This window comes from Rattus rattus, chromosome 1, assembly GCF_011064425.1.
Source record: "Rattus rattus isolate New Zealand chromosome 1, Rrattus_CSIRO_v1, whole genome shotgun sequence".
Taxonomy (NCBI): Eukaryota; Metazoa; Chordata; class Mammalia; order Rodentia; family Muridae; genus Rattus; species Rattus rattus.
In genome coordinates this window covers 153,179,677-153,316,880 of record NC_046154.1, presented here as the reverse complement: position 1 = coordinate 153,316,880, position 137,204 = coordinate 153,179,677, and the positions used below count along the sequence as shown (strand labels likewise).

The following is a 137,204-nucleotide window of genomic DNA, read 5'->3' as shown; positions in this document are numbered from 1 at the left end:
ACTGGGTGCGTGGTCAGAGGTAGAGCCCTTCCCTAGACTCCCCCAGTGAGTGGGGGGCGTGGTCAGTGGTGGAACCCCTAAGGAAGATTTTCTAGTGTTTAGGTTCAAAATACACAGAGCTGAGGTTCTATGCACTAAATTTGGGGAGTCTGACCCTTTAGGAGCCCAGTCAGGTAGAGAAGGCCACCCAGTTGACTGGTGATGGCAGTGGCAGGCGAGTCTGTCCTGGACTCTGAGCCTGGCCAAGCAGCCCTGGGTTCTGTCCTGGATCTCTCCAGAGTCGGGCAGCATTGGCTGACAAGCATAGCCTGGGTCTGCCCTTCCTGGGACAGGTGCGTATCTTTCTTTCGCGCTTGGGGGCTGGGGGGTGTTTATCCTTCGTAGGGCACAGTGTCGCTGGCCCAGAGAAGCCACTTGCAGACCCCAGGGCTCCGGAAGCGCGCACAAGATGGTTTTTTGCCTAATTTCTTCTCTCCTTTTTTTTTGAGTGGGGGTTGGGCGAGAACACTAGGATCGAACCCAAGCCTCAGTTTCCCCAGCGGGTCTTAGAGCCGAAGAAGCAGAGCAGGCGGGGGCGGCGGTGCCACCTTAAGGCGGGTCCCGCCCGCGGCTCCCAGCCGAGCCCCGCGGAGGGAGGCGGCTCCGCAGCCACCGAGGCCACCAGCGCCGACCCCGGGCGGCGGCCACGGACCTGCGGCGCTGACTGCAGCTGCCCCTGGGCTGGACAACCCGGGACGCGCTGGCTGGAGGTGGGGGCGCAGCACAGGGTCCTGTTCCCCTGCCCCTACAGGCTCTCCCTGGCTGCTCTTTCTTTGCGTAAAAATCCCTCCCCCAGCTCCGGCTTCTCTCCTAGCTTTTCCAGCCTCAGTCTCCTTGCACCTCAGCTCTAGCTTAGCACCCTAAATTCTACCGCCTGCTCTTCCCGGCTCCCCGATTCTCTCCTCAGCTCCACCTCTGCACCCCAGCTCCCCTTTGCCACATCCTCAAGCCTCCACGAAGCTGGGGGGCCCTTTTCTCACCTATCCATCAGCAGGATGTACCCCCAGGGAAGGCACCCGGTGAGTACGGAGACCCCCTTCTCTAGCTGCAGGAGGTGAGGGCAAGTGAGGGGACTCCTGCCTGCTGTTGCCCTGGAACTCACCCTGGTGTCCTTCCCCACTTTCCCCTCAGACCCCGCTGCAGTCTGGCCAGCCTTTCAAGTTCTCAGTCCTGGAAATCTGTGACCGGATCAAAGAGGAATTTCAGTTTCTCCAAGCTCAATACCACAGGTGAGGGGGGCCCTACTTCTGGGCACTGGAAGGCCCCATGGGGTTGAGCGGGGGCCTCTTGGAGGGGCGTGGTTTCCTGGACAAGGGGCGGAGTTCATCGGGCCTACTGGAGGGCTTCCTGGTGGAGGTGGTGCCCAGAAGGGTATGAAGTGAGTAGGTTCTGGGAGAACCTTCCCTGAGGAATGTTTTGATCCCAGGAGTAGACCTGGGCTCAACAGGACTGGGGACAGTTTACAAAGGAGTGGGAAGCCAGCGGCTTCTACCTGTCACTGTGGAAATTGACCCATGTGGGGTGTGGCAAGGCAACCCCCTTTTTTGTCTAACCTTCCTGCTCAGCCTTAAGCTAGAGTGTGAGAAGCTGGCCAGCGAGAAGACAGAAATGCAAAGGCATTATGTGATGGTAAGGGGTACCTGCCCAAACTGCCCACCCCATGTTCTCCCTAAAAAGGGGCAGGCTGTGATATCAGGCACTATTTCTCAGGGTGTTCCCCCCCCCAATTTTGGGGACTGCCTGCTTGTCCCATCTTTCTGAGCCCAACCGTGATCCATCTTGTGGGTTTCCTGTCTGGGTCCCCATAGAGCTCAGGGTGTTTGTGTCCTGCCCTGATACTCATCACTCCCCCCACCCGAGGCTGCACCCCATCAGTGTCCCCAGGGTGGCACCAGCTGTCCACACTGGCCAAGACTGTCTCCTTTGCAGTACTATGAGATGTCCTACGGACTCAACATTGAGATGCACAAACAGGTAACCGACCAGGTGGGGTGCTGGTGTCTGTGGCAAGGAGCTAAACACAATCATTGGGGTTTTCAGGTGGTAGTCCCAAAGGTTCTGAGTGCTAAAGTCTGAGATTTGAGGTAGTCCTGAAGGTTCTGAGGGCTCAAGGTTCTGAGATAGCCCTGAAAGTTCTGAGATAGCTGACAGTTCTGAGGGCTCAAGGTTCTGAGATAGCCCTTGGAGTTGGAAGGTTGATCCCGTGGTCTTCCGAGTGGTGTTAGGTTTCTGAGATGTACTCTCTATGGAGATTGACGCCAAAGGTCTATAATTAACCCTGACTTCCCAAAGTGGCCAGTGGCTCCAGGAAGGTCTGAGGATTCAGAGATCTGTAGATGAGATCTATAGGTTTCCGTGGGTTTGAGTGCTGACGTGGGCAGCAGGAGAGCTGGTCTACTGGCCCACGCAGTAACCATCCTCACCCGATGGAGGATACAGGTCTGGTAGGGGACCGGAGGCACAGAGCACCCCCAGAGACCTGTGGCCAGTGGGGCCCTGCCAGGTGAACTCACACCCTTTCACACAGGTCTTCTCGGGCCTCAGGGGATGACTGCAGTGCTGCCTTGGGTATCTGTTCATCTGTTTGCATCTCTGAGGGATTCCTAGGGTGGTGGGGAGGTGTCACAGACTTGCAGGACCTCAGCCTCAAGGACTCCCGAGCTAGTCAGCTCCACAGATGCTCAGTCCAGCTGGGGTCTGGAGGATGGAGGTGGCTGTCCCCCTCCCAGCCCATCCAGCTTGCTGCAGCTTGTTACTTCTCTGTCAGGCTGAGATCGTGAAGCGCCTCAGTGCAATCTGTGCCCAGATGGTCCCATTCCTCACTCAGGAGGTGAGCGCACAGAGCCTTGGGGGCAGGGAGGGCGTCCCAGGCCTGGGGAGACACCAGCTGGGGTGAGGACCAGGGGACTTTCTGCCCTTCCTATGTTCATGTGTGCACTCATAACTAGGCCAGAGGTCAGCCTCAGTGTGCCTCCCGAGGTGCCATCCACCTTCATTTGCTTTTATTACACTTTTATGCACTTATTTAATTTTATATGTATGGGTGTTTTGTCTGCATAGCTGTACACCATGTGTGCAGTACCCTCAGAGGCCGGAAGAGTGCACTGTGTCCTCTGGAATTGGAAGGCTTGTGAGCCAGGAATCGAACCCTGTTCCTTTGAGAGAGCAGCCAGAGCTCTTAGCCACTGAGCCAACCTATAATTTATTTTTTGGGAGGAGGTACAAGGGCCATAGCACACATGTGGAGGTCAGAGGTCAACTTGCAGGAACTGGCCCTCTCCTCTCACTCTGTGGCTTGTTGTTGGCTAGGCCACAATGCTTTCACATGCTCACACACCTCGCTATCCCGTCCTTTAACTAGGCAGGGACTCTGACTGGCCTGGAACTTTGCCAAGTTGGCAATGCTGTCCAGTCAGTGAGTCCCAGGATCTCCCTGTCTCCTCACAGGTGCTAGAATTACAGACACACACTACCATGCCTGGCTTTCTTCAGGGTTTCTGGAGAATCGAACTCAGGTCCCTATGCTTGCATGACAAGTACTTTACTGATTCAGCCATTTCTCTAAGCCTGGCTCTCTGCTCTTGATGGTGCTAGCTAGGGGTGCCCCTGTACCCATGGCTTACATCTTGTAGCCTCCTGCAGCCAGGGCTGCTGGTACAAGGCCTGGCCTTGTGCTCTTGGGCAAGATACATGCCTCTCTGTGCTTATGTCCTGGTTAGGGTATCCTGAGAGTTAGGTGAGCAATTATGGGACTAATCTTACAGGGTGAGGCTTGGTGAGTTGGGCCACACATGGGACACTATGCAGGTTTCCTTTCCCAAGGACTCTGAAATTATCAGATCCAGGGCCAGGAAGTGGGGGGTTGGGAAGTTCCAGAGGTGGGTGGCGGGGAAGGCCACACAGCCCTGGGAATGAGCTTCATGTCGCTGAGCCGGTCGTGTGCTTGAAATGGCTCTGATTAGCAAGTTTTGTTAGGCATTTTTAGGACAGTGATTTTGAAAACACAGAATCAGCACAGGCAGAGGCTAAACATCAGAAAACTTCGTGGCCTGTGAGCAATTCCTCACTCCTGCTGACCACAGGACCTTGGTGTTAGCCATTCCCACTTCTATGTGATGTTCCTCCAGAGACACGGCAGGTCCCACCTCAGGGTGGGCATGCTGGGTGCCCCACATGGCCAGAATCCTCAGCTTTCTTCTGTGGGACCTGCTGCCTTTCCCCTGAGAGTGGGTGACAGATCATATCACAGTGAGGCCAGCTACCAACCTGAGTAGAGCCACCAGACATGTGTGCTCAAATTTATTGACTCCATCCATATTTAATGTTGTGCTGGGGATATACACGCTGGGTGGGTCCTCCCCTGACCTGTATGCCCAGCCCCAGGTTGCACATTCTGAGGTGGGTGCTTAGTATGTGGGCACTTGGCATGTAGGTACTTAGTATGTGGGTACTTGGCATGTAGGTGCTTGGTATGTGGGTACTTGGCATGTAGGTGCTTGCTATGTGAGTACTTGGCCTGTAGATGCTTAGTATGTGGGTACTTGGCATGTAGGTACTTAGTATGTGGGTACTTGGCATGTAGGTACTTAGTATGTGGGTACTTGGCATGTAGGTGCTTAGTATGTGGGTATTTGGCATGTAGGTGCTTGGTATGTGGGTACTTGGCATGTAGGTGCTTGGTATGTGGGTACTTGGCATGTAGGTGCTTGGTATGTGGGTACTTGGCATGTAGGTGCTTGGTATGTGAGTACTTGGCATGTAGGTGCTTGGAATGCAGGTATTTTATTTTGTATGTGAGTGGTTATTCATGACACTGTCTATGCGGACAGACTGTGGTGTCAAATGGACCTCCTAGCAAGTGGTTAGAGGCTGGGACACTGCCCAGCAGCCCTCAGGGTCCAATAAGTCCCACAAAGCACTGGAACTGTGGCCCCAGGGTCTGGGGAAGAGGCCAGGTCTCTGAACTGTCAGTTAAACAGTCAGAGAGGGGTTGGGGAAGGTGGCCCACAAGCATGAGGACCTGAGTTCAAATCTCCAGCAACCAGAAGAACCAACCAGGTGGTGTTTCTCCTCTGTAACTGCAGCAGGGGAGACAGGGACAGGAGATCCTGGGGTTACTGGACAAATTACAGCTGGGCCGGGAGACCACCGCAAAATAAGGTGGGAGATGGCAGTAGCACCCGCCGTGTCTCCACACGCAGAGGCACACATAGACAGACAGACAGACAGACTGCACGGCCTGCTGCTCAGTGCCCGCCTCCCGCTTCCCCACTAGCATCAGCAGCAAGTGCTCCAGGCTGTGGACCGAGCCAAGCAGGTGACCGTGGGGGAACTGAACAACCTCCTGGGGGTGAGTCACCCCAGCCCATAATTGGAGACACCCTGCTCCCAGCCCAGGCACCCAATGGGTACAGCATTCACCCTCCGTGTACCCTGTCCCCGCCACCCGCCTTCCCCTGGCAATCCTCTCCCCCTTCAGCAGCAGAATCAGCTCCAGCCGCTGTCCCATGCACCCCCTGTGCCTCTCACCCCGCGCCCAGCTGGCCTGGTGGGTGCCGGGGCCACTGGGCTGCTGGCCCTCTCTGGGGCGCTGGCTGCGCAAGCCCAGCTGGTGGCTGCTGTTAAGGAAGACCGCGTGGGTGTGGACACCGAGGGGTCCAGAGGTGAGTTAGCAACTCAGCGCTGGCGGGAGGGTGACAGCTAGTAGGGGCTGCAGCTGTGGGGTTCAATTTTCATGCTGTTTGTCCTTGGGAACACACTAGCTGTCTCTGCAGAGGCATCTCCCTGGGATGTGGGAGGTCAGGTTCTGACCAGGAAGGAGCTGTTTCACTCACCGAAGCCTTGCATGGTTACAAACCCCTAATCATGTTTCCTTCTGGCTTCCTGCCGTCTGCAGTGGACAGAGCTGCCAGCAGGGTGAGTGCCAGCCATGAGAACTTGCTTGTCTTTAAGTAGGCTAGGGGACTGGGGGTGCTGCCTGTCCCCAGCCTTCACCACCTGGGCGCTGTGAGGACACCAGTGCCACCACATCCAGTGTACAGGGCCTGGTGAACGAGATGTGAGCTGTTACTTTATGAACAGGGTCTCACTCACAGAGATCCTCCTGCTTCTTGGATTGTGACATTAGAACTGCCAAGCCAGCTGTGGTGTATTTAATTTGAGGCATGGCCTTGTTTTATAGCCCATACTGCATTGAATTTAGGACAATCCTTCTGCCTCAGCATCTTAAATTCTGCTATAATGGGTGTATGCCAGCAAGACCTGCTTGGGTCCTCATGCAGGCAGACGTTTTGCTTAGCTGAGAGCTCCCATCCCCCACTCTCAAGGGGTTGGCTATGGGTGTTCCGTGGATTACAGGTCTCTCTGTGATGCATTTTCGTAGGACTCAGTTTTCCCATCTGTACAATAGGACTATTCATTACTCTCTCTGCCTCTGTAAGCTAAATAGCAGTGAAGCTGAGGTAGAGCCCTACCTAGAATCCCCAGTGAGGGGCTGTGGGTGTGGTCAGGGGTGTAATCCCCCGACTCCCACACCTAGAATCCCCCAGTGAGGCCACTCAATGTTGGCTGGACAAGAATGTGGTCCGAGAACCCACCTCACACCCTTTCTTGTAGAGTTCGTCCCCATCACCCCCTGAGAGTCTGGCGGAAGAGGAGCATCCCAGCAGCCGAGGCAGCAACGGGAAGCAGCAGAGAGCCGAAGACAAGAACATGTCAGGGCCTTATGTGAGTTTGGGAGGGAGAAGCAGAGGCCTGGGTGGACAGGGATGGACTCAGGTCCTGGTCACATCCACTGGAACTGTATCCATGGTGCTTATGTCTGTAGTCTCTAGAGTTTGTGGAGCACCTGCTAATCAAAAGACACTGTCCCACCAGGGTTTGTAGCCTATGGGCCCTGCGGCTGCTGTGATATTATATTTCCACCGCGAGCTGAACTGCCAGTATAGCTCAGAGGTAGAGCGCCTGCATAGAGTCCCCCAGTGAGGCGCTAGGGAACCTAGAGCTTCCAAGAGGCCCTAGGCATCATGGTCAGCAGCACAAGGGAACTTGTGCTTTGGAGGGAAATGGGATGGTGGCAATTCTGCAGAATTCAACTCAGGTCGCACCCTCGGCCCCTCCCAGTGGCATATCTACCTGTGGTCTATCCTGCTGTTTGGGTCAGGAATCAGGTCCAGCATCTGGGAATGAAGCGGGAACCTGGTGTTTCTCCTCCAGAGGGCAGTGGGAGCCACAGAAGGATGTAGAGAAGGGACAGTGAGGTGGTCAGACTCTGAGAGCAGTGAGGCTGGAGTTGGGGGTGGGTCAGAGATCCCCCAGACAGACCTGCCTGAGACATTAGTTGTGTTGCATTGAGGCAGAGAGAGAGAGCTGGGCATGGATGTGGAGACAGGGGCATGACTGAGGCTGTGTGTTCTCTGCCCTTCCATAGGACAGTGAGGAAGACAAGAGTGACTATAACCTGGTAGTGGATGAGGGGAGATTCGGAGTGGAGGGTGGGCAAGGGAGGGGGATGGAGGGAAGGAATTCCTAGCTGTCTGTGGCACACTCAGACTGGAGGCATGTGGGCGGAAGGTCTGGAGGACTCTGGAATGCCTGTTAGAACACAGGTGGGGAAACTGAGGCCCACAGGATGCTGGAAGAGGCCAAGTTGCTCCAGGCTCCCAGTCTCCATGAGGTGGGGAGCGGCATGGCAGCTGTGGGAGTCTTTCCTGCATCACTGGTCCCCACCCAATGTCACCTCTTGAATCCAGGACCAACCGTCAGAGCCCCCCAGCCCTGCGACCACCCCCTGTGGGAAGGCGCCCCTCTGCATCCCTGCCCGCAGGGACCTCACGGACAGTCCAGCCTCCCTGGCTTCCAGCTTGGGCTCACCACTCCCCAGAAGCAAAGACCTAGCTCTGGTAAGGAAGCCGGGGAGTTGGAATCAGATAATACCCCAGTGAGCAGATCAGCCAGGCCGGGCCAGTCTGCATCTTCTCATTTGTTTTGCTTGCTTGCTTGTGTTTGGTTTGGTTTTGATTGTTGGTTTTTGTTTTTGTTTTGCTTTGGAGACAATATTTCTTGGCCTCCGACTCTTTAACTCTTTATATAGTCTAGGATGGCACTGAAGCCTAAGCCTTGTGCCTCTACCTTTGTGGTACGCTCCCTTACACACAAAAGTTGTGGGGTTTTTTTTGTTTTTGTTTTTTTGTTTTTTTTGTTTTTTTTTTTTTTATTCTTTGGGCCTCTCCTTTTTGCTGAGCCTCAGGAAACATTTTAAAAGCAGCTTGTTGGGGCTGGGGATTTAGCTCAGTGGTAGAGCTTACCTAGGAAGTGCAAGGCAAAGAAACAAGATTGAGCCGGGTTACTCACTCTGCAGTGGTGACACTTCCCTGCCCCAGCACTGGCTTCTAGCTGGTCTGAGACTTGGTCCTAGTGTTAAGTGCTACTGGAATCCAGCAGAGGCCTCCACTAGATGGCCCTAGAAGTCTAACTCCCTCCCTGCATCTGACCCAGACCCTCTGTCCTCCAAGTTACCCAGGGACAGAGAAGATTTGCTTCTAAGCCTACCCACCCCTGCAGGTTGCTATAGCAACAGCCAGCCATAGCGTGGTCCCATTTTTATCTAATCTTCTCCCCACTCAGAGACTCTAGCCAGCTGGGGAAGCCACCAAGGACTTCCCTCAACCCACCAGGCTTACCTGTCACCCTGTGTGGGAGACAGACACAGGCCAGAAGGCATGGCAGCTCTCTGTGGTGGCCCAAGTCAGCGAACACCGAGGAGTTGGAGGCAGAAGGATACAAATCCAAAGTCAGCTCAGGGCTAGCCTTGGCTACCTGAGCCCTGTCTCATAAAGCCTGCCCCCAAAAAGTAGGTTTGGCTGGCAGCCCTCTTTATCAAGTTTCCCCTCAGGGAGGTGCAGAGGTGGCTGACGTTTCACCTGGGGCTGAGGACCCTCTTGGGCCAATAGTCCCATTGTTCTGGGAGCTGTGATTTTTGTTAATTGCTTTTTGAGACAGGGTCTCACTATATAGACTAGGTTGGCCCAGAACTCACAGAGATCCACCCACCTCTGCTATGGAGTGGTAGGATTAAAGGTTGCCCCATCGCATATTGAAATTAAAACATTTTTTAAGGGGTTGGGGATTTAGCTCAGTGGTAGAGCGCTTGCCTAGCAAGCACAAGGCCCTGGGTTCGGTCCCCAGCTCTGAAAAAAAGAAAAAAGAAAAACAAAACAAAACAAAACATTTTTTTAAAGCCAGCTGGTGGTGGCATATGTCTTTAATCACAGCATGCAGGAGGATCTCTGAGTTCGAGACCAGCCTGGTCTATAGAGTGAGTTCTAGGACAGCCAGAGCTACACAGAAAGACACTGTCTCTAAAAACCAAATAAAAAAATTTTTTAAAACTTTGTGTGTGTGTGTGTGTGTGTGTGTGTGTGTGTGTGTGTGTGTGTGTGTGTGGAGATCAGAGTCAACTCTGGGGAGTCTGTTCTTTCCTTCTACCATGTGGGTTTTGGGGATTGAATACAGAGTGTAGGTCTTGGCCAAAATCACCTTTTTATACTGAACCATCTTGCCAGCCCAATGGCCTCTAACATTGCTCCGATCTTTGGGTAACACAATCGCTGTCCCCAGGGACCCCCACCTCTTTGTATAAACCTTCTACTGTGGACCCAATTAACACCCACAATCCCGAGGATGTATTTACACCTCTAACCCAGGCTCATCCAGCATTCCTCTGTGTGCCCACCCAGTGTCTTAGAGATTGGCTGGCCAGTGTGCATGTGCCCTCAAGTCCCTCTGAAGGCTTCTGCCGGCTCTCGTGACTCGGTCTTTCTTTCTCCCCAGAACGATCTCTCCACAGGTACTTCCGCCTCTGGGTCATGTGGTCCCTCTCCACCCCAGGACTCGTCCACCCCAGGGCCCAGCTCAGCCAGTCACCTCTGCCAGCTGGCTACTCAGCCGGCACTGCCCACAGACAGCATTGGTGAGTCCCCACCTGCCTGGCATTCCTCTGTTCCAGGGTACTCCCCCAAACAGAAAGGATGAGAGAGTTGGCCCTGGTGGCACACACCTTTAATCCCAGGTGAGTTCGAGGCCAACCTGGGCTACATAGTGAGACCATGTCTGAAAAGAAGAAAAGAGTGCTAAGGGCCACCTTGGCTTAGAGAGGGGTTCTGAGAGTAGGGGTATTTGGGAGCGTTGAAAACAAAGGACTTGGACTGAAACGTAGGTCCAAGCTGGTGGCCTGTGTTCTTCTGCTGCAGACAGAGTTCCAGGCTACCTTCTCTCGGATGTGCTTTCTTTCAAAATCTCCAGACAGTTCTCTCTACGTTCTACTTGAGACAGTTCTCTGAGCAGTTCTCTCTTGCTATTGTAAAAACTTTCTCTGGACAGCTCATCTCCTGCAGATCCTAAGCCCAGTCTTTTATTTTACACAACAATCCAGTTATCTACTTCCTTTTGATGATCCTATGAATCCTGTGATCCCAGCACTTAGTCCTTAGGAGATGCAAGCACACATTTTCTTTTTAAACATTGCAAAAAGGATTCAGAGATCTGCCTGCCTCAGTTAAGCATAGATGCTAAGCCAGCTGGGAGACCCTCCCCCTGAAATTACCATTCCTACTACCTCTGGGACTGGAGTTTATGTTCCAGGCTGACCTTGAACTCAGGAACCTGCTTGTGTTTGTATCTTTCTGACAAGCTGGCTCATAGTGTAGCTGCCTCTCTCCTTTAAGATTCCTGAAGTTCCTTATACAATTTTTATTGCATCTTTATATTTTTTCACAGTTAAGAGATTACGTATTTTCTTTTTTTTTAAAGATTTATTTATTTATTTATTATATATAAGTACACTGTAGTTGTCTTCAGATGCACCAGAAGAGGACATCAGATCTCTTTACAGATGGTTGTGAGCCACCATGTGGTTGCTGGGATTTGAACTCAGGACCTCTGGAAGAGCAGTCAGTGCTCTTAACCGCTGAGCCATCTCTCCAGCCCCGAGATTATGTATTTTCAAACTCAGGTTTTTAGAGTTCTTTTCTACAGCCTTGAGGGCTGTCCTGAAGGGCCTAGAGTTTACCACTTTGCTAAGACATTAGCCACCTTCCCCTCCTGGACTCAGCTGTCTGCTTATCATGGAGTCACTACTGCTAACAAGGAGGACATTCCTTAGAGGAGTGTAATATCTGTCCATTATTATACAAGCCTTTTGGCCTTGGCAGCCTTTGACACTCTTGGGGTCCAAATCTACTGGCCTTGTTCCAGGGGCAGGAACCTTGTCAGTCTGTCCCCACCTAGGCTATGCCAAAGGGAAAAAAGATACAGGGTGAGAGAAGCTGACTGACTGACTGACTGACGGCAGACCCCGAATTTACCACCGGGAACAACTTCTACCCCCACCCAGGTGCTGCCTGGCTCTGGGGCCTTGGTTTCTTTGTTGCTGCTGCTTAGGTGAGGACACTGAGGTCCAGAATGCCAATGTGACTTTCCCAGGTTAAGGATTGTGAGACAAACATGTGCCTTCACTTAGCTGTGTGACCTCAGACTAGTCGCCCAACCTCTCTGAGCCTTGGTTTTTCCTCTCACTGGGTCTCGGTTTTTGAAGGATTTTGTAAGATGTATAGTTCATCAGCTAAAGGACAGGGAAGGCGGGGTTGGGAATTTAGCTCAGTGGTAGAGCGCTTGCCTAGGGCGCAAGGCCCTGGGTTCGGTCCCCGCTCCAAAAAAAAAAAAAAAAAAAAAAAAAAAAAAAAAAAAAGGAAGGTGTGATTGTGTCTCTGAGTGTGTGTCCCGGCCCTTTTCACTTAGCCCTGAGGAGTCCCCTGACCCTGTCCAGCCCTTTCACCTCGTCCTTCAGCCTGGGCTCCCACAGCACCCTCAATGGGGACCTCTCCATGCCTGGCTCCTATGTCAGCCTCCACCTGTCCCCCCAGGTCAGCAGCTCTGTGGTGTACGGACGCTCACCTCTGGTGAGTCCTTGGGGTGTGGAGCAGCAGGACAGTCAGCCGAGTCCAGAGGTCTGGGGAGGGCAGAGGGAGAAACCAGGAGAAGTAAAGAGAAGGGCTGAGGCTGAACTCAGAGGTAGGGAGCTCGCCTGGCACACACAAAGCCCTAGGTGCATTCCCAGAACCAAATAAACTAGGCATGTGGTGCCAGCCTGTCACCGCAGCACTCAGGAGGCAAACGCAAGACCATCAGTAGTTCTAGGCCAGCCTAAACCACGCATAAGTTAGCACTTGCCTTGTGGCCAAAAAAAAGGAATAAGGCTGGGTAGAAAAGCCTGGATCAGGAGGTTATTTAAAAGTCCAAGTAGCAAGCTTGCAAGCATTTCCGCTTGCTGGGGGAGGGGCTGAGGGACAGAGGGGTGTGGGCTGGGACCTGAGTGGGGGGGTGCTGGGCGCCCCTGCCCTGGGACTCTCTGGCATCTGGCAGATGGCATTTGAGTCGCACCCCCATCTCCGAGGCTCGTCCATCTCCTTGCCTGGCATCCCTGGGGCTAAGCCGTGAGTAGCACATGGGTTTTGCCTTCTCCAAGGTGGGTGGGAGGCCTGAGTTCTGGCCCTTCTTCCTAGGAACTCCCCCGTGTTACACCTTGAGTGCCTGTCATTGGCAGCCCGAGTACCTGTGCTGGAGTGGGGTGGGGTAAGCTACCCACCCACCAGTCTCTGCGGCTTCCACAGGGCTTACTCCTTCCACGTGTCTGCGGATGGACAGATGCAACCGGTGCCCTTCCCATCGGATGCACTGGTAGGCACTGGCATCCCTCGCCACGCGAGGCAGCTGCACACACTGGCCCATGGTGAGGTGGTGTGTGCCGTCACCATCAGCAGCTCCACGCAGCACGTGTACACGGGCGGCAAAGGCTGCGTGAAGGTTTGGGACGTGGGCCAGCCGGGCAGCAAGACACCTGTGGCACAGCTGGATTGCCTGGTGAGGGCGGTGCCTGTGCGGCTGGGTGGGGCTTTGGGATAGGGCAGGGTCTTTAGGGTTAGGGCGGAGTTTACCAGGCTGGGTGGGGTTTGTAGGGGCTCAGGGCGGGGCCTGCAGTAACACATGGGTCTGTGGAGACCTGGGGGAGTACCAACCCCTCCTGTCCCTGCTTCTTGCTGTGGAAGAACCGGGACAACTACATTCGCTCCTGCAAGCTGCTGCCTGATGGGCAGAGCCTGATCGTGGGTGGCGAGGCCAGTACCCTGTCCATTTGGGACCTGGCAGCACCCACACCACGCATCAAAGCAGAGCTGACCTCGTCCGCCCCGGCCTGCTACGCGCTGGCCATCAGCCCAGATGCCAAGGTCTGCTTCTCCTGCTGCAGCGACGGTAACATCGTGGTCTGGGACCTGCAGAACCAGGCCATGGTCAGGTGTGTGGTGCCGCCCCGGGGGTGGTGAGCACATAGGTGACTGCAGACGTGGAGCCTGCTGTCTCCCCACAGACAGTTCCAGGGCCACACGGACGGGGCCAGCTGCATTGACATATCAGACTACGGGACCCGGCTGTGGACTGGGGGCCTGGACAACACCGTGCGCTGCTGGGATCTGCGCGAGGGCCGCCAGCTGCAGCAACATGACTTCAGTTCCCAGGTGCACCCACAATCCTCGACCTCCCCGGGGTGTTCCTACCTGACCTGAAACCGGGTGGGACACAGCATCTGTGGAGACGGCTTGGTGGGTAAAGTGTTTGCCTCAATGGTGTGAGTTCAAATCCCTAGACTACATAAAAAGCCAGACGTAGTTAGACATAAAAACTGCCTATAACCCTGGGCATGCAGAGAGCTGGAGCTCCAGGTTCAGTGAGAGGCTCTGCCTCAAACAAGCTGAGAAGCTGGAAATGGAACACGTCTTTTAAAAAAAGATTTACTTACTTTATGAGTACACTGTCGCTGTCTTCAGACACACCAGAAGAGGGCATCAGTTCCTATTACAGATGGTTGTGAGCCACCATGTGGTTGCTGGGAATTGAACTCAGGACCTCAGGGTGGTCAGAGCTGCATGGTGACAGTCTCAAACACCCCCTCCCCCAAATAAATAAAAAGTAAAAAAAAAGAAAAAAAAAAAACAACTCAGACTAAGAGTGACTCTGCAGCTCGTACCCCTAGTCCCCCTGACTCTCCGTGAGTGAGAAGCAGGCCACCAAGCCTAGTCAGCCCTGGACCTTGAGCCATCTGTACAGCTAGCTCTCTCTGCCCAGAATCCCGAGGTCCTGGGATCCTCTCATGAGTGCTCAGGTGTGCACCTGTCCCTGGCCACCTTCTTGTCCCCATAAGGGGCACCCCTGGGTCTCCAGCATCATGAATGGTCCAGAGTCTCAGCACTGTCTCTCTTGCCCTAGATTTTCTCGTTGGGCCACTGTCCCAGTCAGGACTGGCTGGCCGTGGGGATGGAAAGCAGCCACGTGGAGGTCCTGCATGTGCGCAAGCCTGAGAAGTACCAGCTCCGCCTGCATGAGAGCTGCGTGCTGTCGCTCAAGTTCGCTTCCTGCGGTACAGGCCTGGGAGAGTCCTGGGGACAGTATCGGGAGGGAAGGTGGCACACCCAAAGGCTCGACTTAGACAAAGAATCAGCCAGGCCTGTTCATCCAGCTGCTCATTGAGGTCCAAGCCAGTTTAGATAAATGCCCAGACACACCACCAATGTCTCACACACACAAAAAAGGATGGACCAGGTGAGGTGACTTGCATGCCTTTAATTCCAGCCCTTAGGAGGTAGAGGCAGTTGGATCTCTGAGGTCAAGTTTAGCCTGGTCTATAGAGTTCCGGGACACCCAGGTCTACATCGAGAAACTGTGGAAGAGACTCCATGTTGACTGGCAGCTCCCAGCTTTTTGATAGAGCAGAGTGGTAGGCTTCGGGCTGGAGTGAATTTCTAAGCTTTCGGACACTGAGGGGCTGACCCCTACCTTGGGGGTCACTCCCTGCACCCTCCCCTCCCCAGGACGCTGGTTTGTGAGCACAGGCAAGGACAACCTGCTCAATGCCTGGAGGACACCCTATGGGGCCAGCATTTTCCAGGTATTCACCTCCCCGAAGTGGAGGCCATGTCTGCATTTTCCTGTCCTAGACATGTCCTGTAAGGAGTCCCGCACTGAGCTCCTTGCTGAGCATGATGTTGCCTTGCCAGGAGCCCTCCGTGTTATAGCAAGTGCCACAGCCATGCTCTGTTCATGGCTCTGTGTGCTGGGGTGAGGGCAACTTTCTGTCTCCCACTGCACTGTTTTCATTTTGGTGTAGATGAAGTGAAACATTTCTGTAAAAGGGCCTCACGTGCTGGGCTGTGCTCTTCTCTGCTTAAGTGGCAATTTCTTTTTTATTTTAAGATTTATTTTATGTGAGTACACACCAGAAGAGGGCATCGGATCTCATTACAGATGGTTGTGAGCCACCATGTGGTGCTGGGAATTGAACTCAGGACCTTGGTGAGAGCAGTCAGTGCTCTTAACCACTGAGCCATCTCTCCAGCCCTACGTGGCTATTTCTGATAAGTCTCTTGAACCTTCTGTGGACCTGCCAGTCCTTCCCAACAACCAAAGATCTCAGACTCTCCAGTCTGGAGCTGGATCGTTGAGTTGGGGCCTTTATATCAACCCTTCACACATCAGGGATACCACTGCCCCTCTGGGATATGGTGACACAGATCTGCGATCTCAGCGCTTGGAAGGGTGGGTGGGGCAGGAGCATGGTTGGTGAGGGCTGTGGGGAGAGGAGAGGAGGAAGAGGAGGTGCTTTGCTGTGAAGCCATCTGAAGTCAGCTCGAGGAGTTAGGTACCATCTCTCTTAGATCAGTCAGGCTAGCTCAGTCCCCAGCTAGAAGGCCCTGGCCATAGCCACACCTTGTTGTCCTCCAAGCCCCATGTTTATGGTCTGTGAACTTTGTGGTGGTGACCATGTGTCCGCCCCTCACCTCTCCTTTGTCCCAGTCCAAAGAGTCTTCTTCCGTGTTGAGCTGCGACATCTCCAGGAACAACAAGTACATTGTGACAGGCTCAGGGGACAAGAAGGCCACTGTGTATGAGGTGGTGTACTGAGCCATGTGCTGCCTTTTCAAGCCACCTGCCCTGGATGGCAGGCCACTCGGGACATGGGTCCCTTTGCCCACACTTGGCTTGCTCCCTCCCGGATGGGTGGGACTGGGGCACTGGGGAAATATAAGATTATTTATCAACTTGCTTTCCTTGTGTGTGTGTGTGTGTGTGTGTGTGAAGCACACAGAGGACAGACAGAGGCCCAGCTGGGTGTCAGCCTTCCTTTCTCTTTACCCTGATTTTCAGAGTTGGGACCTTACTGTTGATATGCCCTGGCAGACAGGTCAACAAGCCCCAGGGACCCTCCTGTCACTACCTACAGAGCTAGCTCAGGGATTCAAACTCACATCCTCGTTGCCTGCCTGGCAAGGGCTTTACCAACTGAGCCATCTTCCTAGCTCTCTAAACCAAAACCAAACAGGGTGAGGTCCGTAGCTGGTGTAGCCCTGGCCATCCTGGAACTCAGAAACCTGCCTGCCTCTGCCTCCCGAGTGCTGGGACTAAAGGCAAATACTAAGAGGTTGGAGGGCTCGGAGCTACAAAGTCCTTCCAAAGCCTGGGAAAAGGACAATCTCTGCCTTTTCAAATGCTTTATTACCTATGACTCGGGGTCTGCACACCTCATGGAACTCTCTGGAAGCATCGCAGACCCTTCACACCCTGGCCATCCACCACTGTGCAGTTAGGGGAGGGGAGTTGAAGCTGTCAGTACTTGATGTGGTATACGGAGGCACAGTCCCCAGATCCTGTGACGATCAGCCTGCTGTTCTCAGTGATGTCAAAGCCTCTCACAACGGCAGCCTCAGGGACCTGTGAGACAGCAGCTGAGTGAGCTCGGGCCCTCTCCACCCAGAGCTTCAGAGTCGGCCCCTGTGGGGATGCTGCTCACAGCCCCCCCCCCCCCGGCCAGGGCACCCGTCTGCCCCCTGCACATAAGTACCTGAAACAGTTTCGCTCCCATGGGCATGCTGTGGACGGTGATGAGGTTGTCCATACCTACACTCACCCACCACTGGCCTAGGGGGTGGCAGAGAGGACAGTGAGGTTACGGCAGACCCCACCCATTCACTCCCATTCAGAACCCAGGAGGCTGAGGCAGGAGGATTGAAGAGTTTGAGGTGAGGATGAGCCTGGGCTACATGAGACCCTGCCTCAAAGAACAAGGCAGAACAGCAAACAGGTTTACCATTTTGTCATTTATGTTTTCCGTTTTAAGTCTTACGTAGCTCAGGATAGCCTCAGATTCCCCAAGTAGCCAGAGATGACTCTGAACTGATTATGTCAATAAAAGGGGTTGGGGTGTGGACAGTTCCACAGCACTGAGTGGGCACTGATTAAACAGAGTGGAATCCTCCACAGGGTGACCACAGTGCATGCTCTCCCTCAATGGACTCTGTTTCTTCTCAGACGGGGTTTGTCTGTAGAGCCCTGGCTGTCTTAGAACTTACTCTGTACATTGACCAGGCTGGCCTCATACTCAGATCTGTCTGCCTCTGCCTCCCCAGTGCTGGCTGGGCGGCTCAGCGGACTCCTTACCGTTTGGGGAGAAGCTGAGCCTTAAGATGGTCTGGTCCTTGGTACCCACAGTGAGCACCTGGTTCCTCTCCCTGCTGTTGAAGAGGCAGTGCTGGCCATCGGCCAGACCCAGCAGCAGCCAGTCTTCAGTCACACTGTGAGACAGGCTCATGATCTGGACGCAGCAGGCAGAGGCAGCGATCAGACCCCAGCTGGGTAGGTAGGCTGCAAGACCTCCCCACCTCCCATGACTCACTGACGGGCTGTGACCCGACTATCTCCTTTACATAGTCCCCACACCTCCCTTTCTTGAGGTGCATGGATTTTAGAGGGTTAAACATGGCAGTAACAAGTCTGCTTCCCATTTTTGGTTCTGAGACAAGGTCTTGCTCCATAGCTTAGGCTAGGCTGTAATGACTTATCCCATAGCCCAGGCTGGCCTTGAACTTCACAATCTCTGTGATGATAGTCTTTGAGACCAGCTTTTATGTGGCCCCGGTTATCCTTCAGGCCCCTGTGTAGCTGAGGATGACCTTGAACTTGTAACCCTGCTTCCCCCAGCTCCTTAACGCTGAGTGACAGGAGTGGCGGTGGAACACAGAACTTGGTAAAGTCTTTCACCCCCCCAGAGATCCCTTTTCCACTATGTAGCCCTGGATGGATTCACTTTTTCATCCTCCTGCTTCAACTTGAGTATTGGAATGACAGCCTTTGCCACCATTGTCCAGTATGACAAAAGGTATTTTAAAGACCCCCATGATGTCTCAAAAATCACTTGAGCTGACCCGCTGGGCTGTTCCCCTGCCCTCCACTGACTGCACCGTGTCATCTAACCCAAAGGCCCACGCCTGTCCAGCTGCAGCCCTTTCGGTGCACCTGGGACTGAACCGGATACTCCAGCGACATCTTGGCCGCCCGCAGGTCCCAGCATCGCAGACAGGCGTCCAGACCCCCCATCCAGACACTGTCATCCTTGATCACAAGGCATTTGGCCGCACCGGCAGGGCTGTTTAGGTCCCTGTCCAGAAAGACAGCAAAGGTGTCAGCCTATGCTCTGCAGTCTGTATCCAAGATTCTCCCAAACCCCAGGACCAACCAGCAGGTCCTCTTCCACCTTTGGCAAGAAGGGGACAGAGTGACATCATCCCAAAGTCCCTACCTCTAAAGGGTAATGTTCCAAACCAATACCTATAAATCCAGCACTGAGGAAGCTGAGGCAGGAGGATTGCCATGAGTTCCAGGCCAGGCTAGGGTACATAGAGAGACCCCTGCCTCAAAAAAGGGGTTGGGGGAAGACCCAGTGCTGGCCGAGGCGACTCAAAATTGTCATCCCAGCTACAGGGGCTGAGATAGGATGACTGCAAGTTAGAGCCGTCCTAGGCTACAGCGCAAGTGCAGTATCGTCCCTGCGAGCATGACCTGGTCCGACCTTAAGATAAACACTGAGCAGGGGTTGGCAGCACTCTGCAGGCAGAGGCAGGTGGATCTCTGAATTCCAGGCTAGCCTGGTCTACATACCAAGACCCTATACCAGAGAAAATGAATAAAGGTAAGTGTTGACCAGATGGCTCCCAGGACGCTCTGTGGGTAAAGGTGACCCGAGTCCCATTTTCCAGGAACTGCTTAGGAAGGAACAGGCTCCCGCTGGTTGTCCTGAGCCTCTGCTCTCCCTCGTCCCACAAGAATTACAACGAATAAGCCAGGCGCACACAGCACTTGGGAGGCAAAGGCAAAATTTTCTGTGCTTGCGGACAACCTGGGCTACACCAGACACACCCTAAAGGTAAAAAAGCAGGCTGGGGGCGTGGTCAGGAATAGGCCTCCTGCCTAGAATCCCCCAATGATGATCTGGGGGTAGAGTCCCACCCACAATCCCCTAGTGAGGGGGCGTGGCATGGCTGCCACTCCAGCAGAGAGGGCTGTAGGCAAGAAAGACGGCAGGACTTGCTGTCCTCAGCTGGTGGTGCTCCTTCCCCGTGTCTGCACCTGACTATTTCCTGAGTCCGCAGGTCCCATATCCTGACTGTGCCATCTGTGAAGCCAGCAAAGACCATGTTCTCCTTTGTGCTGGCCAGCGCCTGGCAGGACAGGCCGTCGCAGGGCAGTTGGTACTTCTCATACAGGGACGGGGCTGCCAGGTCCCACACGAACACGCCGGGCAGGTTATATCCACCCGCGAACAGGGTCCTGCTGTTGGAGGACAGCAGGCAGGTGCGCAGGTATCCCCTGTTAGGCTGCAGAGGACCGTCCCCATGAGCGAGGATCACCCGTGGTTCTTCCCGCACCTCCCCCCAACCCCGCCCTCCTCCAACACCCTTCCCGCTCCTGCACTGTCCCAGCCCTGTCACCTGGACGCCGTCACATTGCAAGTGGCTTTCAGGGTGTCTGTCCTCGGCTACCTGGCTCATGAGGTTCCACACCTTGATGCCACTCTGGCTGCAGGTGAAGACGTGCCGCGTGAAGGAGCTCACGGCTATGGCCAACAGCAGCTCCTGGTGTTTCAGCACACGCACCTTCTGCAGCGCTTGCGGGACAGTGAACCTCTCTGATTGCCAGAGTGATGTGCCCGGCACTTCAGAGTCCCAGAACCTGGGGTATGGGACAGAGTGAAGTTTTCAAGACAAGGTCTTAGTCCAGGTTGGCCTTCAACAGCCTATGGAGGGAAGGCGGACTTTGAATTCCTAATCCTCCTGCCTCCACCTCTTGAGTGCTACGAGTCAGGCTCCAATCGCATCCTTTTATCCTTGCCATAGCCACACATGCTTCCCTTACTCTAAATTGCTTTGCCCGATTAGACTAAGCTCCTATGCACCCTTACAGCCCTAACTGTTATAGTCCCCTTCTCCTCTGAGAATCTAGACTGAGATTTTGGTTCTTTTTTTTTTTTTTTTTTGAGCTGGGGACCTAACCCAGGACCTTGCGCTTCCTAGGCAAGCGCTCTACCACTGAGCTAAATCCCCAACCCCAAGACTGAGATTTTGAATGAGACAGTCCTTCAACCCTTTAAAAATTGTTCTTACATTTACTCATTAATTGGGGTTGGGGGTAGAGAGGAGGCAGTTTCCACTTTCAACCGTGTAGGTCCCAGGCTTAAGTTTGGTAGCAAACCCCGTTGCCTACTGAGCCCTCTCACCAGTCCCTCAATCTTCCACCACCAGGTAAGGACACGGAAGAGGGGCTGAGTGACAGGGAGGCAGGGGTGGGAGACAAGTGTGAGGTAACCCTGCTTTCTCCCTGCAGGGGGCAATAAAGCAGATACTCACAAGGGATTCAGAAATTCATGAGCTCTTCCAGAAGACTCCTGTAGTACAAAGAAAGAAGCTGGCCCTGCTGGCTTGTGACCTCCCTTCACTTGGGTCTCAAACTGGGGCTCACTGATGTCTTCTTGGTAATCACTTAGCAGGTCTGAGGGAGACTTGATCAGGATGGGGTCAGCTGTGTGGAGACAGGACTCAGAGCCAATCCAGGAACGACGGTCCCGCCCCTCTGAGGCCCCGCCTTCCTACCAGAGTCACTCAGGCTGTTTCTGTGCCTGGGCTGAGGTTCCGGTTTAGAGTAACGCAGGCCTGAGTCTTTACTTTCCTGGGAGACAGAATTGGGTCAGATGAGGGACATGTCACTCAAGGGGCCCTAACAGAAGCCTGGGGGTTCCCTGGCTGCAGTGGGGGTTCTTCAGAGGTCAGAGTGCAGGCATGAAGGAGGGTACCGAGGGGACACTATGGGGTGAATCCTTGGGGATTCCAGTCAATGGTACTAACTCCAGCAGCTTCTCTGTTGCCATGACAACAGGCAAGGGGGTTGGGAAGAAGATGGAGAGGAAGGTTTGCGCCTGGGAGCTCCCCTCACCTGTGAGAAACCCTTGCCCCCGTGTTGGTTCTCTTGGCGGCTGTCCATGAAAAATTTCCAGATTTCCTGGGTCAGGGAGCCTTGCCAGAAATGGGGCTCCTTGTCCCAGACAGGCTGTGGATCCTGGGGCTCGTCAACCTCTGAGAGGAACCGACGTCTGGTGGATAGCGGAGGCCCTGGGATGGCTTTGAACTCGGGGTTCTGGGGCTCTGCAGGCTCTGGGACAGGCTTGTCTTCCTTCTTAGCCGAGTTCTGGGTGGTCTGGATAGAACCCACGGGGGCCTCATGAGGCACATGACTTGGCCACCTGGAGCCTGTTCCCTCCAGACCCAAGACCAATACTTACCTTGACCATCTTCGAGATATGTGGGGTCCTGCTGAGGACCCCAGTCGCCTGGAAGTTTTCCACCTACGACAAATCAGAATCGAGTCTTGTTGAAGGGAAGCCCTTGCCAAACTCTTCACTTGGGGATAAACCACACCCTACACATCCAAGATGGTGGTGCACACCTGTTCACCCTTCCTTTCAAAGGCTGAGGCAGGAGGATCAGGAGTTCAGGGTCATCCTTGGCTACATACTGAGTTTGGGATCCTGTCTCAAAAAACTTCAAGAACAGTAACACTGCCATTAAGGACTTGGATGCTCCCTTGATACACAAAGTGCTGCCCCCCTCACCCCCCCTGCAAGGCCCACAAAGGATTTAGTGTTTTTTGCATATTGGGAAACTGAGGCCCAGAGACTCAAACAGCAGCAGCAGCAGCAGCAGCCAGGAGCTGTGTTTTCACTGGCCCTGCTCCTCCCCTGGGAGTTTTTGGAGAGCACCCCTGATAGAGAGGGCGGAACCTGAGATGGAGGCAGGAAAGCCCATGGGTCAGAGCTGGAAGGCCAAGGATCTGCCTCCCAGGGAGGGGGAGGGGTTCCACAAAGCCCAGGGGAGCCTCCCAGCCTCTCCTGCCTCTGTAGTGTGCCTGGAGTTCAGTGTGCAGGGAGCAGAGCTGTTGCTCTGGGCTGTGGGGGTATAGAAGACATGGGAGCTGGCTCAGCGGGGACTGGAGAGTGGGGGGGGGCAGTTCAGAGCACTGGAGCTGCGGAAGCCTGTAGCTGCAGGGAACTGCCCAGGATATTCCCCCGGCTACAGCCACCCCCATACACACCCTTGAGACAGTGCCACCCCCACACACTGGTCAATCATTTTCTCCCCCCTTCGGCCTTGCTGCTGCTCTCGAGGCCTGATCAGTCCCCACTTGGTTGACCACAGCCTTCCAGGGCTCCCACTGCCCACAGGGGCAACACCTAGAACTCCCTGCAGCTTCCAGTGCCGTGTCCTGTCTCCGACACCATCCCTCCCACTCCTGCTCCTGCGGCTCTTCCCACCCTGGGCCCATCCCTACCTGTGGGTTTGCAGATGCTTTCCCAGACAAAAGCATCCCTCTGCCCCTGCTGACCTACTCAGTGCACCTTCCTGTCCACCCTGAGTTGTAGTCCACACTCCAGCCCCTGCCTGTCGCTCTTGGCTCCCACCCTGGGCCCCTCGAACGTGCCCACTGCCTTCCCTCCAGCCCCCAGACTTCACTGGTGAATGGTGGCAGCTGAGTGCCCTGAATGAACAACTATGTTCCTGTGGCTTCCTGTCCCCCTGCTGCTCACACCCCCGCTTGGCCCGCACCCGCTAAGCTAAGCTGCAGTCTTGGCTCTGGCTCCCTGCCAGTGACATCAGGCCTCAGGCCGGCAGTGCCTACCCCTTCCTGCCAGTGCCCTTGAGAAATGGGCCAGGTGGCAGGGGAAAGGCGGATAGGGACACACGTGCCATGGCTTGGGCAGGGGGTGGGGGTGCAGGGAGAGCTGGGTGCCCCTGCACAGCCCTGTCCTCCAGTCATGCACAGGACTGGCTCGATGACTTTGTCCCCAATGCTCTGCAGCTCCCAGTTCCCCCGAATCAAAGACCAGATCCTCCCAGAGGCTGACATGGCTCCACTCCCTTCCTGCCTCTGTCCTGCCAGGGGAGTGTACCTAGCTCCAGTGCCCAGGTCACGGTTTGTGATGATGTCCTAGGAAGGACCGGTTTAGAGTGGACACCTGAAATCACTCAGCAGGTGAGGGTAGGACTCAACAAGGAGCGACCCTGAGCAAAGGTCTTCTTCACCTCTTTGAGCCTATTTGTTTTGGAGACAGGAGTTCCACATAGCTTGGCCTGGCCTTGAACTCACTCTAGCCAAGGATGATCCTCCCACCTCCGCCTCCCCAGTGCCAGGATGACAGGCGTGTGCCACTTTGCTCTGTTCTTAACTTTTAAATACTACTGACTCTATGGTTTTTAATGAAAAATCCAAGTTCAATTTTCTTGCAACCCTCAGGCTCTGCCTGCCTCCCTCTCCCTAGCTGACATACAGAGCTTTTCCCTGCTGCTCCACCCCCAACCAGCCAGGCTCCCTCCTGCCCCAGGACTTATGCACAGCCTGTGCCTCTGTCCCAGGGCCTGAACTTGAAGACCCCCCCATTCCCCCCGCTTGCTGCCACCAGGGTGGACTCACCAGGCTGGAGATGTTGTTTAGCTTGGCCGTCATTTCAGAGAGGATGCTGAGTAGGGGGAAAAAAATTGAACATCCTTCTAGAAAAAGCCCCTGCGTCTACCCTAGAGCAGAACCCCAAGAGTAATCTATAAATGGAGGGGAAGATTTCTTTTTAATATTTTACCTAGTTTTATTCTGTTACCTAAATCTTTTTTTTTTAAAGATTTATTTCAAAACAAAACAAAAAGATATCTTTATTTCATGTCGCTATACTGTAGCGGTTTTGAGACACCAGAAGAGGACATCAGATCCCATTACAGATGGTTGTGAGCCACCATGTGGGTGCTGGGAATTGAACTCAGGACCTCTGGAAGAGCAGTCGGAGCTCCTAACCACTGAGCCATCTCTCCAACCCACTATACAAACTCTTAAGACTGACCCTGGACTTTGCACATGCTAGGCAGGGAGGTGTTTTTTGCCCTGAACAATCTCCCAGGCCTCCATCATTTGAAGCCGGGTTTGGTTGACCTAGAACTTGCCATCCTCCTGTCTCAGCCTGCACCACTACAAAAGACATCTCAGCTTAAAAACAAATCCAAACAACACTTCACTGGAAGCTGCACTTCCTGCTGTGAGGAAGGACTGGTTCTCTGGGGACAGGGACCCATCCTGAGATATGGGGCCCTGAGAGAAGGCCTTACATTTTGAGTTCCTCAGGCAGCTGCTCCATGGACAAAAACCGACTGGAGGAGTTGGAAGCCTGGAAAGGTCAAAGGTATATGGTCAGCATCTTCCCCTAGCCACCCAGGGGCAGAGTCATGGCCAGCTCCTTTAAGCCCTGGACCTCCATAGGCAGGGAGCATGGCAGAACCTTCTAGACCCTGGAACAGTGGTTCCCAACCTTCCTAATGCTTTTTGTTCCTACGTTGTAACTGTAACATTGCTAGGGTCATGGATTGTAATTGCTGACAATGCACCTCCAAGGGGTGGAGAACCACAGGGTGAGAACCACTGCCCTACAGTCAATTTAGCACAGACTTCTGACATTACCTTGACTTTGAGAGAAACAGAAGGAAAAGAGAATATACTACTAACCCCCACTCCCAAAGAAAGGGTCTGTGTATCTGATTGTTTTGAACTAAGAGATCCACCTGCCTCAGCCTCCCAAGTGTGGGGATTAAAGCTGGGCACCCAACTTTAATCACAATATAGTGTTAACATACGTTACTGAAGACCAGCTTGCTCGGAGGGGCTCCAGCCCTGACCACACCATGCACTAGGCACCAGGTGAACTCCTATGTGAATCACCACTTAAGTGACATTGGGGAAGTGTGGTTTTCACCAAGGTGCAGCCGCTGTGAGGGGCTCAAGCTGGGGTGCGGGGTTGTGTGAGGTCCAGGCCAGGTGGGGACAGAGAATTCAAGTCTCCAAAACCCCAAACCCAATATGAAGAGAGAAAGGAAGCTGAGCCCCTCACCTCTGTTCCTTTCAGCAAAATTCCACCAAAAGTGTCATTGCTTTGGCTGTGAAGAGTCATCTAGAAGAGTCTTGAGGTCACAAACCAGACGAGGTCCTACAAGGCGCAGGTATAGGTTTTTTGGAAGGCAGCAAATTCGACCCTCGCCGCCCATCCCTGTAGCCTCTCCATCATCTCGACCGAGCTGAGGAGGAAGCCCCTTCAGCATCCCCATGTCCTCTGCATTCCCTAAACCCCGGCTTTACTGTAGAGGCTACGGTTTCAGACTCCCCCCATCCCTAGCTAAGCACCAGGGGGATCTCTTCGAATACCAAGAAAAGAGAACCGGGCACCTGCACTCCCTAGCGGGAGCAGTCAGAGATGTGGCAGTCACGGAACCAGTAAGAGTTTGCTAGGCGTACTAGTGAAGCCTGCATGTGGTGCACATATATACGCTCAGGCACACACTGAAAACGTTTTTGTTTTTTTTTTTTTTTAACAAGAACAAAGGAGACAAGAGAAACCACACTGGGTTCACTCTCAAATCACTCAACCTGAGTAAACTCCCCGCTCAAGTCGGTTTTGTGAGGGTCCACACCCCTCCCTCGGGCTCCCTCTTCTCCCCACTCCCCCGCCCCCAACCCGTGCAAACCACCGGCAGGAAGCGGGCTGCCCACACGCACCACTACCGAGGTTGGGGAGGCCCAGGGGATCCCAGAGGAAGCCTCAGAAGTCAGCCAAGTTCAGGCCAGGAGGAAGACCCTCGTGCTGGGCCCCGGGCCATTTGACCCCTCTCACCCCGCCCCTCTAGTCCTGGCCAAGCACCACCACGCCCACACCCACACCACGCCCCCTGCACCCAAGGTGAGAAGCAAGTCTGGGCCCAGGCCACGGGTGCACGTGGGTCCCGGACTCTGCGAGCAACCCCCGCTCCGCGCAGGCCCCGACCAATCAGAAGGCCGCGAGCCCACGTGGGCTGCGAGACAGGCTGCTCATTGCTCAGTTTGTGGCCATGCTGTCAATCACCGAGTTCCTGCCTTGGCTTAACCCTCGCGTTCCAGGTGTAGCGATTCAGGAGCTGGGAGACTTTCGGAGCGTTTGTGGACCATTTGGGGCATTTGAGAGCGGTCAGCAGGTGACGGTGATTTCGGCCTAGATCTTTGATCCTTGTTCAATCCTGGGGACCCACAGGGTGGTCGGCGAGCTCACTCTTGCACATGCACACGCACCTACCCCCCAAATAATTTTCTTTTAAATCTTATTGACACAGGAGAATCAGGATTAATCCTGGCTGGCACGCATGTGCCCTGGGCCCTATCCCCAGCACCACTTGAAACTGACTTGGTCAGACACCTTCATCATCCCAGCACTGGGGAGGTGAAGGTAGGAGGATTAGGAGTTCGAGGTCATCCTGAATTACAAGTTCCAGCCTAGCCTGGGCTACACGAGACCATGTCTCTAAAGAGAAAGAAAGGAGAGGCTTAGGGCACAAAGCCACATGCCTACACCTCCCAATTCAAGGACAGGAAGTAGAGCAGACCTCTGAGCTCCTATAAGGCCTCACCCCCCTCCTCCCTCCCATCCTTAGCCTGGAGGATCGTGGAGTAAGCTGAGGGTGGCCTGGGTTAGAGTGGACTCTCTGGACCTCCCTACCCTCACTCCTGTGCCCACTCCAGCCATAGGTGTGTGTGGGGGGGGGGAGCGTGAAATTAAACCACAGTGTAACCTCACCACTTTGGCTAGGGAGGCAGGGGGTGACCTTGAGTTTGGGGCCAGCCTGGTTTCTATAGTAAAAGCAGGTATAAAACAGAAAGGGCTGTGAGGGCTGAGTGGGTGAAGGCTGCCAAGCCTGATGGCTTGAGTTTGGTCCCTGTGCCCCACACAGTATAAGATGAGAATGCATTCTTAATTCTCAAGAAGTGTCCTCTGGCACCCACACATGATTAATGATTATAACTCAATTAGGCCTTTGTCACAGTAACTTTTCCTTCATTAAAAAGTATTTTAAGGGGCTGGAGAGATGGCTCAGCAGTTAAGAGCACTGACTGCTCTTCCAAAAGACCCGGGTTCAATTCCCAGCAACCACATGGTGGCTCACAACCATCTATAATATGATTTGATGCCCTCTTCTGACCTGCAGGTGTACATTCAGAGCACTTGTATTAAGTAAATAAATCTTAGAAAGTATATATTTTAAGGTCAGGCAGTGGTGGCCCATGCCTTTTATTCCAGTACATGGAAGGCAGAGGCAGGTAAATCGCTTGTGTTTGAGGCCAGCCTTGTCTGCTAAGCAAGTTCCAGACAGCCAAGGATACACAGAGAAACCCTGTCTAGAAACAATAAAAAAATTAAGTGTATAAATGTTTCTTTGAATGCATGCACACTATGTGTGTGCCCAGTTCCCTCCGAAGCCAGAAGAGGCATTGGATTTCCTATAACTGGAGTGGACATGTGGGTGCTGGTCCTTTGCAAGAACAGTGCTTGTCAGTCCAACACCATATACATACATTTTTTTTCTTTTTATCCTGGTCCTGCTTTTGACCCCAAGAGTTTTGCACATGCTGGGCCAGTGCTCAAGCCTTCACTATCCATTTCAGCCAGGACTGTCATTGAAGGGACCAGTAGATCTTCATTCCTAGAGGGCTGCTTGGGGCTGGATCCTGAAGGGGGTGGTGTTTTCTCTCTTGATCTCCCTCTAGCGGTCATACCTATTATGACACATCGACCACGAATTTACATGAGATGACGTCACCACCAAAGCTTATGCTGCAAAAATATTCAATCATTGTGCCAGCTCTGGCCATCATCCCAGTCTGAAAAGATCAAGTCTCTTTGACTGGCTGTGGTGTCTCAGGGCTCTAATCCCCACAGTCAGGAGGCAGAGCCAGGATGATCTCTTTTGTTTTCCTGTCTCAAAATAACAATAGCAACAATTTTTTTAAAAAGACTTATTTATTACATACATATAAGTACACTGTGGCTGACTTTAGATACACTAGAAGATGGCATCAGATCTCGTTACAGATAGTTGTGAGCCACCATGTGGGTGCTGGGATTTGAACTCAGGACCTCTGTTAGAGCAGTCGGTGCTCTTAACCGCTGAGCCATCTCTCCAGCCCGCAATAATGTTTTTTTAAAGTCCCTTTTTTCTTTTATTTCCAGCTCTAAGAGGCTCACCGCCTTGTATAAGCTGTTTATTGTATTTAATTATCCTACTCACTTGTTACTTACTTCTCTCTTCTCCCTCTCCATTTCCAGAGGTTTCTCTGTGTAACCCCAGCTGTCTTAGAACTACCCCACTTAGACCAGGGTGGACTGGATCAGAGCTCCATTGGCCTCTACCTCCTGAGCGGCTTAAATTGATTTAATTCCATTGTGTTGTTTTATTATCACATTCATTTTTTATTTCATTCTTGTTAGTTATTGCAGGTTTTTTTTTTTTTTTGGTTTTGTTTTGTCTTTTTTGTTTGTTTGATGTTCCATACAGTGTTTCTCTGTGTAATCCTGGCTGTCCTGAAACTTGCTCTGTAGACCAGGCTGGCCTTGTACTCACAGAGATCCTCCTGCCTCAGGCATGGACCAGCACACCCAGCCCGTTTTACATTTAAATTTATTCTTATATAAGAATGCACATGAACGGGCTGGAGAGATGGCTCAGTGGTTAAGAGCACTGACTGTTCTTCCAGAGGTCCTGAGTTCAATTCCCAGCAACCACATGGTGGCTCACAACCATCTGTAATGGGATCCGATGCCCTCTTCTGGTGTGTCTGAGGACAGCTACAGTGTACTTATATACAATAAATAAATAATAAAAAAAATTAAAAAAAAAAGAATGCACATGAACATTGTGAGCCTCCTGAGGCGCTGTAGCTGGGTTCCTAGAAGGCAGAAAATGGAGCAGAGCAGTGGCAGGCTGCTGGGCAGAGTGGAGGTGTAGGAAAACACCCAGGCTGGCACATCCCCACCTCAGCGTGCACTCATCAGCTGGACGCACACGGGGCGCACTTCAGTAGACCCTGTGTCTACCTCTCCCCACCCCCAAGTGTCCCCTGTATTGTAGCTCCCACCTCCCTCATCCCATGGCCCCTGTGTGTGCCCCTCCGGCTAGTGGGCCCCTGTGCCTATCATCATCCCCACCATGGTAGCCCCTTGTAATGAGCACAGAAAAATGCCTTTTAGACATGTAAAAAATAACTTAGTCAGGAAGGATCTCCACTCTACCCAAGGCTGCACCTGATGACTAGAACCTGGTGACCTCGCTCAGTCACATGACCTACTGCTATGCTACTGCTCAGTACATAAGCAGAGACCAAGAGCACTGTTCTGCTCTGCACACCCGGAGAGAGAGCTACGTTGATCTGCCCTGCAGCTAGAGAGTCATCTCTGCCCTCTACTCCCCATCCTGATCCTCAATTCACAGACTTCTTTTAGACACTGTCCTTCAGCTAAGAGATGCTGCACAGGTGAGCAGCCTTGTGGAGATAGGCTCAGGACCATAGTTAGGAACTGAGAATGTGAACCTTGAGTGATGACCCTTGGCAGAATAAAATACAACTTTTGTTTTACTCACTATGAGTATCCACCTTCTTGCTTGTGAGACCCCTGTGTCCAACTCCCCCAATACACGTGAGCATGCACACACACATACACACACACACACACACACACACGGCACTAACCACACACCACACAATCACACACACTACACAATAACCACACGCTACAGAGTTCACACTAACTACAAACACACCACGCTAAACACACACGCACACGCACGCACACGCATATGCGCACGTGCACACACACATGCATAGGAAGTGACCAAGATTTCAAGGCTTCATTCTCCCCTGCTCCCCCTCCGACCGTCTGGGGTGCAGACGTTCATCGAATAATCGCTTGAGACACGTGAACATTTTGGGACTTCCTGGGCAGGGTGACCCGGGTGGTCACCTACAGGAGGTAAAGGCTTTTCCTTCTGGAAGCTTTCTTTGCAGCGCTGAACCTCAACGCAATGCGGTGCGCAGAGGCGAGCGCCGTCGCCATCTGCTGGCCGAAGCCGGACTCCACAGGCTTCCAGAGACCGGAAGAAAGGAGGTGGGGGCAGGGTGTGTGTGGGCGCGCTGAGGAGCCAGGGATCAAGGGGGAGGGTTGGAGTGTGGGTAGGTGGCTGTGAGGGACCTGGGGGGGAAGTGGAGGTGGGCTAGGAGGTGGCTAGCGCCTCTGGGAGTACAGAGACCGGGCGCTCCGGAGATATAGGCAGAGGCAGAGGGAATCTCTGTTGAGTACGAGGCTCGCCTTGTCTACATAGTGCACCCTTGTCTCAAACAAAAATTAAAATAAAATGAAGAAACAAAGAAAGTGAAAATGTTGAAAGCGAACGAAATTAAGAAGGAATAGTGCCCAGCGGTGGTCACACTGTGTGCTTTCAAGGGAAGGTAGTACTATGTGGGAGTGCTGGTGAAAGACCCCCCGCAGTGGGGAGACCCTCACTCAAGTCTCGGGATGACTCGACCCCCCAAGAACTCACACAAGACCGTCCTTGTTGTAATCACATGAGGTTTATCGATAGCAACCAGTGCACTGGGGTCAAGACTGGTATCCCACGCAGGGGCAGTGGAGTTCGACCCGAGAGGCTGGGAGAAGAGGTATTTAAAGGGAGAAACCACAACCCGAGGGGGCAGGGATGGCGTCATTGGAAAGTGTGTAGAATAACAGTGAAAAAGCACAAGGAAAAACTTTGTCCCCCAAGATTGTTTCCTAGGAGAAGCTGTCTCCTGCTTCTCAGATTGTTTAACTTCATGGTCTGCTAGTTCCTAGGAGAAGTTGCTTCCTGCTTCTTAAGATTGTTCTCTAAGATTTATGGTCAGCTAGTTTCTGGGAGAAAGCTGTTGAGCCGGCCAATGTAATTAACCATTCTATAGCCCTAGGAGAGGCTTCTTGGAACATACAATTCTGGGGCCTAACCTGTTTTTTTTTTTTTTTTTTTCTGTTCTAAACTTTGTGTCTAGGCGGGCAACTTTAAAACTTTTACCTTTCATTGGGAACTAAGTTTTACTTTACTTTTTTTGCCTGCATGTCTGGGCACCACGTGCATACAGTGCCCACAGAGGCCAGAAAGGGGCTCAGATCTCTAGAGCTGGAGTTCCAGTGGGTTGTGAGTCACCTGGGTACTTGGAATAGAACCACTGAACCTCTCGCCAGTCTTCTTTTCTTTTCTTTTCTTTTTTTTGGAGCTGGGGACCGCCTCTCGCCAGTCTTATCAATATACTTATTTTGTGTACATGTGTGGCCGCGAGAGCCGCAGAGAACATGATGGACGTCAGAATTAACACTCTCGGGGCTCAATTCAACTTCCACCACTTGGAACTCTACCTTGAGTTCTCGGTTGCAAGCGTTCCCAGGCGCTGAGCCATCTTGCGGAGCTGAATATGAGCATTAATGCATCGCTTGAGCATTGTTGGCTAGGGGGTATCCCGGCATTCAAAAAAGGACTCATCCGACCCAAGTTAGAGAATTATCCGCTAGACCCCGCCCACCGAGCGAATTTTCTTCAGAAGGGCTGTCCACTATCCAATCACATTTGAGCAAAGGCGGGCACCAGAGGTTCTGGGATCGGCTAGTGGAGGATTTGAATGGTCCTGCCCATTTTCAATATTCCACCAGTCACTTGGCCCAGATCCATTTTCACTTCCGGTTCGTGGGAAAGAAAAGGAAGTTCTTTGTACGGAAAACTGTAAGTTGACTGAAACCGGAACAGGATGCTGAGAATGGTCGGAACTGGATGTTAACCTCGATCGTAAGATACCAGAAACATAAACTAAATATGTTTCTCCGACGACTCGGCCTCCGTCGCTGTCGCTCTTGACCCAAAATAATTCCTCATTCGCCCAAAGAGCCCAGAGCCGCGTGTACGCGGCTACCGCTGGTCAAGATGGCGACATCTATGGTCCGAAAAGTCACCATCTTGACCCAAGGTCTAGTACTGAGATGAAAGGGCAGGGAAAGGCTAAAAATTTGTGTGTCTGCAGGAGGTCGTGATCTGGGTTAGGGTACAAGGTAGGATTAGTTTCCACGCAGGACAACACTAGTGGGCCCCGCAGGGCTACCCGAGAGATGAGACGCGTGCCGTTTCCATGGGAACCATGCGCCTCACTCGACACTGTACCTGGAACGCAGGTACACGTACAGTCGGTGTTGAACGGTTATAAGGAATATCTGCAGATGTTACTTGGAAACATGCAAATAAGTAAATAAATGAATATTGGAAAAATAAAGGCCTGCAATGGGGCTCAGTGGATTAGTCTTTGCGGTCAAAGTGACTCCCTAAGTTCAGGCCCACACGGTAGAAGAAGTCTCCCTCAAGATCTTGGGAGTCACATTTTTTGTGTGCCCTGCCCCAAAGTGAAGAAAAGATGTAAAGTTCGGAGGAGAATGTGTACGGATTCTGTAGAAATGGTATGTCATCATATCGAGGGTTGGTGAGTGAGCCTTTCCAATGTGTGTGTGTGTGTGTGTGTGTGTGTGTGTGTGTGTGTGTGTGTGTACCGTCATCTAAACTCCAATTCTGCTCAAATACAAGCTCTTAACTATGTCCAATGTGCCTGTGTAGAGACCAGCGGTATCTCTGGATATCTGTCCTCAGGAGCCCTGAACCACCACCATTTTCTTCCTTTGAGATAAGCTGTCTCACTGTGACCTTCGACTTGCTTCTAAGGCTGGCAGTCTCAAACCAGGGACCTTCCTGTCTCCGGTGCCCCAGTGCAGGCATCCCAGGAAGTAACCCTGGCTCCCTTGTGCTAGGGTGGGCCTCGGGTCCAAGTGCTTTACCAGCTGAGTCCCACTTCTGTATTTTTGCTGGCGCGCATGCGTGCATGCACCTTGTTTGCAGGTTTGGAGATCAAACTCAGTGTTGCAGGTGCCAGACAGCGTCTTTCTCTCCCACTGTCCCTGACCCCAGCTTACATGCAATTTAAATTACCCTAAGAGACAGGTACTGTGTGGTGTGAGCCGTGTGTCCTGAAAAGGTGTGTAAGACTGTGCGTAAACGTTAATCCTCCTGCCTCCACCTCCAGGACTGTGCATAAACGTTAATCCTCCTGCCTCACCCTCCAGAGTGCTGGGAGAGGTGTGTGCGACCATGCACAACCCAGTCTCATCCTGCTTGCTGAACAGGTACCTCCAGTGTATGGGCAACCCGGGGACAGGCTGACATCTGACCCTGCAGGCCACCTGCCTTGTTCAGTCCCTTCAAGGCCGTGGCTAAATTTTAGACAGTCGGGAAGGGAAAGCCGAATGGCCGCCAGGTTACCTAGTTGTAAAGACCAGGTCTCTGCAAAGGGTAGTCAATCGTGCTAGCTAGCCATCAACCTCTCCACAATGACTCCAGCAAGGAGAGTGTACCTTGGGGAGGAGACCTGATCACTATAGCCAGGAACTGGCTCCTAGGCCACTGAGTTTGATAGAGGGGATGGGAAACTGGACTAAACCTTCGCAGCACGGGGCAAAATCTGATGTGTAGAACATCCCAGCAGTAGGAAATCTGAGGCGGAGGGTGTGTGTGTGTGTGTGTGTGTGTGTGTGTGTGTGTGTGTGTGGTAGATTACCAGGAGTTTGGAGCCAGCCTGGGCAACCCAAATAAATAAATTACTGGAGGGATTGGACATTGGGACCAGGGGACTTGAGTCTTAGAGACAGGTTTCCAGCTACAGAAGCGAGTTTGATGTAGCAAAGGTGATGGGGTGGGGTTGGGGATTTAGCTCAGTGGTAGAGCGCTTGCCTAGGAAGCGCAAGGCCCTGGGTTCGATCCCCAGCTCCGGAAAAAAGAACCAAAAAAAAAAAAAAAAGGTGATGGGGTGAGGGACACAAGAGTTCAAAAAGGTTTGTACATTACACTTGAGAGTTTAGGTAAGAGGAATTTCCTTCGCTGGGTGGTGGTGTTACACACCTTTAATCCCAGCACTTCCTAGGAGGAAGAGACAGGGGGATCTCTGAGTTTGAGGCCAGTCTGGTCTATAGAGTGAGTTCCAGAACAGCAAGGGCTTCACAGTGAGACCCTGTCTGGGGGTGGTGGTGGGGTTCCCTTCGGTGGGAAGGGTAACACAGGGCTGGGAAGGAGGTTTGAAGTACACACTGACCAGCCTGTTGCCAGGAGGAGTCCAAGGTGCTGAGTGTGACCATTGAAAACCTGGTCTAGGTGAACACTGAAGACTTGTGATCCAGTCACACAAAGGGTTGTGAATGTGGACTTGGAGAAGGGACAGACCGTCCTGGGTCTAGTAGGAAGGGATCAGGTTTCTATTGTCTGCTTGTGGAATGCCATTTCCAGGGCAAGAGTGTGTAGGACTTCTTTTGACCCTGTTATTGTAACGAGCACAATGGTGCAAACCATTCCATTCAGCATCACCATCAGAGGAAGGTAGTCCACCCCTGACCACACCCCTAAGCCCCTCATAGGAGTTGCTCCGAAGAACCTTTCTGGTTTTTTTTTTTTTTTTTTTTTTTAATGATGTGGACCTCCCAAAGAACCTTTCTAAACAGGTCCACTTAACCTGTTTCCTTTCTCTCCCATTACCTCTGGTGCATGGTGGGCTACAAGAAAGGTTAAAACGTTTAAAAAACATCACTAAAAAGAAACATTTTAAAAAATGAAAGTCACACCCAGCGATGCTCCCATGTCCTCCATGCTAGGGAGGGAACTCAGGTCTTTGAGCCTCAGTGGCAGCTGTCTTATTGGTTGGTCTCACTCCCAAGGCACCACACTTGACTTTCCTTCGTCCACAGCTTCCATGGTCACTAAGCTTTGTGTCCAGGAATGCAAATCCCGTATTGGCTCCATTTCCCCTCTCCCATCTGTAGTGAGAATTCTGGAATTTTGTTTTTTTTTTTTAAACAAATATTATAAGAATATGTTTTCGTTTTAACCCCAGATATAGGATATAGGGCTGCTTCAGACTGTCCAGCAGCTGACTACGATTTGTCTCGTGCTCTAGTGGCTGCAGATAGTTTCTGAGATTGTGTGACAATTGGAATTCGGGGACTCTTCGGCAATATATAACACCCTGGGGAACGGGCTGTGTAGTTGTTCGTCATTTCGGAGGATTGGATGTGGTTTGTTAGCAGTTGTGCTCAAAGAAGAAAGAAATTAGATTCAGGGATCTCTCCTCTCCCCCTCTCCCTCTCTCCTTTCTCTCCTGTCTAGTGATAGGAAGTGAAACCAATGGGATAAATGGTGGGAGAAAGAGTGGTTAAATCAAGTTACTCCTCTCCTCTCCTCTTTCCTTCCTCCCTTCTCTCCCCCATCCCTCTCTTCTTCCCCTCTCCCTTTCTTCTTTCTCTTCTTCTCTGCCCACCCTTTCTTTTTTCTCTCTAGCTCTCTGTATTTGAGATTGAACTGAGAGCCACACGTATGCCAGGCAAGGGCTCTCCTACCGTCTCTCTTGCCTACTTTGCCATTTCTTGGTCAAGATGAAGTTGGAGCTGTTTCCGATCCCTGAGGCCCAAGGCAAACCCGCAGTGATTACTGTACTGAGGGACTTAACAAGAAGATCAAGATAGAAAGAGCACATTCCTCAGTCGTATTCATCTTGAGCCTTGTCCTAGCCCAGTGTAAACATTCTTGCCCATATCCTTGAAGTGGCGCCCAGAGCTCTCCACATTGGAGCATTCTTCAGATCTCCAACTCCTTTGTCACTGCAACACACTTCTTTCTCGGAGGCTGGTTCCACTCCCTGTGTGCAGCTTCCCTCAGCAGAATTACACAGCCCTGGCATCTCTAACGCCTGAGGGACTCTAAGGCAATCCAGGCTTCACCTTCACATATTCACACAATGGCCTCCCTGGGCCTCCACCATGACACCGCTGCCGAGTGCCTGTTTCATCAGCTTTCCTTAGTCACAGAGGAACCTCCTTTTCTCTATTTTTGAGTATAAACCCAGAGCCATGTGGCTGAAGCTGGCAAGGCACTGCCTGTTGGCCTGGAAAATGGCTCCCTTGTTCAATTACTTTTTCACCAGCTTTCTGTTTCCCATGGTTTCCTTCAATGCGTAAGCTTGGCTGTCCTGGAACTTGCTTTGTAGACCAGGCTGACCTTAGACTCAGACACTTGCATGTCTCTATCTTCTGAGTGCTAGGATTAAAGGGAAGTAGCACCACTGTGCCTGGACCCAAGGTCTTCTTCTTTTTTTTTTTTTTTGGTTCTTTTTTTCAGAGCTGGGGACCGAACCCAGGGCCTTGCGCTTCCTAGGTAAGCGCTCTACCACTGAGCTAAATCCCCAGCCCCGACCCAAGGTCTTCTTAAATCCCCTTCACAAGATGGAAGCCTGGCTGAGTGGGATCTTGCCCTGAGGTCAACACTCCCTTAATTCCATTTAATATCTTTAGGCTGTTTTTCTGCTTGGATCCACTTCTAGGTGGAGTAGAGCTATTCCACATTTTATATTTTCCCTTGGTCAGCTTGGCCCTTCCATCAAAACACTCGTCATAAGAGTGCAGCACAGGGCTGGAGAGATGGCTCAGCAGTTAAGAGCACTGACTGCTCTTCCAGAGGTCCTGAGTTCAATTCCCAGCAACCACATGGTGGCTCACAACCATCTGTAATGAGATCTGATGCCCTCTTCTGGTGTGTCTGAAGACAGCTACAGTGTACTCATATATAATAAATAAATAAATCTTTAAAAAAAGGAAGAAAAGAGTGCAGCACAGCTCAGCCTGTTCTAGGTCGCTTTGAGATTTCCTTTGCCAACACAGCTAATCCAAAATTCTTCACCAGTCTTAGGCAGGCTTTTTTTTTTTTCTTTTTTTCAGAGCTGGGGACCGAACCCAGGGCCTTGTGCTTACTAGGCAAGCGCTCTACCACTGAGCTAAATCCCCAACCCCTTAGGCAGGCTTTTCAACAGTGGCAAAAGCAGCCACATTCTTAGTCAAAGTATCACATGAATGATCTCTAGGCAACATAGTAACATTTTTCTCCTCAGAAACCCTTTGAGCCAGGCCCTCACAGCTCAAATCACCCTCAGTACCAATGTCTTCCATATTCCTACTTGGTTGGCCCTTTAAACCCCACTTAGAGTTCCACTGCTTTCCTAGTCCATAGTCCCAAATGCTACATCTCTTCAAACGCTTGTTCAGGCTGATAGCAGCAACGCCTCAGCCCCTGACACCAACGTCTGTCTTAGGATTTTACTGCTGTGAACAGACAACATGACCTAGGCAACTCTTACAAAGGACAACATTTAATTTACAGGTTCAGAGGTTCAACCAATTTTCAACATAGCAGGAAGCATCGCAGCATACGCGGTGCTTAGAGGAGCCAAGAGTTGTCCATCTCGATCTATAGACTGCAGAAGGACTGTGTGCCACGCCCTCGTAGTTTGAGCACGTAAGAGCTCAAAGCTTGCCTCCAGAGTAACACACTTTTCCCGACAAGGCCACTTCTACTCCAGCAGTGCTACACCTCCTAGCAGTGCCACTCCCTATGGCCAAGCATTCAAAGGCATGAGTCTTTGAGGGTCACACAGGGTTTCTCCGTGTAACAGTATTTTGTGTACTTGGAACGTACATAAAGCTTTGTAGACCAGGCTGGGCACCCAGAGCACCTCCTTGAACCTGGGGCCTTGAAACAGGAGACAGTACAGGTAAAACGGGAACGTATTCAGCTGAGCACACCACCAGAGGATTTGTTTGCTCGGGCCTACACAGGCATCTTCAGCCTTCCCAGTCTTTGAGATCTGCCTATCTCTGCCTCCCAAGTGTCTGTGCCACGCCTGCCCAGCACAGGACACGGTCTTAAACAAGATTCCGAACATTGAATTGAAGCTACTGTAATCTCTAATGACTCCTTAACTACTCTTCCTGCTGTGAATGGCAGTCCTTTTATGGACAGACTGTGAAGAAGGCTGCTTTGGCCAGGCTGAGGGTCCCGCTGTGTCCTGTAGGTGGAGCCAATGATGGCACAAAGTCCAGGCAGGTCTCTGAGATCTAGAAACTGCCCCTCACAAGACACATTGTATCCTGGAGAGGACAGTGAGAGAGCCTGTTGTGCTAATGCGAATGTGGAGACTGGTGGTGAGAAGAGTGCCTGCGAGTGTGAGGACACTGGAAAAAACATCTTAGAAAATGTACAGAGTCCTCGTAGGACAAAGATCCTGAAATGTCTGGAATGTGGGACAGTTTTCCGTTTCTCTTCCTTTAAGGAACACAGGAGAGGTCACAGAGCAGAGAAAAGTCATGCATGTGACTCATGTGTGAGAGCCTTCAGCTTCTCATAACTTAAAGGACACATGAGGTCACACACTGGAGAGCTACTCTGCAAGTGTACAGTGTGTGTGCAAAACCTTTGTCACTCATCTTTCCTAGACGACCGCATATGTGTCAGCGCAGTGGGACAGCCTTCTCTTGCTATTCATCCCTCAGAGAACGTGGAAGATCATACACTTGTTAGAAGCAAGGGGTGGAGCAGAACCTTCTGGTATTCTGAGTCACACTGCATGACACATTTGGAACCAGTCTTTGCTGTGTGAGCAGTGTGGGTAAACCTTCCCCTCCCTAACCTACTTCCAAACACACCTGAAAATGCACCCCATACAAGTACCCAACACTGAACTACACAGACAGCATCTGTTTAAGTGCTTACATTACGACGTGGTCAGAGCAAGCTGCCACACATCCTGCTATGGATTTGTTCCTGGAGTCACTCTGCTCATATACACAGAGGGACTTCATAAACTGTGTGTGTGTGTGTGTGTGTGTGTGTGTGTGTGTGTGTGCGTGTGTGCGCACGCGCTCCAGGGACGGTAATCACAGGCATGAGTGTTCACGTGAGGATGTGGATATGTGTGCCCATGGAGACTAGAGGTCAACAGTGGGTGCTTTAGGGGATGGGGGTGGGGGAAAAACAATGGCTGCTTTGCTCTTCACCTTTGTGTGTTTGTGTACACTCACACGTGTGCATGTGAGGGATGTGCACTTGTGTATGCACTGAGACCCAAAAAGGACGTTGGTATCCTGGTCACTCACACCCAGCCTTGTTCCCTGGTTATACAGTCTCCCTCGGCCAGCAAGCTCCAGCAGTCCTACTGTCTCCACCCCCCCATGGCCTCGTGTGGCGTTGAGGGTGCAGAGTCTAGTCCTCAGACGTGTGCAGTAAGCCCTCCTATTTGCTGAGCCTTCTTGGCAGCCCCTCTTTAGTTTTTGAGACAAAGTCTTTTCCTGAACCTGAATCTCATGGCTTCACTTAGGCTGACTGTCCACTGAGCCCTAGGGACACATCTTTGCTAGCACCGGGCTTACAGGTATTGACAGCCACACCTGGCTTTTATGTGGTTGCCGGGGATCAGAACTCATGTTTCCATGCTTGCCCCACGAGACAGCTATACAGCCCCGATTACTGTTACTATGCTTTCTGGTGACAGTTACATGGGGTTTTTTTTGGAATATAATGGACTTGAGGAAAATAATTGTGTATTATTGCATAGCAAGGAAGTGTATAGCCAATAAAAGATTGAGATGAACTCAGAGAGGGAGAGGGAGGAGGGAGGGGAATAGCTGGGGGAGGGAAAGAGGAAGGGGAGGGGGAGGAGGAGAGGGAGAGAAATTGCAAGCTGTTTTTGAGCTCAGCTTCATCACAGCAATGACTCTCACCTGTCAGCTTGCCCCAGCATCAGTGCCTGAGAGGCTGGTTTCACATCCATCCAATAAGATGACCCCATTTTGGAGAACTCTGAATTGGCAGAGGTTGGTCCTGGGCAATTATTATTACTATTACTACTAATTATTATTATTATTACTGCTGCTACCACAACTAGTACCAGTATTCTTATTTTGACAAATTCTCATGTATTTCAAGCAGGTCAAAATCTTCCAGTGTAGCAAAGGCCAACCTGGGCTACGTGAGACTCTATGTACAAGAAGGCAGGTGTGTGTGTGTGTGCGTGCGTGCGTGCGTGTATGCGCGCGCGCCCGCCCGGAGAGATGGCTCAGTAGTTACTCGTTGCATTTGTGGAGGACGTGGGTTCAGATCCTAGCACTACATGGTGGCTCACAGACATTGGCAGCTTCAGTTCCACAGACTCTAACGTCCACTTCTCACCTCTGTTAGTACTGAAGTCACATGAGGCATAGATATATGCACCAAAACATTAATACACATAAAGTCAATAATGAGGTTTTAAAGGTCCAAATTTCACAACTCAAACTCTTAGTTGTGAGTACAAATAAAACCAAGCTACGTGTTTGTAACAGACATTAGCACAGAATAACTATTTCTATTCCTAGAGGAAGGAATGGGTCACAACTAAGAATAATCAGAACAAAGAAGACGAGCTCAGCAGGACAAACCCCAATCCCACAGCTCCATGTCTCCCATCTGGAACTCAGACAGAAGCATCCGGGCTCGCAAAGGCTCAGGTGGTCTGTGCTGGTTTGAACAAGATCAGCCCCCATAGGCTCATATATTTAAGTACTTGGTCCTCAGTGAAATTGTTTGGGAAGGATTAGGGGGTGTGTCACTGGGGTTGTTTCCCTTTGCCTGTTGCCTGTGAATACAGGATCCCAAGCCTGTCTGCTTCTCGACATGGTTATCATGGACTAAACTGCTGTTTTTAAATAAAATCTCAGTTGTTCAATTTTACCAATGAGGATTTGTGAGTCAGATGCAAGCTCAGAGAGAGAGAGAGAGAGAAAGCACCCAGCTGACCTTCCTCCTCAGCCAACATCCCACACAGATTCTCTTTCTGCCACACCATTTCAATCATGAGCCACCAACCAAGGAGCACACACAGGCTGAACAGAGGCCTTGGCACATGTGTGGCAGATGTGCAGCCTGGTCTTCATGTGGGTCCCCCAACAACTGGAGCAGAGGCTGTCCCTAATGCTGCTGCCCCTCTGTGGACTGCGTTCCCTTAACTGGACTCCCTTGTCTGGCCTCTGTGGCAGTGGATGTGCCTAACCCTGCAGAAACTTGGTGTGCTGGGATGGGGAGATACCCAGGGGGCCTCCACCCCCTCAGAGGAGAAGGGGAGGGGATGGAGGGAGAGACTGTATGTGTGGGGCACTGGGAGGGAGGCAGTGATCCAGATGTAGAATGAATGAATGAATGAATGAATGAATGAATAAATAAATAAATGGGGGAAAGCTCCTTCCACCTGAACATCCCTCCCTTGTACTTCCTGTCCATCTCTCTGTCCTTCTGATTCTTCTTACTCTCTACGTTTTTCTTTTCTTTTTTTTTTTCTTTTTTCTTTTTTTCAGAGCTGGGGACCGAACCCAGGGCCTTGCGCTTGCTAGGCAAGCGCTCTACCACTGAGCTAAATCCCCAACCCCCCGTTTTTCTTTTCTTAATAAACATATGTTCACTTCCTGTCAACAGTTGCTTGCTCCATCTCTTGGCCTATGGTTGACTTTATTGAGCCCTGTTTACAAAAGGATTTCAAGCAGAATGCTCTTGGATTAAAGGTGTGTGCTAGGGCTGAGCTGCAGCACTTTTTCCCCAGTAAATAACACAATCTCACAGTGTGGTCAAATATCCTGCACCACTATACCTGTAAACTGTAAGCAAGCCCCTGGTAAAATAATTTTTAAAATACAAGTTTTCCTTTCCAACCCTGGCTCCTGGAATGACGATTCTGAAACTAACTAATTATTATTAAATGCCCAGGTTAGAAGCTTTGGCTCATTCCCTGACTAGCTCTTAACTTATTCAACCATTTAACCGTTGTATCTCTCCCCCTTGGTTAGTTAACTTTCTTCAGTCCAGTTTGCTCCTTTCTTGGAGTCTTCTCAGCTCTGAGTTTATCTGTCTGCTGGTTTATGTCTCTCAGGCTCCCCCGCCCCGCCCATCTCTATTTTATCTCTTACTTTTTCCCAGAATCCTCTCTTCTTAACAGTGTTCCACCTCTTATTTCCTGCCTCAGCTCATTGGCCATCTGCTTTTTTATTGACAGTTGATGTTCTCCCTACAAGCCCCAACCAAATATTTCCTTTTTTAAGAGTTGCCATGGTCGGGGTTGGGGATTTAGCTCAGTGGTAGAGCGCTTGCCTAGCAAGCGCAAAGCCCTGGGTTCGGTTCTCAGCTCCAAAAAAAAGAAAAAAGAAAAAAAAAAAAAGAGTTGCCATGGTCACGGTGTCTCCTCACAGCAGTAGGGCAGCTGCTATGTGGTCCTACTGCTCTACCTCCACTACTTGCAGGGCGCTTGTCCTGGTTTGTGGATCAGCTCTATTTCCTGACTGTAGTCTTCCCGGGCAGATACTATATGGTCCTGGGATTTCTATTGTTACTTAAATTTCACCTTCTAAGATGACACAATGGACTCTCAGGGCCTTCCTTCAGGGATGCAGACCCTGCCACACATGGTCCAGCCTTGGCTACTCTCTGAAGCCATGGAGACCTGAAAGCCCTTCATCCACTCTTGCATCTCTTTGTGCCTGTAAGGCCAGCCCTGGCAGAGCAGGGTGGCATCTGCTTTGTCCCCCGCAGCACAGCTTTCCTGACAGTTGGGTCTTCAGGGCACGTTTCCCAGTGTCCCAGTGAAGAGGGTGCAGGGATTTCCCGTAATGTCAAAGGGCCATGAGAGGATGGTAGCCCAACAGGCAGCATGTCTGGGCTCTCTCCCCAGCTCCATAGCAACCAGGCCTGCGGTGCAGACACCATCCCAGCCCTGGAGAGGAGGAGGCAGAGAGGCAGGAGTCCTAGGTCATCCTTGCCTACACAGTGAGTTTGGGGCCATTCCGAGACACGAGATGGTGTCTGAGGTGGGTGTTGGATTCATTTCCCATCTCTCTCCACTCATGTCTTCAGGTTAGGGTCTGTCAATGAAGCTGAGTTCCCTGTCAACCCTCTCAAGGCTGGAATTCCAGTTGGCATATCCAGGTGCAATTCGTGTCCTTTCTGGAATGTCCTTTTCTTTCTTTCTTTTTCTTTTTTTAAGATTTATTTATTTATTATATATAAGTACACTGTAGCTGTCTTCAGACACACCAGAAGAGGGCATCAGATCCCATTACAGATGGTTGTGAGCCACCATGTGGTTGCTGGGAATTGAACTCAGGACCTCTGGAAGAGCAGCCAGTGCTCTTAACTGCTGAGCCATCTCCCTAGCCCACAAATATCTCTCTTGTTTGTTTGTTTGTTTGTTAGGCTAATCGGTAAGTTAGGTAGGGGTGCGGTTGCATGGCATGCATGTGGAGGTCAGAGGGCAACTTATGGAGTTGGTTCTCTCTTCCCAGGGAACTAACCCAGGTTGTCAGGCTTGGCAGCAAGGGTTAGCGATTAGGCACTTCCACCGGCCTGCCTCCGTCGACCTAGTGTCAGTCTATGTCATCACCTATTGCCAAGAGCTCTAGGTGTGCCCTGTGTGTGCACAAAGGGCTCTGGCTACCCCAGATCGCTCTCCTGTTTCTCTCTGGCTCTGTCTCCTTCATGTCTCTCATTCTCTCTGCCTGTCTCTGTCTCTCCCTCATGTCTCCACTCTGAGACAGCCATTCACTCTCCCTCCCCTCCAGTAAACCTCACACACTAGATCTGTTGCCCGGCATGATTTCTTAGCAGCACATTGTGGCATGGGTCTTCCAAAGGTACCCCCATGTTTGCACATTATCCTATAGCCCCTTTAAGCACTGAGCTCTCCTGCTGGTCCAAGTGCTCATAATTTCTAACATTATTATTGGATACAGATTTGGGGATTATGTACTTTAGGTTGCAATAGAAATCCTCCCAGGACTAGCACTCAGGAAGGAGTAGGTCAGCACGCTTAATGAGCCATCCAGAGACAAAGTGGGGCATGGTGTCTGGGTAGAATCAGAGCTAAGGTTGGGGGTTTAGCTCAGTGGTAGAGCGCTTGCCTAGCAGCGCAAGGCCCTGGGTTCAGTCCCCAGCTCCGGAAAAAAAAAAAAAAAAAAAAAAGAATCAGAGCTAAGGGAAGCGTTCAAATAATGAGGCATTCACCATCCAATTAGACATTTTAGTAACACATCAATATCTAAAGAAGACCCAGGTGGTGGTACACACCTTTAATCCCAGACATGTGGGTGGGGTGTAGGCAGAGGCAGGGGGAACCTCTGAGTTTGAAGCCAGTCTGGTCTGTAGAGCTGTAGCAGAACTTTACGGGAGCCATCATTGTTCATGGTGAGTTCCGGAGTGATGGCTCCTAGGCTTTGAAGTACCCGTTTGTAAATACTGACTGTTATCCGAGGTCTGTGGAGTTGCTCTTCTTGAAGGATTCTCACAGCCTTTGTGTAACTTAGTCCTGAGACACACCTGGCAAGCCAGTCAGTCTCTCTTGCCTGGGAATTATTTAGTTAATGGTTCCTTCAGACAACGCCTAGATCTGATAAGAGGTTTGAAATGTGGAAATTGATTTGCTAACAGAGCCTTTTCTGAAAAGCTGCTAGGTGTTCATTCCTTCAGAGGCTGTGTCTGGGTCCATGATTCCCCAATGACACCCCAGACTGAAATAGTATGTAACCGCAAAGAGCGTTTTATTGTGCAGAAGTCCAGCACGCTGGGGTCTCCCATTATCAAGATAGAGAGACCCTGCAGTGGGCTCTCAGGCCTGATTTAAAGCACATAGAAGAATCCTGAGAAGGTGGGCCTTGTCTTACTTTATCTCTAGGCTTTCTAGAACCATTACCAGGGCATGGTGGCTGGAAAGTGTTGTTGAGGAATCCCGGGGTAGGTGGGCTTTGTCTTGCTGTGTCTCTAAGGACATTCCATTACCTGCTGCCAGTTTGAAACCTGTCATGGAGTCAATCTGTCTCTTCAGTTGATCCTTTTGCTGCTGAGAAGGCTAAATCCATCCTGGAGTGTCTCCTCTTCCCAAGTTCCTGGGAACCATGGAGGAACACTTCCCAGTGGCTGCTTCTCAGGCTCCCCAAGAGGTGGCCACCTGGCTGGGTCCTCAAAGCTCACAGAGCAATGTCACCCAGAAGTGAACTGAAATCCATGCTTCCCTAATGGCTCTAGGTTTGTGTCAAGTTAACAAAAACAAAAAAATGTATCATCACATAGGTGACTGGAGGAATTTGTCGACTTCATCACCAAACAGCAAATGGATACCAGAAGGGACCATCTACACAAGACTGCTCCTCAAGTTTTGCATAATTTGGCACTTCAGATACTTTCTGAATGAAAAGCAATATGTTCTTCTGCCCAATAAGTAAAATAATCACAGTAGGAAACCTAGAAAATGCAGCGGATGAACTCCCACATTTGCTACTCTGAGGTCATGAGTAAATACCACCAGTCATTGTACAAACAGCCCCACGAGATAGTCACTAATAGCCACTGGACAGAGACTGAGGGTTTGGTCAGGGCCACCACGGAAACAGAATGTGTATGCGCGTGTGTGGATGCACGTGTGCTTGCTCTGAGTTATCTCTAAAACAGCAACACCAGCACAAGCCCACCTGAGACACCGAGAACCAGATCCCACCACTGAGGCTGGAGCCTCAGCACCACAGCAGTCCCACAATGGCCGTCTCTCACTGGGGACAACAAACAGTAGTTACTGAGTCCACAAGGTGTGGTGCCTCAGTAGTACCAGTCTGGCCCCAGAAGGTTCCTGGAGAGCCGCTGGTCTCTATTCCATGATAACTGCCACCAGCCAGAGGGCAGCAGCCACAGGAGCAGAAGGTGGGATGGTGTTTCCCCTGACAGACCTTGTCTGGGCCATTGTTCCTCACTGGTGAAGGCAATCAGAGTGTCTCTTCAGCTGTGTCTTCTGCTCAGGTGACTTTAATTTGTGACAGGTTGACATCGAACCGAGCATAATCCAACCTAGTTGCATATAAAGAGTTCAGCTCGGAGGCTGCAGAGATGACAGCTAAAGCTGAAGGGAGCTCGACCGTGAGATGTGGGTTTGGATCCCAGCACCCATGAATATGTTTTGGTGCTGCCTGCAACCCAGGTTCTGAGTGAGTGGCTGCATGGAGACCACTGGACTTGCTGGCTTCCAGCTTAGCTGAGAAGCACGTGAGGCCCAGGTTCTGCCTAGAATAGTCTGGGGACCCGGACACTTTGTTCCAGGCTTAGCATATATATGCACAGGCAAATAGCCCCACACAGGTGTGAGCACGCCTGCACACATGAGCCTGCGTGCATATACTCACACCCATGAATAAAAAATACACCTTAGGCTGGGAATGTAGCCCAGTTGTGAGGTGTTGGTTTAGCACATGCAAAGCCCTGGGGTCCATCCCTTGCACACCACATACACACACACACACACACACACACACACACACACACACACACACACACACAAAGTTGCTCACACCAGCACCACAACATCTTCAACGCTAGTAGGACTGCTTCTCTTGTGTCAGGCGGCTTCTGGAACACTGTATGTGAGTCCCTTTGTAGGGTGACCCACACTATGTACCTTTGGGTTTCACAGGTGTTTTCTGATGCATCTCTGTAAGGAAAAGGAGCAACTGAAGGTCCTCCAGACTGCCGATCTGACCTTGTCTCCCACGTGCATGCGGGTGGACAAAAAGACAGCGCTGCTGTAAGGGTACGCGGAAGCGCCCATATGGAGTCCCCGCAGTGTGTGCACGTGCCGCCTGGTGGGTATGTGGATATGTGGAAGTCGGCAACCTTCCTACCCACTTTGCATCCATGTGCTCAATCCGCAGGAACTGCCTTCCCACATTCAGGCTTCCCCACACCATGTACACCGGACAGTCTCTGTGATCGGGTAATGTTTGGGGTTCTGGGCACTTTTTGGAGAACATATAAAATGCAAGGGTTCCAAGAGGCAGTGTGGTTGGTTGATGATCATTGGCTCTGGGGCAGAAGTGTTAGGAGGGTTGGTTGGTTGTGGTTTGTTAGTAGTTGTGCTCAAAGAAGAAAGGGATTAAATCCAGCCCCCCCCCCCATCCCTCTTCCTCCCTTATGTAGTGGTAGTTGGTAAATGGGAAGGGGAGGAATAAGGAAGAACCCACAAAGTACCAAAGACCAATGGAGGGTTTCCCCATGCCATTGCTCCTGTGTGTGGAATTTCATGTGCATTTGAAACATCTGAAGACTTTAAGGCTTTCCCACGAGGCTTACATCTGCGGGATTTCTTTCTGGGGTCCTTTCCTGTCTTCAAAAAGACTGTAGATAAATGCAGGCTTCCCCACGCTACCACACTCAAGGACATGGTTGCTTTCCAGTGAATATTACTGTCTTTGGAACGCTGAGGGGTGGCCGATGGACGGTCCGCCTCAGTCCTTCCACTGTGTGTGAGATCAGTGCTGTGAACCTGACCTCACTGCTGGCACCGGGTGGCTGCGTCTAGGGTGAACTGTGAAAGATGAAGGTTGAATGGAGACTTTGCCGGGTAGGTGTTGCTCAGGGTTTGGGGTGGGGACTTTGGTCTGGGTGACAATTTGGAACGTTATGAAGAAGCCTCCATACTGAGCAGGATTTCTGAGGATTTCTCCACCATATAGCTGCTATTACCAAGCGGGAATGTTGGAGGTGGGGTATGGTGAGGGTAGCGTGGAGACCACTGGCCTTTGCAGGTATCAGTTGTGATTCTGCCTGAGACTCTCATGCATATCCCGACCAGGAGCTCCTGCAACCAGCATCTATGATTCTTGAGGTTCTCCAGGCTCCACCCGTAAAATCTGAGTGATCAGGTCCTCTAGAATGCCGGTGTGGGGGACCAAGCCCCTGACCAGGCAGTGGGAAGACAGACACAGAGACAGAGACAAGAGAGGCAGCGGCAGGGAGACCAGAGCACTTTCCAAGTATCCTCTCTTCTGACTTGAAACAGCACCAAGTTGAGTGTAGCCTGTGACACATATGGATCTTTGGTGAGTGGGTTGACCTAGACCAACCAGACACCTAGGAACTCCTGGGATGTGGCTCAGTGCAAACATGGAAGACCTCAGAACCCACATAAAAATGTCAGGTCTCGCTGTGCCTGCATAAATGAGAGAGTTGTGGGAGATGTCTCCAGACCTGAACGTGGTCGGGAGGCCTGTTCCTGAGGTGATGGTGTCACAGGGATGGTTTAATCCATGGATTTGGCCATGTTGGGGAGGAATGACTTCAAAACAAAATAACAAAACAGGTCCTTCAAACTTCCTTCTTTGGGACAGGGTCTCCCATAGCCTGGGTTGGGAGGGACTCAACACATTTAGGTGAATAAAGGAGGTGGGGGTGGGTTGGCGGAACAGGACTGGCGAGAGGGCTCAGCAGTTAAAGGTGCTTGGAGCCAAGACTGATGACCTGAGCTCCACGTCTAGGAACCATTTGGTAGGCAAGAACTGACTCCAAGTTATCAGCTGACCTCCACACATGAACCTACACACTACACACACAAAGGAAATAAGTAGACATAACAAAATGTAAATGAATGAAATGAATTTTGTATTTATTGCATTGGGAGCTTCTGGAAGCCTGGGGCCCTTAGCACAGATGGGTGCCTGGTGGGCCCTTGTCTCTCCTATGCATAGATGGGTCCCTGGTGGCTCTGTGTCAGGGTCAGGGGTGAGTGCAGGGGGCAGCAGTGGTGTGTGGAGTGTGTGGCTGCCGCTCCAGGCACATCCTGAGTCGTGAGTGGGGTGTGATGGGTGGAGAGGCACGTGCATCCTCAGGGCACAGCCTCTTCCTCATGCGTGGGACTCCCCTTGCCCTGAGATTCCTCAGAAGGACCCAGACAAGGGACACAGTGAGACTCGGAAGGAACTGTGCTGAACATTGGGTGTCTGCCCGCCATCCCTGCTACAGTGGAGGCTGAGGTGGGCAGGGCTAGCTCCAGGCCAGCCTGGGCTACAGTAGTGAGTTCCAGGCCAGCCTGAGAGATTTAGGGAACCCTGGCCTCAAAGGAAAATCTGAAAAGAGGCCGGGGTGTGGGATATGCAAACCTGGGTTTAGTCCCCAGGATATAAAAAACAAAGAACCCCCAACATGTGTGGTTTCTTTAAGCACCCGTCCCGCCCCACACACTTGGGTCAGCTGGCGGCAGCCTCTGTCTTCACTCTTTTGGGAGGCCTGTGGGGTACAGGGCTGTCGGGCTTGGGCTTATAGGAACCATTGAGATGCACAGGGGGCTCAGCCTTGGGTGCTACTGGGCGCGGCAGCGGTGGCAGGGCTTTCTCTAGCACTCGGGGTCCATCCCAGGTGGGGATCTCCAGCCCCAGATGCTTCATGAGCTTGCACATCACCTCATCCACGTAGCCGTGGATGCACAGGTCAGCATGGCGGTCCTGCCAGAGCGAGGGACAGTCAGTGCGGCATAGGGGACATGCAGGGGACACAGGGGCGCCAGGCAGGGCACAGGCACATACATGTTTTGTGGGTTGCAGGTTGACAATGACCAGACGGCCTCCTCGGCGCTTAGTGGCAAGGGGCAGGTTCCCGCTGGGGCGGATCTGCAGTGAGGTACCCAGGGTGACAGACAGGTCTGCAGTCCTAGAACAGGGAGCAGGACGCGGGGCTCAGGCCCACCTCCGGTTCCAGCCCTCATGCCCACCCACCAGGCATTGGAGAAGTACTTGGGCGCCAAGATTCCGTCTTCGTGTCTCACTTTGAACCACTGTCAGTTTTTAAAAACTAACAGCAGCACAGGCCTGTTTTCCTAGCTATTCCACAGGCTGAGGCAGGAGGATCAAAAGGTCCAAGCTTTGAGCCAGCTCTAGAAGCATTCTCCTTGAATTCCAGCATTTAGAAGGCAGACTGAGTCTGAGGCCAGTCTAGTCTATACGGTAAACCTTGTCTCAGAAAAGAAAAGGCTGAGGGCATGGTCAGGGTGGCCCCAACCTAGAACACCCCCAGTTAGGTGCTGGGGCGTGGCCAGGGCGTGGCTCTTCCTAGAATCCTCCAGTGGGGCTGGCTCTGTGCAGAGAGCTTGTTTAGAGTACACAAGGCCCAGTACTCTCCCCACTACCACAGAAAACCTGAAAGCAGGAAAGCACAGCGACCTTCCACTCACTATGTCTCCACTCCTCTGCACCTATCTTGCCCAGGGCTGTGGGCGATGGTAACACCCCTGCTGTCCCACCCAGTTCCGACCTTCTGCGGAAGTCTGTGCAGCTATTCCCTCCCACTTCCGCCTGGGGAGTGTGGGGTCACACCTGCTGGCCTCATCAGCGAGCGTTAGGTCCCGGTCAGGCAACGAGTCCTCCCAGTCCAGAATGGTGTCTCTCAGCTCCCCTCTATAAAAGGTCAGGGAAGGGAGTCAGGGTGCGCTCACCTCCTAACAGATGGAGTATGTGAGGAAAGTTACTTACCTACAGGCCCGAAGTCCCCTCGCCTTGGCCACGGTGCAGAGCCGGCCAGTGGCCTTGAGGCCCATGGTACCCACGACTGTGTCTCTCACGTACTGCCTATTAAGGGGAAGAGTGCGGACATGCATTTCCTAATGTTCTTTCAGCTGGGGGCTGTGTAACCAGGCTTAGCCCATGGGCTACAGAGCAAGACGAACAGTCCAGGGATAGACAGACTGCTCAGTCTGGGAAGTGCCTGGTATGCAGACACAGGGCTCTGAGTTCGAGTCACCTACAGAAAGAGATGGGCGTGGTGGAGCAGGATTGTCGCCCCAGAGCTTGGGAGGCTGAACTGGGGACCCCGGGGGTTCACTGGCCATTCAGCCTAACCAAAGAGGGACAGGTTCTCAGAGAGTTTGCCTCAGAACACAAGCAGAGGGACTGAGCCTGACTGGTATCAGCCGCTGGTGTCCACACATGAGCAGGGTGGGAGGGAGGCGTCTAGGGAAACACGATGGCTTACACCGGTGAGCTCAGCGCTCAGGAAGCTGAAGCAGGAGGATGTCAAATTCCAGGCTAACCCGGGCAACGTAATGAAGTCCTATCTGAAAAAAGACCCCTTAAGAGGGCGTCAGGGGCTGAAGCTCAGGGAGCATAGTTCTTGCCTAACACCTGAGGCTCTGGTGTGCCCACCATGTTGACAAGCAGCCCAGAGCCACAGTGTAGGCTCTTGGCTATAAGAACCCCTCTTGCCAAGGACACGACTGTATCGCCCCATTTTGTAGCTTCTCGCTTGGGGGACTGTGAAGAAAGGGTTTGCCTATTTGTCTGCAAGCCCCCTTTCACCAGACTGCCCCTGCTCCCTAGGCCATGCTAGGGCCCTGAACTGGCTTAGGGAGGAGCAGGGCCTTGTGTTGCACACCCAGTACTCACGTCTTACACTTGGGGCACTCCTCTACAAACATGTTTCCGTGCAGCTCGGCCAGCTTGTCCCTGCAGAAGAGGATGCCAGTAAGGACCCTTCCTTCCCAGTCTGCCTCCTCCTCCAGAAAGCCCTCCTAGGTGACTCACTCACAAGGTGCATACATTTCTCTTTCTTGGAGCCTCACATTAGGAAGGACACCCCAGCCAGCCCCGTTCTGAGGAATTGCTACACGCATAGCTAACAGTATCTTCACACACACACAAATACCCGTTCCCCACTACAAAATATCTGTTGGCTAGCAGGGCGGCGGCACACTCCTTTAGTCCCACCATTGGGAGGCAGAGGCAAGTGGATCTCTGTGAGTTCTAGGTCAACCTGGTTTACAGAGCAAGTTCCAGGATAGCCAAGACATTGAGAAACCCTGTCTTGAACGCCCCCCCCCCCAAAATCTGTTGGCCCTAGAGCCCCTGCTGACCTCCCCAGGGAGGGGCTGGGGGCATAGTCAGGGGTGGAACCCTGCCTAGAATCCCCCGATTGACCAAGTACTGCCCTGCTTTGCACTCCTAATAAATACCCTTGGGCTCGGGCACCCTGGTCCAATAAGGAGGAAGGGACGCAAGCTGTCTGGTCGACTCATCTGACCTGGGGAAGCCCGAGCGCACATGTAGCCCGTCTACATTCTGGCTGACCAGGAAGCTGAGGAAGCCCATGCGTTCCAGCTGAACAAGGGCCATGTGGGTCTTCGAGGGCCGGGCATTCTCAAAGGTGGTATCAAACTTGGGGGCGAGGCCTCGTTCCTCCATGGTCCACACGCCATGGGGGCCCCTGAGGATAGCCAGCAGAGGAAGACAGAGGCACAGAGGTTAAAAATTCATTTTCCAGGCTTGGCCTCTCCCTGTTAACACTGAAGTCAGCCCATGCTGGGCGACGCTGGGGCCCCTCCGGCCCCTAGCCTTGCTCTTGGAGTTGTTCTATATCCTGTCCGGGAGACAATGGCAGCCAGGTAGGCAAGGGTTCTAAGGAAAGCGTGGGAAATCTTCATGAAAGAGGCTGAGGGGCTGAGGGCCTGGGGGTAAACCGAGGCAGGGAACTCGTGGAGCTGGGCGGAGTACTGGTCGAGACCGGCAGCGGATTCTCAGAATGCTTTCAGTGGTCATAGGTTGCTACAGAAGGTTATGGCTGAGAATTTCACTCTATAATATTGAGTCATTCTGACCCTATAAAACCCAATGGCCGGCTGAGCTGTGAGAAGAATACATTTCCCAGCATGTCTTGCAGCTACTATCACATGGGTATGTTCTGGCTATTGGGCAAATGGAGTTTTTGCTGGGCCTTTCAGAGACATAGGAAAATGGAGAGGTCCTTCTGCCACCTCACCTTGGTCCCCAGAGGTATCAGCAAGAGCCCTGCCTCAGTTTCCCCTCCTGTTCACCGACCTGAAGTCGGGGATGCCGGAGGCGGTGCTGATGCCTGCGCCAGTGTGGAAAACCACAGTGGAGGACTGCCACATCAGCCGCGCCAGCTCCCACACCTTGCATTCCAGCTCCTCTGGTGGGTCGAAGATCTGTGGGGTCAGAGGGCAGGAGGGGTCAACATGTGACCTCCCAAGTGGCAGGCCTCCTGTGGGTCAATGCTCTGTCCGCTCTCTTTCAACATCCCTCAGTTCCAGCCACACAGATACCTCCAGCACGTCGCTGTGCCCTACCCTACGCGCTTTGCACATGCTGAGCCCTCTTCCCAGAGTGCTGTTCCAGCAGGCACCCACTCTCCTTTGCCTTGCTCAGGTTGGGGCTCACACGACCTTCCCGGTGACATCATCCCCCATCCTGGACTTTAGATAACCCATCTCTCTCCCCTAAATCAAGATGCAACTCGATATGTTTAGGGAATCCATTAACATGAGACAGGCAGGCATGGTGGGGCAGGCCTTTAACATCATACTTGGGAGGCAGAGGCAGGAAGATTTGAGAGTTTGAGGCCAACCTGGGCTACAAAGAGAGACCCCCTCCACTCCACTATACCCCCGCTCTCAAGGGCCATATGGCCCGGACTAAGGGAGGAGTACAGGGTGGGGTACGGGGGTACCCCAGGTGAGGGTGCCGGCTTCCAGTTCTGTAGACCTTCCCACTGCTTCAGGTTCTCCCAGACAAGCCCACCTGGTCGCTTCCCCACCACCCTTATTGTATTAAAACGCCCACTCCCTGGCTTGACGATTGGGTCTCGTTTCTATTAACCCCTCACTCCCTTGACCCAGGTTCCTCCCGGTCACCCGGGTTGAGCAGGGGGCGTCACTTCCCGCCCCCAAGTCCCTCCCATTGTCTAGACTCTATGCTTCGTGCTGTTCCCACAATGCCCCGCTCCGCCCTGCAGCTCCCCGTCTGGGGTCATTCGGTGACCCGAACACCGCGGCCCTCACCTCGGGCAGCCCGCACTTGCCCTTATCCGCGTATGGCGACAACCCTGCTGCATAATTCACCGACATCACCTACACTGCCGCCGCACGGGAACAATAAAGTTTCCCTTGTTGAGGCCGCTTCCGCCGGAAGTGGAGAAGGGACGGTCCGGAAAAATACGTGCCTGGGCGTGGGGTGGGGTAAACAGCATTCTTTCCAGAGCGCGTGCGCCCTTCTGATGCAGCGGGCGCAGTCTTTAGTGCTGGCAGAGACAACCTCTCTGACTTAGTGGATTTCCCAGGGGTCGGGCTTGTCCGGGGACCAGAGCCAGAAAAATGATGAAGCCATTCACAGAAGCCGAGGCAGGGGGATTGCGAGTCTCAGACCAGCGTTTCTGTGTAGTGAGACCCTGTTTCAAAGCATCAACAACAAAACCCAGGAACAAAACAAAGCAAAACAAACCTCTACCACAGTGTTCAGAACCCTGCCCTGAGTGCTTATAGCACTGGCGGGACGGGACACAGCAAGTTCGAAGCCACGCTAGGCTGCATGATACCCTAGCCTATGGGTCTCTACTTTGTGACTGTCATCCAGTGTCTGCCTGTCTCTGGCTACAGGATAGAATGAATGAGCAATTGAGGTTCTCGAACAGAGGAAAGACCCCCTGGGCCCCCTGCCAACATTTCCCGGGTTAGTTTCTGGGGTGCACCTCCTGGGATAGCACAGAGCATAGGGTCAGGTCCACTGAGCTACTCCCACGTGGTACACAGAGGTGCCCAGAGATGCAGGGAGAGAGGTGAAGAGTATAGATTGGAGGCTCACAAACCTCCTGTGATATCCCGCTTCCGTGAGCCATCTAGAGATGGGAGGCACCATCTGACCGTTCTGCCTGTTGGTAATCAACAGACACAGGACCAGGCCATGGTAATGGTGACTGGGGGTCCAGGTCAATGGCAGCATATGACAACTGAAGCCCCCTGACCCTCGTGGGAACCCCAAGAAAGGCTTCGAGGAGGCAGGAGTGTACAGGGAGATGGGAGAGGCCGTCCTTGGGCTGCCCTTCTGAGCAAGCTGACCAACAGCAGCTTGTCTCCTCCCTTGGCTCATCCCGTCCCCTTGGGGCAGGCGCATACTCCCCCCGCCCCCCAACCTGATCGGGTGTCACCTAGACTCTGCTGCTGGCAGCTCACAGCTGGAGCGGGTAACCAGAGAGGCTGCTTGGAGGCTGGGCTCCGGCTTGAAGTCGCCTGAGGTAGGGGGATGCGGGTGAGGAAGGCCCAGGGAAGTCCGGGTGCTGGTGCTGCCCATGGGTGTTGCCTGCAACAGTCTGAACACATGCATCGGCACACCTGTGACAGGCACACACATCCCACGCGGGAGCCGTGGCCTAGGCACAGTGCGCAGCGTTACCTGTGCTGTGTCACCTCTTCCAGGAGGCAAACCCTTAAATCCACAGGCCTCCCTTGCTGCCTTGCCGCGATTTCCTTCTGACTGGTAGCATGTGGACAACTATTGGGTGTTTTGTCACCTACCCTTGTCTGCTTTTTTTTTTTTTTTTTCGAGCTGGGGACCAACCCAGGGCCTTGGTTTGCTAGGCAAGCGCTCTACCACGTGAGCCAAATCCCCAACCCGTCACCCACCCTTGATGGTGGGTGTGGGGTGAAAGTGAACCTGAATCGTCAGACTGATTAGTAGAGGAGGTGGGGTCAGTGGATGGGTGGGTGGGTGGGTGGATGGATGAGTGGGTGGATGGGTGGATGGATGTATGGATGGATGTATGGATGGGTGGATGAATGGGTGGGTGGGTGGTTGGATGGATGGTGGATGGATCTGCCCTGAATAATTGCTCTTGCTTACCAAGAGTAGTGACAGTTTTGACCTGACTTTCTTGCAAAGGACTGACTGTCCAGTGTGTCTTCCCCTCTAGCTCCATTACATACAAACCCAGGTTAGAGGTACAGGAGGAGAACCAGGTCCGGAGAACTCAGGAAACTCCATTTGTGGAGGGAGTTAGTCCTGCCTGGGAGAGGCGATTTTATGAATAGACATTTCACGGAGAAGTGTGTCTGGGTGGTGGGAGTTCATGTCATCAATGACCGCACAAACTCCAGGTGGCAGAGCCGTGTAACTGCTGAGCTAATGCTGGTGGTTGTGAGACACTCTCAGCCCGGCTTCAGGGAGCTGCACCGAGCTGCCCAGATATGGAGGAATTATCTCTGTTTACAGTTGAGGACAGTTCCCTCAGAGAACACAAGTAACCTGCACCAGGAGACAAAGCGGATCTGCCCAGGCTGTGTTGTGCAGGACAGTGTGGCTGATCACCCAGCATCCTGTCTCTCACTCCACCCACGCCTTGCCCAGAAACAGGACGAGAGCCCCTAGCAGGCGTGATGAAGACCCTCCGGGCACGGTTCAAGAAGACAGAGGTGAACCTGCAGGTTTGGGGGAGGGGATGAACCCACCACTCCCTCCTTCTGCTCAAACCCCCCACCCCCTGTGGCTTAGCACCCATCAGTCCACTGCTCCTCTTTTAGGCTCCGCCTTCTGTCCCCTACCCGGTTCCCCTGGCTGCTCGGACTGGTGGGCTGGCCCAAATGCTCTGTGGTGATGCTAAGCCCATGTGGGTTCACCGAGTCCCACTCGTGGCTCAGTTCCGCTCCCCCAACGCCCACTCAGGGTCACGGTGGTAGCCGTGGCATCCCTTGCTCCGTTGCACATGCTGGCAAGGAGTCTCTGAGATACCCGCAAACTCTCCCTGCCCCTGTTTTCATTTTCATCGTCTGAATTTAGTGATTCCTGAGGGAAGAATTCACTTGGGAGTGCTCTGCGCTGTGAGCCCTGGTCTCTCGCTCACTCTGATTCTTCCAGGAATGAACTTATATTGTGTGCCTTTGAGAGGGGAAGGGCGGCTCAAGGAGCCGTGGAAGCTCCTCAAAGTCACACAGCTCGGAAGTGATTTGCCTGTAGAAGTTGGAGATAGGTATCAGTAGGTGTGACCTGCAGGGGGAATGGGGAGGGGAGGGTGATGGTGGGGGCGAGAGAGGGAGAGAAGGAGCTAGTGAGAGCCAGAGAGCAAGAGTGAGGGGGGGGGCGAGAGAGCGCGCGAGGGGGGGGGCGGAAGGCTGGCGGTGGGGTGGGAAGAGAAGAGAGAGGAGGACTGTTGCTTTCCTACACAGTAAGGCTGGACTGGTCCCTTATTATTTTCCACCTGGTCCCTCATTTCCCCAGATACATTTTTGACAGAATCCCTGAGTATCTCAGTCATTGCAAATGCTGAATAATGGGCTGGCAAGATGGTTCAGTGGGGAAGGGTACTTGCAGCCAAGGATGCATACCTGAGGGTTATTAAAGTACATTTTATTATTTTATGTGTGTGGGAGTGCTGTCTGTTTGTCTGTCTGTGCTGGGAACTAAACTCTGGTCCTTTGAGATAGCAGCCATTGATCTAACTGCTAAGCCATCTCTCCTGAGTTTGATTCCCAGAACCCACATGGTAGAAGGAAAAATGACTCCACAAAGTTATCGTCTGACCTCTGCCTCCATGAATGTGTGCATACATACACATAAATGCAACTTAAAAAAAACTCTTTTAAAAAGATTTATTTACACTGTCCCTCTCTTCAGATGCACCAGAAGAGGGCATTGCAGATGGTTGTGAGTCACCATGTGGTTGCTGGGAATTGAACTCGGGACCTCTGGAAGAGCAGTCAGTTCTCTTCCTGCTGAGCCATCTCTCCAGCCCTTATAAAAGCAATTTTTAAGTTAAGGAAAAATAGTTTTGAGAAGCTTAATTAGGCCAGCTGTGATGGCTAAAGCCTTTAATCTCAGCACTTGGGACAGCCAGAGCTATTACACAGGGACATCCTTCGTGAAAAAAAAGACCCACTGATTTAAAAAGCTGGATTATTCAGAATCTTGCAGCCCACCCCTGGCAAGAGACACTTAGCTTGGAATGGGCGTGTTTTTGTGGGGCTTTGGTGAAGGGGCAGCAACAGGGTAGGGAGGGGCAGGGCCCTGGCACTGGACCAGACTGGGCAGCAGATGGGAGGCCTGGTCAGCCCCTTCCTGCCAGGAACTAGTCTGCCACCCCCACCCTTCTCTGGTTTCCCCACAGCAGCCAGGGAGAAGCTTGGCTTTTGGCTCTGCAGCCCCTAGGGAAGAAAGCGAAGTCTCATGGTTGCCTGGAGGGCCCCTGGGTCTCTCCTGCTGTGGCTAAGTGCCAGGCTGCAGCCTTGCAGATGTCAGCTCGGGCTGAGTTCTAGTTCCTGGGGTGTCCTTCAAGGTCCCAGCAGGGGCTCAGTGGGCTCTGGGCCCCAAATCTCTCTTGTACAGAATGGGAATTACTTTGTCTGGGGCCGCCTGCTGACCTTTTGAGTTTATTTGAGGAAAACCCCTTCAGGGAATGATGAAGGCTTGTAATGTTTTGGAAGTGGTAGCCCTGACTGGCCTTGGATTCCAGTCTTTCCCCTTCAGTCTCTGGGTGTTGGGGTCAGGCATTGGAGCTGCACCAGGATCAACGTACGCACCTTCTCTTTCGTTTGTTTATTTATTTATTTTTTTCTGTGTAGCTCTGACTTTCCTACAACTCGCTCTGTAGACCAGGCTGCCCTTGAAGGTCCAGAGAGCCATCTGCCTCTGCCTCTCAAATGCTGGATTAGAGTGTGAGCCACTGCATCTGGCTCAGTATTTTCTCCGTTTTTTTTTTTTTTAAGTTGGCATGTGTGTGTGTGTATACATGTATGTATGTATATATGTATGTATGTGAGTGTGTATATATACATGTGTATATCCGCATGTGTATATATCCATATGTGTATATATGTATGTGCATACTTATGTATACATATATGTATACATGGATACACACACATGCACACATACTCCGGGACTTCTTGCAGAGAGGGACACACCAGTGTCTCGAGTGTTGTGGGACACAGAGGCAGGAGTTGCTTATTAGTTTCCACGTGTGCAAGGCAATTTTGTGAACTACTCACTTCTCCCCAAATTCTGCCTCTCTGGGAACGCTCATCCCACAGTGCACAAAAGCCACAGAGCTAGAAAGGCATCCAGCAGTCACTCAATAAATGTAGAAGAGTCTCAGGCTGTGGGCCAAGGACCCTCTGTGGGTCCTGTGTGGAGGGCTCTAATTTTAGGCAAGGCAGACAAGTGCCCAAACACCTTGGAGATGGAACGGGGGTTGCAACCGGCTCTTTCAGTTGATCTAAAGACGCAGTGATTCGTATGATCCGGCCTGGGCTGTGCACGGGCCCAGATCACGTGCCTGATGAACGAACTATAGCTCTTATTGTGTACTCATGGCGTACCAGGCCTGTGCAGGGCGGTGCGTTCTGCTTAATCTCGCAGCACCGCCATCCGGAGCTGTGCCTGGAAAGTCTGTATGAAACCCATTGTGCATATGAGGAGGGTGGAGTCTAGGTCAGTCCCATAGGTGATAGTGGCAAGGCAGGCCTGCGCTTCAAGTTCAGAGTGAGACTTGAGCGCCACTGGAGAGACGCAAAGGATTAAAGAGTAGAGGATGGACAGGTAGGCCGGAAGAGTGAATGGGTGAGAGGATGTGTGCGTGGATGAAGGAATGAGTGAGCCGATGCATTTGCCCATGAAAAGATGTGTTAGCGAATGAATGGGTGGTGAGGAAATTACCGAGCGAATGGGTAATGAAAACATTAGCAAATGTGTGAATGAGTGTTGGAGAGAATGAATGTGTGAAACGACGGATGAACGAATGAATGAAAAGATAGGCATGAATGTATGAATGAATGAATGAATGAATGGACGACTGGAAGGCGATGGGTGAATGAATGATGGGCCACCTGCCCATTATTCTAAGGAAGATGAGCTGGAGGTGAGGAGTTAGCAGGCTGACACCCGATAGGAACCATCCGGGAGGTACAGGGCGGAGCATGAAAGTGGGATGGAGAAGGGCGGGGTGGGAAGAGCGCGCTGTAAAGCGGGCGAGCGGAGCAGGGAAAATAGGAGCAACACGGAAGGTAGAAAGGCTATGAGCCCGGGCCTGAGCTTTGGTTGAGGAGGTGGGAGGGACCTGGAATATGGGGAGAAGTTGGGCGGGTTCTGTGTCTGAGGAGGAGTGGACCAGGCTTGAGCCGGGTGAAGGCGGGTGCTGAGCCTGGGGAAGGGGTGTGAAGAGACTGTGCCTTAGGAGGAGGGCAGAGCCCCAAGTTTGAGAAGGTGGGCGTGGTCTGATCTGGCTCCGCCCCTTTCCCATTCTCAAAGAAGCAGCTCTGCGTGTGCGCTACTGCCTCCTAGCCGTTTGGGTCGCTCTGAGCCGTCCCCTCCTTCCTAGAAAGAAGCTCGGCAGCTGACGGAGCGCCTGTGGAGTGGAGCCCGGGTGGGAAGTGGAGGGCGGCACCGATTGGGAAGTGGAGGGCGGCACCGAGAGCGTCTGTGCTGGCGCAGGGTCAGCAGGCCGTTGCAGGATGCAGGTCTTGGAGGACACTGTGGACAGTGACTTGGGAATAGTTCATGTTCCTGGGCAATGAATTTAAAAACATTCGCGACTGCAGTTCTACTGGCCAGGCCTTGATATTGCTTGGGGCGATGGGGCTTTGGCTGAACAGTTGTGAAGGGCGGGGGCGAGGTCGTGGGCGCTGGAGGTTAGTTTGGAAAAGGCCAGTCATCGCAGCGTTCGGAGGCTAAGGCAGGGGATCCTTAATTTAGTTACATTCTGTCTCAAAAAACTAAGACAGAAAAATAATTGTGAACGAGAAACTTGGCACCCAGCAAGCCCTGGCTTCGGTCCCCAGCACTACAGAAACCAGGGGTGATGTTCCACACCTGTCATCTCAGGTGAGAACTGGGAGGCAGGAAGCTCAGGAATTCAAGGTCACCCTTGACTCAGAGTTTGAAGCCAGCATGGGCTACATGAAACCCTGACTCAAAAAACAAAAACCAACCTGCGGCATTGAGATCCTTGCCTTTAATCCCAGCACTTTGGGGGCAGAGGCAGGCCTATTTCTGTGGCTTTCAGGCTAGCTTGGTCTATCTACATAACAGAGATGCTATTAAAAAAAAGAGTTGGGGGGTTGGGGATTTTGCTCAGTGGTAGAGCGCTTGCCTAGCAAGCGCAAGGCCCTGGGTTCTCAGCTCGGGGGTGGGGGGGTGGGGGGAGGGTGATACCTCCTCTTTCAAAACTGGCTTTGGATTAAGGCACACAGGGGTAGTTCGAGGAAGATTGGTATCTGGAAGCTGCCCTAGTGGTGGGCCTGGAGACACGTGCTGGGGGATGCAGGTTTCAGAGACACCGTCTCGAGGCCCCCAGTCCAGGACTGCCTATCCCACAGCTCCGGCTCAGCCCCACTGACCTCAGCTCCTGCCCACCCTGTGGCCGGTGCCCTATCCCGAAACCCGCAGCCAGAGGCAGGCGCCAGGCAAGTGCTCAGGGGTGGGTTGGGGAGAGCCCGGAACAAGTGCCTCTGTTCCTTGGTGGGGAGGGGAGATCGACCCACTCAGTCCCTCGCACCTCTGGGTGTGCCACTGCAGGGCCAAGACTGGGGCAAAAGTGACCAGCGACTGCTCCAGGCTGTGGAGAACAACGATGTGGCCAGAGTGGCCTCGTTGATCGCCCACAAGGGGCTGGTGCCTACAAAACTGGACCCCGAGGGCAAGTCTGCGTGAGTGTCCAAGCCCTGGGGCTGGGGTGGCTTTGGACATTCTTCTGGGGTTAACACCTGACTCATGCCTCTAGGTTCCACTTAGCTGCCATGAGAGGTGCGGCCGGCTGTCTGGAAGTGATGCTGGCTCAAGGTGCTGATGTCATGAGCACGGATGGAGCAGGTACTTCCGGACATGCCCCTGGGTGGATGGCAGGGCTACATCAGCTGCCCAGAGCAGAGACCACAGGTCCAGTTGTGGGATCTCACTGTCCACACTGGGGCTGTAGCTAAGTACATAAGACATTCGCCAAACACGAGGGAAGTCCTAAGGTCTGTCCTCTGAACTGCTCGTGCACATCTGTCATCCAAGCACTTGAGTGGAGGCAGGAGGATCAGGAGTTCAAGGTGATCCTCAGCTACCTATGAACTGGAGGTCAGCCTGGGCTACATGAGACCTTGTTAAAAGTAAAAGTAAAAGGCCCCCTTGATCACAGCACCAGATGGCAGAGGCAGGATGACCCCTGTGAGTTCTAGGCCAGTCTGGGCTACTTGGGGCATTGTTTCAAAAACAAAGATCAGGGGTTGGGGATTTAGCTCAGTGGTAGAGCGCTTGCCTAGCAAGTGCAAGGCCCTGGGTTCAGTCCCCAGCTTCCAAAAAAAAAAAAAAAAAAAAAAAAAGAAGGAAAAAAAAAACAAACAAAAAACAAAAAACCAAAGATAGCAAACGAATATAGCAGTGAAAAGGCCTCTGGGAACAGCAGAGTTTTAAGAATGGCTGAGTTTGGATGGTCAGGCTTGGGAGGCAGCTGAGAATACCTGGAGGACACTCCTGTCTCTTCTCCCCTCAGGTTACAATGCCCTTCACCTGGCAGCCAAGTACGGGCACCCAGAGTGTCTGAAGCAGCTCTTGGAGGTCCTGATGTCCATTCCCTGCCCACACTGAACTCCAGCTACTTCTCCAAATCCTAGCTGCTCTTGGTCCCCAGCCCTTCCTTGCCCCTTTGTTACAGTCATCAAAATAGGGTTATCGGGAGGGCTGGAACATGGGTTTTCAGGGAAGGAAGATGGGAAACGGGAGAAAAAGAGCCTGAGAAGCTGGAGAGATGGGTCAGTGATTCAGCACTGGCTGTTCCCGCAGAGGACTGCGATTCGATTCCTAGCACTCCCACGGAGACTCATAACCATCTGCAACTCCAGTTCCAGGAGATCTGATGCTCCCTTTTGGTTTTCTCAGATATTACACTCACATACACTTTGCACACATACAATTTAAAGTAGAAGTTCTAAAACAATGAATCTGGGTCAGTGAGAGATGTCTCAGCAGGTAGAAACATTTGCCTCAAGCCCGATCTGATTTTGTTCCCTGGGAAGCACATGGAAGGAAAGAAGAGACTCCCACAGGTTATCTTCCACTCTCGGCAGTGCGCTGTGCCACATGTGAGCATGCACATGCACAGAAACCAGGGCAATAGAGAGTCACACGAAGGAACCTGAGATAAAGCAGGGCCCAAGGGAGCAGGGGAGGACGGGAAAAATCATTCATTCAGGAAACAGAGATGACATCACCTGTCACTCCTTCCCAGGCTTCCTGCATGGTAGACATTGAGGACAGCAGTGGGTGGACAGCCCTTCACCATGCAGGTAGGTGCAGCCATGTTCTCCCAAATTCAAGGAAAGCCCTCTGCCAGTGAGCCACGTCCACAACCCTCACTGGGGGATTCTAGGTGGGGCTCCACCTTAACCACGCCCCTGGCTCCTCACTGGGAGGACTCCAGGCAGGGTTCCACCCCTGACCACGCCCCTGGCTCCTCACTGGGGGGGACTCCAGGCAGGGCTCCACCTTAACCACGCCCCTGGCTCCTCACTGGGGGATTCTAGGCAGGGTTCCACCCCTGACCACGCCCCTGGCTCCTCACTGGGGGACTCCAGGCAGGGTTCCACCCCTGACCACGCCCCCAGCTCCCTTGCTGGGGGAATTCTGGGGGTTGGGAGTGGGGGTGTGGGCTCTATCTCTGACCTGCAGCTCCAGACCTTTTCTTAGTTTTTAAAGAATGTGTTCATGTGTCCTTATGTGTGGCCTGTGGAAGTCAAAAGACAACGTTAAGGTGTCACTGTCAGGTACCCTCCACATCCTCTGAGACCAGGTCTCAATTTAAGCCAGGTTGGCAGACCAGTGAACCTTGTATCCTCTTGCCTCTGCCTCCCTGGTGCTGGGGTCACAAACATGCACTCCCATCCCTGACTAATGTGGGTTTGGGGAGTAAAGCACAGGTCCTCAGTCTTCTCAGCCCTCTCCTTGTTATGATATAGAGTCTCTCTCTGTAGCCTAGGCTAACCTTGGAGTCAGAGTCCTACTGCCTCAACCCTGAGTTTCTGCTTGACGATGTGGACCACCATCCCCATCTGCTAAGCTTTTTTTGACCTGTGTGCAGTTCAGGGGTCAGCCCTGAATGCAGTCCCCATCTGAACCAGGCCTTTTGCCCATTGCACAAAGAAGTTAGGCACATGTACTAGTGGGTGCACCCTATTTCTTGGACCTCAAAGCCTAGTCTCAGGGTGTACAAAGTGGGGTGGGTGCCTAGAACCCTAATTCCTTTCCTGGTTTCCTGGGTGCCTTGAATGCAAATAGGTCCTCCAGCACTCCCCTCAAACCCAGACTCCATCCTCAGAGCAAGTAAGGACTTATTGGTGCCCATGAGCACAGGGTCCAGGGGATACAGAGCCACCCGTTCCTGGGGATGGCACACTTGGGTTTACTTTGGGGGTGTCAGCCACTAACTTCCCAGTCAGAGTGGCACCACTAGGTGGTGTCGGTGGCAATAGGGGATGTCTTTAAAAATCAAATTGCATTTATTCATTTATTGTGGGGTTTGGGACTCCTTGTAATGGTGCTTGTGTGACAGTCAGAAGGCGACTTTTGGGAATTGGTTGTCTCTTCACCAGCTGGGTCCTGGACATTGAGCTTAGGTCATTTGGCAGCAAACTTTTGCCAACTGAGCCATCTTTCTGACCCATGTTTTTAAAAAAGTTTTTTGGTTTTAAATTTTTGTGAAAATACATTTTAAAATTCTTTTATGTGTGGTTTGGTTGCATGCATGGCTGTGTCCCACGTAAGTGCCTGGTGCTGTCAGAGGGGCGGTTACATCCCTCGAACTTAAGTTATATACGCGAGCTGCTACGTGGGTGCTGGGAATTGAACCTGGGTCCTCTGTGGGAGCAGCCAGTGCTCTATTCAGCTACTGCTCCAGCTCTGAGGTTTTAGTTGAGGTATGGTCTCAATCTGTAGCCCAGGCTGGCCCTTAACATGCAGAGCCATTGTCCAGCCTGGGCCTTCCGGCTGCCTGGATGACCAGTGCTAACTGCTCTACTGTATAGTGAGTTCTAGGCCAGCCTAGGCTACAGACCTACGCTGTCTCAGCAATAAACACTATAGTGATCTTGGCAGGCCGCTGTCTCTCACACCCACTCCTATTTTTCTTGTCTGTAACAGCAGCCGGTGGTTGTCTGTCCTGCTCAAAGCTGCTCTGTTCCTTTAAGGCACATATGAAGCCCCGGGATCGGGTGAGCTGCTGGGATCTCATTGGGTGGCGGGTACAGTGTTATCCTTATGGTAGATGTCCACCATGGGCAGGATCCCCGGTTTCATCTGCAAAGCACGGTGAGACTCAGGCCATTTCATCCTCCTTACCAGTCGGGTGCCACGCCCCTCATCATAGCAGCTCAGATGTGTCACACAGATCTGTGCCGCCTCCTCCTACAGCAGGGAGCTGCCGCAAATGACCAGGACCTGCAAGGCAGGTGAGCACTCCCCCTCCCAACCTCCCCATCATATGCTGTACTCTGAGCTGATGATCTAGGTGCCTCTTCCTCCCTTTCCTTCCTGGCCTGGGTATAGAGATGGGTATAGGGTGTTTGGACTAAACCTGTGCCGTCTCAGTAACCCCTTTACCTCACAGGACAGCATTGATGCTGGCATGTGAGGGGGGCAGCCCCGAGACCGTTGAAGTACTGCTGCAGGGTGGAGCCCAGCTGGGCATCACCGATGCACTGGGTCAGGATGCCACTCACTATGGAGCTCTGACCGGAGACAAGCTCATCTTGCAGCTTCTACAGGAGTCTGCACAGCGCCCTTCACCTCCCAATGGTATACAAGCCCTGCCCCCGCTCTCCTAGACGGTTCCTGGCCAGCCCCTTATATGTTACTGATAGTTCTGAGTTACCCCAATCTGCTGAGTTGTGAACATTTTCATGCTTCCTAACTCAGGGCAGTTTCAAGAAGCCCCAGTGGTGGGGCGGTCCACTGTGACTTCCCGGATCATACTTAGGTGGAGACTCTGCCTTTCCTAACAGGTGGCCACCTACCTATCCACCCCAACCTGGCAGCTCCACTGCCCTGAGTCTCAAGGCTCTCCCACCCCGGACTCCATCCATAAGGACCTTATTGTCCCTTATCTAGAGGCTGGGTTTTGTGGTGCCCAACTAGGAGACCAGAGCAGTTAGATCTGAGTTTGAGGTTAGCCTGGGGTACACAGTGAGACTCAGGTATGAACAAAAGAAGCACTAATGTTGCCCAGTGACCTTTCTAGAGCTGAGAACACAGAACTGGGTGCCTGACTGTTTTTCCTCTTTCCCCAGCCTCTCTAGAGGATGACTCCGGAGAGGCCTCATCTCAGGTAGGAATCCAGAAGGCGTGAGAGTCGCCCGCCTGCACACACACTCCCTGCCCCCTGCCCTGCACACACACTCCCTGCCCCCTGCCCTGGGCACACCCCTGCCCCCTGCCCTGTGCACACACTCACTGCCCCTGCACTGAGCACACACCACTGCCCCCTGCACTGAGCACACACTCACTGCCCCTGCCCTGGGCACACACTCACTGCCCCCTGCACTGAGCACACACTCACTGCCCCTGCCCTGTGCACACACTCACTGCCCCTGCCCTGGGCACACCCACTGCCCCCTGCCCCTGGGCACACACACTACTACCCCCCTGCCCTGTGCACACCACTGCCCTCTGCCCTGTGCACACACTCACTGCCCCCTGCCCTGTGCACACACTCACTGCCCCTGCCCTGTGCACACACCACTGCCCCTGCCCTGTGCACACTCACTGCCCCTGCCCTGGGCACACTCACTGCCCCTGCCCCTGGGCACCCCACTGCCCCCCTGCCCTGTGCACACACACACTGCCCCCCTGCCCTGTGCACACACACCTCACCCCCTGCCCTGTGCACACACTCACTGCCCCTGCCCTGTGCCCCCTGCCCTGTGCACACACTCACTGCCCCCTGCCCTGGGCACACGCACTGCCCCCTGCCCTGTGCACACACTCACTGCCCCTGCCCTGGGCACACACTCACTGCCCCTGCCCTGGGCACACTCACTGCCCCCTGCCCTGTGCACACACTCACTGTCCCCTGCCCTGGGCACACACTCACTGCCCCCTGCACTGGGCACACTCACTGCCCCCTGCCAGGGGAAGTAAACACAGTGAACCGTATGATCTAGAGTAAATGGGAAGACATGGGGTCTGTCACAGTATGGCGGAAGGCAGGGCAGCTGAGGCTGTTGACAGCAGGGGATGGTCACACTGTATCCCCTGTGCGATCCTGGCCTGGTACCCATGTCCTACCTCCCCCTCTGCCCACACCAGAACTCAGCGTCCAGCCATGAGAAACGAGGAGCCCACAAGAAGAGGAAGGCACCCCAGCCTCCAGCCGCCACACCAATTCCTGTAAGAGTTGGGGGCAGCCTGGGGCAAGGTGGGGCTCTGCTACCCCAGAGACTTTACCTAAAGTGGTGTCCCCTGGTGGGGAGGGGACAGGACGATCAGGATGCTTATGAGGAGATCGTGCGCCTGAGACAGGAGAGAGGCCGGCTCCTGCAGAAGATCAGGGGCCTGGAACAGCACAAGGAACAGAGGAGGAGGAGGGAGGTTAGGAGGCTGCAGGCCCTGCAGTCCGGGTGTGGGGGAGCAATTCCCCGGGACACCAGACCACCTCCCTTCCTATCCTTCCTTCTCCCGCTCTTCCCTGCCATCCCTTTGCTCCCAGCGCTCAGCCCCTCACTGGCCTTTCAATAGTGCAGGCTCTGTCCAGCCCCAGGGCCTTTGCCCATGCTGTTTGCAGTACAGAACTGCTGTCCCTCCAGCTGTCCCCAAGGCTCCCTTCCTCCAACATCACCCCTGCCACCATATTTAAAATTGCACCCTCCTTTTCAGCATCTTTCATTTCCACCATAGCACTCTACCACTCAAAGGCAGGCTGAGGGCGGGCTCAGGTCAGAGTGCTGAGCGCAGAGTGCATAGAGTGGCCCATGGTGAGGAATGTGTGATGGTGAATGCATGCAGGCATGAGTGAACGAATGGCCCGGAACAGGATCTGCTACGCAGCAGGCACTGTACCAAAGCACCCTGAGTGAAAGAACAGAATAGGGTCTGACACACAATGTGAAGGATCAGTCAGAGTGGCACACAGTAGGTGCTCACTGTATGTGGAGAAAAGACATGGCTACCAGACACTAGGTGGTACACGGCCCTCCAGTCCCAACCACTTCTACCTGCAGCCCCTGGAGGCAGAGGCCAGCTCAGTGCACAGCCTGGAGAGACAGGTAGGTGGGGAGGGCACAGCCAGGGTTTGGGAGGGTCCAGTGTCCCGAAATCCTCAAGTGCTGACCTCGGTCTCTGCAGGTGCAGGAGCTGCAACAGATGCTGGCAGAGAAGCAGGAGGAGAAGGAGAGCCTGGGCCGGGAGGTGGAGAGTCTGCAGAGTCGCCTGTCCCTGCTGGAGGTGGGCGGGGCCTGGGAGTGCCGAGCCACAGGAGGAGGGTCCCTGCGGGAGGTGGGCGGGGCTTGGGAGTTCTGAGCCACAGGAGGAGGGTCCCTGCGGGAGGTGGGCGGGGCTTGGGAGTTCGGAGCCACAGGAGGAGGGTCGGAAGGGTTTGGGGGTTAGGTTGTTACCTTCAGGGTCAGGGCAAGAGGCTGGGTGGGTTGGAGCTTGGAATGGACGTAGAGGTGTAGGGGAAGACAGGAGTGAGTGGGGAATGAGGTCAATCATCAAAGTATGACCTGCCAGTGTGTGGAGGCGCAAGGGGTGGGGTCAGGGCATAGGTGATGAGTGTAGTAGCCTATGGCCAACTTTGATGTAGAACTTCACCTACGCACCACGGTGCATCCATAATGCCCAGGGCACACACGACTTCCACAAAATCACACACATACCAAGACTTCTGCAAACACACACACACACACACACACACACACACACAAAGATGGCAGCCTCTCTGACGCACACATCACACATGCCCCAGATATACATCAGTCACACACAGGGCACACCCCTCAAACACCCACATACGGCTCTAAGTGTGCAATTAGAGTTGGGGATACAGACCAGTCAATAGTTGCTGCCAACCCTACTGACCTGAGTTCACACCCCACATGGTGGAGGGAGAGAACCAATTCTCGAGTTGTTTTCTGACTGCTACCTTGTACTGTGGCATGTGTGCACCCCCTGCAGACACACACGAAATAAATGTGATAAAACATCCTTACAAGCACATAATTACGCAGACCTACACAGAGATGACATGTGCTTGGGGATGTGCTGGGATTCAAACCCAGAGCTTTGATTATGTGGTCAGAATGTTGCTCAGTGGTGAGCGCTTGTCCTGCATGTGCAAAGGCCCTGGTCCACACCTGCATCTCATTAGAAGGTGGAAGGGCCATTTGGGTGCCCAGTGAATAGAGACAGTCAGTTGGGAGTCATCCCCACCCCTGGTGTTGTGTGGGTATATGACCTAAAGTTAGGGAGGACCTAAAGTCTCTTGTCAGTAAGGGCAGGATCTGACAGTTACTTTGTGCTGAACTCCTAGAGTGAGAGAGGAAACACAAGCTATGAGGAGGAGGGTGAGATGCCTGACTTCCCAGGTGAGAGTTGCACCCTCGACCACACCCTCCCTGCTGCCTACCCGGGATTCTGAGAGGTGGGTGGCTGCGTGGATACAGAGCCATAACCAGAGCCTCCCATGGAGGATGTGTGTGATGTCATGTGCCCCTGCACTTGCACTGCGATCCCCACCTGTCTGAGGCAATGCAGTTCCCCACCGAGCAGCTCCTGACGTGTCCCCAGCCTGACTCAGTGCTCTTCTCAACCCTGTCAGGAGCCGAGGCACTGCTGTCAAAGAACCCGAGTCCATCAGGAGAGGAGATAGTGGCTTCCCTACAGGAGCAGGTGGCTCAGCTCACCAGGCAGAACCAGGAGCTGCTGGAAAAGGTCCAGGTGGGGAAACTGAGGCAGTGGACAGCTCTGCAGACCTCAGGGTGGGCAGGGAACATAGTGAACCTACCTCTTAGCCTACTTGCTCCCCCCACCCCCAGATCCTTGAGGAGTTTGAAAAGGATGAAGCGCAGTTGGTGGAAGAAAGTCAGCCTGAAGTTGTCCCCCTGGTCTTGTATGAATCCTTACGTGCAGAGCTTCAACAGCTTCAGAGGCAGCACACAGAGGCCATGCATATGCTGCAGCTGCAGCAGGGGGAGCCACCCGGAACTTATGGAGAAGAGACAGCATACCAGGAAATCAAGGACAAGGGAATCACTATCCAGAATGGACTCGGTTTCCAAGACCTTAATGGCACCACGTATACAGAAGCCACAGCAAATGGAATGGAACCCCAAGCAGGAGGCTCCAAGGGCGTCGGGAACACTGAAGCAGGGGCTTCAGAAGCAGCGCTCATAGAACCCGAGGCTGTAGGTTCAGAGGCCAAGGGGAAAGATGGAGTGGCAGCCGAGGCAATGGACACTAGTGTCACTATGGCTGAAGCCCTAAATGTAAAATCTGTAGGCGACAATGCTGAAAGAGAACCAGTGACTGCAGAAGATACTGGAGGAAAAGAGAACCCAGGAATGAAGGCTGATGGGGTGGATGTGTTACAAGCAGGGCTCACAGGAACAGTGACTAGAAACATGGAGGCCACCGGAGTGAGGGATACAGGAGTTCAGGCCACAGGAGTAGAGGTCACAGCAGTGAAGACCACTGGAGTGCAGGCCACAGTGGCGGAGGTTATAGGAGTTAAGGTCACAGGAGTGCAGACCACTGCGGCAGAAGCAATAGGAGTCAACGACACCACCGCGGAGGCCACGGAAGCGGAGGCTACGGGGGCGCAGGCCAATTGTTCGAAGGCCACGGAGGCAGACAGCACTGGAGCTCAGGACACGGCTATGGAGCCCACGAGAGCACAGGCCACTGTGTTAGATACTACGGAAGCCGAGGCCAACGGCACAGAGGACCCCTGCGCTGCGATTCTGCACCCGGGGGCAGCGGCCGCGGCGCTGCAGGCTGAACTGGAGAGCCGGATCCGTGCTCTTGAGGAGGCGCTACGTCGGAGGGAGCAGGAGGCTGCGGCCGAGCTGGAGGCAGCTCGGGGCCGTTTTGCGCAAGCGGAGGCAGAGGCGGAGGAGGCGGCGCGGGGGCGGAGCCGCGAGCTAGAGGCGCTTCGGGAATTGCTGGCCACGGCCACGGCTACTGGCGAGCGCGCACGCACAGAGGCCGCCGAGTTGCGCCAACAACTAGCCGCCTCGGAGGCTCGGGTCGCCGAACTCAGCTCTGCCCAGGACGCTGCTCGTGAGGAGCTGGAGCGCATGCGCGGGGCCTCGGTTCCTGCGGACGAGCACGAGCACGCGCTGGACGCCCTGCGCGACCAAGTGGCTCGGCTGCAGGCGCAGCTGGCCGATCTGGCGCGCAGGCACGAGAAGACTAGCGCAGAGGTCTTCCAGGTGAGCGCCTGCGCCAGGCTGTCCTTTCTGAGTGTTTCCGCTTGGGCCTGGGTGCCTACCTGAAAGGTTATGCACGTGCGCAGTGCGCTCGAGGCCCGAAAAGGGCGTCCGAGTTACCGATGTTGGAGACATGAGCCATCTCGTGGGTGTTGAGAACCGAACTCTGGTTTTCTGCAAGAGCAGTGTTCTAACCCCTTTGCTATTTTTTCCAGCCCGTAATATTTCTATTTGGATTTAATTTATTACTTTCTATGTGGTGCACACACATGGCATGGTGGGAAAATCAAATGGCAGTTTGTGGGACCCAAGCCCTGAGCACCAACCAAGGCTATTAGGCTTAGCTGCTGCAAGCGCTTTTACCCGCTGAGCCATTCCGGAGCCCTGGTCGTCGGTCTTTCCCTCCTCTCCCTCTCCCTCCCCTTCACCATCCCGTGTGTGTGTGTGTGTGTGTGTGTGTGTGTGTGTGTGTGTGTGTGTGTGTGTGTGTGTGTGTTTATAAAAGAGACTCATTTAGCCTCTCACTCCCAATTAGAGGGACGGCAGGTGTAGCAGTAGGACCTGTTTACACTTACACAGAGGTGCATGCTGGGCCAGCTCTCTATCCACTGAGTACCTCTGAGCTGCAAATTTTGTTATTGCCAACTAGGTGACTCACAGCTGCACAGTGAGGCCCTGTCTCAACAAATCAAACCAAACAGAAAAGTGAACAAATTTCCTTAGAAGGGATTTGTGTGTGTGTGTGTGTGTGTGTGTGTGTGCGTGTGTGTGTGTGTGTGAGTGTGAGTGTGAGTGTTTTTGAAACAGTCTCTCTCAGTTCTTGGGTTGGCCTTGAAGTCACAGTGTAGCCTTGGAACTCCTAATCCTCTGCCTCAGCTTCCCGAGTACCTGATCACAGGCTTGCACCATAAATGAGGACGCCAGGGCACAGAGAGGCCTAACCACCTGTCCAGGGGTAAACAGTTCCATGGCCAGGTGGGAATCAGAACCTTCCTTGAGGTGGAATGGTATGAGCTCAGAATGGAAGGTGGGAAGAGTCCAAGGGTCCAAACCTCTTTGGGGTCTAAACGTCCCGAGAGTCACGCGTTGGTTGGGTCACAGGTGCAGCGTGAGGCATTGTTTATGAAGAGCGAGAGGCACGCAGCCGAGGCCCAGCTGGCCACGGCTGAGCAGCAGCTCCGGGGGCTTCGTACAGAGGCCGAGAGGGCGCGCCAGGCCCAGAGCCGTGCCCAGGAGGCCCTGGACAAAGTCAAGGAGAAGGACAAGAAGGTGGGTTCCCTCCTTGCTCATTGTTGGTGCCCACTAACCCGAGGTTACACAAAACTGAGAACCTTCCAGCCAGCAATGTTTTGGGAATTTGGCCCATTTCTCACGTGGGAAACTGAGTCCCAGAGAAGGTGTCGATGCTCAAAAGTGTCATGGTAATCATGGTAACAGATATCCAGCCCTTACTGCAGTCTCTATTCCCATTTGAAGTAACAGGCACAGAGAGGTGATGCCACTCAGACAAGGTCACACGGCTACAAGATGGGTTATAAGCTGGGATTTGAACATTTAAAAATGTTTAAAATTACACGTACCTATTTATTTATGTTGGGGTTGGGGCATGTATCTGTGATCAGAGGACAACTTGCCTGAATCCATATTGTTCAACCATGCGGGTCCCAAGGATTAGACTCAGGTAGAGAGACAGGCTTGGCAGCAAGAGTCTTTACCCCTGAGCTGTGGCATGGGCCCCCAGTTGTATCTTTTTGTGTATGCCCTTTGTGTGCATGTGCATGTGTGGAAGTTACAGGTCAATGTTGGGCATCCCATAAAATGAGATAAAAATCCCAAGTTGGGTTTATGGGTTACTGGGTATGGCCAGACAGCCCCAGACTTTAATCCTCCTCCCCCAAAAAACCCAAACAAACAAACAAAACAAAAATACAAAACAAAAAAACAAAGACAAACAAAAAACAGTATTTATTGACCTGGAGGCTCTATAGTGTCTGGTTCCCGTTTACTGTGAGCAGATATGGCCATGTAACAATAAAACTTTATTAATAAGTGTGGAATGTGATTTGGAATTCCTTCAATGGTCACAAAATAGATCTTAATTTGGATTTTTTTTCTCTCCAAATATTTAAAAATATGAGAAACATTTAAAGCCCCGGGCTGTATAAGTACAGAGTTTTATGGAGTGTTTTCATAGCATTTGGAATTCTCCTTAAATGACTGGGTTCCTGGACTGCGTTCTGACAAGCAGGAGCGTGAGCAGAATCTGGGTCAGCTCAGCACCTGGCTTGCATCAGTGACCCTGTGCCAAGCTGCCCAGGAAAGGTGCAGAGGCCCCTGGTCCCTGCCTGGCTCAGCATGGCCACTCACGGGGTCCCCTGTCCTTACCAGATCACAGATCTGTCCAAGGAAGTCTTTACACTGAAGGAGGCTCTGAAGGTGCAGCAGTCCACTCCAGCCAGCTCCAAGGAGCAGGAGGAGGCCCTGCGTGGTCAGGTGACAGCCTTGCAACAGCAGATACAGGTACTGGCTCTCTGGAGTGTGGGGCAGGGGCGATGGGGGCCACAGACAGAGCAGTCGGGGTAGAGGTGGGGATGGCTGGGCAGGGGACTTCAGACACTGCCCCGAGTCAGCCCCAGCAGCTACTGGACATGGGGGTTTGCCTCAGGGGCAGAGAGTGTGGGTGCGTCGCCCTGTAGATGGGCTTCCTTCCCAAATCCCCTTCTCTCCTTCCCTCCCTTTCTCCTCTGTCTTTCTTTTGAGGCAGGGTCTCAGGTAGCCCAGGCTGACCTCAGATTCACTTTGTAGATAAGGATGAGCTTGTAGCTCTGATCTCTCTCTTTTCTGTGTGTCCACAGGAGGAGGCCCAGGAACACTGCACTGTGGTGGCTTTATACCGCACCCATCTCCTGTACGCCATTCAGGTGAGTCCCCTGCCTCCTGCTCCTCTGCCATCGCCTGGGCCTCAGTTTCTCCTGTTCAGAGGCAGCCTCATGACTTCTGGAGACATCGTTGTGCACTGACCTACCTCGAGGGGCATTGACTCCCTTGGGTGTGAATAGAGAGGTCTGCAAGGGACAGAGAGCACCCAGCAGGAGCACCGGGGTGTGACTCTGCCTCTGTTGTCTCTCACCTCCCCAGGGACAGATGGACGAGGATGTACAGTGCATTCTCAGTCAGATCCTGCAGATGCAGCGGCTTCAGGCTCAGGGTCGCTGAGGACACAGCTCAGCCGTTCAGTCTCCATCCTTCACCTCGGCGAGCTGAAGCCACAGACACCACCTTCCCCAGCAACCAGGGGATCAACATGACTCATGAATCAGTGGGAGACCAGCCTGGGTCTTTAGCAGTGGTGGCCACCTGAACACCCCACAGCTCCCTATAGTCTGGCCCTCTGATTCTCATCACTCTGCATTTGATATATTAGGCGTCCTGATATGTTGCCTGCATCACAACTGAGGAGTCCAAGTCCATTTTGTGTGTGCGTGTACAGGGGGTGGGGGCAGGCATAACCAGTGACACACTGGGTGAGGGCAGGGGACTCAGAACCCAGTTTGATCTTCTGACTCCATAACACAATTATGGCAATAAATATGAGTGCAATGCAGTGTTTAAAAGAAACAGGCGGTAGAGTTGTGTCTCTGGTGGAGAGACACCTAGGAAGGGATGGGAGTGCGGTCAGTGCAGGAACCCTGTGACCACTCTAGAGGAGGTGGGGTCTGGGACAATGGAGGTGATAATCGAGGCAGACTAACATCTCATGCCATAGCCATCTTTATTCAAAGCCCCAGACTGTATATATTTTGAGATTTAAGAAAGGCTGCATGAGGACAGCCAGGGTTACACAATGAAAGCCCACCTCGGAAAAACTAAAGGCGGTAGGAAGGGTAGGGGAAGAGAGGGGAAGGAGAGAGGAGAGGAGAGAAAGTGAAGAAATTTGATTTCCCTAGAAGCAAAACAATTCCTTTGAATAACAGCAGCAAGTAATATAATCTGAAGTAATTTCACTTCTATCACATAACCGAGGGAAGGACACGAATACACTGAGGGCCCAAGAGTCTTGTCTTGTTTCTTGGCGTGTTCTCACAGCATTCGATTTCTCCTTAAATGACTGGATTCCTGGACAGTGGTTTGACAAGGAGGAGCATGATCAGCTGAGGGAAGACCTACTGATGCCAAACTAACTTAATTTTCTTTATTTTCTCTTTTCTTTTCTCTGTCTCTGTCTCTGTCTCTCTGTCTCTCTGTCTCTGTCTCTGTCTCTCTCTCTCTCTCTCTCTCTCTCTCTCTCTCCTCCCGCTTTATGATAGGATTTCTCTGTATAGCCCCGGCTCTCCTGGAATTCATTCTAGCGTCAATGTCACAGCAGTCCTTCTGCCTCTGCCTCATGAGTGCTGGGGTTAAAGGAGTGCACAATCACCAACTGGCAATGTCAACTATTTTTCCGTCATCTTTCCATCCCAGGTCATCACCCTGGAACCTCTCGTTTGGGGACCTTAATTTTGGGCGTTTCCAGTCTCAGATTAAGCTGGTTTAATCTTTTTATTTTTAAATTTATTTTATTTTATTTTTTAACATTTATTATGTATACATCATACAGTTTTCTGCCTGCATGTATGCCTGCAGGCCAGAAAAGGGCACCAGATCTGATTATAGATGGTTGTAAGCCACCATGTAGTTGTTGGGAATTGAACTCAGGACCTCTGGAAGAGCAGGCAGTACTCTTAACCTCTGAGCCATCTCTCCAGCCCTTCCCCCCCCCCTTTAAAAACTTATTTTATTTATATAAGTACACTGTAGCTGTTTTCAGACACACCAGAGGAGGGCATCAGATCACATTATAGATGGCTGTGAGTCACCATGTGGTTGCTGTGATTTGAACTCATGATCTCTGGAGGAGCACTCAGTGCTCTTAACCACTGAGCCATCTCTCTAGCCCTGGTTTAAACTTTTAATGCCCTCCCTCCAACTCCCAAAAGGTGGCATGAAAGGCCACTGCCACCACAGAAGGCTGGGAAAGTTAATATTTGGCCAACAGTGTACAGCTGAGAGAGATGCGAACAATCCTAAGTGTGCCTTATTGAAATTGCTGATGCCTGGTGAATATCAGTTCGGTGGCTTAAATTTGACCTGAATGGGCTGGGCGTCGTTTCATTTGTGAGCAGGAGGATCACACAGTGCACAGAGTAACCATCTGTGTGTACTAGACACCCGAAGTGTGCCTACCCGAAGAAGTGCCTACTGTGTGCAGAAATAGTGCAGCGACGACTTTGCAGTGGGGTCGCAAGTTCTACAGTCAATCTCTGCAGGTCCGTGCCTGATGGGGAGCCCAGGGCTGGGAATCACTGTGTTAAATCCCTGCAAGCCACTCTGTCTCTAAGGCAAATCTCCTGTCACTCAGGCGTCACTAGCCAATGAGGGCCTCGAGGCGGGCTTGCAATCAGAGTGGAGGCGGAAACTTCCGGTCCGCCATTGGCCCGTTTGACTGCGAGTCTGAGGAAGGCTCTAGTGTGTTCCGTGCGTTGTGTTGAGTCTGGCTGCTGGGAGCTGTGAGGAGAGTGGGCGAGCTGGGAATCTGCGCCATGGTGAGTGGGGCCGCCGTTCCCACGCGGGGAGGATCCGCGGGAGCCCGTGTGAGGTTGACCGGGGGATGCGGGAACCGGCGGTGAGACGCAGCGCCCAGTGTGACTCCGTTTGTTCCCGGAGTCTCTGCGCCTCCTAGGCGGAAGCGGAACCTCTCAACGACTTAGTTCCCCTGACTGCGCCTGCGCATAGCCTGGAAGGCGGGAATTGGTGCTTGGAAAGTGTTTACGTCACGTCCAGCGCTCACGCACGCGTTGCTTTCGTCATCAGGATAGGTGGTTTGCTCACTGGCGGAGCTCTAGTTTCTCTGGTGTGGTCTAGAAGTTCTTCCCCTGGCCCTTGACATTGAGGTGTAGGATCCGTCTGCAGTTAACTCTGCGCAGGTGTAAAGTCTGCGTTTTTAACACAGTCGCATGTAGATGCCGCGGGGGTCCAGTCACGTGTGTCAGGAAAGCCAGACTCACTGTTTCCTGGCTCAAGTTGGCGAAATTGACCCAATATTAATTGTGATTTTGTTCTGAGTGCTCTCTCATGTTCTGCTGATCTCTATTCTTTCTCAACAGCACAGTCTTATTGCAGGTGTAGGAGAGTTTTGAAGTCAGATGGTGTCACTGTGCTGTCTGTTCAGTCTTGTGTTGTTCATGTTTTCGTTCATGATGACCTTTTGTCATCGGTTTTCTGTTGTTCTTTGCAGAAATCGTTAGACTGCTTTTTGGATGTTTGTTGAATCTATAGCTTAGATGTGTACTGAAATAATATTGAGACTTCTTGTCTACAATCTTGCAGTTCCTCTCCTTTGATTGAGTTCCTTGCTTCTTTAAATTACAATGTTATAGGTTTGGCTACAGGTATTTGTCCCATTTCTGTGTATTTCTGGCCACTTTACCAATGGTGACGTATAAGAGATATGGAGGTCCGTATTTTCAGTTTACCAACTTTATTTCCTATGCATGCGTGTTTTGCCTCCATGTACGTGTGTTCATCCGTTGAGTGTTTGGCACCCGTAGAAGACAGAAGAGGCCATTAGATGTCCTCTGCCGGGATCTGGGGATAACTTTGTGCTGCCATGCTAATGCTGGCAAACAAACCCAGGTCTTCTGCAAGAGCAGTAAGTGGTCTTTACTGCTGAGCCATGTGTCCGGTCCTAATCTTGACAGACTTTCAAACTTTACCGTGTGCGTACACATACACACAGTGAGATCTGAGTGTTCAGGTAACTGAGGTGTGCTCAAAGGTCTGTCTTTTATTGTTGGAGATGACTCGGAGGCATACTGGTTGGGTTTGGTTAGCCTGACACAGCAGAGCAGACTGGCCTGTGGATAAATGCATAGGGTATTTTCTTGACTAATGCTTGATGTAATAAATACCCATCTCATGCTTATTGGTGCCACCCTGGGCAGGTGGTTTTGAGTTGTATCGGAAAACAATTTCAGCCATGAGGTCAGTGCAACAGCTTAGTCAAAGTTCTGCTGCGAAGAGACACCATGAGCATTGTAGTTGGTACCATTTGTAAATTGTCCTTGCCCGACCTCCCAAAAATAATGACTCAGACTTTATTATTCATGAGTAAATGATTAGGCTGTAAGATTTGTCTCATTCCTTGACTAGCTGGTAACTTAATTATCCTATTCATTTTATTCTACGAGTGCCACGTGGCTTGTTAACCTCTCTTCAATTTTGTGGGAGCATTTTTCTCATAGTTTGTGGTGAATCTCTTCCTCTGACTCTCCCAGAATCCTCCATGCCACTAGAACTCCAACCTCCCATTTCCTGCCTCAGCTAATAGTTGAATCAGTTTTTTTTTTGGCAGGCGATGCTTCTACAGTGCAAAGCGAGCCCCTTGCAGGCCATGGGCGCTCATGTAAAGGAACTATTGCTACCATCTCAGAGGATTAGTCCATCGCCTGCACTGTGGGGAGTATGGTGGCACACAGGCAGACACTCTGTGACTGGACTCAGTCCACATCAGCAGGCAGCAAGAACAGAGACACTAGGCCTGGCTTGAGTCTAGTGTGAGTTGTGTAATTTTGATTTCTTTTCAAATATACAGAAAGGTGGGGATATGGGACTGCTTCACAGCAGGTGTCTAGGATTGCCTCACGGGCTAGCAGGGGTGTGGTCTTGGCAGCTGCAGACAGTTTCGGTCTGGGAAGACATAAATGCTAGGGCCTCCAGAGGTGCGTGGCTGCTTGGTGCTTAGTTACAGTGTATCACAGTTGGCCAAGTAGTTGAGCACAAAGAGATGAGAAGAAGAAAGTAGATATTCTGATTCTGAAGATCAAAGAACTGCTCCAAAGAGTCTGATGCCCCAGTCAGCAGAAAGTAGCCTGTTGCTAATGCCGCCCTTTCCCCTCTGTCCTCCTTTCTCTCCTAACGGAAATGCCGCCCTTTCCCCTCTGTCCTCCTTTCTCTCCTAACGGAAATGACTCCTTTTCACCTCTGTCCTTCTTTCTCTCTTAATGGAAATGACTCCTTTTCATCCTCTGTCCTTTCTCTCCCCTCTAATGTTCTGGGTTGAAAGGGAAGCAAAGAGGTGGAGAAGGGTGGAAGCCAGAAAAGAACCTACAAAGTAGCATAGACTGGCTACACCCGAGCATCCCATCCCCCTGATATACTTCCTCCAACAAGGCCACACCTACTCCAGTAAGCTAAAGGTCCTAGTCGCTGTATTCAACGCCCCCACAGGGAGTAAGTAGCATTTACTGGCTTGACAGCAAATATGAAATGCAGAAGCCTCTGGTTTATAGTAATTTAAGAGCAAAATCTGTTGGCCAGAGCTGGGAACTTGTTATTATAAAGACATTTTTCTTTACTAATCTGTAAGTGTGTGGTGTGGTTTCACATTGGGCAGGCACATTCATTTCAGAACAGCTTCACTTCTAGGCTTTCAGAAATATATCTTTACACTAAGGTCTCCCATGTTGACTCAGTTTGCCTTCATCCCACTGTGTGGCTACCCAGGCCTTCCTGCCTTTCTGAGCCAATCTCCTCAATTTTGGGGTTAATGGTTTGTAGCACCACACAGTTCTAAAAATAATCTATGTGACTCATGTAGTGAGCTGTCCCTATCAGTAACAGGAAAAGGAGTTGTGTGTGGAGCATGGCTTCTCCCTTGAGACCAGAATAGAAGGAAAGAAAAGTTTACTGTGTGTACAGCGCAGGGGAAACAGTCTAGGCAAGAGCTGGGTTACAGTTGGGCCGAGCTTGTGTAAGTCAGTGAGCTGCAGGGGTCTGAAATGGCAGGTGAGTGGCTTTCTGCAAACTTTCCCAGCATGCATTTGTAGGGCTCTGGCGCCTGGCGCTCTACACAGCCATCTTTTGCCTGGCTAGGTGCTCAGGTTTGGGGAGAGAGAACGTGGGCAGGGAGGGGGAGCAGCTTTTGGTGCCCCCAGCTGCCAGCCCTGCTCCTTTGCAGTGCTGCTCGCCATCTCAGTAGCTCAAGCTGGGCTGAACCAGCAGGAGGCTGACTAGCCGGCGAGGGGTGCAGAGGAGCTTCTGGCAGTGATTTTGGGGAGAGCAGATCTTTTCCCTAGGCGGCGGTGTTTAACAGCTCTTATGACAGAAGTTCTCAGATGATGGAATAATTCCAGCCACCTTTAATTCTGAACACAGCAGTTAAATATTTTTTTGGGTGGGTAAGACCTCATCTACATATCCGGGGGCGTGGTCCTGTTTCTATGACTGCTCTGTCTTGAGCCTATATAACCTGTGGTCACGTCCTCACCTGTGGAGGAGGGGCTTGGGGCATTGCTCTTCGTGACTGGTCTGTCTCAAACCTCTCTACAGGGGATTGTGGGGACTGCGGTTAGTGAGGCCCTGATCTGGGAGACTGGGAATACACCTGCCGTCCCTTTTAGGGTTCCCTGGGGATTAAACCTGTCCCGACCAGGAACCAGGGTATCTTTCACTGCCCGCTGCCTCACATGCATTAATTTATACTGTATGAATGAAGACAAACCAAATTGGTGGGTGTACAATTTGGGGAGGTTCCCTTGGGCCAATGAAATTTCCAACTGGGCACCTCTCATTGGGTGAGTGCAAGCCGGGTTGGGTCTCTTTGGTGTGGTGAGAGACGCAGGGCATTTGGTTTTGGTTTGTGTGTCAGCTTCCAGCACTCAGCAGCTAACATTTTACACATGGCCATTCATAGTCTCTAATTGATGGCATTCCCTCTACCAGGAGAGAACTGTTTTAAAGTCAGTATACCCGAGTGTTCTTTAGGCTTCTAACAATCGCTCTCAAAAGCCAAGTTTTGACATCTGGCTTAGTGTGGTGGTTTGAGTAGGCCTGGCTCCCATAGGTAATGTGTTTGAATGCTTGGCTCATAGGGAGAGGCACTTTAAGAGGGGTAGCCTCATTGGAAGAAGTGTGTCCCTGTGGTGGCAGGTTTTGAGGTCTTTTGTCTGTACAAGTCCGGCCAGTGTGACATAGTCCCCCTCTTCTTCTCACTGCAAATCAAGACCTAGAACAATCAGGTTCTTTTCCTGCACCACATCTGCCTGGATGCTGCCATCTCCCTGCCAAGATGATGATGGACTAAATTTCTGGAACTGTAAGCCATCCCCAATTAGACGTTTTGTTTCATAAGAGTTGCCATGATGTCGCTTCACAGCAATGGAAACCCTAACTAAGACACTTAGTGTTTTATTGCTATGAAGAGACAACACATGGGAACTCTTATAAAGGGATGCATTTAATTGAGGCTTGTTTATAGTCATAGAGGATGATTTCATTGTCAGCCTGGTGAGGAGCATGGCGGCATAGAGGCACTCAGTGTAGTTGGGGGTTCTACTTCTGGATCTACTGCAGATCTACTTCTGCAGGCATCAGGAGGAGAGAAAGCCACTGGATCTGCCTTGGGTCCCTGAAACCTCAAAGTACACACACTTCCTTCTGTAAGACCACACCTCTTTCTCCTTCTCAAGCAGTGGCACTCCCTCGTGACCAAGCATTCAGACATGATGGGAGTCTTTCTTATCCAATTCTCCACATTCCACTTCCTGGCTCCCTTAGGCTGGTGACCACATCAAAATGCAAAGTGGACTCAATATTGAGAGGACTGAATTAACCAGGGCCAGGCCGATTCCTTGACAGGCTGCAGACTGATAGTTCAGGAGAGTCGGCCTAAGTCGCCATTTCCCAGAAATGAAAATCTGGATCCAGGAACCTGTGGTCAGCCTTCCACAGCCACAGGCAGCCAATCCGAGGATGCCTCGTCCTCTGGCCTGAAGCGAGGATGAGTAAGCAACCCCTGGGAAGTCTCCAGAGCCTAACCGACTAATAGAACCAGTCAGACCCCGAGAACTAGAGCTAATCAGTTAAGGTCAAAAGCACACACACACTCCCTGGATGTTCCCTAACTGACAGTAAAAGCTGGGCCTGAGAGTCCACCGGGGTCTTCATTCCTGAATGCAGAGACCCCTGCATGGAGGAAATTCTGCTGAGTAAACTGCTTTTGCATACTACTGAAGTCTGGGGTATCATTCTCCTTTTTTTCTCTCACCTACCATGACATGTTTATTAATGTGTGAACAATCCAAAATTACAATATTAATACAAGTTATAATTATATACTAATACAAAAAATAGATTATTGGTTTATTTGGTTAGACATATAGTTTTCTGGCCTAATGATAGCTTTCTAGAATCTACCAGCTTATACGGTTACAGTGGTTTCTTCAAATTCCTGCTCCTTCAGATGCCCAGTGTTTGCCATTTTCAGTGTCCCCTCTTCCCTCATTTGGGATCAAACAAGAATGCTTGGTAAATGCTGAGACTCTAAGTTTCACACCAAACAAAGCAAACACCACAGTCTGGGGTATCATTCTTTGCTGATTCTCTGACCCTTACAATATAACTTCAAAAATTCCAAAGTGTCTCCTGAGGTTTATGAAATCTCTCAATTGTAATCTTTGTAGATTCAAAATAAAAAAGCAGTCCCATATTTCCAACATGCGATGGCACAGGATATACATTACCATTCCAAAAGAGGAAAGGGAACACAGTGTGCCTTAGACCAAAGTAAGACCGAAACCAGCTGAGCAAACCCCACTGTCTGCTTGTCCATGTCTGATGTCAGAGCGCTCTTAAGATCACAAACTTCTTTCAGGCTTGTTTATTACAACATCTGTTTTATGCCGGTTTCATTCCCTGTTACCAGCTTTCCTTGGCTGGTATCTTCAGCCTCTTGTGGTCCTCAGGGCAATTGAGGTTTCATTTTTCCAGCTTCATGCAATGGCCTCTCTGAGCTTCCATGCAAAGATACCCTTGACATAGGTCTGTTCTCAGAGGCTTTTCTTAGTCATGGAGAGAAATCCCATAATCCCGTGTATCCTTGACTTGAAAATTAGAACCATGTGGCTGAAGCAGGTTCTGCTGCTTGCTGTTGATAGAACTTCTTCCTTTTCTTTAGTTCCTTTTGTATTAGCTTTCTCTTGTTAATGTTTTCTTTCACTGCCTAAGCTTTTCTTTAATTCCTTTTTTGCAAATTGGAAGTTTAGTTAGGTGGGGTCTTGACCCGAAATAACCACTCCCTTTATTCCGTTTACCATCAGACTTTTCGTTAAACTATTCATCTGATTGTGCCTTGACTTATGTCCATCGTACATCCTGTTGCTCCTTTTCTCCTCAAATTATACATTTTGTATCTTTCCTTGCTCCTTTTCATTATAAACCTGCATAAGAGTAACTGCCAGTAACCGCTAGTAACCGTATGAGAGAGAGCCAGTACTTGGCTGTGTTGAAATCTCCTCTGCTAGTGCCTTTAATCCAAAGTCTTCACTTTAGCTTCATGTGGATTCTTTTGTTTGAACAAGGTTAGAAAGCAGCCACATTATTCACCAAAACATCGCAAGAATGGTCTTTAGGCCATCCTAATTTATCGTGCTCAGCTCCACTGCCTTCCTACCTCTTTCCTCTGCTGAGGAAAGGCTGTTCAACCTTTTATTAACCAATCAAAGATAATTAGGGAACATTCTTTAATGTTGATACAGGGATGGTCCAATTGTCATGACAAAGTGTCCAGATTGTAACCAGATCTTGGGGCAAAGAAATGAGCAGGTAAATACACAGTGCACAAAGCCCTCCTCCAGCAAGCATGCTCTGACCTTTCAGAGAAATGCCCTCCTTCCTGGTACCAGCTTCCATCTTTTTTTTTTTTTTTTTTGAGCTGAGGACTGAACCTAGGGCCTTCGCTTGCTAGCAAGCGCCTACCACTGAGCTAAATCCCCAACCCCCAGCTTCCATCTTAATCAGTATTTTATTGCTGTGAAGAGATACCGTGACCATAGCAAGTCTTACAGAGAAAAACAGTCGAGACTTGCTGACACTTTCAGAGATTCAATCTGTAAAGCTTGGAGTGAGTCTCAACTACTGGGAGACGCGCCCCCCCCTCCGCCCCCAAGTGGACACAAGGACTGAGTTTGATGCAAATGCAAGAGGTTTATTTTTCCAGAGCATTGGGGTCAACCCTCAATCAGCCCCTCATGGCAAGTGACTAGAAGGCGACCCTGAATGGCTATAACAAGCCATTATACTTTTTAGGGGTACAGGTTGCATCAGCAAGGTTACAGTTTAAACTTATTGGCTAAGCATATTGACCTTTGGATCTATTGGCTAGCAAGCATGTAACATGCATTCGAACTCTATCTGGGACCAGAGGGTCAGGTGACTGTCAGTCAGTACATTCTGCGGTTTTTCAAGAATATCCCTGCTCCTCCCGAGAACTGTGGGTGGAGAATGGAACTTGGTCTAGCCTTGGCCCAAGGTAGGAAGCTGGTACTTGTCCTAATCTTGATCTGAGGTGGTGGGTGTAAGGCTGGTGAAAGCTCCTAGGGTCCTTCATTCTCCCCTTCTCCCCTTTTTCTTGTCCAAGCTCCAATCTTGGAGCTATGCTCAGGGTCTCTGGTGACTAATTCATATTCTTTAGGTCCTATCCTCAGGGTCTCATATTGTTGGTGTAGGAACATCAGCTGTACAGCACCTGTTCTCTCTTTTATGAAGGCTATCAGCTTGTTCAATATGTAGGGTCCAAAGGTCAACAATAGCAGAACACTTAGGAGTCTTGGCAAGGTGGATATGAGGGTAGTTAGCCAGGGGATGAGTTAAACCCAGCTTTGAACCAGCCCTGACTCTGTTCTCTCTCTTCCATTTGGCTAGCCCTTCTCTCACCTTGGCCTTCATCCCACAATTTATACAACCTGAGTCCCCAAGTTCTTCTCTTTAGCCATCTTGTTGCTTCTTTGCCTTTCTGAGTGAATCTGATTACAATTGGGTTATAGGTGGTGTTTGCGTGGACGGTATCCTAATACTCTCGGTCTCCCGATCTGAGCTCCCATTTTGGAGAGCAAATCTCTCCTGAGCAAGGGCTAGGGCAGTCAGGGACACCATGAACTAGTGGGATACCTGGCCCCCACACAGGTCTACAATTCTTCGTGTAGTCCATGAATACTGTTTAGTCGCAGTGGCCTCTTGGACCCACAGGTTTTTTTGCTGGAGGCTGGCCCATCAGCTTGGAGGAGGACTGAGTGTTGGGCCCCAGTATTCACCAAGAATTGGGTGGATTTCCCTTCCACTTTCATGGTTACCCTGGGCTTGGGGAGGGGGTCCGAGCCCTCTCCCCCCTCGTCGCTGTCTTCCCCCAGGGCTAACACCTTCACCATTTGGGGGTGCTTTTCCCAAGGCCTGGGATTTCCTGCCTCCAGCTTCTGTTTGTTGGGAAACTCTCAGGCCCAGTGGCCCCTCTCCTTGCAATATGCACGCTGGTCCTTTCAAGGGGTTTTCTGTCCCTCTTTGGTTGGAGTCTCTCTTTTCTGCTTTTCCTAAGTACTGTAGTCAAGATTCTCTGTAAATTCTTTTCTGTCGATTTTCTTTTTTCATCTCCCTTTCATCTTCTTCCTTTCTCTTTTCTCTGCTCCTTCTCTGTCTCCTTGTTATAGTAGATTTTCTCAGGAACCTGCACTAAATCCCATAATGACTTATCCTGTAGTCCCTCTAACCTCTGAAGCTTTTTCCTGATTATTTCTTACAAGCCTGATCTATGAAAGCCAAAGTCACAGAAACTTTGTGCTCCTCACTGCTGGTGTCATAGTGTGTATATCGGCAGAATGCTCCATGAGCCGCTCTAGAAAGGCTGAGGGCGACTCCTCTGGTCCCTGCTTAACTTCACGTACCTTGGTCAAATTGGTGGATCATCCTGCAACCCCCTTGAGACCTGCCAATGGAGTCTGGTGATAGACCTCCAGGTGCTCCTTACCTCCTGCCATATTAAAGTCCCAGTCAGGTCTAGTCAGGGAAAATCCACTGTTGATGACCTCCTGGTCAATCCATGGTGTCCCTGTGTCCGAGAGGACATTCTGGCTTCCTGCATCATCCTCTCTCGCTCTCTGGTCATGAAGAGCACTCTCATGAGTGGTTGGATATCGTCCCAGGAGGGCTGAGGAGTTACTAAAATAGTCTGTGATTAATCAGCCCCTCGGGGTTACCTGAAAAGAGTGTTGGCCTTCCAGTTGTACAAGTCGGCTGAAAAGAAAGATCAACATTGCATGGCCTGATAGCAATCCTCATCTGTGGGCCTGTAGGCTCAGGGGTGGGGGGGAGGGCCACTGTTGTATCAGGTGAAGTGGCCCTTTTGTTCCAGGTCCCCATGGTCAGTCCCAGTTCTGAGCGTCCCTCCCCATGCTCCCTCCTTGCTGGGACCAGAGGAAGGGAGCCAGGTAACAGGATGTTGGATGAGGGCTCAAGGGAGATACTTGAGCGGGACCGTGGGAACTGGGGCCATGGCAGTGGGTAAGGGGGTGGACGATCCATCAGCAGCAGATTCACTGTGGAAGGGTCCTGGAGGATGTTGTTCTTTACAGACTCGTTGGTCTTAACAGGTTCTTCTCCTTTGTGGCCAGGACCTGCGAGATCTCGGAGACAAAAATACTTTTATCCATGAGGGTGTGTGTGTGTGTGTGTGTGTGTGTGTGTGTGTGTGTGTGTGTGTGTGTGTGTGTGTGTTCCAGCTTTTATCCAAGAGGGGGTGAGGGGTCCTCCACTAGATCCTTCCAGGTAACTATATAGGGCACTTGGTCTGGGTGCCCAAGGGATCCTGGTCTAAAGACTCTTTCCTTTACTGCTGTGATCACCTGCAAATCAAGGGTCCTTACAGGTAGCCACCCTACTCTGAAGGTGGCCACTTGGAGGAGCAGAGAGTAACTAACCTGCTCTTCTTTACTACTACTGACAAGTTTTCTCCTCCTTCCCCAACTTCCCTCCAGTGGTTAACTAGGATGTTTAATGGGGCAGATTCAGTCTGTCCCATGTCCAAAAATGGTGTCAGTGGAAGTCTTAAGTCCAAGAACACAGAGAAAGACCATCAACACACAGACATCTTACCCCTGCCACAGGCACCAGGTAATCAGGCGACTTGGCCAATATGCACTGGTATTGAGTCTTAATAGATTCCGAAAGGAGCGGAATCCTCCCGACTCCCTCCATGGGGGTGGGCTTGAGTCCTCCAGACTCCTGGTGTCACGACCTTAAGGCACGTCTGCCAGCTGCAGTTTGACGGAACCAGACCAGAGGCCCTCTAAGACTTACAGATGCTCACGAGCCAAGCAAGACAGACAACAGATACAGACAGCGCGGATACAGACAGCCCTGGTACCTGACATCAAACTGGAGCTGTTCCTCTAACCACTGTTCCTCAGGACCTCATAGGGGGTCTGGCTTCCCGACCCACGCACCAATGTAAGGCTCAAAGTGAGTCTTAACTACCGGGAGACACCCCCCACGCCCCCAGTAAGACACGAGAACAGAGTTCAATGCAACCAAACGCAAGAGGTTTATCTCTCTGACCTTCAATCAGCCCCTCATGGCAAGTAACTAGAAGGCGACCCTAAATGGCTATAACAAGCAGTTTTTATACTTTTTAGGGATACAGTTACATCAGCAAGGTTACAGTTCAAACTTATTGACTAAGCATATTGACCTTGAATCTATTGGCTAGCAAGCATAGGACATGCATTTGAACTCTATCTGGGACTTTCCAGAGACTCAGGTGACAGTCAGTCAGTACATTCTGAGAACTGTGGGTAGGGAATGGAAACCAGGCCTAGCCTTGACCTGAGGTGGAAGGTGGAACTTGGTCTAGTCTTGACCAGAGGTGGTGGGTATAAGGCTGGTGAAAGCCCCTAGGGTCCTTTGTCACCATGGCATGCAGCATGATGGCATGCAGGCAGACATGGTGCTGGAAAGGAGCTGAGAGTTCTACATCCAGATCCACAGGCAGCAGTGAGAAAGCCAATGGGCCAGCTTGGGCCTTTGCAACCCAACTCATGTCCCCAGTCACATATTTCCTTTAAGACCACACTTCCTCCAAGAAGGCCACGCCTCCTTATCCTTCTCAAGCAGTGCCACTCCCTGATGACCAAGCCATCAAACACAGGGACCTGTGGGGTCATTCTCATTCAGACCACTGCAGGATCACTTTTACAATTTCAGTTTTGAACATTGATTGGTGCCTAATCTCTATTTCCTTCTGTTCTCCAATGTTTCTCATTTTCTTTTGTTGGATATTTTCTTTATTTAGATGTAACCCTTTCCTAGTTTCCACTCCAGACATCCCCATCCCATCCCCTGACCCCTTGCCTCCATGAGGATGCTCCCCCAACCTTCTCCCACCCACTCCCTCCCACCTCCCCACCCTGGCATTGAGCATTCACAGAACCAATAGCTTCTTTCATTGATGCCCGACAATGCCATCCTCTGCTACATATGGGACTGGAGCCATGGGTCTCTCCTTGTGTACTCTTTGGTTGGTGGTTCAGTTCCTGGGAACTCTGGGGTGGGGTGGGGGACTGGTTGATATTGCTGTTCTTCCTATGGGTTTGCAAACCCCCTCAGCTACTCCAGCCCGTTCTCTAACTCATCCATTGAGGACCCCATTCTCAATCCAGTGGTTGGCTGCAAGCATCCTCATCTGTATTTGTCATGCTCTTGGCAGAGCCTCTCAGGAGACAGCTATATCAGGCTCCTGTCAGCATATACTTCTTGGCATCTGCAATAGTGACTGGGTTTGGTGTCTGTATCCCCAGGTGGGGCAGTCTCTGCTCCACATTTTGTCCCCGTATTCCCTTTAGATAGGAGCCATTCTGGGTTAAAATTTGGAGATGAGTGGGTGGCCTCATATCCCAGCCAGGGGCCTTGCCTAACCTCTGGATATGGTTTCTACAGGTTCTCCTACCCCTTTGTTGGGCATTTCAGCTAATCTCATCCTCGTTGGGTCCTGGCATCTGGGACTTGCTGGTGGCTTCTTCCAGTTCCCCAACCCCCACTGCTACACACGATTGTTCAAATTCCTGACCCTCTGTATGTCATTCCTATCTCCTCCAATACCTGATCCTGCCCCCCCTTCCCCCCCCTTCTTCCTCCCAAGATGCTCCCACCCTCTACCTCCTGTGAGTATTTTGTTCCCCCTTCTAAGAAGGACCAAAGCATTTTAGACTTACTTCTTGAGCTTCATATGGTCTGTGAATCGTATCTTGGGTATTCTGAGTGAGTGCACTTTTGGGTGTTCTTTTGTGACTGGGTTACCTCACTCAGGATGATATTTTCTGGTTCCATCCATTTGTCTATGAATTTCATGAAGTCATTGTTTTTGATAGCTGAGTAGTACTCCATTGTGTAGATGTACCACACTTTCTGTATCCATTCCTCTGTTGAAGGACATTTGGGTTCTTTCCAGCTCCTGGCTATTATAAATAAGGCTGCCATGAACATAGTAGAGCATGTGTCCTTGTCATATGTTGGGGCATCTTTTGGGTATATGCCCAGTAGTGGTATAGCTGGGTCCTCAGATAGTACTATGTCCACTATTTTGAGGAACCACCAGACTGATTTCTAGAGTGGTTGTACCAGCTTGCAATCTCACCAACAATGGAGGAGTGTTCCTCTTTCTCCACATCCTCACCAGCATCTGCTGTCACTTGAGTGTGTGATCTTAGCCATTCTGACTGGTATGAGGTGGAATCTCAGGGTTGTTTTGATTTGCATTTCCCTGATGACTAAGAATGTTGAGCATTTCTTTAGGTACTTCTCAGCCATTCGATATTCCTCAGCTGAGAATTCTTTGTTTAGCTCTGTACTCCATTTTTAAATAGGTTATTTGGCTGTCTGGAGTCTAACTTGAGTTCTGTGTATATATTAGATATTAGCCCTCTTTCAGATGTAGGATTGGTTAAGATCTTTTCCCTTTGTCCTTTTTGTCCTATTGACAGTATCCTGTGCATTAAAGAAGTTTTGAAATTTTATGACGTCCAATTTTTTGATTCTTTTTTTTTTTTTTTTTGCTTCTTTTTTTCGGAGCTGGGGACCGAACCCAGGGCCTTGCGCTTCCTAGGCAAGCGCTCTACCACTGAGCTAAATCCCCAACCTGATTCTTGATCTTAGAGATTATGCCATTGGTGTTCTGTTCAGGAAATTTTCTTCTGTATCCATGTGTTCGAGACTCTTCCCCACTTTTTCTTCTGTTAGTTTGAGTATATCTGTTTTTTTGTAGAGGTCCTTGATCCACTAGCATTTGAGCTTTGTAAAAGGAGATAAGAATGGGTCAATTTGCATTCTTCTGTATGCTGACCTCCAGTTGAAGCAGCACAATTTGTTGAAAATGCTCTTTTTTTTCCATTGGATGGTTTTTAGCTCCTTTGGCCAAAGATCAAGTGACATAGGTGTGTGGGTTCATTTCTGGGTCTTGAATTCTATTCCCCTAATCTATCTGCCTGTCTCTGTACCAATACCATACAGTTTTTATCACTGTTGCTCTGTAATACTGCTTGAAGTCAGGGATGGTGATTCCCCCAGAAGTTCTTTTAGTGTTGAGGATAGTTTTCACTATCCTGGGTATTTTGTTTTTCCAAATGAATTTGCAAATTGCTCTTTCTAAATCTATGAAGAATTGAGTTGGAATTTTGATGGGTATTGCATTGAATCTGTAGATTGCTTTTGGCAAAATGGCCATTTTTACTGTATTAATCCTGCCAATTCATGAGCATGGGAGATCTTTCCATCTTCTGAGATCATCTTTGATTTCTTTCTTCAGAGACTTGAAGTTCTTGTCATACAGATCTTTCACTTGCTTGGTTAGAGTCACACCAAGGTATTTTATATTATCTGTGGCTATTATGAGGGTGTTGTTTTCCCTAATTTCTTTCTTACCCTGTTTATTCTTTAAGTAGAGGAAGGCTTTTGATTCGTTTGAGTTAATTTTGTATTCAGCCACTTTGCTGAAGTTGTTTATCAGCTGGAGGAGTTCTCTGGTGGAATTTTGGGGGGTCACTTAACTATACTATCATATCATCTGCAAATAGTGATATTTTGACTTCTTCCTTTCCAATTTGTATCACTCTGACCTCTGTTGTCTAATTGCTCTGGCTAGGACTTTAAGTACTATATTGGGAGAGAGTGGGCAGCCTTGACTAGTCCCTGGTTTTAGTGAGATTGCTTCAAGTTTCTCTCCATTTAGTTTGATGTTGGCTGTTGGTTTGCTGTATATTGCTTTTACTATATTTAGGCATGGGCCTTGAATTTCTGATCTTTCCAAGACTTTTATCATGAAGGGGTGTTGAATTTTGTTAAATGCTTTCTCAGCACCTAATGAGATGATCACATGCTTTTTTTTTTCTTTGAGTTTGTTTATATAGTTGATTACACTGATTGGTTTACATATATTGAGCCATCCCAGCATTTCTGGGATGAATCCTACTTGATCATGATGGATGATCATTTGGATTTGGTTTGCGAGAATTTTATTGAGTATTTTTGCAACGATGGTCATAAGGGAAATTGGTCTGAAGTTCTCTTTCTTTGTTGGGTCTTTGTGTGGTTTAGGTATAAGTGTAATTGTGGCTTTATAGAATGAATTGGGTAGTGTTCCCTCTGTTTCTAGTTTGAAGAGTATTGGCATTAGGTCTTCTTTGAAGGTTTGATAGAATTCTGCACTAAACCCATCTGGTCCTGGGCTTCTTTTGGTTGGGAAACTTTTAATGACTGCCTCTATTTCTTTAGGGATTATGGGACCGTTTAGATAGTTTATCGGATCCTGATTTAACTTTGGTACATTGTATCTGTCTAGGAAATTGTCAGTTTCCTTCAGATTTCCCAGTTTTGTTGAGTAAATTCTTTTATAGTAGGATATGATAATTTTTTGAATTTCCTCAGTTTCTGTTGTTATGTCTCCCTTGTCATTTCTGATTTTGTTGGTTTGCATACTGTCTCTGTGCCCTCTGGTTTGTTTGGCTAAAGATTTTTCTATCTTGTTGATTTTTCTCAAAGATTTATCCCCTGGTTTTGTTGATTCTTCATATAGTTCTTTTTGTTTCTACTTGGTTGATTTCAGCCCAGAGTTTGTTTATTTCCTGCCATCTATTACTCTTGGGTGTATTTGCTTCTTTTTGTTCTAGAGCTTTCATGTGTGCTCTCATGTTGCCTGTGTATGTTCTCTCCAGTTTCTTTTGTAGGCACTCAGAGATATGAGTTTTCCTCTTAGCACTGCTTTCATTGTATCCCATAAGTTTGGGTATGTTGTGCCTTCATTTTCATTGAGTTCTAAAAAGTCTTTAATTTCTTTATTTCTTCTTTGACCAAGTTATCATTGAGTAGAGCGTTGTTCAGCTTCCATGTGTATGTGGGCTTTCTGTTGTTTTTGTTGTTATTGAAGACCAGCCTTAGTCAGTGGTGATCTGATAGGATACATGGGTTATTTCTATTTTCTTGTATCTATTGCTTTGTAACCAATTATATGGTCAATTTTGGAGAAGGTAACATGAGGTTCAGTGTTCTATAGATACCTGTTAAATCCATTTGGTTCATAACTTCTGTTAGTTTCACTGTTTCTCTGTTTAGTTTCTGTTTCAATGATCTGTCCGTTGATGAGCGTGGGGTGTTGAAGTCTTCCACTGTTATTGTGTGAGGTGCAATGTGTGCTTTGAGCTTTTGTAAAGTTTCTTTTATGAATGTGGGTGCCCTTACATTTGGAGCATAGATACTCAGAATTGAAAGTTCATATTGAAGAATATAAAGTGTCCTTCTTTGTCTTTTTGATAACTTTTGGTTAAAGATAATTTTATTTTATTGATATTAAAATGGCTACTCCAGCTTGTTTCTTCGGAAAAATTTTTCCTCGTCTTTTACTCTGAGGTAATGTCTGTCTTTATCTCTGAGGTGTGTTTCCTGTATGCTTCAAAATATCAGGTCCTGTTTATGTACTCAGTCAGTTAGTCTATGTTTTTATTGGGAAATTTAGTGATATTAAGAAATATTAAGGAAAAGCTATTGTTGCTTTCTGTTATTTTTGTCATTAGAGGTGGAATTATGTTTGTGTGGTTATCTTCTTTTGGGCTTGCTGAAAGAAGATTACCTTCTTGCTCCTTCTAGGGTGTAGTTTCCCTCCTCGTGTTGGGTTTTCCATCTTTTTTCCTTTGTAGGGCTGGATTTTTGTGAAGATATTGTATAAATTTGGTTTTGTCATGGAATATTTTGGTTTGTCCATCCATGTTAATTGAGAGTTTTGCTTGGTATAGTAACCTGGGCTGGCACTTGTGTTCTCTTAGGGTCTGTATGACATCTGCCCAGGATCTTCTGGCTTTCATGGTCTCTGGTGAGAAGTCTGGTGTGATTCTGATAGGTCTGCCTTTATATGTTACTTGACCTTTTTCCCTTACTGCTTTTCATATTCTTTGTTTTGTGCATTTGGTTTTGACTATTATGTGATGGGAGGAGTTTCTTTTCTGGTCCAATCTATTTGGAGTTCTGTAGGCTTCTTGTATGTTTATGGGCATCTCTTTCTTTAGGTTAGGGAAGTTATTTTCCATAATTTTGTTGAAGATATTTACTGGCCCTTTAAGTTGGGCATCTTCACTCTCTTCTATACCTATTATCCTTAGGTTTAGTTTTCTCATTGTTTCCTGGATTTCCTGGATGTTTTGGGCTAGGAGATTTTTTGCCTCTTGTATTTTCTTTGACTGTTGTGTCGATGTTTTCTATGGTATCTTCTGCCCCTGAGATTTTCTCCTCTATCTCTCGTATTCTGTTGGTGATGCTTGCATCTATGACTCCTGATCACTTTCTTAGGTTTTCTATCTCCAGGATTGTCTCCTTTTGTGATTTCTTCATTGTTTCTATTTCCATTTTTAGATCCTGGATGGTTTTGTTCAATTTCTTCACCTGTTTGGTTGTGTTTTTCTGTAATTCTTTATGGATTTTTGTGTTTTCTCTTTAAGGGCTTCTACTTGTTTACTTGTGTTGTCCTGTATTTCTTTAAGGGAGTCATTTATGTCTTTCCTATATAGTCCTCTATCATCCTTGGTTTCTGTTGCTTAGGTTCTTATGATTGCCTCTCGTCGTCTGTTAATATCTACTGCTATCTGTCCTTGCTGTCTCTGACTGCAGCCTGTCCTTCCTGTGATCCTTGTTTTGTCAGAACTCCTCAGAGTTCACCTGTCTCCGAGAGCCTATGATTCTGGGATTCTGGGATCCTGGGCGTTTGAGTGCACCTCTGATCCCGGTTATGTTAGAGCACCTGGAGTCAGGCTTCCTCTGGGTGTTGTGGGGGTGGGTGCAGAGCCAGCACCCAAGGTCTGCTCAGGGAGCTGGTTCAGATTCTGATCCATGTTTCTCAGTTATTAAGACCTTCATTCAATTTTCCTCAAGTAGTTATTCATTCATTTATTTTTTAAAGCAAGTTGTCACAGCAATGTTTTCTGTTGCTGGGCTGAAACACCATCACCAAGGGAGGAAAGAGTTTTATTTGTCTTATACTTACTTCTGCAGCACCGTTCATCATTAATAGAAGTCAGAACAGGAACTCAAAAAACATGGAGTCAGGAGCTGATGCAGAGGCCATGGAAGGTGCTGCTTTCTGGCTTGCTCCATAGGGTCTGGGCGGCTGGCTGGCCTGTCGTCTGTCTGTCCTTATTTTCTTTCTTTCTTCCTTTTTTCTTCCTTTCTTCCTTTCTTTCTTTCTTTCAAGATTTATTATATATGAGTACACTGTAGCTGTCTTCAGACACACCAGAAGAGGACATTGGATCCTATTATAGATGGTTGTGAACCACCATGTGGATCCTGGGACTTGAACTCGGGACCTCTGGGAGCGCTTAACTTTTTTTTTTTTTTTTTCCTCTGGAGCTGAGGACCGAACCCAGGGCCTTGTGCTTGCTAGGCAAACACTCTACCACTGAGCTAAATCCCCAACCCTAGCGCTTAACTTTTAACCGCTTAGCCATCTCTGCAGCTCTCAGCCTGCTTTCTTATAGAATCCAGGGAAGGCACCACTGACAATGGGCTGGTCCCTTCCCATTAATCACCATTTTAAAATGCCTTTCAGGCCTCCCTACAACCCAATCTTATAGAGGCATTTTCTGAGTTGAGGTTTTCTCTTCTCAGATCTCTTCAGCCAGTGTTGCATTGACACAAAACTATCCAGCATTGTATGCCAGGCTCGCCTTGCATGATGTCATTGAGAATCCCTTTGAACATCTAAAACTGCCTCTGCTCCTCAGTGCTGGGTATAAGGTATTTAGGTCAGTGAGAAGGAAAAAGAGACAAGGGAATGAGTGTCCTAATGGAGCCCAGGCCTTTCCTGGGGAGATTCAAATGCAGAGGGACCTGTGTAGGAATCAGAATCAATTGTCCATGTGGTGATTTGAATATTCTTGGCCTAGAGGAAGTGGCAGTATTAGGAGGTGTGGCCTTGTTGGAGGAAGTGGGCTTTGAGACCTCCTCCTAGCTTCCTGAAAACCGTGCTCCTGGCTTCCTTTGGATGAGGTGTAGAACTCTCAGCTCCTCCAGCACCATGCCTGCCTGGATCCTCCATGATTCCTTCCTTGATGATAATAGACTGAAACAATAAACCTGTGCCCCGGCCTCCAGGGCAGTCAGTGGAGGTTGGGGACCACCTAGGAGAGAATGGGGGACAAGAGACGCAAAGAAGGACACCTAGACAAGAGTCTGATCAAGGTGACTATTTTTTCTCAAGGCTGAATTTATACCATAGCAGGGCTAACAGGGAGAGGGGGAAGTGGGAAGCATCTGCACAAGCCAAGGACACAGTACTCGTGTGGTCAGCTGATGTCAGCAGGATGTTGGTTTTTCAGAAAGGTTACAGGTCATCATATTGGGCGTCTTGACGTCAGATGTGTTTCTCAGCAAGGTCACAGCTTTATCATCATTATTCATCCTGACCACCAGATTTGTATTAGTCTTCTGCAGCCGGCTGGGGATTTTCCATGAACCCAGTCACACTTAACTCTAACCATAATATTAACACCATACAAATTGCCATAGTCATAGAGCAATAGAAACTCTAGCCAAGACAGTCCACTTGTAAGGTCTTGTAGTCAGTGCAGAGAAAGGGAGGTGGCAGAAATGAGGTTGAAAGTTTTCCAGTTTTGTCTGCAGTTGGGATTATCCTTGATTAGTCAGGTATCAGTTTGAGGTGATTGATAAACATCTTGATAAATATTGTTTTTAGGGTCTTTAGACCAGGATAATAAATTTTTTTTCTTTTTCTTTTTTTTTCCGGAGCTGGGGACTGAACCCAGGGCCTTGCGCTTGCTAGGCAAGCGCTCTACCACTGAGCTAAATCCCCAACCCCTTCTTGGTATGTTCTAATATAAATTATTATTCTCTTGAATGGCTTTAATGGCTATTCCTATTTCAGGTTGACCTAAGGTTGGCTGTAGGACTTCTTAGGTCTGAGGTGAAGAGGTGGCTGTACTGTACACTGAGTGTGTAATGACTGTGTATACTAGAGACCCTACACCTAAAGGAAAAACACAAAGTGCTCTGGCAGGCTGGAAGAATTTCTACTTAAATGCAAGTTTGCAGTAGAGTGGCTCTGTATGCCTCTGGGGTGGGAAGCAGGGCTGGGAAGGCCTGTGAAGTGTGAGTCATTGCACTTGTGTGGCCCTTGCCACAGAAAGTCCCTGGGAAGGCCTTGTAGGGGAATACCAGTGGGCAGCAGCATGGTGGTTCTTTCCAGGGTTCTCCAGGGCCAATATGTTGGTCTGCTCTACTATGCCAGAGTGTTTGAGCTTTCTCAGGAGTACATGGGAAAAGAAGGGAAGGCCAAATGAAGTAATTATGGTCTCAAAGATATATTTTAAAAACACTGAAATAGGCTTTTTTGGTGGCCCCATGTATTCAAAAGTGGATTAGGCAGATTGCCGCTCATGTACTGGTGTTAACTCATCCTTAATGTTGTTTTCTGTTTGGTCGTGTAGGAGTCAGTTCAGGATGGCCAAGAAAGAGACTGCCACTGTAATTGCAGTGTCTGGATAAAGAGAATTCTACTCTTGATCTAGCGCCTGTGCTCCTCACCTAGACAGAGGCTGCACTTGGACTTTATTCTAAGGAAAATAGTGTTGTATCTTTTATCCTGGTTAGCTGGTGTCTAACTTCAATATTGTTTATTTGGGTATTCTGAAAAGAATCGCCACACAGGAAATGAAGGAGCAAGAGGAAGAGAGGTACTGCTCTAAGGAAAAATGAGTCTCTGCTCTAGGTTATTAAAGAAGTACAATTCCGCCTTTAGAGATGACTTTGTCTAAGTCTGGCTGCCTGGGTTAGAAAAGGTACAGTAGAGACAACAACATTGCGGCCTGCACTTGTGTCCCCACAGCTGGGGGGTACCGGAAAGAGCCTATACAGCACTGTGTCTGGGTGGGGCAGGATGTGAGTAAGTAGGTGGTGGTGATGGGAGAGGAGGAGTGAGGAAATAGGTGGTGGAGAAATGGACGATAAAGAGAAGCCGAGCTGTTGGTGAAGCAGAACTGAAGACATGAAGGTAGTTCCTGTTCTCTTCCTTGGGAGATGGTGACTTACACTGTCCATCCGTAGAGCCAGTAATAATTGTAAAGTACGGGTGGGCCTGTGCATTCTTCCTTTGACAAAACCTACTACTGTGTGACTCCCAGAGCTGCATCCTAGCCCAGGAAAAAGAACAGGACCTGCAGAGTGGAGAACACAGCTGTCCTCCTGTGTTCACTTCTCATCCTTGTCTTGTCTGGTAGTCTCTCCAGGTGGTTGTGGTGGCTCATCTGTGCCAAGCTACAGTTACAGTTTCTCAGTAGGAACAGTCATTATGTTTTGGGGAATAAGGAGAAAGTTGGCCAGCTATCTGGAAGGTCCTCAGCTCCCCTAGAGCCTGGGAACTTGAACTTGAAAGAATAAAAGAAAAAGCCCCTAAGGTTTTACAAAGCTATGGGAACTTTCTGAAACTTTCTAGGAAGAGGGCCATTGGCCAAGGACATCTGGTACTTGATAAACGATTCTTGGAAATTTAGAGATAGGGCCTGGAGCTGTCAGAGGGGCAGGGACCGTTCCCTGAACCCCGGCTGTGGTAAGCTGATATTTGCTTAAGTTTAAATGAGCCAACCAGGTGCATTCCCTTGCTCCCCTCCCCATCTGCAGTTTTTATGCTTAAAAAATGTGAGTGCAATGCAGCTTGGGGCTCCTCTCCTCTGCTCCTGCGTGAGTTACAAGTTGAGCCTTGGCGCGATGAATAAAAGCAAAGCCTCTTGCTGATTGCATCAAGAATCGCCTCCGGCTGGTGATTGGGGGTCGCCAATATCCTGAGTGACTGAGTGAGTGTCTCTCCTCGGGGAGGTCTTTCAAACTGAATTTCACTTTATGATCAAAATGGATTCTCAAAACAAAATGGTAGTACTCAAGATAAGTCTCATTTGCTTGACCTCAGAATTCCTCTTTTGTCTTTGTATCTCACTCAAATCTTTGATGATCTGTTTCCGAATAGGGGGATTATATTGGGTCCTCAGGGTCACGAGCTTAACTGCTGTCCATATTCACCTTCCCCACACTTCTTTGTATATTTTTTGTTGGTTTAAACTGAGCAGCCTGCTTTCTTATGTAGCCATACCATTAATACCTTTATAGACACCATCACTAAAAAGACATAAGATAAATTAGAAGCAATTGCTTCTCCTCAATAAGCTGATTTTCTAGCCTTATGTTTTTATTTTATATTTTGGGTGATGGATTAGGTTTTGTACCTATTGAGCAGGTGCTCTTGTGCTGGGCTTGACTCACATAGTCACTTTGGAATCGTGGCAGAGGGTGTTGTTTGTCACCAGGATGGCGCGCATGCATGGCATTAATACGAAGGCTTCAGGATGGTCGAATTGCAGTTCAACAGTCTTGCTACCTTTGTGTATATATATCTTTGATCTTTAATAAATGTTCATGAGTCTTTTGCATATATATAAATATATGTATATAGATATTTATGGATGTGTAATGTTTATGTATCTGGTGTTTTCTGGCATGAGAGGAGAGCATTGGATTCTCTTGATTTGGAGTTACTAATGGTTGAGAATTTCCAAATGAGTGTTAGGATTTGTTCTAGGTTCTCTGCAAAAGCAACATGTGCTCTTAACTGCTGACCTGTCTCTTTTCCCTATGCTTTTTGGTTTTGTTTTGGATAGACATTTATTTGCTAATATTTTTGAGAACTCTTTGAACTGTCAGTCAGTAACATTAAAATGCATTCCTTCGTTGGTAAACTGAGGCACTCCAGTTTTCTGATAAACTAGTATTGAAGTAGAGTGAATATTTAACTCTTTGGAGGAATTTCAAGCAAGCTCTTGAGCGCTTTCTGTCCTTTGTTTCTTTGAGACAGGGTCTCATTGTGTACCTCTACCTGTCATGGAATCATGGCGTAGGCTAGCCTGTTCTAGAAATCAGAGATCCACAAGATCCACATGTCTCTGCTTCCTGAGGTCTGGGATGAAAGGTGTGCATCACTATGTTTATCTTGTCAATCCTCTTTTGAAGTTAGGCATTTTGATACAGCTTTGCTAATGTATACTCAATAGCTCTGATCTTCTTGAGTGTCTCTCTGTATTGTCTGTTAGTAGTCATTTCTCTTGCAATGCCCCATAGAATTCAGTGGGCCCAGAAATGAGAGGGGTGATCCTCCTTTTCTGTTTCCTTCTAAAATTATTTGGAGACTGCATTTGAATGTCTGTGATATGGAATAAATGTGTGAAACACCCAGAATTATGTAAATATTGTCTAGGGAAAATGTACATTTACAATACAGTCAGTCTCACCATTTTCATGATATATGTATGGGCTATTTTAGGATGCAGTGACCTATGAGGATGTGCACGTGAACTTCTCTCCAGAAGAGTGGGCTTTGTTGGATCCTTCCCAGAAAAGTCTCTACAAAGATGTGATGGTAGAAACATGCAGGAACCTCACTGCTATAGGTAAGAATGTGAGTTTTCCTTCACTTTTCAAATAAGGGGACAAGTGTTTCTTGGTTATTGGTCATTTCTGTAGTTTCTCTTTTCTTTTCTTTTTTTTTTTTTCGGAGCTGGGGACCGAACCCAGGGCCTTGCGCTCGCTAGGCAAGCGCTCTACATTTCTGTGGTTTCTATTGTGACAGAGGAAGAATGTGGTGAAGGATCAGACATGGTTCTCAGGTTTACCAAAGATATGAACTTAAAATTTGCATACTATTCAATAATATAAATTTTCTGTTATTTTATTCTAGGCTACAAATTGGAAGACAGCAACATTGAAGAACACTGTCAACGTTCTAGAGGACCTGGAAGGTAAATGTCATGTGTGAGTTGATACAAAAGTGTCCCTGAAGAAACTGTAATGTGCCCTGAAGTTGTAAAGAAAAGCAACAGTGGGAATAAGCACAGATTTAAGTATATTGGTTATTTTTAAATTGTCATAAGACTATGTCCTTTATTTTCAGATAGCTGACCTGTGTTTCCAAGGTGTTACTCTAAGAAACAAGTCAAAAAAACCAATATCTTAACATACGACACCATTTTAGTCCTGACAGTCATGTTGTAGAACTGTCCATCCATTTAGTTTCATCCCATTCAAGTATCATAAAAAGCATTGATTAGGGGACCAGTGTATGTCTTTTATAAGCAGTCCATAGGAAAGTTAGTGTCACTCTATACTTACAGTGACTTTCCAAAGTTTAGTGAGAGGAACAGTTTAGGGGAAACAAGAAGGTTGATGTCCTGGAGAAGGCTTAACCCCTATAGCACATGTCTGTGGGGGAGAAAAGGTTCACAGATGTGAATGCAGGGTGAAACCTTTTTTTGTTATTTCTCTTTTAATAGGTATAACATTTGTCATTGTGGATATGAGCCTAGCGAGCACTGGGGACATGGCAAGAAGCAATGTACCTTTGCACATAAGAGTTTTCTTCAGACATATGAAAGAATCAATACGGAAGAGAAGCCCTATAAATGCAGTCAATGCAGTAAAGCCTTTGCAAACTTCCGTAGTCTTCAAAAACATGAAAAAAATCATACTAGAGAAAAGCCCTATGAATGTAGTCACTGTGGTAAAGCCTTCCCAAGTCGCAGTGCTCTTCAAATACATGAAAGAACTCATACAGGAGAGAAACCTTTTGATTGCAGTGAATGTGGTAAAGCATTTGCACGTCACAGCAATCTTGATATACACAAAAGAACTCACACAGGAGAGAAACCCTATGATTGCAATGAATGTGGTAAAGCCTTTTCAACTCGCAGTCATCTTCAAATACATGAAATACTTCACACTGGAGAGAAACCCTATGTATGTAATCAGTGTGGTAAAGCCTTTGCATATCGCAGTAATCTTGAAGCACATGATAAAACACACACTGGAGAGAAGCCCTATGAGTGTAATCAATGTGGCAATGTCTATGCAAGTCGTAGTAGTCTTCGAAATCATGAAAAACATCATACTGGAGAGAAACTCTATGGATGTAATGAATGTGGTAGAGCCTTTGCACGTCGCAGTAGTCTTGAAATACATGAAAGAACTCACACTGGAGAGAAACCTTATGTATGTAATCAATGCTGTAAAGCTTTTGCACGTCGTAGCAGTCTTCAAATACATGAAAGAACTCACACTGGAGAGAAACCCTATGGATGTAATCAGTGTGGTAAAGCCTTTGCAAGTCGTACTAGTCTTCAAAATCATGAAAAACATCATACTGGAGAGAAACCGTATGGATGTAACCAATGTGGTAAAGCCTTTGAATTAAAGTGTGATCTTCAAATACATGAAAGAACTCATACTGGAGAGAAACCGTACAGATGTAATCAATGTGGTAAAGCCTTTGTAAGTCGTCGTTATCTTCGAAATCATGAAAAACACCATACTCTTGAGAAACTCTATGATTGTAGTCAATGTGGTAAATCCTTTGCAATTTTCAGATATCTTCAAAAACACAAAAAAACTCATACTGGAGAGAAACCGTATAAATGTACTCATTGTGGTAAAGCCTTCGCGTATCGCAGTAATCTTTATAGACATGAAAGAAGTCATACTGGAGAGAAACTGTATGAATGTAATGAATGTGGTCAAGCCTTTGCATATTACACTAGTCTTCATAATCACAGAAAACGTCATATGGGAGAGAATCCCCACGAGTGTAACTGATGCAGTAAAGCTTTGTCACATCAGTGTAATCTTCAGTTCATCACAGAACTCACACTGGAGAGAAACCCTATGATGAAATCAATGCGATAATGCCTCTGCATCTTAGAGTCTTCTTCAAAGGCATGAAAGAATTCCTATGGAGAGCAACACCATGGATCTAATACATGCAGTAAGGGCTTGAACACCAAGCACTTTTCTTTTGGTCACTAAGCCATCTCACTGGTGCTCATGTATAATTAATAGAACCATTTCATCATTAAAATATTGTCTTGTTTTCAAGTTGCATACAACTTATCATCCAAGGATAGAGGAACATACAATATTTGAATAATAAAACTTTTTGCAAATGAAAATGATATACTGCCATCTCTTTTCTTGGTTATGTCTATTCTGAGGAATAAATACTTCTCAACACTTTCTCAAAAACACGAATGGTAGAGAATTTTCTCAGTGAGTAAAGGTGGTTACTATTTAAGCCTGATGACCTGAGGTTATTCTCAGGTTACTCATGCAAGTTTTTCTCTGATTATTAAATACTTGGGCTGTGACATGTGCACACCCACACAACAGCCTGTACATAAATAGTTTTGAAACTTGAATACAGACCAGTGAGTTCACTCACTACTTGAAGGCACGTGCTATATAACTTGACCATCTGGGTTTGATCTCTCAAGCTCAGAGGAAAAAGGGAATAAGCACCTGTAAGTTGTATTCTGATTGGTACATGTACATCATAGCACAGATGTGTCTTACACAGGTAAAAATTATTAAAGATGAAATGATGAAAGAAAGAAAATAAGCAAAATATTGAGAACCTAAATGATTTACCACGCACAATTGATACATTGTATTCCAAGAGGTGTTCATCAAGAGAATGAGGGTTCCTGTTTAAATCTTACATTATTCTTTTATTCTTTCTTCACTGATAGGTCATTTAAGAAACAACTCAGGAAAAAAAAAAAAAAAGAAACAACTCAGCTGGGTGTTGAGTCGCAGGTCTTGGGAGACAGGCAGATGTATTTATGTATTTGAGGCCAACTTAGATCACGTAGTGAGTTCAAGATGCCATGCTATGCAGAGAGCTAAGTCTCATAAAATCCAAAACAAAACATCAATAACATTCCCTCCACCCCCAAACAAAACATCCATGTCTCTCATGGGTCTTTTTCGAATATTATCTGGATGTAGTGAGAATATTGTAATATTGTTATCTTTTAAAAAACAATATTATAGGATTTTTTTTTTTTTTTGGCTTAAACCCAGGTATGAGGACATGGGGATGATTCACAGCAGGTAACTATAATTTGCCTTGTGCTCTAGGAGAGGTGTTATTTTGTCAGAGGCAGATTCTTTGTGCAGTTGTGTGACATTTGTAATTCTAGGGACTTTTCAGAGGGCATATAAATGCTAAGGCCCTGACAGGTGCTGTGGGTTACTGGGATGCTATTGGCCATGATTTGTTAAGTAGTCATGCACAAAGAAACAAGAAAGTAGATATCCTGATGATGAAAATCAGAGTTGCCCAAGAAACTCACTCTCCATCAGCAGGATGGTATTGATAACCTCACTCCCTTCTCCCTCTATACTTTTTCCTCTCCTATTTAGTATTAGAGGTTTGAAAGGGTGGAAGAGGAGGAGTGGGGAAGGGTGAAAGAAAGAAGAATCCTCAAAGTAACGAACAGCTACTACATCTAAACTCACCTCTAGTCAACTAAGTCTGTTGTCCTCTTATCAAAAGAACTGTGTTAAAAATAACAACGAGAAGCAATTTGTAAAGCCTATTCACAAAGACATAGATAATCCATTCAATTCTTCAATGACCATGTACCAGGGACTTTTCAGCACTGGAAGGAGATGAAAGGCAGAGGCCTAATGGGGCCTCTTCAATTTCAGCATTATAAAGGCATATTTAGGGTTAGAATGTTGCCTCAACAGTACTGGTCCTGTTGGGTACCCAACTGTGTTTCCTAGCACCCACATCAGATGATTCAGAACTATCTAATTCCAGGTGCAGAAGGTCTGATGCATTCTTCTGGCTTCTTTGGGCACCACGTATACAAATGAAAGACACATGCACATCCACCCCCACACACATACATGGGACTATACATTGTAAAACATGCCTTCTTCACATATATATGTTATTTTTTTTAATTTTTTAAAACACTTATTTATTATATGTAAGTACACTGTAGCTGTCTTCAGACACACCAGAAGAGGGCATCGGATCTCTTTACAGATGGTTGTGAACCACCATGTGGTTGCTGGGATTTGAACTCAGGACCTCTGGAAGAGCAGACAGTGCTCTTAACCACTGAGCCATCTCTCCAGCCCATGTTATTTTTTTAAATATGAGTAATTCAATTTACATGTATTGTGACAGCCTTGGAGTCAAGTTGTGTGAGAAGTCTTAGTGCTCCTGAGAACACTCCTAAAAGAACAAGAGACGAGTCTTTTGACCTTAATTTCTTCAAATCACAGATTTGTTTTGGGACTTCTCTCAGGTGTAGCAGATAGTAGCAAGTGAGAATACTCATCATTGATTGCTGTTGTTCAATTCAAAGTTTAAACTATGCTTTGTATGCTAATGTTGGAAACCATGTGTGTGACATCTGTGCTTGTTCTTGTCAGTGTACACAGCTTGAATTCATGAGAACTTTACTCAGGTAGCATTTCTTAACCCTCAGTATAAATTGACTCAGGCACTGAATAATGTTGGCTATTGCATGAGACATTGGTCCAGCACTTTGTTCTCTCAGGAATCCATACCTGTAGAACATTGACAGACGTTGAAAAGGGAGTGTAAATCAACCATGAGATAAGAGAGTGGGAACCCTCACAGCATGTGCGTGAGAATGATGGAGCAGAAACCAGGAATGGCTTTGCCTTAGGTTGAACTTGTGTATTTTGAAAGAAAGTATCTATTAAGGTTCTTATAATTTATGATTATAATTCCTGTTTTCTATAAGGAGCTTAGATAAGGAAGTATGGGACAGTTTGGAAGAATATTGGAAAGGAAGATGAGCATCATGTGTAAGAGATAGTAAGTTCCTGAATAAATCAAGACCAGACAGTCAAACTTTCAAACTGGTAAGAGAGGCAGATTTCCCTGTTTCAGCAAACACAACCTCAGCAGCTGAGAGCTCGAGAAGCTTCATTGCTTTAGTTTCTTTTAGATACGGATTTTCCAGTGCCTGAGAATCAGCCTGAAGCATGGGGTGAGGAACTTGGTTAACCTAAAATGCCTATCACCTCCTGATGAGGATTTAGGAGAGCTTGTTTTACAACCTAGGGAATTTATCAATTTCTTCCCTGCATCACAAACCACACTTGGTATTTTAAGTAAATTTCAGTAAAATCAAAATAATCAACACCTAATTATACACTGGCCAGTCTATTTAGAACTCCAGAAGGACGGATGGCATTGAACGGTGCTCTTGAATTATTTCAAGAGGCAAGGGGAGAGTTACAGCTATGGAGTCAGGCTAAAAGGCATTTCACATCATGTGGATCTAAACGGTCTTTAAATCTCTTTTCCCCACTAAGTTATCTCCTACAGGTCTTACAATAGCAGACAGTAACCTTTGGAGCAGATTTCTTTTCAATGCAAGGGTCAGAATACGGGAGCTGCTCTCCTCAGTCTCCTTGCTGAATTATTAAATCATGGGATGTCCTGATGCCAACAATTACATGGGTGTGATAATTGCTGCAGTCTGGTACCTCTACCTAATGTGTTTTTAAGAGCGTTACACACTCTGTGGGTTTTCAAACTTCGTAGATTACCACAGAAGGGTAGGAGATCCTTATCCAGCTGGCAAGATGTGATAACTGAACTTGTTATCACAGAAGTTGTCCAATCTTCTGCCATTCCACACGCAGGGACTATATTTATTGGTGGCTACTCCAATGATGTAGGAGGAGGGATTCGTGTCCCAGATACTTTCTGTTCATCAACCTATTAATACTTCATTTTCCTCAACCCAACAATTGGACCTAGCTGATTTGATTTCTCTATTGGCTAATTAATAAACCCTTACGTATCATTTCAGATTCTGCTCATGTAGGATTATTTGCAGCAGTAGAAATGGCTTTAACTTCATCTTCACTTCCTGTTATGCTCCCAGTACAATGGAACTATAACATCCGTTTAAAGCCTGCCCGCGTCCTTTGTTCATTACTCTGTAGCCTCCCTGGTTTTCCTGCAGAAGGGAGTAAACCAGCTGATGCATTAACCTGTCTTATCTTTGCTTCTCTCAAACAGGAGCACCAACACCTACCCACTGATGCTAATAGACTTCTTGTACCACTTCCCGCTTAACCAACCTTGACAATCGTCAGACTATCATAGAACATCAAAACAATTCATAAAAGTGGAAAGGAGAACACCAAGTGCTGGTTATATTTGATTTTTACTTTTCATAATATTTTTTTTTTCGGAGCTGGGGACCGAACCCAGGGCCTTGAGCTTGCTAGGCAAGCGCTCTACCACTGAGCTAAATCCCAACCTGATTTTTATTTTTTAATGTATTCATGTTACATCCCAATCACAACCCCCTTCTTCCAGTCTTCCCAGCCCTTCCCCTTTGAGGAAGGGGAGACTCCCCCCCTCCCACTGGGTACCAACCCACCCTGGCATATCAAGTTACTGCAGAACTGGGCACATCCTTTCTCACTGAGGCCAGACAAGGCAATCCAGTTAAGGCAACAGGATCCATAGGCAGGCAGCAGAGGCAGAGGCAGCCCTCACTCCAGATGTTAGGGGATGTACATGAACATCCACATGCACATCTGCTACATGTGTGTGGTGGCCTAGTAGCCCATGAATGCTGTTTCGTTACTGGTTCAGTTTCTGGGAGCCCCCAAGGGTCTGGGTTAGTTGACTTCATCTTTCTGTGGAGTCTATCTTCCCTGGGTTTCCAAGGGGCACTCTTGCACTTTCTTCTTAACCTTTAAAAATTTGCCCACAGGTCATATATGTTCAAAATCTCACAAACATTTCTCTACAGAGCATTCTGAGTGGCCTTTAGACAGGGCTGTGTAGTTTAGACTTGGAAGCCCCCTTGGCTTCAGAAAGGGGTATTCATCTGTCATTGCAGATAGATCTGTGAAATCTATTTCAATAAAGTAAAGCACTCCAATGAACCTGACTTTACTATTTTATCTCACCCAAACCCTTTGCTTATAAATGTCAAGATAAGGGGAAATTTAAGAGTCTATTTCTGTGCCAGGTAGGCTTACTGGTGCTTGTATCCAAGTCTTGTGTCCTGAGTTGGAATCCATGGGGTAAAAGTCACAGGACTAATAGCCTGAGGGAGGACCACTTTTAGGTGTTATAATTATGTATTTCCAAAGCAGACCCCAAAATGTCAGTGACAAATTTGTTATGAACCCCTACTTGGCCGAGTGTGGTACAATAACATTGTGTGAGGAACAGAGAGAATGTGCAGACAGCCATCAAGTCTAACATGAAAGAATTCAGGGGCTGTACTCTAAGCTCAGTTTGTAGCCTGCTTGCCTAGGATGCTGAGAACCCTGGTTTCCATTGTTAGCACAGCAAATGCCAGGTTTGCTGGTCTGCTCCTGTCATCCAGCACTCAGGAGGCATTGGGGGGTGGGAGAAGCTCAGGAATTTGAGGTCATCCTTGACCTCATTGCTGAGTCTGAGGCCACCCTGGGTTATACCAGACTCTGTCTCAGAACAGAGTAAGAAGAAAATTCAGTTGGAAGAGAAAGACTGGTGTTGTTGTAAAAATATAATAATAAGATGGTAATGTTGGTCTTTTTTTTTTCGGAGCTGGGGACCGAACCCAAGGCCTTGCATTTGCTAGGCAAGCGCTCTACCACTGAGCTAAATCCCCAACCCCTGTAATGTTGGTTTTTTACCCCGCTGGGTCTACACCTCGGTGCCCCAAGATATCTGCTAGATATCGTGGTGGAAACACATCCCAGCTGCACACTTTCTTTCTTTCTTTCTTTCTTTTTTTTTTTTCTATTCTTTTTTTCGGAGCTGGGGACCGAACCCAGGGCCTTGCACTTGCTAGGCAAGCGCTCTACCACTGAGCTAAATCCCCAACCCCATCCGCACACTTTCTTACACTCAAACCCTCACATAAAAGAACACACAACACAATAATCTTAGATCCAATTGGTAAGATATAATTGTCCACTTAAACATACAAAGCCCGGTACTACCCACCCCTTGAGAACATTGATAACAACCTGTAAATACACAGAGCAGAATCTTAACATCACCTGCCATCTTGTCCTGCCACCGCTTCTCCCCTCTCTCCGTCTCCTGTCTCTGTTCCAGTCTCCTCCTCTTTTTTTTTTTTTTTTTTTTGGTTCTTTTTTTTTCGAGCTGGGGACCCGAACCCAGGGCCTTGCGCTTCCTAGGTAAGCGCTCTACCACTGAGCTAAATCCCCCAGCCCCAGTCTCCTCCTCTTCCGTCCGCATCCTTCCTTCTCCTCCAATGACAGGCCTCCTTCTACCCTGTACCTGCCCCTCATCTGTACTTTACAAATTCAATGGAGAGGTGGTTCTGGTGAAGTCACCTGAGTCCTGAGTAGTGGCTAGGCGGCAGTCATTGGGGCAGTGGAATTAGCATCAAAATACAGATAACTCCAGGGCAAACCACAACAGACTGGGAAATCTTTTCCCACCTGGACTCCATGCAACAAACCACACATTTAAGAAAAGCGCAGGATAAAGTGGACTCAGTGGGCTTTTATGTAAGTAAACCACAAAGGATCAGAGGATTTGGAGGTGGCTCACAGGGTGTACTGGACCTGCAGGCATGGAGTTGAACAGCCTCTGAGGGGGAAGTGAGGACGATTATAGGAAAGACAGAAGAGACGAGAGATAGATTTGGAGGGCTGCCAGCAAATACTGAAGCATCAACTCTAATTGCCTTACATAAGCCAGCCAAACTGAGTATTATACACTGTCCAGGCCACTAGAAGGGTGACTTCCTTGTGGCCAGGGGTAACAACTTAGCAGACCGTGAGGCCAGAGCCATGGCTTTGGGACCCCCCACCCCCACCCCGGGTCATGATAATTCGGGCCCCTGAACCAGCTGAACCCAAACTCCAATACTCTGCCGAGGATCTAGCGATTATCACAAAAAAAGGATCATAACAACCGCTTCGATTGGAAAAAATGGCTCTGGTATGCACCGTCAGGGAAGAAAATCTTACCTCAAAACCAAGCATGGATGATGCTACAGCAGATGCACCGTGGTCCCCTGGGGCTTAGCAAGCTAACCCAGACAGCTTTTTCTTTTCTTTTCTTTTTTTCGGAGCTGGGGACCGAACCCAAGGCCTTGCGCTCGCTAGGCAAGTGCTCTAGCGCTGAGCTAAATCCCCAACCCCTAACCCAGACAGCTTTAAGATCTAAGTATCATATTCCAGGACTGAAACACTGGTGGAACAAGTGGTCCGTAACTGTGTGCCCTGCCAGACGGTAAACGCCTGACCCTGGTAAAAGGTTCCGGGGAGACAGACCGGGCCTCTCCTGGGAAGTAGCCTTCACTGAAGTAAAACCAGGCAAGCATGGGTACAAATACCTTCTGGTTTTTATAGACATGTTTTCAGGATGGGTAGATGCCTTCCCTACCAACCAGGAGACTGCTACAGAAGTAGTCAAGAAAATACTGGAAGAAATCTTTCCCCAGTTCAGAGCGCCCATGGTAATCAGATCTGATAATGGCCCTGCCTTCGTTGCCAAGGTTAAAAGGTCTACAGGTGGTAATGAAGTGTGTTCACAGTTGGCAGCTGCCTCCCAGCCAGGGACCCCTGAGACATCTTATCAGTTCCAGATTGGAGACTCAGTCTATGTGTGGCGATACTGAGCCTAGACTCTTGAGCCCTGCTGGGAAAGACCCTACCTGGTGCTACTGACTACACCAATGACTGTTAAGGTGGATGGGACAGTTGCCTGGATCCATGCCTCACATGTGAAAGCAGCCCCCCGATGGAGGATAAGGAAAAGGATCACTCTAGCTGGAAAGTCCAGGCTACTGAGAACCCCCTGAAACTAAAAATCACCAGGAAGTTCAAAGATGTGGTTTCTCCCCTTGGCACTGGCACTGTGCCTTAGCTCCCTCCCCTTGTGTCCTGCCGGCTCCAGCCCCCAGCAACCATGCAACCAAACCTGACTGGGGCGGGTGATGTGGTGTAGAGTTTATCCAAGGTTACTACGCTAAACTCATGGTGGCTGGATCTGTTCCCTGATATCTGTACCCTGGCTGTTGGGGCCACGAACTGGGACCTGGAAGGACATACTGGCCTTTAGACAGCTCCCACAACCTGTGCTTCAGATGAACGGACACACTGGATGCCCCCTTGGGGAGGCTCCTATAATGGCCACTGGAGAAGCATGCTCCGAATCCAGGAGTTCTATGTCCATCCTGGGTATCACCAGAGCAGGTCTCTCAACCCCAAATGTGGGGGTAGGACTGACTTCTTTTGCAAAAATTGGGGATGCGAGTCGTCAGGGGAAGCCTGGGACTATATTAAGGTAGTAGCCAACTATACCTTGGAACCCTAAGTTCCTGGTCAGGTATCCATGCTGGGATGTGCCTGTAACTGGTGCCACCCACTCTGTGTCACTTTTACTGAGCCGGAAAAGAGGGCCAAAAGAGGGTAAAAGGATATACTTGGGGCCTTAGTTTCTATAAAGATGATTATGATGCAGGATTACTGCTTACTGTTAAGTTAAAAATAGAAGCTCCTGGGGTTGGGGATTTAGCTCAGTGGTAGAGCGCTTGCCTAAGAAGCGCAAGGCCCTGGGTTCGGTCCCCAGCTCCGAAAAAAAGAACCAAAAAAAAAAAAAAAATAGAAGCTCCATATACCTCCCTAGGGCCTAACATGGTCTTGAGCCTCACTAGATCTCAATCAACGCCTCGGAGACCCCCTGCCCTTCCCAGTACCCCAAGGACTGCCGCCTCCTCCACAGGTGTGACTGCTGACACCCCTACCAACTCTCCTGGGCCCCCAGAAAACTTCCATTTAACTGACCTAGTCAGGAAGCCTTCAAGGTCACCAATGCTATTAATCCAGAGGCCACCAGGTCATGTTGGCTTTGTTATGATGTGGCTCCCCCCTATTACGAGGGCATAGCATTTGAAGGGGCAGTGAGCCAGACAGAGGATATTAACCTATGTAGGTGGCAACAGTGGCAGAATGTCAGGTTCACTCTGCAGTTACTGGGCAAGGGCTGTGCATGGGAAGGGTCCCTCCCTCGAGATAGCTGCTCTGTAACCTACCTTTGACTAGCATCTCTACTTCAGGCTACCTCTTCCCCCACTGGATGGATGGTGGGCTTGCTCTTCTGGAGTCACACCTTATGTTAGTGTGTAGGTCTTAAATGACACCCAGGACTCTTGTGTCCTAGTACAGTTGGTACCCAGACTCATGTACCACCCCTACGAGGAGCTATTGTCTCATTGGGATGAAGGACTGTCGCAAGCCAAGAGGGAACTTATAGGCATCACACTCTCCATTCTGCTGGGGCGAGGGCTAGGGGCATCAGGGGCAGTCACAGGAATATCTGCCCTGACCAAACAACATCAGAATTACTAGAGCTTGCAGGCTGCCATAGACACAGCTATAAGGGAAATGGAGAGTTCCATTCAAAGTTCCTGTTTCTCCAGCAAGGAGGCCTGTGTGAGGCCCTCAAAGAAGAGTGTTGCTTCTATATAGACTATTTAGGAGTGGTAAAAGATTCCATGGTAAAAGTTAGAGAGGGAGGGGCTGGGGATTTAGCTCAGTGGTAGAGCGCTTACCTAGGAAGCACAAGGCCCTGGGTTCGGGTCCCCAGCTCCGAAAAAAAAAAAAAAAAAAAAAAAAAAAAAAAGTTAGAGAGGGACTAGCTAGGAGAAAAAGAGAAAGAGAGTAGAGCCAGGGATGGTTTGAATCATGGCTTAATTCCTCACCACCTTGATTTCTACCCTTGCAGGACCATTGATAATTCTGATGTTACTTTTAACCTTGGGGCCTTGCATTTTGAATTCCTTCCTAGCTTTTATTAGAGAACAAATCAGAACAGTGCAGATAATGATGTTGAGACAGCAATCAAGAATTAAATCAGGATGAGACTCAATAATATCAGGGATAATTTTAGGATTGAAATATCCACAAGAAAAAGGGGGGAATGTAAGATTCAAACATAATGCCTGCCAACTATGGCTGCCTTAAGGAAAATACTAGGTGGCTGGGACTTTCCATTATCAGAACCAGAGAGTTTCCAAAGAATTTAGAATAACACCCTGTCCCAGGAAATGAGCTCACCTTGAAGATGGCAAGGGCCCTTAGTAGTTCTCCATCCTCCATTGATGAATGTAGGGGTCAATGTGCGTCATCAAGGACCAACTCATGCTGTTGCCAAAGGCTGTCCCCCACAAGTGTATAAAAGGTGTGTGCTTTTTGCTACTCAAGTTTGCCTCTTTCCCGATTACAGGGCAACCCTAGCATGATGGATCAATAAACCTCTTGCTTGGTTGCATCACTCTCCATCTCCATGTTTTTGTGAGTGGGATCTCCCAGACGTAGGGCTCATCAGGTCCTACAGACTGTGCCAGGAAACTTGGTAAGAATGAGTAGGCTCGGCGACCCCAGATCCCATCTGAGGACCATAAGCATCTCTTTGTTCCCTATCAGATTCTTGGCCCTGAACATGTAACCACACTCCCCATATAGTCATGTGACCAATGGTCATGTAGCCCAAAACCCAGTTCTCCATGCTAATGAGGTATCTAGCTAGATGGGCCCTGCAAGTTTAGCCAATGAGCTTCCCTTCCTGGGCATTCCTTCCTGCAAAAGGTATTTACTCTCTGGCCCAGCCGGAAGAGGTGGTATGTATGCACTTTCCATGGTGGACAATCAATCAATAAACACTTTGAAACCAAGCACTGTCTCTCATTAAGAACTACTGTGAGGAGCATAGCGGAAGACTTTGTCTACAAAGCTGCGCCATCTAAATCTTGCAGAAGGCCCCCCTGCGTTCCTAGACTTACCTGCCGTGTAGCTCAGTAGGAATTCCCCTTTCCCTGGCCACCCGAACATCTAGGAGTTTGGGAACCCCAGGCCCCAGGCTCCCCTAGCAGGGACTAGCAGGCTCCTCCTCCTGACTCTACAGGGTTTCCAGCAGGAACTGGATGCCCTGGAATCCTGGAACCCCAGTTTCAGCCTTAGCTTCTTTCGATTCTCACTCAGGCTGAGGCCCCCACCTAAGGCTGCATTCTCCCAGCCGCTGAGCAGTGCATTCCCTCAAGCCAAGCACCCGTTGGTGGAGTAGGGTGAACGCAGTCTAACACCTCCCATCTGATCTCCCAGTGGAGTTCCTACATACTAGCAGCGAGGTGGAATGCAGGGCCACATCATCTCAGGATCAGGATTGATTCTTGCCATTATGTCCTTCCTGTCATTATTAAATTAATATGATTGTTAGAATAGGTGGCGCAGTCTGGGACAAATCATACCTCCCATGCGGGAGGCTTTATTGGCAGAGGTGGCCTCTGGGATGGGGTGAGAATGAATGAAGAGAAAGGGGCTCAGGCTGGGGTTGGGGGGTCCTTTATCCGGGCCATGACACATGTGATGCATGCACAGAGGGATGTGCAGCAGGTGCCATGGCAGGAGTGGTGCCGTCACCTAGAGATGACATGTCTTATTGCTAGGTCAGGGAGCTGGCTGTAAGGATGCTTCTAGCTGTCCACGGATGTACCTGATGCTAACATTCTTCTCTTTTTTTTATTAAAAAGAGAGGTGAAAAGAAGGTGGTGGTGGTGGTGGTGGTGGTGGTGAGGTGGGAATAGAAGTGTCAGATCTCTTAAACTGCTTCCTGCTGTCTAAAGGTGTTGTCAATTTGGGGACATAACTGACACTCGCTGTCAGGGCTCATTCAATAGTCATTTGCATCATGATTCTTTGTGGACTGTAGGTGGTAATCTTGTTAAAGGAACTTATTGTTTAGTTAGAAAGTCTTTGAATTTGTCATTGGAGGAATGTGGAGATGAGGTTAATGAGGCAGGGACCAAATAGTAAAGACAAAAGAATGAGAAGGGGCATTAGGAACAGTGATATCCACTTCCATTTAGGGTTTTTGAAAATCCAGGAATTAGAGGCATCATGCTGTTCCCTGGGTTTTTGGATGTCTGATTATAGCTGCTGAATTTTGTTTCTCACTATTCTGGACTGGTTGATGTAGAAGCAGCATTCATTCTTCTTCTAGAAACAGGAAAGACCTCTCGCTGTCAGGACATCTAGTCCTTGTCATTTCTGAAGCACACTGCTGCCAGGGAATCGATCTGTCTTTGGAGGGTGAGCATAGTTTGGGTCACCTCTTGAAGACTGTTGTTAAGCTGGGAAAAGAACTGGTATTCCATGGGTTTTGAATATAGAAGAAGAGGGGTTTGCATTGTTGATACAAGACATGATTGTCCTGTGGTACTAACGTGTGTATCTGGCAAGACAAATACCGGCAGCCCCCATGTTCGTCTGGCCATTTTTTTTTTAAAGATTTATTCATTTATTATATATGAGTACACTGTAGCTGTCTTCAGATACACCAGAAGAGGGCATCGGATCTCTTTACAGATGGTTGTGAGCCACCATGTGGTTGCTGGGAATTAAACTCAGGACCTCTGCAAGAGTAGTCGGGTGCTCTTAACCACTGAGCCATCTCTCCAGCCCGTCTGGCCGTTTTTGTTTTTTTTTTTTTTTTACAGTCATTTTTCATCTGGTCAAAGATGAAGCACACAAAGAGCTCATAATATCTAGATGTAATGGTGGTTACAGGGCTGGCAGCAATTTGGATTGGCTCCTGGCTCCTGACCTTATTTGGAAAGACTGCTGTCAGTAGGGGTTTCTTGAACTCAAATCTCCAGATGTAAGGGCTCCCCTGGATGGAAAGGAACAGAGCAGGAAGATGAAAGGCCTTATCTAATCCAGTGGGGTCAAGCACAGCTGTTGGAGTGGAGTCTCAGTTTTCTGGGATTGGGGACAAGATGGGTGGTCTCAAGTCTTCAGAGCTTAAGAGAGCAGGGACCTGTTGGGATAGATGTGTAGGAAGAAGTCATTTTTGAGGTGGAGGGGTGAAAAGTTTAAGGTGAGACATGTGGACCCAATGAGAGAGTCCTTTGAGTTTAGCAGCTGTGGGAGTCATGAGAATTAACTTGAAGGGCCCCTGGCATTAGGGAGAGAGAGATGAGGGCCAATGATCTGGAGGGGAGAGAAGAACCTGCTTTCCCATGTTTGACAGGCAATGGACTGGGAAGAGCACGTGGCCTTGGTAGATGGCGGTCATCAAAGTTTCATAGGAGAGAGCAGAGGGGGCAAAGTAATGTGGTAAGTAGGTGACCAGGGAGGGGAGAACATTTAGGTGAAAGACGGACGTCCATATATGAATTCAAAAGGTAAGATGAAAAGAAGTCACTTGCGGGGAGCTCGTAGCCTAAAAGGAGCCGGAGGTAGGAATTTTATCTAATCAATGTGAACTTCCTTCACAGTTTGATGGAGTGATTTTTAGGGAGTGGTTGGCTTTTTCTACCTTTTCTGAAGACTGGGAGTGGTGGGAAATATGAAAATGCCAGGGGATGTCTAGGGCTTTCGAGCTTGGGAACTTGGGAGGTGAATTCGTGACCACTGTCTGACTGCAGGGATGCTGGAACAGCAAAGTGGGGAATAGTATCTTGAAGGAGGAGATCAGAGACCGTCTGAGCTCTTCTGTTGTTGTTGGGGAACGCTTCCGCCCACCCTGAGAAGGTGTCCACCACGACTAGGAGGTGTTTGGTATGTTTGACAGTGGGTATGTGGGTAAAGTCAAGTTGCCAGTCGGTTCCAGAAAGAGAACCTGTAGCCTGGTGGGTAGGAAAACGGGTACTACGATACCTGGAGTTGGAGTCTGACATCTGACAGATTTTTACAAGAGGCCGTGATAGGTTTTAAGTCCTCAGGAGTAGGCTGCAGGTGGTCTTAACAAACTAGGACAATGCTTGGCTGTTAGGATGAAAGCGTTGGTGAAGTAGGACAGAGTCTGACGAGTGTCAGGGAGTGAAGGTGGGGATGTGGATTGTAGTGTAAGAATGCCCTGGGGAGGGTGAGACAAGTCTAAGCCCCTAAAGGCAGCTCTAGCTGCCTTGTTTCCCTTGGAGACAATGGAGTCATCCATCTGGTGGGATCTGCAGTGGACAATCCCAATAGCTGTAGGGAGCTGGGAGACCTTTAACATGACCATAATTTGGTTTGCATTAGTTACTGATCCTCCTTTAGTTATAAGTAATCTGCATTCCTTCCAGAGAGCAGTGTGGAACCCCCTCTCCCATCCTGCCTCCCCCTGCTTCTATGAGGGTGCTCCCCCACTGACCCACCCACTTCCTCCCATCTCCCTGCCCTGGCATTCCCTTACACTGGGGCATCTATCTTTCACAGGACCAAGGGCTTCTCCTCCCATTTATGCCTTACAAGACCTCTGCTACATATGCGGCTTGAGCCATGGTTCACTTCATGTGTACTCTTTGGTTGGTGGTTTATTCCCTGGGAGCACTGAGGGAGGGGGGTCTTTTGGTTGACATTTTTGTTCTTCCTATGGGTTTGCAAACTCCCTCAACTACTTCAGTCTTTTCTCTAACTCCTCCATTGTGGACCCGTTCTCAGTCCAATGGTTGACTTCCAGCATCTGCCTCTGTATTTGTCAGGCTCTGACAGAACCTCTTAGGTGACAGCTATATCAGGCTCCTGTCAGCAAGCAATTCTTGGCATCCACAATAGTGTCTGGGTTTGGTGACTGTATATGGGATGGATCCCCAGGTGGGGCAGTCTCTGGATGGCCTTTCCCTCAGTCTCTGCACCACACTTTGTATTTCCTCCTGTGAGTATTTTGTTCCCCCTTCTAAGAAGGACTGAAGCATCCACACTTTAGTCTTCCTTCTTCTTGAGTTTCATATGGTCTGTGAATTGTATCTTGGGTATTCCAAGCTTTTGGGCTAATACACACTTATCAGTGACTGCATACCATACATGTTCTTTTGTGACTGGGTTATCTCACTCAGGATAATATTTTTTAGTTCCACCCATTTGCCTAAGAATTTCATGAACTCATTGTTTTTAATAGCTCAGTAGCACTCCATTGTGCAAATGTACCATATTTTCTGTATCCATTCCTCTATTGAAGGACATCTGGGTTCTTTCCAGCTTCTGGCTATTCTAAATAAGGCTGCTATGAACATAGTAGAGTATGTGTCCTTGTCATATGTTGGAGCATCTTTTGGGTATATGCCCAGTGGTGTTATAGCTGGGTCCTCAGATAGTACTATGTCCAATTTTCTGAGGAACCACCAGACTGATTTCCAGAGTGCTTGTACTAGTCTGTAATTTCACCAACAATGGAGGAGTATTCCTCTTTCTCCACATCCTCACCACCCATCTGCTGTCACCTGAGTTTTTGATCTTAGCCATTCTGACTGGTGTGAGGTGGAATCTCAGGGTCGCTTTGATTTGTGATTCTCTGATGACTAAGGACGTTGAGCATTTCTTTAGGTACTTTTCAGCCATTTGATATTTATCTGTTGAGAATTCTTTGTTTAGCTCCATGCCCCATTTTTAATAGGGTTATTTTATTTTCTGGAGTCTAACTTCTAGAGTTCTTTGAATATATTGGGTATTATCACTCTATGGAATGTAGGATTGGTAGAGATATTTTCCCTCTCTTTTGGTTGATGTTTTGTCCTATTGACAAGTGTCCTATGCCTTATAGAAAATTTGCAACTTTATAAGGTCGTCCATTAGGTTTCTTTACTGCTAGTATAGCAGTGTTTAAGGGGGAAGAGGCAGGATGGAGGAGCTTTTTTCTTAGGAGGTCAGAGACAATAGGCTTAAGACTCTTGAGGCTGAGAGTTGAGGGCCTAACGTCAGAGCTGTGAGACCAGAGTCTGAGGGAGGACGGTTTACCAGCATCATAGTTCACGAAAGCAACTGAGAGGGGAAAAAAACCCTACTCCCAGACAGTGAGAGGAAGAGGATTCACCCAAGGATAGAAGTTTTAAAATGAGGAGTCAGCTAGAAAGCTGGTCATAAAGACCGTGGCTAAATCTATCCCTTAGACCTGTAGAGGGTAGCCAGTCCTCTCCTGGGACCAGGGTCCCTTTATGCCAACTGGAACAGGCAGTTTACCAATCTTCCGGTGTTTGGATGGAGTCGAATAGTCCGGTGGCCAGAAAGTGAGCCTGTGTAGCAGTAGGGTTGAGGTTCATGTCCGTGGGGCTTAACCCATGTGGCAGTAGCCACTCCACAAAGTTGTGGGCTCTGTGCCATTTGCAGCAGAGGAACTGCGAATCCACCTGGGTTTGGGCACCAATGTTAGAATAGGCGACACAGACCCGGACAAATCATCCCATGGGACAAATCTCACGTGGGAGGTTTTATTGACAGAGGCAATTCCCAGAGGTCCACCTCTGGGAGACGGTGGGCGGGAAGAAGAAGGGGCTGCAGTCCAGCGGAAGGGGAAGAGTCTTTAACCGGGTGTGACGCACGTGACGCATGTGCAAAGGGACCTGCGGTGGGTGTCATGGCGACAGACGCAAGAGCTGCGCTGTCCAAAAATGGACTGATGCTAAGAATGATCCTGGGGCATTTGCACACCCTACTGGGCAGGTTTTCTACAGATTAATGAAGATCTCCTCTCTTGTAATAATGCTATGTGGACAATTGGTGATTTCATAATTCATAATAATTCTATGGAGTTCTAATATCTAAACCAATAATAATTTTGAGCCCTGTATAGTATGAAAGCTGCCATTATAGTTCTGTAAACCTTCACATGTCACAGGCTAATTGCCCTAGGCTAGAAAGCAGGTTTGGATCACATTTATGATCAGGGAAAACATTCCTTCTAGGATGGCTGTGAAACCATTATTAGATAACTGAAGGTCATAAACTAGGATTGGACAATTTATTAGGTGCAAGGACAAAAGATAAAATATCGACAAGTTTATTATACAAACCTTCAATAGTAATGAGACACAAGGTAGGTGATTGGCTCTTGAAAAAACCAAACTATCTTATAACCTAGGAATTATTGTTTTAGACTCTTAATGAACCTGTGGAACTGGTTGCAGATGATGAACATTTAATTAGATAACTAGTCTTAAATGGAGCACATGTAAACCTTTTTTATAACTTCTTACTCAATTTATGGTTTGAATTTATATTATGAACTATCGAACTTTTTAAAAAAGAGATGCTGGAATGTGATTTGACCATATCCTGAAAAGATATGAGTTAAGCATGACAGTGTAGAGTAGTTTCCCCTGTTTCTTTCTCTTAGAAATAGAGATTTGAGTCTATTTTTAAAGTGAGTCCTCTCTGGGAGAGTAACTTACTCTAGATGACAAGGAGTAAATAAACTCCCAACCTTGGGTCCCAGGGCTGCTTCGATAGACTGCAGAAAAAGAAAGAGCTTCTCCATTAATCCCCTACTGTTTAACAACTGGGTATTAGTCATCTTAGGCCTGTGGTTTCTGGCCTCAGAATAACAGAGTCAAGAAAGGTAAACGTTATTAATATTAACCAACTTTTAGTTTCGCAAACCAACTTTTACCACCTGAAAATTGCTGAAACTTACCCAGTCACTGCCTTCCAGAGAGAACTGGGGGTTGGGCAGGCTCCCAGCAGGTGCTGAGTTGAACCATAACCCCATGGGTCCATAGACTCTCATCCTCTGATTCCCATCGCTCCCCATCTGATATGTGGTGACTCCTGATATGCTGCCTACGCAACTCAGTGTGTGTGTGTGTGTGTGTGTGTGTGTGTGTGTGTGTGTGTGTGTGTGTGACAAAGAGAGGAGGGGGACGGGGGAGGGAGGGAGGAGAGGCATAACCAGTGTGGGACACTAGTTGAGGGCAGGGATGGGGTTGGGGACTCAGAAGAGTTTAATCTTCTGGATCCATAACACAATTATGGTCATAAATATGACTGCAGTGCAAGAAACCAGGGGATAGAGTTGTAAATCAGGGGTGGAGACCTACTTAGAATCTCCAGGGGGCAGGTGTGGGTTGATCAGTGGAGGAACCCTGTGACCACTCTAGAGGAGGTGGGGTCTGGGACAATGGAGGTGATAATCGAGGCAGACTAACATCTCATGCCATAGCCATCTTTATTCAAAGCCCCAGACTGTATATATTTTGAGGTTTAAGAAAGGCTGCATGAGGACAGCCAGGGCTACACAAGGGACCCCGACCCCCAACACAAAACCAAGCCAAACCACTTCCCTCAAAAAACAAAGAATAAGAATAAGAATAGTAAGAACAATATGAGGAATATGAAGGAGAAAAGGAAGAACATGTTTTCCTTAGAGCTATAAACATTTCTTTAAACAACAGCGTCAAGCAATATTGAGTAATTTCAAGTAATTTCACTTCTATCGAATAACGCTGGGAGGAACACGAATACACTGAGGGCCCAAGAGTCTTGTCTTGTTTCTTGGCGTGTTCTCACAGCATTCGATTTCTCCTTTAATGACTGGATTCCTGGACAGTGGTTTGACAAGGAGGAGCATGATCACCTTAGGGAAGACTTACTGATACCAGTCTTTCTTCCATCCTCCCCTCCCCACTTTTTTTTGTTGTTGCTTTTGTTTTTGTTTTTAAAACAGTTTTCTCTGTGTAGCCCTGATTGTCCTAGAACTCTCTCTGTAGATCAGGCTGACCTTGAACTCATGGAGATCTGCCACCTCCGCCTCTTGAGAGCTGAGATTAAAGGTGTGCGCAACCTCCAACTGGCAATGCCAACCTTTTCGAGTCATTTTCCCATCCCAGGACATTACCACAGAGCTGACCTTAATTTTGGATGTTTTTAGTCTCAGACCAAGCTGGTTTAAACTTTGATGCCCTCCCTCCACCTCCCAAAAGGTGGCATGAAAGGCCACTGCCACCACAGAAGGCTGGGAGTTAGTATTTGGCCAACAGTGTACAGCTGAGAGAGAAGCGAACAATCGTAAGTGTGCCTTATTGAAATTGCTGGTGCCTGGTGAATATCAGTTCGGTGGCTTAAATTTGACCTGAATGGGCTGGGCGTCGTTTCATTTGTGAGCAGGAGGATCACACAGTGCACAGAGTAACCATCTGTGTGTACTAGACACCCTATGCCTACCCGAATAAGTGCCTACTGTGTGCAGAAAATAGTACGGCAACGACTTTGCAGTGGGGGCGCAAGTTCTACTGCAGGTCCGTGCCTGATGGGGAGCCCAGGGCTGGGAACCACTGTTAAGTCCCAGCAAGCCACTGTCTCTAAGGCAAATCTCCTGTCACTCAGGCGTCACTAGCCAATGAGGGCCTCGAGGCGGGCTTGCAATCAGAGTGGAGGCGGAAACTTCCGGTCCGCCATTGGCCCGTTTGACTGCGAGTCTGAGGAAGGCTCTAGTGTGTTCCGTGTGGGGGTTGGGGAATTTAGCTCAGTGGTAGAGCACTTGCCCAGGAAGCGCAAGGCCCTGGGGTCGGTCCCCAGCTCCGAAAAAAAAAAAAAAAAAAAAAAAAAAAAAAAAAGTATAGGGTGTGTTCCGTGTGTTGCGCTGAGTCTGGCTGCTGGGAGCTGTGAGGAGAGCGGGCGAGCTGGGAATCCGCGCCATGGTGAGTGGGGCCGCCGTTCCCACGCGGGGAGGATCCGCGGGAGCCCGTGTGAGGTTGACCGGGGGGTGCGGGAACCGGCGGTGAGACGCAGCGCCCAGTGTGACTCCGTTTGTTCCCGGAGTCTCTGCGCCTCCCAACTGGAAGCGGAACCTCTCAACGACTTAGTTCCCCTGGCTGCGCCTGCGCATAGCCTGGAAGGCGGGAATTGGTGCTTGGAAAGTGTTTACGTCACGCACGCGTTGCTTTCGTCATCAGGATAGGTGGATTGCTGACTGGCAGAGCTCTAGTTTCTCTGGTGTGGTCTAGAAGTTCTTCCCCTGGCCCTTGACATTGAGGTGTAGGATCCGTCTGCAGTTAACTCTGCGCAGGTGTAAAGTCTGCATTATTAACACTGTCGCATGTAGATGCCGCGGGGGTCCAGTCAGGTGTGTCAGGAAGGCCAGCCTCACTGTTTCCTGGCTTAAGTTGGCGAAATTGACCCAATATTAATTATGATTTTGTTCTGAGTGCTCTCTCATGTTCTGCTGATCTCTATTCTTTCTCAACAGCACAGTCTTTATTGCAGGTGTAGGGGAGTTTTGAAGTCAGATGGTGTCACTGTGCTGTCTGTTCAGTCTTGTGTTGTTCATGTTTTCGTTCATGATGACCTTTTGTCATCGGTTTTCTGTTCTTTGCAGAAATCATTAGACTGTTTTTTGGACGTTTGTTGAATCTATAGCTCAGATTGTGTCCTGAAATAATATTGAGACTTCTTGTCTACAATCTTGGAATTCCTCTCCTTTGATTGAGTTCCTTTCTTCTTTAAATTACAATGTTACAGATTTGGCTACAGGTATTTGTCCCATTTCTGTGTTTTTCTGGCCACTTTATCCATGGTGACGTATAAGAGATATGGAGGTACGTATTTTCAGTTTACCAACTTTATTTCCTATGCATGAGTGTTTTGCCTCCATGTACGTGTGTTTATCCGTTGAGTGTTTGGCACCCATAGAAGACAGAAGAGGCCATTAAATGTCCTCTACCGAGATCTGGGGATATTTTGCTGCCATGTTAATGCTGGCAAACAAACTCAGGTCTTTTGTAAGAGCAATAAGTAGTCTTAATGACTGAGCCATCTCTCCAGTCTTTTTTTTTTTTTTTTTTTTCTCTTTTTTTCTTTTTTCTTTTTTTCAGAGCTGGGGACCGAACCCAGGGCCTTGTGCTTGCTAGGCAAGCGCTCTACCACTGAGCTAAGTCCCCAACCCCTCTCCAGTCTTAAACGTGACAGATTTTCAAAATTTTACATGTGAGTGTACCCATTCTCAGGCTGAAATCCGAGTCTAAAGAGAATTAAGGCTGATTATGTGGTTGGATATTGGGAGATGTCTCAGAGCGGACTGGCCTCTGGCCCAATGTATTGGGCTAATGATTGATTTAATGTTTGATGTAATAGTGCCCTTCTCATGTTGTTTCGTGCCACCCTGGCCCTGGATGCAGCTCTGGGAGTCACAGTAACTCACATGTTGGTGGGTTTTATCAAAGGAAAACAATTTTGTGAAATTTCCGGGAAATTTTATAATTCTCCTTACACTTAAGCGGTAGGTCTCTGAAAGGTTTAAGAGCCAGTATCTACGGAGCTTATTAAATACTTTTTCCGTTTTTGAAGTTAGGCATTTTGATACAATTTTAATAGCTCTGATCTGTTTGAGTGTCTCTCTGTATTGTCTGTCAGTAGTCCCTACTTTGGCAATGCCATATGGAATTCAGTGGTCCCAGAAATGAGAGGTGTGATCCTCCTTTTCTGTTTCCTTCTTAAAACACTTGGAGACTAATGTCTGTGTTTGAATGTCTGTGATATGGAACAAATAGAATTATGTAAATATCTTCTCTCTTCTTTAGTATAAAATGAATTTTATTTCGAGCATGGGAAGTGGGGCGAGACAGGAGTAGAGGCAGAGAAAGAAAGGGGATAGGGAAGGATGGAGAGAGGAGATAGTGCAGAGAGAATGGCTGGGAACACATGGGGTCAGGGAGAGGGAGTGAAAGGGAAGGAGGCAGGGAAGGAGCGAGAGAGAGCACAGAGAGAACACAGAGAGAGGACACAGAAAGAGAAAGACCAGAGAGTGTAAATATTGTCTCAGTGAAATGCACACTTACAATACAGTCAGTCTCACCATTTTCATGATGTATGTGTGGGCATTTTAGGCTGCAGTGACCTATGAGGATGTGCATGTGAACTTCACCCATGAAGAGTGGGCTTTGCTGGATCCTTCTCAGAAGAGTCTCTACAAAGATGTGATGCTGGAAACGTGCAGGAACCTCACTGCTGTAGGTAAGAATGTGAGTTTCCCTTCACTTTCTAAATAAGGGGACTAGTGTTTCTTGGTTATTTCTGTGATTTCTATTGAGACAGAGGAAAGATGTGGTAAAGGATCAGACATGGTTCTCAGGTTTACCAAAGATACAAACTTAAAATTTGCATACTATCCAATAATATATCATAAAATTTCTGTTATTATATTCTAGGCTACAAATTGGAAGACAGCAACATTGAAGAACACTGTCAACGTTCTAGAGGACCTGGAAGGTAAATGTCATGTGCGAGCTGATACAAAAGTGTCCCTGAAGAAACTGTAATGTGCCCTGAAGTTGTAAAGAAAAGCAACAGTGGGAATATGCACAGATTTATGTATATTGACGAGGATTAAATTGTTGCAGGGCTGTGTACTTCAGTTTCAGGTAGCCAACCTGTATTTGCAAGCCAAATTCCTAACAAACATAGAAACCATACCTTAGTACATGATAATATTTTAGTCATAGCCCCATGAGAGCCATGATGTAGAACTGTCAATCCATTTAGTTTCATCCTATTCAAGTATAATAAAAAGCATTGATTAGGGGACCAGTGTATGTCTTTTTATATGCAAACAGTCCTTAGGAAAGCTAGTGTCACTCTATACTTACAGTGACTTTCCAAAGTTTACTGAGAGGAACAGTTTAGTGGAAACAAAAAGGTTGATGTCATGGAGAAACTTTAATCCCTATAGCTCAAGTCTATGGGGAGCAAGAACTTAACCTGCGTGAATACAGTTTGAAAACCTTTTGTTTGTTATTTCTCCTTTAATTGGTATAACATCTGTAATTGCAGATACAAGCCTTGTGAGCATTGGGGACATGGCAGGAAGCAATGTACCTTTGCACATAAGAGTTTTCTTCAGACATATGAAAGAATCCATATTGAAGAGAAGCCCTATGAATGCAATCAATGCAGTAAAGCCTTTGCAAACTTCCGTAGTCTTCAAAAACATGAAAAAAACCATACTAGAGTGAAACTCTATGAATGTAATCACTGTGGTAAAGCCTTTCCAAGTCCCAGTTCTCTTCAAATACATGAAAGAATTCATACAGGAGAGAAACCCTATGACTGTAATCAATGTGGTAAAGCATTTACAAGTCGAAGTAATCTTCAGGTACACAAAAGAACTCACACAGGAGAGAAACCCTATAATTGTAATGAATGTGGTAAAGCATTTGCATCTCTCAGTTATCTTCAAATACATGAAAAAATTCACACTGGAAGTAAACCTTATGGATGTGACCTCTGTGGTAAAGCCTTTACCCGGCGCAGTAGTCTTCAAATGCATGAAAGAAGTCACACTGGAGAGAAACCTTATGAATGTAATCATTGTGGTAAAGCCTTTGCTTGTAACAGTGATCTTCACAGGCATGAAATACTTCATACTGGAGAGAAACCCTACACATGTAATCAGTGTGGTAAAGCCTTTGCACGTTGTAGAGGTCTTCGAAATCATGAAGAATATCATATTCTTGAGAAACCACATAAATGTACTCTATGTGGTAAAGCCTTTGCATATCACAGTAATCTTTATAGACATGAAAGGTATCATACTGGAGAGAAATTGTACCAATGTACTCAATGTGCTAAAGTCTTTACATGGCGCAGTAGTCTTCAAGTTCATGAAAGAAGTCACAGTGGAGAGAAACCTTATGGGTGTAATCAATGTGGAAAAGCATTTCTTCTTCGCAGTAGTCTTCAAATACACAAAAGAACTCACACTGGAGAGAAACCTTATGAATGTAATCAGTGTGGTAAACCTTTTGCACGTCGCTGTTCTCTTCAAATACACGAAAGAAGTCATACTGGAGAGAAACCCTATGAGTGTAATCAATGTGGTAAAGCTTATGCAAGTGGTAGTAGTCTTCGAAATCATGAAAAACGTCATACTGTTAAGAAACCTTATGAATGTAATCAGTGTGCTAAAGCCTTTTCATGTCGCAGTCGTCTTCAAATACATGAAAGAAATCATACTGGAAAGAAACTTTATGAGTGTGGTCAATGTGGAAAACCCTTTAAAAGTCAAAATAGTCTTCAAATACACAGGAGAACTCATACTGGAGAGAAACCATATAAATGTACTCAATGTGGTAAAAACTTTGCAAGTAGCAGTAATCTGTATAGACATGAAAGAAATCATACTAGAGAGAAACTGTATGAATAATTACTTTGGTAAAGCATTTCCAAATTGGAGTAGTCTTCATAGTCATAAATCTCATTCTGAAGAGAACCCCTATTTGAATATAATTGATTCAGTAAAAGCTTTGGCACATTAGTGTAAACTTCAGATACATTAAAGATCTTATACTGGAGAGAAACCTGATGAATATAATCCGTGATATTGCTTCTATATGTTTTCTTTAAGGTTATGAAAGAATTCCTACTGGAAAGAAACACCCTGAATCTAATAAGTGCAGTAAAGCCTTACACATCAAGCACGTTTTCCCACTGAACCATCTCATTGTTGTTTATGTAAGATTAGTGGAACCATTTCATCTTTTTTTTTTTTTTTCTTTTCTTTTTTTCGGAGCTGGGGACCGAACCCAGGGCCTTTCTCTTGCTAGGCAAGCGCTCTACCACTGAGCTAAATCCCCAACCCCTCCATCTCATCTTTAAAATAGTGTCTTGTTTTCAAAATGTCCGCAAATTGTCATCCAAGGATAGAGGATCACAGAATAATTCGAATAAAAGAGTAAAGAGGTATTAGACACCTGTGAATTGTTGTCTGACTGGAACATGCACACCAGAGCACAGTTTTATACATGCAAGTAAAATTTATTAAAGATGAAATTAAAGCAAAGAAATAACCAAAATATTCAGAACATGGGCTGGGGAAATGGCTCAGTGGTTAAGAGCACTGACTGCTCTTCCAGAGGTTCTGAGTTCAAATCCCAGCAAACACATGGTGGCTCACAACCATCTGTAATTAGATCTGATGCCCTCTTAAGGTGTGTCTGAAGACAGCTACAGTGTACTTACATATAATAAATAAATCTTTAAAAAATATTCAGAACATAAATTATTTACCATTCATAATTAATACATTGTAATATTTCAAGAAATGTATGTGTTCATCAAAAGAATGATGGTTCCTGTTTAGACCCTACATTATCCTTTCACTCTCTTATTATAAGATAGGTCATTTTACAAACATCTCAGCTAGATGTAGAGGTGGACATCTGGAATCCTAATTCAAGACACAGGTAGATTTCTGAATTTGAGGCTAGCTTGGACCACATTGTGAGGTCCAGGATGGCATAGCTATGTAGAGAGATCCTATGTCATAAAATCAAACTCTCAAAACAACAACAACCAAACCCCAACCAAGCAGCCACCTCTCCCTTTATAGATTCCTTTCCTAAAATAATCTGGATGTGGTGAGAAGTTTGTAATTTTGGCTTCTTTAAACAAACAGAAATGTTTAGTGAATGTGTTTTTGTTTTAAAATCAGATGTGGGAAATATGGGGCTGCTTAAGATTGTTCATAGAAGCTGTGTGTGATTTGCCTCATGCTTTAGCAGAGGTCTGATTTTTGCCAGCAGCAGATAATTTCTGGAATTGTGTGATGTTTGGACTTTTGGGGACTTTTCAGAGTGTATATAAATGCTAGGGCTCTGAGAGGCAATGTGGGTGGCTGCTTGGTGTTTGGTTGGTATGGTGCAGTTTGTCAGTTAAGTAGCCCTTCACAAAGAAAAGGGAAGTAGAAATTATATATCCTGATGCAATGATCAGTCTTGCCCTAAGGAACTTGACTCCCCTAATCAGCAGGAAGTAGTCTAATGATAACATTGCTTCCTTTTCTCTTTATCCTTTTTTCCCCCTCTTCTGTTTAGTGTTAGGGGGTTGTAAGGGAAGAAAAATGGGGTGAAGTGCATAAGAAATAAGAATCCCCAAAGTAGCAAACACCAGCTATAATTGGTGTCCATAAGTGGGGCTAGGTAGAATGGGAAATTTGACTTCAAATGCTGTAGAGGAAACAGTAGGGGATGAAGGAATGGATCTTTTGTTTCAAGATAGCAGCAAAATATTTCAGCTGCTGTCACTGGGAAACTCCTTCCAGTGGTCTGCTCCCAGTGGAAATTTTCTGTTTCTTTTTCTTTTTTCTTTTTCCTACCTTTATTCTGTCTCAAAAAAAAAAAAAAAAAGGGAAAATGGCTGAACAGTTGGAAGAATTATGGGTAGACACGAGGGACTTGAGTAACAAAAAATGGCAGAAATGAGAAAACAAAAGGGTTTTCTCTGCTCTCTTTTCTGAAAGTGTAACATTGTGGATGGAAGTTGAAGCATTTGAGAAGCACAGGAAGAGGGAAAACAACTAAAAGCTCAGTCTGGATGACTGTGCAACAAGGCAGGAGTTTCTCACAGGAGGTAAGAGGGTGAGAAACTGCCAGAGGGGGGTCAGGTCAGAGAAAAGCGGAAAAGGCAGAACAGTCTAATGAAATAGCCCATTTTGAGAGAAAGGGTTCATCTTGACTCAACTGTGCCACCAGAGTGGGAGTAGGGCTGTTGGTGGGTTACCTAATCACCATTTTCTTTCCCAGTATGCCTGCCAGCGTATGCCTGCCAATGGGTGGAACAAGGTTACGACGAGATAGGATGGTGACCTCTAGAAATGATAGCTCTAGGGTGTTTTAGAGAGGCTGTGATTTCATATGGGATGTCTGCCGCAGACCACCCAGGGGAGTGTGTCAGCAGAGGGACCAAGGCTTGGATTTCAGGTAGAGAACAGATTCGGCATGACAGACAGACACAAACTCGAGGTGTGTGCTGCTGCATAGATTTAAGCAGTTAGAACAGGTACACCATAATTGGCAGTCATCCAGCTCTTATTCATCACCCCACCAAATGTCCCATGCAAGGAGGGAAACAGAACGTTTCCTAGAACAGTCTAGGAAACAATTCTCAGCTGCAGACAATAGTTTAGAAAACTGCAGTTATACTGCCAGACTTGTGGGCACCAGGTATGCATTCATCATTTACCTTTGTTTTAATAAAGTTTAAACTATATTTATGGCCCCTCAGATTAGTAAGGAAACTTTTGTAACCATAGTTACATTGATAAGTTTGTTCAACTTATTGGAGCTTGTCTATGATCTTTCTAAAAGAATCATTACTGTTTTGAATCATGCTAAACAAAACTTTTTCAAAAGGCTAATCTGGAACAGTCATGTTGTTAGTAACTGCAGTTAATTTCTCTCCTATTTGCTGGGAGCTAATGGATACAGCAGTTGAATTCATCACAGCCGTTGAGTTCATCAGGATCATGGTGGTGTGAGACATTTCTGTCTCTGAACTTTCAGTTCCTGAGACATCTAAAGGTCCATGACCGTCTTCCCACACTGCTATATTCTTAAAATCAGATATTGTTGACAGGCTTAAAGCTGCTAAGATCACCAAGGCTAGAACACAGAAGGCACCTCCCCCGCAAGCACAGACCCTGGTCATCATCTTTTTGTAGGGAGACACCAGGGACCTCCAGGAGGCCAAGCCGTTCCAGGCACAGGCCTCTGTTCTGGATGGAAATGAAGCACAAGAGCTTCCTGTTGCACAGACTCCACTGGAGTGGGTGTGGCAGATGTCCTTACCTTAGGTAAAATCAATTGTCAAAAACTGGCCTACTCAAAAAGAATTATTCCCCAAGACTAGAAGGGTTTGGTGACAGTTGTACCAGAGGCCAGCAATTGCAGTGGTTAATGTGGAGGGAAGAAGCTGTAAATCCTGACCAGTGAAACAGTAGAATGAGGGTAGTCAGACCGGTTGCCGGCTGAAGGGCGGGTACTCTGATTTACAGGAACAGATTCAATTTGATGTTGATTAGCAATGCTAAGAGCTTGGGTCAAATTTGAGGACCCTGGGAAAAGGCTCACCTTGTTTACCAAGACTAAGCTCTGTTGAAGCCTTCACTCATCCTTCCTTCCTTCCTTCCTTCCTTCCTTCCTCCCTCCCTCCCTTCCTTCCTTCCTTTCTTTCTATATATATATATATATTTTTTTTTTTTACAGAGAATGACAGCTGTGAACAAAGCCGTATCAGCCCCTGAAGTAAGACAAGTGTTTATAGAAACCTTGGCATATGGAAATGCAAATACTGAATATTAAAAAAAAACATTTTAGACCATCAAAGGCAGGGGCAGCACCCATGTACAAGTGGATAATGATACAACCGGTAGTGTTCCAAGGTGTATCAGGCTAATATCATAGGGCAAGGAATAGCTAGAGGTCTCCAATATCAAAAGGCCTGGTGACTGAATTGTGAGAAACATTGTCATTTGCAAAGAAAGTGTAACCAAGGTACTAAGGATCTCAGATCTCAAGATGTCTGATGCATTAATTGCAAGAAATAAGGTATTCGTGCAGGAAAAGTGAATGAGGCATCTCTCAAGGCTTCTGGGTCTGTGCAGGCGATGTGGCAAAGGTGGCCCTTACACCACTGAAGTGTTGGTCCAGCAGATATGCAAGGCAGTTTTTTACAGTCAGGAGAAGGCTTTGGGGACTTGACTTGAGGCCCCACAACAAAAAAATGTGAGACATTTGACTCTTGTCAGCCAAGAAATAACAAGCAGGCAGAAAAATCTTAACTGAGTACTGCAAATGTAATGTATACTCCTGCAGGCAGTGCTAGACCTGTCCATAGATAAACACCGTACTCTACTTCTCCAACCTCAGTGATGTAAGCTATCTACGGGAGTTTGTGCCCCTTTGCCTGCCTTGATAGTAGAGATGGTTTTGGAAAGGAGTGCATTGACTTTCCAAAGACTCAAATTATGGTCTATGTGCAAGAAAGATGTAGTTTAATGCAGGTGATAGGATTGCTCAGCTACTATTGTTTTCCTACATCAAAGGCAAAGCCACCTCCACAGACAGAAGAGTTTGGAAGTACAGGAAAATGTGTGTTCTGGCAAGCAGTTGTTAATGATCAGAGGCAAGAATGAAAATAGCAGTGAATGGTATTGGAGTAGAAGGTTTGGTGGGTAGAGGAGCTGAAGTATCTGTCATTTCAGAAAAATCTTGGGATTCGGAATGTCCGCTTCTGAATTTATACACAATTTCTAGGAATTGGAAAGTTATCTCAGATAAAACTGTGTGCCATGGGTAAAATGTGTGTGGCTGGAAAGTCACAGAGGGAAGTTAAGGCCTTATGTGGCTGACTAGTCATAAACTTATGGGGGACAAGATTTACTGTAACAGTGGTGAAATCAGATTAATATTCCCTCAATACCAGAGACCACCCATGATGAAATTAGAGATGAACTGGCAGATGCCCCCGGGAAGCTATTGATATATGTTTTGAAAACGAACTCCAGGCTGTGCCAGTTGTCTGAACACAGGACTTCACAGTGGTTGAGTTTCCAGTTTCCTAAGGGAGGGTCACTGTTGTGGTACCAGCAGCCCTACCCTTAAAATGGCTGATGAATGGCCATTCTGCATCTGTTGTTCTGCTTAAGTTGTAGGATTCTTTCCAGAAATAGAAATTGATTTCATTTCATCTTCACCTTCTGTTATGCTCCCATTACAAACGGAACTACAAACTCTGGTTAAGGCCTGCCTGAAGACTTTGTTTATTACCCATTCTCCGACACAGTCTGAACTCCTTGATTTTACTGCAGAAGGGAATAAGTGAGCTGATGTGTTAATCTACCCTATCATTACTTCTCCAGGACAGGAACATCAACATCTCTCCACTAATGCTCATAGACTTCATGTGTCACATCCCACTTGGACAAATGTGCAGGAACATCCTATTTGTGTTCCCTACTACCACAGTCAGATAGCAGTAGTTAACCCGAGAGGTAAGAATACTAAAGAGTTATGGCGGCAGAATGTCATTCACTTGGTCTTGTGCTACAGATGTCATCCTTGTACATCTTTTTTTAAAAGATTTATTTTATGTGAGTCGCTGTCTCAGACACCAGAAGAGGGCATCAAATCTCATGACAGATGGTTGTGAGCCACCATGTGGTTGCTGGGAATTGAACTCAAGACCTCTGGAAGAGCAGTCAGTGCTCTTAGCCGCTGAGCCATCTCTCCAGCCCATCCTTGTACATTTTCATTAATAAATTTCCATATTCCTCTCAGTGGTTTCTCAGTCCTTAGAGTGTCTATGCTGTGTGTTCTCTTATACAAACTTTGACTGTTGTGGGCTGTCTACTTCTATCAAACAGATGATGAACCAGCCTAGAGTAGTAAAAAGTTGAAGGAGCTCTTTGAGGAGTGGAATATTGATCCTATCACAGACATTCCTATCTTCATAGCCAGAGTTTACACTTTCTACTTTATTTATTTTTACACAGGATATCACACTGTAGACTAAACTGGCCTGAATTCACAGTATACCTCTGACTGTGCTGGAACTCATGGAATCCTCCTGCCTCAGCATTCCAAGTGTGGAGATTGCGTGAGTGAGCCATTTCCTTAAAAGCCACAGGACCAATATCCTGAGGGAGGACCACTTTTAGGTGTTATAATTTATGTATTTCCAAAGCAAACCCCAAAATGTCAGTGACAAATTTGTTATGAACCCCTACTTGGCCGAGTGTGGTACAATAACATTGTGTGAAGAATTGTCAAAGTCCTTCCTATTTATACCCTCCCAACATCATGTGTTCTCCATGGGTCTAGCCTCAACATGTGTCTTGCCTTAACACTTGCGTGTCTGTCTCAGTTGACATCACTCTGCCAATCAGCCCAAGTCTCATTGTTGTGGACGAGGCAAGAAATTGAGGCACGCCACCAAAAGTGTTTTGGTGCGTTTCTCTCTATGGAGTCCTGACGAATGCAGCTCCACTGTGCAGTGTAGGCCAGACCAATACATAGATGTTAACGAAGACTCCTTCATCACACATTCTTTCACATGGTTGGTTTAAGAGCATCCTGTCACCTGTGTCTGCTTCAGTGAACGTTCCTTCCCCTGTTTGTCCCAGCAGAACACCATCCAGTACAAGGGACTTTCCAAAGACCCCTTAAATTTCCACTTCAAATAAGCTTGTACCTCTTATCCCTTGTGTCCGTGTGGTGCTGTGGTAACAATATCGCACCCTTCTCCTGTATGCCAGTCAGGTGAGTTCCCTGCCTCCTGACTTCATTTCTGGGTGCCCACCTGGCTTTATCATTTCTCTGCACCACGTGGGCCTCAGTTTCTCCTTCTGTTCAGAGGCAGCCTCATGGCCTCTGGAGACATCGTTGTGCACTGACCTACCTCATGAGACACTGACACCCTTGGGTGTGAATAGAGAGATTTGCAAGGGACTGGGTAGCACCCAGCAGGAGCACCGGGGTGTGACTCTGCCTCTGTTGTCTCTCACCTCCCCAGGGACAGATGGACGAGGATGTACAGTGCATTCTCAGTCAGATCCTGCAGATGCAGCGGCTTCAGGCTCAGGGTCGCTGAGGACACAGCTCAGCCGTTCAGTGTCCATCCTTCACCTCGGTGAGCTGAAGCCACAGACACCACCTTCCCCAGCAACCAGGGGATCAACATGACTTAACACTCAGTGGGAGACCAGCCTGGAGCATTAGTGATGGTGACCAGCTGACCCATCACTGTGGTGTAGTGGACTGTACCACTATACAGCAGAAAACCTGATAAGGTCAAGTAGATTTAGGAATCCCAGCAATTCTCATATTTGAGAATGGTAGGTATTTAAATCTATTCCCGATCAAGTTCCTGGAACATGTGACTGTGATAATCTGGGCGACACCTGATGCCCTTCTCCATGCAGATGAGGCATCCCCGACTTCTCAGACCAAGCCAATACAAAGGATCTGCCTTTAGACCCCAACCCACCCCAAAACGTTTCTAAGATCCTATCCCCGAGGAATAATGTGCACGAGTTCTTTCACCAAAGGCCCTCTGAGATTGCCTGTCTCACCGAGCTGTAACACCCAGGGAAGAGTAGTTTCTCCAGAAGCTTCTGTCACTGGAAGTTGCTCCAGAGCCTGCCACAGCCACTTCCTGCTTGATGGCTGGGACCTTGGCTTCTATCTCCCAGCTGCGTCCTGCCACCAACTCCCAGGCAGCAACCTTGGCTCCTAGTCCCCTGCCATTGACTCAGGGGCAGCGGCAGCCACAGGAGAAGCTCGGTAGCATGCTTTGCTCTGGCTCCTCCTTGGAGAGCTGCAACACTTTGGCCACTCTGGCTAGGTGAGGGCCCCAAAGATCCTCGAGGGTAGTGCCGGGTTCGTAGACAGGCACATCGCCCCAGAGCTCCCTATACTCTGGCCCTCTAGTTCCCATCTGGGCTAGTTTGAATATGGTTTACCCATGGGCACTGGCACTATCAGGAGGTGTGTCTTTATAGGAGGAGGCATAGCCTTGTTAGAGGAAGTTTGTCAGTGTGGAGGCAGGGCTTTGAGTATATGGATATATGCTTAGATCTAGCCAGTGTGACCCAGACTCTTCTCCTGGCTGCCTCTGGATCAAGATGTAGAATCTTAGACCCTTCTAGAGCACCATATCTGCCTGGACCTGGATAATGCTGTGCTTCCTGCAATGAAGAGAGTGGACTGAACCTCTGATACTGTAATCCAGCACTGATTATTTTTTTTAAGATTTATTTATTTTATTTATATGAGTACACTGTAGTTGTTTTCAGACACACCAGAAGAGGGCATCGGATCGCATTACAGATGGTTGTGAGCCACCATGTGGTTGCTGGGAATTGAACTCAGGACCTCTGAAAGTGCAGTCAGTGCTGTTAACCACTGAGCCATTTCTCCAGCCGGATCCAACACTGATCAAAGTTGTTTTGGCCACAGTGTCTCTTCACAACAATGGAACCCCTCACTAAGGCAGTCGTTGGTACTAGGGCCTGGGATATTGCTGTGACGTGCCTGGATATTCTTTTGTTTGGAGGAATGTGGATTTGGGGAATTATTAAAGCAGTGCAATGATTATGTGAGGCTTAATGGGCCAAACTAACAGAAGCACAGAACACAGTGTTCTGGAGGGCATTTTTAACTGCAGGGCACTAGCTCAAGTGGTTTCAGAGGAGGAGAATTTTATTATGTGGCCCAGAGACTTCTTGTTATATTTTGTTGAATAATGTGGCTGATTTTTGCCCTTGTCTGAAAAGTTTACCTGAGGCTAAGGTAAAGAGATTTTGATTAATTGCATCGACAATGGAAATCTCAAAAAAAGTCCAGCAGAGACAGTCTCCTGGTGTTCTCTCCTGAGGTGTTTTTTGGTCAAGTGTAGCAAGCTTAGAAAAAAAAATAAAAAATGTAGGTCCAAGTAATAAAGGGTCACCAGGAAGTACAATGCTGCTAAATCCCGTGTGCCAGGAGATAAACAGATTAAGGGAGTAGTGATTTGGGGGCAAGATAACCGCATTGTTTATGCATTTGTCATTTAACAAGGGATAGTTATGCACTAATAATGTTAGGCACTATTATTACTTGGTTGTTGTTTCATTTGGACTTTCAATCTGTCATGAACTACAATCCAGAAATGGAAGACACAGGCTTTTGGTTTGGATCTTGAGGAATAGTGTCCATGAAAAGCTTAGGTCTAGGCATGGTAGTACACACCTTCCATCCTAGGAGACAGAGGCAAGCAGATCTCTGAGTTCAAGGCCAGCCTGGGACAGAGCATGTTCCAAGTAGAGAAAAGCTTAGGTCCAGGCATGGTGGTATATGCCTTTAATCCCAGAACTCAAGAAACAGAGACATGCAGAGATCTCTGTGTTCAAGGTCAGTCCACAGAGCAGGCAGTGAAGGAGTTGGAAAACAGAAAGCTGGTGATAATGTAGTAGAACAAGGGAGCCAGGTTCCAGCCCCAGCAATCAGCAGAACGGACAGCTTTGGCCACATGGCTCTAGCTTTAGAGTCAATGATAGAAGGAGTTACTGGGACATTTGATGTTGGCTAGGTGGAGCTAAGAAATTACTGGTGATTTAGAAAAGACCAGCATCACTGAGGTGAAATCTTCTGGGAAGTGTTTTCTGAGAGCACAAAGCTGTGTTCCAGAGACAGCCAAGGTTGTACCTCATGCTGCAGTTGAACTTGGTAATGTGTGAGGGTCACCTAGGTGGTGCTGATCACATGAAATCCTATTGAAAGTATAAAGGGATTAGGGAGAGCAGATGAGTCTTGATACTGCGAAGAGATCCTGTGAGAGGCTCTTGGTGAAGTGGAAGACCCCAGCAAGTTGGAGTTTCCAGTACCATGGGATGACCACCAAGAACAGTAGCAGCAGTGGAGTGGATCAACCTGAGCTTAGAGTGCTACAGAGAGCAGGGCTGGAGAAGTGAGCCAAGCCCTTTGGAGGAGCCCAGAAGATCATGTGTGGATCCCAGGCATTGAAACAAGAAGATATAACATTGAGGTTGCCTTGGAGGTCCCAAGATGTTTGAGATGCCAGAGCCCTGGTATACTGTTGTGGTTGCCCTGAAGTTATCTGTATTTTGATGCTAATTCCACTGCCCCAAGGACAGCTGCCTAGTCACGTACTCAGGAATCAGGTGACTTCACCAGAACCTCCCCATTGAATTTGTAAAGTACAGGTGAGGGGCAGGTACAGGATAGAAGGAGGCCTGTCATTGGAGGAGAAGGAAGGATGGGTGGCAGAGAAGTTTGAAGGAAGAGGAGGAACTAGGAGAGAAAGGAGGAGACAGGGGGGAGGAGAGGTGAGAAGCCATGGCAGGTGATGTTAAGATTCTGCTCTGTTTGCCTAGCAAACGCAAGGCCCTGGGTTCAGTCCCCAGCTCCAGAAAAAAAAAAAAAGAAAAAAAAAAAGATTCTGCTCTGTGTATTTACAGGTTGTTATCAATGTTCCTAAGGGATGGATGGTACCAGGCTTTGTATGTTTAGGTGGGCAATTATACCTTATCAATTGGGTCTAAGATTATTGTGTTGTGTGTTCTTTTATGTGAGGGCTTGAGTGTAGGAAAGTGTGTGGCTGGGATGTGTTTCCGCCAAGATATCTAGCAGATA

At 48.9% G+C, this 137,204-nt stretch overlaps 6 protein-coding genes and 1 long non-coding RNA gene across 8 annotated transcripts; 5 read left to right on the top strand and 2 right to left on the bottom strand.

The window, feature by feature from the left end:
• Window positions 1-624: 624 nt before the first annotated feature.
• Tle2 (TLE family member 2, transcriptional corepressor) lies at window positions 625-16,192 on the top strand. Its single transcript, XM_032907113.1, has 21 exons — window positions 625-749; window positions 947-1,058; window positions 1,171-1,268; window positions 1,605-1,668; window positions 1,969-2,013; window positions 2,807-2,869; window positions 5,315-5,389; window positions 5,519-5,702; window positions 5,936-5,955; window positions 6,655-6,765; window positions 7,469-7,513; window positions 7,791-7,940; window positions 9,871-10,009; window positions 11,836-11,996; window positions 12,460-12,530; window positions 12,708-12,957; window positions 13,143-13,390; window positions 13,463-13,610; window positions 14,359-14,509; window positions 14,961-15,037; window positions 15,943-16,192. The coding sequence occupies exons 2-21, from the start codon at window positions 1,035-1,037 to the stop codon at window positions 16,048-16,050; spliced, it is 2,232 nt and encodes a 743-aa protein (XP_032763004.1). The 5' UTR covers window positions 625-749; window positions 947-1,034; the 3' UTR covers window positions 16,051-16,192.
• Window positions 16,193-16,622: 430 nt separating this feature from the next.
• Tle6 (TLE family member 6, subcortical maternal complex member) lies at window positions 16,623-25,610 on the bottom strand. Its single transcript, XM_032909218.1, is given in 14 exon segments — window positions 16,623-16,857; window positions 16,988-17,064; window positions 17,584-17,737; window positions 18,439-18,580; window positions 19,549-19,796; window positions 19,911-20,151; window positions 20,826-20,863; window positions 20,915-20,997; window positions 21,069-21,144; window positions 21,409-21,732; window positions 21,734-21,817; window positions 23,941-23,986; window positions 24,621-24,679; window positions 25,497-25,610. Coding segments are annotated over 14 exon segments (1,791 nt in total). The 3' UTR covers window positions 16,623-16,752.
• A 6,867-nt stretch (window positions 25,611-32,477) lies between these two features.
• On the top strand, window positions 32,478-47,121 carry LOC116889855. Its single transcript, XR_004386516.1, has 2 exons — window positions 32,478-32,621; window positions 46,762-47,121. It is a non-coding gene; the product is annotated as an uncharacterized LOC116889855 (long non-coding RNA).
• Window positions 47,122-48,704: 1,583 nt separating this feature from the next.
• Sirt6 (sirtuin 6) lies at window positions 48,705-54,041 on the bottom strand. Of its 2 annotated transcripts, none has more exons than XM_032907074.1 (8): window positions 53,905-54,041; window positions 52,925-53,052; window positions 52,131-52,313; window positions 51,497-51,556; window positions 50,588-50,683; window positions 50,432-50,512; window positions 49,646-49,769; window positions 48,705-49,564 (listed from the first exon to the last, which is right to left on the bottom strand). In XM_032907074.1, the coding sequence occupies exons 1-8, from the start codon at window positions 53,968-53,970 to the stop codon at window positions 49,310-49,312; spliced, it is 993 nt and encodes a 330-aa protein (XP_032762965.1). In that variant the 5' UTR covers window positions 53,971-54,041; the 3' UTR covers window positions 48,705-49,309. The 2 variants fall into 2 exon arrangements, with proteins under 2 accessions (XP_032762965.1, XP_032762974.1); XM_032907083.1 differs by lacking the exon at window positions 53,905-54,041 and adding an exon at window positions 53,194-53,419.
• A 2,230-nt stretch (window positions 54,042-56,271) lies between these two features.
• Ankrd24 (ankyrin repeat domain 24) lies at window positions 56,272-74,898 on the top strand. The gene is made up of 22 exons (XM_032909165.1): window positions 56,272-56,319; window positions 60,204-60,317; window positions 61,201-61,287; window positions 61,400-61,530; window positions 61,605-61,693; window positions 62,361-62,425; window positions 63,096-63,153; window positions 65,003-65,073; window positions 65,204-65,310; window positions 65,469-65,656; window positions 66,148-66,185; window positions 67,166-67,246; window positions 67,337-67,447; window positions 68,086-68,121; window positions 68,201-68,299; window positions 69,384-69,438; window positions 69,672-69,790; window positions 69,889-71,283; window positions 72,382-72,549; window positions 73,669-73,800; window positions 74,136-74,201; window positions 74,419-74,898. The coding sequence occupies exons 1-22, from the start codon at window positions 56,272-56,274 to the stop codon at window positions 74,494-74,496; spliced, it is 3,336 nt and encodes a 1,111-aa protein (XP_032765056.1). The 3' UTR covers window positions 74,497-74,898.
• Window positions 74,899-78,673: 3,775 nt separating this feature from the next.
• Window positions 78,674-102,677, top strand: LOC116906136 (zinc finger protein 431-like). The gene is made up of 4 exons (XM_032909148.1): window positions 78,674-78,721; window positions 100,001-100,127; window positions 100,415-100,475; window positions 101,007-102,677. Exons 1-4 carry the CDS (start codon window positions 78,674-78,676, stop codon window positions 102,319-102,321), a joined length of 1,551 nt encoding a protein of 516 aa, XP_032765039.1. The 3' UTR covers window positions 102,322-102,677.
• Window positions 102,678-121,834: 19,157 nt separating this feature from the next.
• On the top strand, window positions 121,835-126,556 carry LOC116904161 (zinc finger protein 431-like). Its single transcript, XM_032907062.1, has 4 exons — window positions 121,835-121,940; window positions 124,125-124,251; window positions 124,446-124,506; window positions 125,068-126,556. Exons 1-4 carry the CDS (start codon window positions 121,938-121,940, stop codon window positions 126,437-126,439), a joined length of 1,563 nt encoding a protein of 520 aa, XP_032762953.1. The 5' UTR covers window positions 121,835-121,937; the 3' UTR covers window positions 126,440-126,556.
• The last annotated feature ends 10,648 nt before the right edge of the window (window positions 126,557-137,204 follow it).

Coding starts and splice junctions, on each gene's coding strand:
- Tle2 (XM_032907113.1), top strand. CDS start 1,035: ATGTACCCCCAGGGAAGGCACCCG. Junction 1,059..1,170: donor ACCCCCAGGGAAGGCACCCG/GTGAGTACGGAG, acceptor CTTTCCCCTCAG/ACCCCGCTGCAGTCTGGCCA. Junction 15,038..15,942: donor ATGGGGCCAGCATTTTCCAG/GTATTCACCTCC, acceptor CCTTTGTCCCAG/TCCAAAGAGTCTTCTTCCGT.
- Sirt6 (XM_032907074.1), bottom strand. CDS start 53,970: ATGTCGGTGAATTATGCAGCAGGGTTGTCGCCATACGCGGATAAGGGC. Junction 52,314..52,924: donor TCCGGCATCCCCGACTTCAG/GTCGGTGAACAG, acceptor GGCTATCCTCAG/GGGCCCCCATGGCGTGTGGA. Junction 51,557..52,130: donor GTGCGCTCGGGCTTCCCCAG/GTCAGATGAGTC, acceptor CCTCTTCTGCAG/GGACAAGCTGGCCGAGCTGC.
- LOC116904161 (XM_032907062.1), top strand. Junction 124,252..124,445: donor CAGGAACCTCACTGCTGTAG/GTAAGAATGTGA, acceptor ATTATATTCTAG/GCTACAAATTGGAAGACAGC. Junction 124,507..125,067: donor CGTTCTAGAGGACCTGGAAG/GTAAATGTCATG, acceptor CTGTAATTGCAG/ATACAAGCCTTGTGAGCATT.
- Ankrd24 (XM_032909165.1), top strand. CDS start 56,272: ATGAAGACCCTCCGGGCACGGTTCAAGAAGACAGAGGTGAACCTGCAG. Junction 60,318..61,200: donor AGCGTCTGTGCTGGCGCAGG/GTCAGCAGGCCG, acceptor CCTATCCCACAG/CTCCGGCTCAGCCCCACTGA. Junction 61,531..61,604: donor GACCCCGAGGGCAAGTCTGC/GTGAGTGTCCAA, acceptor TCATGCCTCTAG/GTTCCACTTAGCTGCCATGA.
- LOC116906136 (XM_032909148.1), top strand. CDS start 78,674: ATGCTTCTACAGTGCAAAGCGAGCCCCTTGCAGGCCATGGGCGCTCAT. Junction 78,722..100,000: donor TGCAGGCCATGGGCGCTCAT/GTAAAGGAACTA, acceptor GGGCTATTTTAG/GATGCAGTGACCTATGAGGA. Junction 100,128..100,414: donor CAGGAACCTCACTGCTATAG/GTAAGAATGTGA, acceptor ATTTTATTCTAG/GCTACAAATTGGAAGACAGC.